Source organism: Channa argus, chromosome 10, assembly GCF_033026475.1.
Source record: "Channa argus isolate prfri chromosome 10, Channa argus male v1.0, whole genome shotgun sequence".
NCBI lineage: Eukaryota > Metazoa > Chordata > Actinopteri > Anabantiformes > Channidae > Channa > Channa argus.
In genome coordinates, this window is record NC_090206.1 from 9,714,218 (window position 1) to 9,858,396 (window position 144,179).

Consider the following 144,179-nt stretch of genomic DNA (forward strand, 5'->3'; position numbering starts at 1 on the left):
AATAGTACTCACTCCCTCTACTTTTCCATTGAACTGTCGTCCATATTACAGAGCCTTCGAGGACCATGGAGCAATCAAGGCAAGAGAGCAGACACTCCTGAGGCACTGTTCCAAAGCAGAGCCTTATTTTTATGTTGTTCTGGGCCCCGCTTCATCAGATACTCAGACGGACAATCACTCTGATTCGCTCACTCTACATAGAGTTACTATTGAGGAGAGAGGAATAAAATAAACGTGCAAATCCAAGTTTAATGTTCAGGATAGTTTTGTCAGGCAAGATAAATATTCATTTTCTGATAAATACAGCTTCTCAAGTGTGCATGATGACTGAAATCAGGCATGGAAAAGAGCACCAGGTTTCGCTGTGAGGCTGAGCTGAGTGCATGCCACCATCACCACAGAGAAATTACTTAGCATCACTTTTAATTAAGTCAGCCTACAAAGCAGTTCATTACAATGGAAGGTTGATTTACTCATTTCGAGCTCAGGTCTGTGGTGGCCCTGAGAGCTCAATCTAGTGCAACTTAACCACAAAATATCCTGATGCAAATATGGAAAGCACAAACAAACTCCACTCCAGCAGAACTCCACTGCCAAAAGCATAGGCAACAATGGAAATGTTTCCATGGGACGCTAAAAAATAACAAACATAGCTGAGATGTGGGGATTTGTTTTTTTTTTCCCATGGTATTCAACAAAGTGAAACCTGACAATCTATAGGTGGTGTTGGAAAATATAATCATATGATTCAAATACTATTTTAGATATCTGCCATTAACCTTGCATAGTTTTTATTTGGTTTGTGTTTTCTGCAGCTTTTCGTCCTGATATTGTAAAAAGTGGTGAAGGTGTTCTCATAATTTGCATAATATTCCTAAGCTGTTGTGCAGGGAGCTCTTAGGGCCAGTGTACAGTGGTGTTTACCGACTTAACCCCCCCGTGCTCAGTGGTGTTACCGCAGGCCTCCAACCATCATAAAATAAATGAAAGCAGTAATATGGGAACAGCAGAACAGGAATAGCACTAGTCTTCGTGATGCATTAGTCTAAATGTCCTCCAGAGAGATTTCAAGTAAAGGCCCACTTTCTGAAGGTTCAACCTGCCGTTCATGGAATCACTTCATTCTTAATGCACCAGCCTGTTTCTCTAAAATGCGGTTGCATAAGGATGATGTGTACTCCATGCACAACAAGATAAGACACTTCTCATACCATTAAAATGATTAATGCTGTATTTTGACACCAAGAAAAAAGGGCAAAACAATCATGGTATCAATACCTTAGTATTAGCAGAGGCTTTTTCAAAATTACTTATTTAACACTATTCTTAATCAAACTGTTGTTACTGAACCTCAGTGATGATAATAAATTCTGGAACTGTGTATTACAATGTTAATACTCATTTTGTCCATTTGTGTGTGTCTTAAATATAAAAATGTACATAACACTACTGATATTATATATATTAATTTATATAATTTCAATGATATGGAATATTTATTAAGACTAAAAATAATTTGATTATTTTAAAACATACTGGCTATGTAGGCATCTGTTATCTGTTGAAAGCACACCAATGAGACATATTGTAATGCTTTTTTCCCCATTCATTCATTTTACAAATGTTGTTTTCTGTTGAACACGGTAGCATTTTCCAAGTCAATCCCAAATACATAGTCCTACTGTCCTAACTGCTCACCAATGGAAAACTAGGCCCAAATTATTGCAGACTTTACCATTGTGTAATGTTTGATAAAACCGACACGGCCTAGCCGTCTATTATTTTGTCGTTTTTTCCCTGAATCTTGTGCACATTAACAGTTTGAAGAAAAATAATTCACAGATCCAAAGATAAGAAAGTAGACAGCTCCTCTATAGATTTTAGCTATAATGAATCACTATAACATTATCTGTTACCACCGTCTAGAGGAAACTTTTTTCCTGTCCTGTTTGAAAAGTATCTGCAATGTATCTGGCACTGCTATTTGAGCTAGTCCTTTTTGATTCTGGTGTTTTTTATGAGTGGCTTCAACTTCATTTGATGCAGGGGATTTATGTTTTAGCCAGCAGTCCCTGTCTTCATGCTTTCATGTCCATATCACTGAAACGTGACTTCAGACACTGTAACAGCAAAGGGTTAAGAATGCTTTTAGAGGGAATGTGTTATTATTATGTATATGTGTTCTTTTAAACACGATTGTGCCCTAGTCCTAATTTAGAGGCAATGGTGTTGCTGAAGAAAAGAAAAACAGGCCCAGTTATAATCCAACCTGAATAAAATATTGACATTTTATCTGAGTCTATTACATTTTTGTACCAAAGACGCTCAGTCTAAATAGAAACATTTTAATTGGCAGCTGGTGTGAGATCAGATTTCAAACTCTGTTTGCATTGGTCCAACAGAAACATTATTTTTCAGCAGAGCGATGCATCTCGCTTCATAAAGAATCTTTGTTTTACACACAGCAGTGCCATGTAGAAGCCTCTTTCTCTCCGTCAACTTGCACAGAGCAAACACACTAGACAACAGTATCAGTTTGTCCTGTCATCAGTCTAAGTCTTCAGCTTGCAGACGTCCAACCTGACATTATCCTGTCAGAAACCTTAAAAACTAGGGGATTCATTCCTTTACCCCTCCACAGTAGGAACCGGTCCAGATCCAGAGGCTGCAAAACCCCTTAAAATAATAATGGGATGATGTTTTCATGTTGGTATGAGGTTCTCTTTTTACGCCATGCATAGTGCTGTGTGTTTTTTTCACCCACAAGACATTTTCCCAGTACATGCCCACTTACATAGCACTTTTATCCAAAGCTCTTTGCAATGTTGCTCCATCCATTCACACACACACACACACACACCGATGGCAGTGGCTGCCAAGGTTTTCAGGTGACCCAACGGGAGCAACTTGGGGTTCAGTTTCTTGCCCAAGAACAACACATAGCCAGAACCGGACCACGAATTGAACTGACCCTCTGGTCCGTGGATGACTCCCTTACCAAATGAGCATATAATGTGAAAAGAAATTATTAAAATTCTCGTAGTCAACATTTGATATGTTGCCTTTATACTATTTGCTTAAATTTTCATATTCAAAAATTTGCATTACCTTTTTCACAACATCCCAGCTTTACTGGAAATATTGTCCTGTATTTATTATCTTTTAAAAGTGTAGCTCAGTTTGTAAGGCAGTCATCCACTGACCACAGGGTCAGTGGTTCGCTTCCCGGGCCCCACCTGGCTACGTCTCAAAGTGTCTTTGGGCAAGACACTGAACCCCAAGTTGCTCCACCTGGGTCAGGTAAGGACCTTGCATATGACAGCCACTGCCATCAGTGTGTGAGGGTGTGTGAGAATGAGTGAATGAGAAGCAACATTGTAAAGCACTTTGGACAAAATATAAGTGGACATTTACCATTTAATACAATATAAATAGTAAATAGTATATCACTGATCAAACTTTGATCAAAGTTTAAGAGGGGAAATAGCTTGTCCAATTGTGGTGGCAAAAATAAACAAATATAACCAGTTTGCACCTAAGAGTTTGTGCTCATTCCGCAGAATTTTATAGCTTTTTGAATAGTTGGCATTTAGCTCATTAAACAATAAAATAAAAAATGTTAACTCACCACTTGAGGGCTGCATTAGCCCCTTGCATTAGGATGCAGATAATTTAGGCCAACACAGCAAAACAGATGCTTATATAGAAAACATTCTTAGTAGAGAAAATACAGAATCAACAAATCCAATGCAGAGGGGCAGGTTTTACAGTAGATAAAGTTGATGGAGGATTAACAAGTGAATATTAAGCCACACTAGGTGCTTTGCTGCTGGAATTGTTGCAGTTGCAGGTCTCTCTCATGATAATTAACATGCAACAACAGCAGTGCACATCATCATGGGTAGAGAACCAAACCAATTAGTGATGTATATCTTTACTACCCCTCTATCAGCTACAATTCTAGCTTTATCAAAAATTATTCTATACTAATATATTGGTTGCCAAGCATGTTCCTGACTGAATGTCACAACTTTCACAGGTTACCATGGTGACAGAGGCTACTGCTCGACTGGTAAATCATCTCTTTCTGAAAGATACCACAATGCTGCTCTCCTCGCTGGTGTAGTAATAACTCCACTGCACACTGGTCTTTTCATCTGCACTCTGTACTATATTAGATAGCCTTTGCTCCCTATCTACAAAGGAGGTTCAGCAACACTCTGTATTGTGGCCTTTATTTTAACACTGGCCAACTCGCTGCCCCCGGGCATACATACATATCTGTGGTCTGACTAACTCTCGTCCTAATTAGCTACAAATCACTGGGTGCATTTGAAAATTATCGCTAAACGTACCTATAAAGAATACCAATAAAATGAGCAGGTCTTCGATTAAAGCCCTTCAAGACCATATGTAGAGTGGGGCAGTGGAGTACATTAAGTGATTGTAGTGGATTTCTATTGACATTATGCTATGAAGAGAGAGGAATACACACACAGACATGCACACAATACTGCGCCCATGAACAATGAGGTCTACGGTTTCTCTGCTAAATTATTCTGTTATGCAGTGCCAGATTACGGCATCTCAAAAACAACTCTCCAAGTATTCTCATGCCTTGCTTTTTACATTGAAATACAGAAACAAAATATTACCAAATATTACTGGGTCTACCTGCTCCACAAAATAATACTACTACTATTGTAATCTTGGAGATTTCTATGCTTTCAAGTCTGTCTAAACACACAGCAAAACACAAAATGTAGAACAATAGGAATAATATTAATATAATCAATAGGTCAAAAAACAGGTTGCCAAGATTCATGCATGTAAATAAGCTTGGTTCACATTCAGGGCACTGTGAAATTCTCAACCTGTCAAATCTATGTACAATATGTTTGAGACATTTACTAAACAAATAACTGTGCTGCTTCATAGCCTTTTACCACAGGCAAAGACATGTACTACACATTCCCTCAATCACCAAATGCGGAGAATATGTCTGGCTATTTGATTAATGCTGCAGCTGGGAGCGAGATCTAATTGTAAAAGCAGGATAAACACTTACTCAGAGAAAGGAAACGGTGCAAATCAGAACACTCCCCTGAGTATTGAGGAAGGAAATTGGATAAAGGATGAGGTACAGGCTTGCGTATCAATGTGGAGCCCTGATACCCCTCTCTTACTCATGCTATGTAACCTCCTCCACCCCTACTGAGACACCTTTGATTCAAATTTTCACTAAAAATTGCCAATGTGACACAGCTCTTTTTCTTTTTCCTACCTTCTGTATTAGCTATGCCTGTCCAGTGAGCACAAAGTCAGATCCTTGGATGTGATTGTAACTGATGACTTGAGAAGATATAAATCACACTTGAATTGCAGCCCTGAGATGTCAGCCATTAAAATACAGTGCCGGCTAAAGCGGGTACCCAGAATATATATGAGATGATTGGTAGTCTGCAATGCTGTATGACACCACTGGATTACTTTATGCAAAGGTGTTCAAGTGAATGTTTAATATCTGGGGTCTGTTTAAATACCTGTCAGGATGTATTGCAAGCAAAGCACCTGAGAAAAGTATCATTGAGAAAGTCTTAACACCTAGTGTGTGTGTGTGTGTGTGTGTGTGTGTGTGTGTGTGTGTGTGTGTGTGTGTGTGTGTGTGTGTGTGTGTGTGTGTGTGTGTGTGTGTGTGTGTGCGAATAAAAAAAGGTCTCTTATAGAAATTACTACCAGATGAGAGCTGATGGAAGAAGTCTGGTTCCAGAAACTGAATTTAGGTGTTTGCAAATAATCCACCGGCCTTGACTGTAGACAACAACACGCCACGGGAAAAGCCTGTGAGTTGCAAATCACTCTAGCAAAAAAAGTCAAAAGTCACAGAGCTAGTAAAAACATTTTACATCCAATTACAATACATAAATTGCTTTAACAGCACACACGTTCAACACAGCAATATATTTAAATTATTTGCTGTACAGTGAGAGCAGCCTTTGCTGCAAGGTTTACAGTGTTTGGCTTTTTTTCAGGCTAAAAGGAGTTTTTAACAAAATTATCTATCATCCGTGCCACTGCTGTTTCCATTACTTTTTACTGCCTTTTTGTGATTCCTTGGGAACAGATTATTAAATGAAAAGATGGCGCTCCTAGTAATGCTGGCACAATTTGACTGGATTACATACTGTACCCTCTAACTCATCCTGAGCCATGCGCACACATTACAAAGAGCTGATTTTAGGATATAGATTTTAAGTAAGTGGTCTCAGAAGCCATGCCATGAAAAGTGAAGGTATAATACCGTGATCAGTGAGATGACCATGTGTCTTTGAGTTTTTTATAAGGGGGAAGGTTACTGATTTTACAGCTACATGAGCCATTTCCACCCCGATTTATTACCTATTCTATTTACTTTGGAACTGCGGCAAAGGCTTTAAACATACAGTATAGTCTATATTTCATCTTCATAGCCAGCACAAATATCAAAAGTCACATTTTATTTTACACGTGTTCACCACTGTAACGAGTCCTGACTGGTTGAGCAGCAGTGCCTCATGTAATGCTGAACGATATTCTTTCATCTTTGGCTAACGTGACTTGCCATTGGCAGACTCAAGCTTATTAAAAAAAAAAGTGGCCATAACACTCGTTCACAATAAAAATCTGACCAGGCAGGGATTTTAAAGTTTATGAGACTGAAAGGCCCATACCACATTACTAATTACACTTCTCTAAAGAAAAGCAAAGTGAAATCCCCTTAAGTACAATACGTCCATTAAACGTGATAAGTGAGTTACTAGGCTACAATAAACCTGACACCAGCAGGCCAATATACAATTCAGTAACAACATTCTCCTGTTGGCCCTCAGGTAATTAATGTTATCCCAAAATCCCAGCTCTCGGCCCGAAGCTGTGGCTTTGGGGGACTTCTGCAACCTTTTTTCCTCCAGGCTGCTCCTAGCAAAAAACTGTTATTAATGCTAATTTATCATTATTAATGACACAGTGGAAAGGTTAATCCAATGGAAAACCTTCGAATTGGACTACGAGCGCCCGTTTCTAAGTGTCTCCTTTAGCTGTTTTTTTCTCTATTGTGTGATAAATAGAGATGAGACATTTTATTGTCAGCACTGTGACTGGTAAATAACTCATCTGAATAAATGGAATATGATCCAATGCCTCATTTGGCTGGATACCATACATCTGAGACCTTCACCTGTCAAATAATCTCACTACAAAGTAGCTCGACACAACAAATAAAACATTTGTTCTAGTGTGCCTGCAGGTACTGAAGAGTACTAAAACTCCAAAATGAATGAGTCTCCCTGGGTGTCCTGCTGGACTCATTGGATTCTTGGATCCTGTGTAAAGCTATTGACATTTTCGTAAGGACTACCTTATTTAGCATGATTGCACTCTGGCATCTGTGTGGTGTGGTTCACTGGTCCTTTCATCCAGTCATATTTAACATTTACACTCCGACAGAGCCAAGTCTATCTATCTGAGACGTCCACAGCAGCCCTGACAGACTGTCAGTCCAGCAGCCTGTGTTTATTGCCAATTCTCTCTCACTTGGTTCAGGGCTAATACTTTAGAAGCCTCTCTATTCCTGTGTTTATGTACAGCATGGCTGTACGGCTATGGCCCACCCCACATCCTTCCCATCAAGCTGCTCTCCCTCTCCCCAGCTTGAAATCTCTAATTTTAAAATAATGGAAACCTTTTTGAACAACTTACACTGGTGATTAAACTGTCACATCTAGCCACTGTGATTGATAAAACTTCATTCAAACATGTCATGCAACGACAGCTGTTTGAGTGACACAGCAAAACACAAATGATAGGACCTGTAACTAGCGGGGGAGGGTTATACGACATGAAGGGCTGAGCTGTGACCTTCATATCACACTGTACCTGCGGTCAAATGCTTTTCTATAACCTCACTGTATTGTTTTCCTCTACAAAGGCCTCCATAGATTCAGATCTCCTGTTTCACATCTGAGGAAATCTTGTCCTCTTATTATCTGTCAAGACTCCAACAGTCCCAAAGGGCCATTTTTACAGAGATGCATTTCTCTGGGGATGACTGGCTTCAACTGAGCAACCAAACACTGAACCAGCCATAAAACCTATAGGACTACTTTAAGTCTCATCTCATCTCGCAATGCATAACATGCCTAAGACAACGTTTTAAACTGAAGAAAGCATCAGGAAGTCTTTGTTTCTAAACATTCAACTGCAACTACATTCAAAATCATCTTATATATGTCAATACTTTTACCTCAGTATTGTTAATTTTGTATGGGGGAAAAAAGGTTATAGGTTATAGGTTTTATTTATATATATAAAACAATAATAAAGGGATGGAAAAAAAGCATAAATAGCAGAACAACACAATACATTAGGCGTAGTTGACTAACCAAACGTGGATGCTACTGTAGCTGTAAAACTCCACCATAACAGCCATTTATATTACATCACAGATAAAGTTATACATCATTTATGTTAATCTTTCTTACCTGCGGTGGGTGGGAAACATAATTGTAGTCCAGTGGAGAGGAATCACTGGCAGCTTCTACACACACATCGGACAAAGAGGAGACAGTTTACTTTACCTTTCAGAAAAAATTCTTCCCTTTCTGTCGTGCGACAAAGTTGTTCAGCAAAAAACGACTGCGGCCTGCTTCAACTGATCCATTACTGATCAGGAGTGAAGCACCAACTACAAACCTACGTTTTACCTATTAAAACTTTGTTGCTCTCTTTTATTTTTATTTTTTTTGGGATCTTTTGGAACAAGCGAAAGAACAAGTGTGTCTGTTTTTGCCCTGAACGTGAACATTGCTACAAAAGCTCAAGTTTTAAAATTCTGCAATTGCTCTTCAACTTACAATCGAAGTTAAGCAGCCTGTTAAGAAATGTGGAAATGTGAAAAAGGGTTATACCATAGCTTGAGGTCAAGCATAAGCAACCTATGATTATTGTTTATTTATTTTTTTGTCCTTTCGGCTTATCCTGTGAGTTCAGGGTCGCCACAGCGGATCATTGTCCGCATGTTGATTTGGCACAGTTTTTACGCCGGATGCCCTTCCTGACGCAACCCTCCCCAATTTTTACCGGGCTTGGACCGGCACTGCACATCTGGGGAGGGGAAGGGGCTGTTAGGGTTCAGTGTCTTGCCCAGAGACACTTCGACATATAGCCAGGGCCAGGGATCGAACCACTCACCTTGTGGTCCGTGGACGACTGCACTTAAGCAACCTATGATTATTAATTTGTGAAAAACAGACTACAGTAACTACAATTTCTCAGAGTACAAGTTAAACTTTTAGCACTGCTTGTTTTATTCATCTAAAAACCCATGTTAGCTGTAGTAACGATTAGAGGTCCTGAGCCACCCACGTTCTGGCTTAAGAAATTACTTAGGGGATTAGCTGATTATTATCAGTTAACTGACTGTTTAATCAATCACCATTTCACCTGTGGCACATTGTTAATTGCCTTTGGCTGAGTTTGAATAAGGAAAACCAGCAATGCTACACAAATCAGACTGGTCAGCTTCCCCACAGAATAAGCAAGGGTCACTCTCTGCCTACAATCACACAACTGTGTTGTAGCATTGGGTTAATTTGGAAATAAAGGTAGTATGTCTAATAGAATTCAATCAGATAAGAGCCTTTACTATAAACGTGACATTTTTTTGTGATTGGCCCACTGAACGATATCAACTTCATGGAGAGATACACTGTGGTTAAGGCAGGCACTGATGACAGGCACTGTTGGGCTCTGGAACGGGACAGAAACCAGTCACACACCTGCTAAGCTTGCTTTCCAAGCATTTGATATGCATTCATGTCCATACATTGTTACAAGAACAGGCTATTTGTTCTGTCTTGATGTCTAGGGTATGCTCATTCTACCTGGGTGGCAGTGGATTAGTTGGGGCTTACCTCAATAGTGACGCTGACTACTGCTAGCTGAGGTCAGCTCCCCATGCATAGCCTGATAAAGAACATGTGTAGTATTGAATAGTTCATTATGGTCCTTCTATCGAACAATGAAATCAGGGCTCAAGCCAAACTACTGAGAATAGTACATCTGTTTTTCACTAGAGCTGCACAGGAAGTTTACTTTGCTTTTTCAGTTAACACTATGTGCATCGTAACACATACTGATACACTTAAAAAATTAGTAATTAGCATTAGTAATTACTATATTTCCTGCCAGGCTGTACCTGTAACTAGCAACTAGGTGTCAAATAACAATAACAAAAGCATCTCATAGTGTAGTTAAAGGTACTGACACCAGTTAAAAACTAGTGCCCAACTACAACAAGTTAATCAACCCAACACAATAACCCATTAATATTAACACAAAGGTAAAGAGTACAACGTAAGCCCAGTAGCAGTATGTGATATGAAAAAAGTTAATTCTCCTACCTTTGAAGCAGCACAGAGAACAGATGGGGGTAGAAACCATCTCAGGATCACATCCTCTCAGTCATTAAAAGAACTTGCAGGTATTTGTGTCAAAACTCAATTCTCAGGAAACGAACTGGTCCTTCCAGGTGTATGTGTGTGTAAAAGTTCAGTGAAAACATTTTTACATGCTGAACCCCACATTTCCTAATCAAGAGTTAGTATAACTAAAGACCGGCCATATTGGCTCTGTGTGACATTACAGTGATTAGGGCCAGAGGAGTCCACCGATTTCTGAGCAGTTGCCTCTCTGCCAAGACACCCTCAGTTATTTCGGACAGTCTCTGTCCTTGTACAACCTTTGTAAACAATTTGCCTTTGTGACAATGAAGTAGGTGTAACCATGTTTTGTTTGCAACAGCTCCAGGTACATAACGGACAGGCCGCACCTGAGCCACAACGCGCGCCATGCTGTTAGCTTTGACTCTGCTGCCATGCTCAGGTGCAACCAGCGGTGGAACTAGAAATATTTTATTGGGGTGGCCACACTGGGGCACACTCTCAAAATAGGGTGGCACATTTGGAGAATTATATAATATCCAATCTTTAAAACCCTTTCAAACATAACAAAATATGTTTTATTAAATGTTTGTGCTTTCAGGGAATGTTATGGATGTATTTTATACAAGCTACCAATTTTTGTGTGGCCCCCCCTGCTCCCAGCCGTGGGTGCACCAGCAACTATGCTAGTTTGAGTCTAAATAAATGTCTATTGTCTGTTACTTGACTCATTGTCAAATGTCAGTGACTTCTCTGACATTAATAGATGAGAGCACACACATACATATTATGTGCCCCAGCATGTTTAAATATCAAGTAGGAATATGAGTGACAATGTATCCCTTGCATGACCTTCACTGTGTAATAATAATATTATAGGGATATTAGCAATATTTATTAGAATGTTTTTAAATGATTAAATTCAGCATTATGTTTAATGTGTAAGCATTGCCTCTTAGTGTGGGCACTAATATGATGACCTGGTGGATTTAAGAACAGTGATCGGGCTGCTCTCCATTTAGGTGAGCCAGTTAGAGCTCTGCTATTGCCATTGTGTATGCCCACTTGCTGGCACATTTGATAGTAAGGAGCCATTGTTATTGTTGCTTTTGCAATAAAAAAATATCTGCTTTAACAAGCCATGTCATTCCACTGATTCCAGTGTTCTGGCCCACAATCTGTAAATTATGTAGAATGTATTTGAATAAAATACAAAACTTTTTAAAGTTAATTGATACACACAAGAGTTGTTGGTAATGTGCATCCTACCTCACTGGAACAGACCAGAGGCATCATTAAATGCACCTCTGCTTTTCCCACTATGGGATACTGTCAGTCATGCAAAAGGTCTGTAATGTCTTTACCTACTTATTATTCTTTGTCATACCATTTGGAAAGCAACGATATTCGCTGGGTCCTCTTAAATGTTTCAAACTGACCGTCTAATTTTCTAAAAATGTACAATGACACACGGTTTATCCAATATATGCAACTTTTTGGTATAGATCTCAAATTAAGATTAGGCAGATGGAGTCAGTGCATTGTTGCAGACTAAAAATAAAATACATTTTCTAACTACGCTTGTTAATTTGGGAATAGAAAAGGGAGAGAATAGAGTAACATGAAGAAATCTTAATTGAACTAATTGTGCTATGCTTGATTACCAGCTCTCTGAAGACAGCTTTCATTTTTCTCCCCCTTTCTGGGTAGAAAAAGGAATTTTAAGTTTATGTAGACAAGCATGGAAAAGTCATCCTAATTACACCAAAGCATAATCCAAAGACTGGACATAGGGCTACATAAAGTGACCAGTATCAAACTGTAAATGTGGATCTCTCTCCTCAGTGATGAATAAGACTTATCTGCGACTGCTACAGCACTTTGAATAGTAAAAATTACTATTGAAAAATACTCTGTTCCTTCACATATATTATTTATATATTTTCCTTACCTTGGTGGACTTTCTTTGGATTTTGGATATTTATTCACAGGCTATTGTTAAAAACATCACCAGAGGACAGAAGAATATGTTTGATGTTAAAAGCAGCACTTTAAGGCCTACTTTCTAACCTAGGGAGAAATTACAAGAGCATCGTGTATATCGCTCTCAGTTCAGTAGTGCAAACTTTTTTTTTTATGTAAGCGAGGGGCAAAACATAACTTCAGGCAGTGGTACAGATAGAGAAATAAAACATTTAGCGGTTTCATTTTGTTTATTAGGATATAAAGCAGGCACATGAGTATAAGAAACCTGTGCACAAATATTTCAGCTCTCAGTATAAAAACATCCACAGCAAAGTAGTTTCATCTCACTCCAGATCCAAACCAAACTAATACAGCAAAACCGAGGAAAACATTCTGAAAACACTCTTGAAATGCTCAATTCTACAGTAAAAAATATCCACCTGTCAAAAACCTATGGTTGCCCATCCTGCTACAGTTCACAGATGTAAAACAAACAAAATAAAGGTTCAGCCACTAGAGCAGCAGGATTTCAAAGCCTTGCTGTACCAATGCACCACTATGCAGCAAAATGACTGGAAAACAAGGTGCACAGAGCAACTCTATGCCACAGTTACCTGAATGAATAATAATAAAAGTTTTATTTAAAGCTCCAACACCTAGTAACATTTTTCTAATTTTTCATAAAGATTGTGAAGGACAAAAACCCTTGATTAGTGTTTAAGCTTAAAGACAAGGAATAGAAGCACTAAGTACAACTGAAATCCCCTCCTCTCTGACTACCTCTAAGCTGTGGAGAGAAACATTGATCCCTCAGTTTGGACACATTCTTATGTTTGTGAAGGTGTTTGGTCTCAATGACAGTTAATGAAGGCTGTCAGCTTTACAATGAGTAGACCACATGACATTACGCTCTGACACATGGTCTATTCATTGTTTAGCCCACTATGTTCTCAGCAGACTAGATGCCGAAGTTGAGGCATTTGAGACATGCCTACAAAGTTTGGCTGAACTGGGTGAATGTGCGTGTGTGAATTTGTTCCCAAGTTTAGGAATAAATGCATGACAGAACAATACTCACTTTTGGTTTCCTACATCATGTGAATATGATAAAGAACCATTATGAAAAATGATGAGATGTTTAAATTCTAAAGTATATTTACCAGTTCAAATGTTAAAGATACAACTTAAGCCATACAGCACTGAAAACAGTGTTTAAACTTAACTAAATATTTTTTCCTCATAACAAAGTATTAGGTTATAAAAAATAGGGACAGACTTGAAAATATATTGACATTGGTTCTTTAAGTCTGAATCAGAACATTTAAATTTTCCCTGTTAGCCAAGAACATCCAAATGAACAGAAAATACTATTGGAGTTAAAATAAGGCAGTTGATTTTGCATAGTTGATATTTGCAGTACAGGAGGTCTTTTGCTATAATCAAACACAGGGGAAACAAAAGGCCCCATAGTATTACTATTAACTGGTTGGAGATCAAAATACATAAATCTCTCAAAATTATTTCTAATAATGCTTATGAACTCCACTCCCATTCCTCATCTGAAAGTGAAAGAAAACATGGAAAATGAAATATAAAGTCCAGTTGGTTTCCCTCTAACTGTATTTTCCAGAAAAAGTTAATGCTCCACACTCGACCTCACCTGAAAGTGGTGGCCAGAAATACGGTAGTGAGATCATATCAAACAGACAAGCTGTCAATAAAAGCTACTACAAATGTTAAAAGATTTCTTTTTGATAGCATGACAAGCTCAATCAATATAAAAACTCATGGGTTAATATTGCCATAGTTCGAATTTAAATGCTATCCATGGCCTTAAACTCGCTCAGTGCCTGCACAGGGTTAATGTGTTTCTTTTGAGATGATCTCTTGACCTTGTTGGTTTGGCCATCATCCTGCTTCTCTCTCTTCACCAGAGGTTTCTTCTCAGGGGCTTTCATCCTCCATGAGACAGCTGGCATATTGAGGGCCTCCATGCCTTTGTTCTTCTGGTACTTAGTAGATGCAACATATGATGCTTTGACAGTAGACACCACAGTGTTCATCAGATTCTTAGCAGCCTGAATGAGAGACATGGCACTGTCCAACTGATTACATAAAAGAGATGGGAGAAAAGAACAGAGACAGAGTTAGCCATGTAAACTGGTAAAAGTAAGGCTTGTTTTTTTTATTTACATTTCTTTTTAAATTAATATCAAGTGATAGGTTGTTCCGGCACGTCCAGTGTCTTCCACTTTGGTATTACTACTTTAGTTTTAAATTTTTTCAAACATTTATACTGAAATATTAGCAACCTTTCTGAGTTTTTCTGGCATACAACAAGTGTGAAATTTTAGAATATTGAAAAAGGTCACAGTAATTTAATCTCCACAATTTAATAGCCTCACAGACACCAGTGACACTTGACTGGAATAATCAGAAGTACATTCGGCCTTTACAGAAAGGTGGGGAGAATTAATTCTTTCCAGGATGCACAGTGACATAGTTTAATTAAACTGACTGGTAATTAATGGTGATTAATTAATACTAAAAGGGTTTGTAAATAGGAGAACACTTTACAATGCCACTTAGCAGTAAAATGGTTAGGAGATGTTCAGCCAAAATCTGAGAGACACTTTTTCTTTTCTTTTTTTTTTAAAATGCGTTTGTCAGATATAAAATAAAAGCAGCAAACTGCAGTGGAGAGAATAAATCAACTAGTCAAACTAGACATCAAGTGTTTGCATTTTTTTTGGGCTTCACCATAGATCGATAAAGATAGAGAGTGAGAGAGAGATTTGTTAGTTAGTATCAAATGCTTCCTATTAATGGAATAGTATTTCCACTTGATAAGTAAAAGGTACCCTGTGAAGATTTCAAGAACCCACTCTATTCCCTTTGATTCCACTCACCAAAATGGAATGCAGCCTTTAGGGTTTTAAAAAAATTAAATTAAAAAAAAAAAAAAAAAAAAAAAAAAAAAAAAGACAATGCATTGCTTGTTTTTTTTTTTTTTAATAGATCGAGCTTAACTTTCCTGTTCTCCTCTTTGGCATCTTTCAAAAGGGATTACTGCAACCAAGTCTTGCAAACCTTTACAGTAATCGAGAAGGCTTATATAGACAATGAAGATTCTAGAGTAAATAGTATAAAGTGTTTACATGGCTAAACTAACGTACTTACCCCTGACACAACCAGCTCCCCTCCCAGGTTCTGAACCTCAGCCTTGACTTTGCTGCAGATGTTGAGCTGGTGGCAATACAAGGCAATACGCTGTAGGTAGGCGAGCAGGTCCTGCTTACAAGTAGAGTCAGGGCACTACAAAAAACAAAGACAGTATCGATAAATTAATTTCTCTTTTGTTCCTTACATTTGCTTTTGTCTTTTTTCTTGTAAGGGCTTATAAAGCAAATTTTGCTGTACTACACATGCAATGGCAATAAGGGTTGTCATAAAGATTCTAATATACAAATTAATAAGTATTTAAGAATCATATACTACCTATACCTGCTTGTACGTGGTAAGTTCCATTCTGTCACTTGTTTGGTGGCACTAGCCAGTCTGAAACATTCTATGACACTTCTCAGACACAGTGATCTTAACTTTATCAAGACAAGTTAGTTGCTTAGTGACAGCTAAAAGGACAGGCCCGGAGGAAAAAAATGACACATGACAACAACCTGGTTGATTGATAACTCATCTTTACAGGGTTAAGCATGATCAAGTTACACAGTATGCAAATTCTGTTAGGAGGCAAACACTGCTGTCAATTTATTACATTTAGACAACGTGTGGCAATTATCTTGTGGGAAGTGTTTCTGCAAACAAGGCTGTAAGTGTGAAAGAAAGGCCTGGTTGCTAATAAAAATGTTTTCAAATTTAAAGTATCGGTTCAAATGGTCTGCATTTAAATGGTGCTTTTCTACCTATTGGCACTCAAAGTGCTTTACTCCGCTTCTCATTTCACACACAATCACACACCGACACACCAATGGGGAGCTGCTGACCAACATTTATCGTGAGCAACTAAGTTGACATGTGACCAGAGCGGCCAGGGTTCGAAATAACGGAGGGATTGGTGGACAACCGCTCTACCTTCCTGCGCCACAGTTGAAACGAAGACTGTAGTTATGAATTGTTGATGTAAGAAACAACATCTCAGGGTTGTAGAGGCAAACAAGCTTAAACACATGGGAAAGGGACAATATGTGAGAAAACTTGAAATGTATGGAAAATTACTTTTTTCGACCACTAAAAATGAGTGAGGGTTTCCAACAAGACAACACTTTCAAGTCAGTCAATCTGTCATGTCAGCTAGGAACACAAGACAAAATACACTGAACCTGTGAAGAAAATCAACCTTAGGACCTCCAACAAATTAGTAAAAAAAAAAAAAAAAAAAAATCTACTAGAAGGTGGCCTAACATAAAGAGGCCCACAAATGCACCTCATTCAGCACTGGCATTTTTACTCTGTTAGAATTAGGCTCTACCTTGAAGCACCATTTCCAACAGCTTTCAGAGTTTGCTAAACAAGTCACCTGCCAAATTAGTAATTAGGCCACAGTACTCTTACACCCTGATGGGGCACTGATGCTTTACATCAGATCAGAGTAAAATTAGTCTGGCAGCTTTTTATCTCACTACACCAACTATACCTGTAAAAAAAAAACTCTAGCAAGACCATGTGAGTAAGCAATTCCAAGTGAAAATATTGGCAAAATCACCAGTATTTGCAAGTACTTGGCTGTTGGAAGCAAGAGTCCTTTGGTAGCTGTTAACTACGAGTGCAGGGAAAAGGTGAAAGGGAGGTAATAGCAGCCAATCTTTTAATTGATGGATTCTTTGCACATTTAAGTGCTATGGCACTGACCTGGTCAGCTCCCTCCTGCAATGTGTTTGCATGTCTAGATGAAATGAGGAGGTATTTTATCTGTATAAATAAAATTCCCCATATTCTTTCCTAAGAGGAAACATAATTGTGATAATGATTTTTGTAAACTTCAGATTAGGACTTATGATGGATCTAATCCTGAGCATGTCAGTATCCCAGGTGGAAATGTACAGTACTCTGTGCAATCATGTTCAATCATACAGCAATATATCTATGCATTCAATCACCACCATCCTTTTCTGGTTAATAGAAGGATAAGCAAAGTAGTGAGGAGGAAAATGTGAGAGGAGACATTCTATTAAAGAAAGGTATAGAACAGAAGATGAGGGGCAAAAAAGCTAGAGGGGATGATCATCATACAGGAGAAGACTAATACATCGCTGAAAGACTTGAGAAAATGGGAGGATGCAGAGGTTTAAAAAAGTGAAAAGAACCATAGAAAAATAAGTAGTTTTGAGAAAAAAAACAAGGACAAAGAGTGAGCCAGAGGGGGACACAGTATGGTGGAGTAAATAAGGGGGAGAAATCCAACTGGGAAAAAGGGACATAGACACGGGAAGACTCAACTGTAGTAGGGAGGGGGTATAAGTAAGTAATCGTGTGTGTGTGTGTGTGTGTGTGTGTGTGTGTGTGTGTGTGTGTGTGTGTGTGTGTGTGCGTGTGTGTGCGTGTATAGAGACTCACACATGCAACAGCAAAGACCTGGGATGAAGCTGAATGCAGCAGCCATGCTAATGAGGGCTTGGGGAAGTATTCAGATGGCTAAGAGCAGGGTACTGTGAAAGCATCACTTGTACTCATACTTAGCTCAGTTGCTGGCTTCACCCAGCACTCAGGAAACTCTGCAAGGCTGCTCTGACTCTGACATGTGAATGCATAAGTTGCACAGAGAAAAGATAAGGACAACCGATTGTTTTGGTAATACAGTTAAAAAGCCCTATAGGTGATTATCTTCGACGGTATTCACATTCTGATGACTGTTTTAAACATTTGAATGATTCACTAAATGAATTCATTTACTATACTGCTGTCAGAAACCACATGTATTAATAAGTAACATGGTGTATTTACCCACCTTACATGTTAATGCAGCAGGAGGTTGTACAAATACCAGGACCCAGCAGCAATGTTGAAAATCACATCTGGCCACACTATTTAAACAGTTAATTTCAATTTCAGAGAACATTTTTTGCTCTTGTGAAAAAGCAAAGAATCACTGTTCCACTCAGTGATGTTGCCCTCCTAATATTGACTTCAACCATTAGTCCATCATTGTAATTTTCTTCGGTCTTGTCTAAGTGCTGTTGTAAAATGTCTCAAAAGGCTAATAATACAGCATTTTGCTTTTTCCACATGCTTTGTGGCCAGTTATGGACTTGGACACTTAACCTTGCCTGGTTAGCTACTGGAGACTTCACAACTCTGGATTTTTTTTTTAAGTCAAACTAAATTTAAAAGGTGAGTCACCATCTTCCAAAAGGACACAATATAACAGGTAGAAATGTCAATGATTCTAGTGTAGTTGTCCATGTCTCTCTAATGCAGCTAGCTTAAGGGCATTCTGACAAAAAAACAAAAGAAATTTCCAAGTTGGATCAAAAGGGTAGCAGGCTTATTCTGATGTGGCGATTCTTTTAATGTTTAAAGTATACATTATGTTACATTTTCATACATGAGCAGTAGTTTGAGTTTACTTCATTTATTTTGCCTTCTTTAATATTTAAGATATTGCTCTAGTGATGCTTAAGAACACAGTGCAAACAAAAACAACCCACACAACACAAAGAAAGAAAAGTAATCGAGGCAATAGGAATGACAGAGGAACTTTGAACAAAAGGACCTCAATATGCTACATGTTGGATAATGTTCATGATATAAATGATGATCAGGAAGGTCAAGTCCCATCATTGGAAATGCCATGTAGTTCCACTGAATTTTATTATACTGAACAGAGGCAGAGGCACTGTGCTGCTGCTGCCCAGTGCTGACCTTTCAGGACGCATCACCCAGAGGAAATGCCAATTTCCAGTCTTTACTGACACAGCAGCATTCTAATGTGGCACCGCTGGCAACCTATTGGGGAGTGCCTGCCGCAGAGCAGTGAAAATGGTGTTAATTTCTAATTGTCTTTCAGTCACTTCCTGTCACATGAAGAAGGATTGTTTTAGATGGGGGGTATTGTCTAGACTTCCAATATTATCAGAGAGCTAGAACATGTCTAGCCATTTAATTAAAATGTATGTTCTACAAAACAATCTATGCATTATTTCACCTGTTCCAAAAGCTTCAATTTTGTATTTAACTAAGACAGGAAAACCAGGTGTATTTTCTAAAAGAATACCGATACCGTAGCCATGCCTAGACCCAATATGTCACCATGAAACATAATGTACTGACAGCTGTTTGTTCTCATCCAATGAGTAAAAGACAAGCTCAAGCACAGAAAACTTCATTCAGGCAAGTTTGACTCCATGGTGCTGTGGCTGGATTTTAGTAGCTTAAAGGGAAAAATACAAATCCAAAACCTTACGCCAGCTAGTGTGTTTCACCTTGTGGCTTTACTACTCTGACAAATACAACCTCTAGCAGGGGAATAAAAAAAAAAATCAAATGTTTATGTGCCTGTGTGTGGTACTACGTTGTGGAAATTAAGAATGAGTAACATACCTTTAGGACAACAAGTCACAAGGGAACATAATAAAGTTCCCATGGGGGGTTGAAATGCATATTTGTGTACATTACAGATGGTACATGATTAAAATATTTAATTACAATTAATCATATTACTGTCCATGGTAAATGATAATTAATTGCAAGTTAATTACACCTTGAATCTTCTCATAATGTACTTGTCATACCTTTTCATAATTTAATACTATCAACACATGAAAGAAAACTGGGTGTGGTACCAAGGAGTCCTAATTGAACTTGCATGAATGCACTGAAAGAATTAGTGGCATTAAATGGAATTTGGTGCATTATTGCAGGGATGCTTCAGGTTTCGACAAGTCATATCTAAGATGTGTTGAGACAACCTGGAATTCAATGTAGGACACAATTTCCTTCCACAAAGAGAAAAATATTGGTAAAACAGGAGGCCACTAAGAGTTTTAGCCTACACAGAGCTTTGCCAACATACTGAAGAAGCTTCCATCTATGCAAGAGTGGCACCATGACAGAAAACCATGATGCAACATTTTGGTTATCCATTAGCAGAATGGTTGACAAACAAGTGAAGTTGAAGTTGATCTAATTCTCTATAAACACTTGACATGTGCACACTAATATTGTTCTCATCATTGGTTGGAAAGGCAGCACCTACTGTGCCTGTAAATGAAACAAATCTTTGAGGCCATAGATCAATACTAAGAGGTACATTTTTTTCCCAAACACAATTAAAGCATATTATATTGACGCTGTAAACATGAATTTAAACTTACAGAATCCACAATGTGGAATTTCAAAACACAAGATACTTTAGCCCATTGCATGACAAAAAGCATTAAGTCCAAACATTTGTAATATTAACCCAGTAGTGGGATATCTTTCTAAATCAGAATCAAGGATCAAATTAGTCTCAAGAGTTAAATTTGTTAAACTGATTATAATCATTTACACCTTAAATATAAAAGGTAACAATAATATCTGAATAAAATACTGTTTTTTAAATTATAAAAATACACTCAGTTGGCAGCTTATTATTATTAACCGTGGAGGCTGCAGACTTTAACACAACAGAGTCAACAGTATCAAATTATCAGAAGTTATGTTACTTATTTTACCGCTACACAAACACATCTCTGTTTAACTCTACAGTTCAAAAGTAGCTTCTTCTACAGTAATTATGAAGTGGAATCAACTCCTCTACAACAAAACTGGAAATTATCAAGTTAATGAAGCAGGATTTTCATGTAGGACTCTTGGATTACACTGATTTAGTTTTTACTGTAGGTGTCCATAATAAACCACCAACCAAGTCAAAAATGCATTAATATCTACATAAAATAAACAATATTGCTGACATTAATTTCTGGATAAAACTTAATGAATGCCCCATAAATCAGTCACAATCACTGATCCTCTGTCTTAGAATATTGTGTGGCCAATTCGTCGGTTAGAATAGTCTACAGCTGCAAAGAAAAACCAAAAAACATAAACCTGAAGGACTGAAGGTATATCACAATCCAACAACTGATAAAGATTTCCTGACCATAAAAACAGAGGCGATACCTTGAGACACAAACCAATTATCAGCAGAAACAATCAGAAGGCCAGGTTGAAATTTGCAAATAAGTGCAGAGGTGAGCCACAAAACTTCTGGAATAAAGTTTTATGGACTGCTGAGAAAAAAAGATTAACCTCTACCGAAGTAGCACGGGAATGCCAAAATGAAGTGGAAAGAAAGGATCTGCTCTGAACTATACAAGCTCATCTGTGATGCACAGCAGAGGTAGTGTTATGTCTTAGGCTTACATGGTTGCTTTCAGAACGTGCTAAAAATAATAAATAAATAGAAATTGATAACATAATGTTTATTTAAAAATTTTATTTACTTTAGATCCATCTATTCTAAAACTTTTGGAAACAAATATTGGGTGATCTGATATACAACGTGATAGCTTACATTTTATTTAATGTTTCAAGAGGTGTAAATACCATCAAATGAAAGCTAAAATGCTAATCTTGTAAAGCACAATGGGAAGGAGGTTTAGCAATTTAAAAAAAGAAAGAAAAAACTGTTGATAGAAAAGCTATATTTGAAGACAGATGTCAGTGCTCCATTACAAAAAGTAAATTTAAAACACTCAATTTACTTTTCTTAATGTATTGGAACACTAATTTTACTGCTGGATGAAACCGATTTCCTACTTTTTTACTTTTTGTTTTGTAGTTAGTGGGCTTTACAAATGTTGTATGAGATTCCATCCACCTGGTGCCGATTCTTCTGAGAGCTAAAAATAAATTTGCCATGGGCCACCAATATTAATCAGCATCCACCTTGAAAAGAATGATGATAGCGGATTCACTGAAGAGAGATCTGGCTTAAAAGATGCTCCATATTTGCTTAGAGCCGATTTAATCACACTGGCACTTGGGAACGTTATTGTGACATAGAAGCAGACAGTGTGCGTATGACAGAAGAGAATCAAGCTGAAAGAAAGGCAGAAAGACTGACTTTAGAGGTAACCACAGGGACCAATTAAATGGCTCTCATCAATTTTTAATGTTGATGCTGCACCTGTCTGTCAAGTATTTCACAGTGATACATGCAAGTAAAACTGATGCTAGCAAAACTGCTACAGAATAGATAAGTATTTACAGGTATATTACAACAGTTACACTATAAAATTTAACATTTTGGCATTGATTTTTATCTTGCCTGATCCTTAACTGTTTCCTGGCTCACTTGATACTTCAATGTGTCCCTAGTCATCCATCGTCTAAACCAAGCTCAGTTAAAGTATTTCCAAAACCCCTTTTTTTGCAGCAGTCTTTTGTCTTGCTGCCTTTAGCCTCTTGTGGAAAAAAAGGTCCCCTTGTTGCAAGAATTACAACAAAGAGTTAAAACTAGCATTCGTTCTATATTCTCCCTTTTCCTGTGCATCGCATTGGCAGTGACAAACGCTACTTCTTGCAGCGTCAGGATTGATGAAGAGACTGTACTATATTTGCATGGGAAATCGAAGCAAGGGAGTAGAGTTGAACAGTTAGTGGGGGGGGGGGAAAACAAAAAAACAAAAACTAGTTGTCAATTTTTCTCCTGAAGATTTAATGTCCACAGATAAGAACTAATAATGTCATACAATTATCTCAAAGAACACCATTTGATTGTTCCCTGCACTGAATTCTTCACCTCTAGAACTCATTTTCTTACAAAGGGTATTTTTTTTCCCCGCAAGGTGAAGATTTACAACTAATTAATTTAAGAATAATTGTCTCAATGTTTGTGTTTTTCACTCGCTCAGGCTAAACTCCAGTTGGCTGACCCTTGAACTGCAGATTTAAGAATTTGTGGGCCCACTGCATGACTCTGCTTCTCTACTGCAGTAAGTAATTTACAACCCTTTATGTTGTAAAGTGTCTAGGGCCAGAGCTAGGATTAGACTGTGACCAACAACACAGTTCACAAATCACTATAAATCTACTGTGTGTCTGAATGCAAATTGAAAAATAAATAAATAAATAAATAAAAAACACTATGTATGTAATTATACATCATGAGAATAAAGCCTGTGGAAGATGCACATAGGAAATGTAAGCCCATTCCCCAAATATGGAAGCCTTATTTTATGTGCATGTGTTTGTATGTGTACATGAAAGTGTTTATTTATGGGCTACATAGTGGCTAACACATTTGCATTATAAATATCAATTACATAGCATTATTTGTTTACTAGCCTACACAGATGGAATTCTCATAAGATGCCCTGCAGAGGAGGATAATAAATTCTTAATAAACTGCAGTGCAGACCTTTGTATGGCACTGACCTACATTTTACAGCTCATCTCTGAACTACACTCATTTATTTAAACTTTAATAGGGCTCTATTACACATATTTAACTATTAAAAAGAAAACCTGCACAAAACTGTCTACCTGCACAATTCCACTAACAATACACATACTAAACACCACATGACAGAAGGAAAACATGTGGTGAAATGTTGGGAAATCAGTATAAGACCATCTGCAGATGTGTTTTATAAGTAAACCCATATAAATCCTTCAGGCCATAAGCACAGACCACAAGTGATTACTATGCCTAGGTTAATTTTCAGTCCCAGCACTGCCTTTGCTCCTTTGACTGTTCACTTAACTGTTGCTACTGAAGTACGCAGACCATCTCAAGATGTTATTCCTTTGCCGTGAGTGGGCTTATGGCATTTCCTGCTTTGTTAGAAATATGGCCCTAGAAATAACCTTCTGCATAAACAAAAGGATTTAAAGAAAAAAAAATTGCCACCTGGCAATTACACTGCTAATTAAAAGCCCAAGCACTCTTAATGGATTCATTTCTCAGGAGGAATGTTCCCCTCTCTACACAAAAGCTCTACCCCTTTTTTCTCTTTTTAAAAAAAAAATAAATAAATAAAATCTTCCAACATTTACCGCCCATCTATCCCATGACCATTCCTGTGAGCTCTGGCTTTTGTGTTACGATTGAGTGTCGCCTAGTTTGTTAGTCTCTCTCTTTTAACAGGGACCAAAACACTAAGACAGCTGGATGGGTTCAGAGGCTGAAAAGGGCCCTTACTTTTGGCAAAGAATTCTGTTCCAACAGCCAAAGCTCTTCATTTATTCATACTTTGAGTGCTTCACACCCTAAAATCCCCTAATAGTGTACACATACAATCATACATAGAAATAAACTTAATACAAATAAAAAAAGTCATCCAATTCGAATACATCCGTTCACATGTGCTTAAAGAGAGGTAGGCCAATCAAAACAAAGATATTCACCCATGAGTTTTCAATAGGGGAATAACAGTGTTTTAATTTAAGTGAATAAGCATCTCCAAAAATAGCAGTGACACATAAAAAGTCACTAACCAGAATGCACATGAATAGGGAATAAGCCAATTAAAGCAGCACAGGTTAGGACTTTTGTGTTGTGATTCTGTAGACATGGACCTGTAAATTTATGGATCTGAGGAAGCCTTAAACAATTGGATGTACAGGGTTCCTGTGGGCCAGCAGCTCATTATGTTAGATTATGAGGTGCTAACATAAATGAAAACACCAGTTGTACAGAAAAGCAGAGTGTATTGTCTGATAATGGCCAATGTAAAACATGTGTTGTAGTAAACTTTTCAAGACTATAGATTTTGTGATGAGTAAATTAAAAAATTTTTTTAGATCAATGAAACCTTTAACTCACAAATAATAAAGACAGATGCTCCTTTTCCATAAGGCTAGTGCATTAATCACCTATCTTAATATATACATCAACAGGATCTAAAAATGACATTTTAAAGTTTAACTTTTGCCTTATGATACGATTCATTGCAATAGATATGGTAAATGGACTTATATAGCGCTTTTGGCACTCAAAGCACTTTACACTGCTCGTCATTCACCCATTCGCAATCACACGCACACTCATACACTGATGGGTGAGCTGCAGCTGGCCAACCCTAAACAGGAGCAACTAAGGTGGGGTCCAGTGTCTTGCTCAAGGACACTTCGACATGTGACCGGAGGAGCCGGGGACTGAACCAACAACTGCAAGATTGGTGGACAACTGCTCTACCTTCCTGCGCCAGTCACCCCACGATAAGATAAGATAAGATTTATGTATTCTGCCAGTAAGCCAACGGGCTCTGACCATGAACATGGATGACCTACACTATACTGTCCCTGGATGCATTAAACACGCAGCTCAATTTGTAGCTGATAAGACGCAGTCTTGATTTCTTCTACTAGTGACAATTACAATAAAAAAAATGCACCTGTATTATAACATTATGTTTGTATGTATGTATGAAATTTACATCATTTAAGTTTGCAGATCCATGTGCATAAACAAACAACTTGCACTGTGGCACTAAAATAATATTACTAGCTGTGATTAGTGCTCTGGGGAATCTCCATTAAGGTTTTTTCTAAAACATGACATAAGAATGCATTGGCTACTCCAAGGTACAAATAGCAACGAACAATCAGCCAAAACACAGTATTTTCTGGTTGTTCTAAGGTTGGAGAACTGCAGGACGTTTTCTTTTGAGATGCTTTTGCATAAAAATTTTACTGCTGTGGTAACATTAGTCAGAGATCATCTGTTAGACCTCCACCATAGGTGGAGGCATTGTCTTTAGAAAAGCAAACCTCAATCTGACAACCGCATCTTGTTGCAAACAACACAACTAAACTGTTTGATGATTTACCAAAAAATATTGTAAAATGTTTTTTTTAAATTATGGAGTATCCACAAACACTCACGCACATGCACACCCACACACAGGCAGCAAGCCTCTGCCTAGGAGTCGGCACCTGAATAAGATGGTGGATAAATCATGTACAGCGTGTCTCCCTGAGGACTGGTAGAGTGCAATTATTTAAGTGAAATATGAGGCCATAGGTAATTGAATGTGTGTTTCCTTGTGTCAAGGACTCTGTCTGTGAGGTAAGGAATAGATGTGAACAGTTGATCAATCTGGAATTGGGAAGTGGGATATGGATGGACAAGAGGGGGAAGTGTTTGATCTGGAAAGACATTAATAAATACTGGTAAGTGGTACCTCACGAATGTCACAAATTATTGCAGTTCTTAACTTCTGAGTTCCTTCCAACATGACAACAATCCTTAGCACAAAGTCAAGGAAACACAAGAGTGGCTTAGGGACAACTCTGTGAATGCCCTAGAGTGGCCCAGCCAGAGCCCTGACTTGACCTCTATTGAACATCTCTAGAAAGACCTGAATGGCTGTCTGTCGACCGTCCCCATCCAACATGGCTGAGCTTGATAGGAGTTTCAAAGAATGGCAGAATACCCCCCAATCCAGGTGTGCAATGCTTGATGTCTCATATCGAAAAAGACTTGAAGCTATAATTGCTGCAAAAGGTGCTTTACAAAGTACTGAGCAAAGGGTCTGAAGTTAGGGGGGGTTCTGAATCTAAATCTGGCTTACACAGTGCTGTTAAGGACAAAAATTTAAAACCAAAAAGAAAGGCCATCAAGATGTAATCACTGTGAAAGCTTCGCTTTTCAAAACTGTGTGCACTGCAGCATGCAGTAATGTCAGTTCCCTTGGCATTACAGAAGCTTAATAAAAGCTATGCATTTGGGTTATGAAAAAATTTTTACTCAACTACAAGTCCAATTTACGGGTGGTATTGTCAGAAAATCTACGCCTTCTTATTGTAATATATTTAAACTTCTGAGGTAAATCAATGACTATCACAATGATCACCTAATAACCTACACAGTATATAACCTAGTAATGGTACGATTAAAACTAGTGAGGTATGTGTCTAGCACAACACACACAGGCAGGTCAAATTAAATAAGTTAACTGCACGTTGGAGCACTTTTTAAAAAAAAAATGAAATACTTTAAGCTTCTCATTTATTAAAATTGTTAATGGACTCCCTTTATCTAAAAAAAATGTAATTTTCTAGTAGCCATGACATCAGATGTATACTAAGTGGGTCAGTTTCTTTTGTCCTTTGTGCTCCTACTGCTTGTTGCCAATTCATCAGCAGAGAGGGACCTATCTGCAGGCAAAGATGACAAGAATAACTGTTAATGCCGGACAGAAGTTGTCAACTATTAGAGGTTAAACTCTGTGGAATGTTTGCAGGTCCCATGACCAATGTCGTTTCCTAACCCTTGCCACTCAAACTCAGTTCCAAGTCCTAACCATTTCTGACCGTGGTTTTTGACATTAGCTACTGTAGTACTTCCTGTACTTCCTGCTGAGGTCAGCCATGTTTGTCTTTAACCAGTTTCTGTTGCATCATGACAATTTTATTAGATACTAGAGTCACTAGCTCAAAAGAAGTTCACTAACTACTTACATGATCAGCGATGGTACGTCCCAGCTTGTCCATTCTCGATCCTGCCTCAGCAATTTTCTTGGCAGCACTGATTACGTCAGATGTATTCTTTAATGGCCCTTTACCCCTGAAAAGTGAAAGTAGAGAGATAAGTCATCATTTCTGATCTATTGGAAGCTTATTCAATATGCAGGGTCAGCATTGGTACCAATGAGTGGCTGTTTGTTTGGGAAGGTTGTTTTTCAGTCAGGTGCAAGAATGGTCAGAGAAGTCCACTAAGACTAATCCACTAAGACTTCATATTGTTGTGAATGATTGCAGTGAATGTGATGAAAGCAGTATAACTTTTGTAGCTTTAAACAACCTCTATAGAATGTAAAATGTTTCGCTCCTAAATTGTTGCCTGATAAACAATATATTGATATGATTTTTTTTGCACCATATTTATTATATAAATTATAAATTATAATATCTGGTTAGATTCTAATTACAACAAAACTTTTGTTTCATCTATTTAACTCAGGCAGCTTTAAGGACCCAGTCCCAACATAGGTCAGCACAGCCCTGACCTGACCCACTGTAAAGCTCGTCAGCCATTTAATGTTTTTTTCCCCCCCTTCTCCCACTAGGGACTCTGGGACACAGTTGGCAAGAGCCACAAATTGGATTCAAAGCTGCTCTCTCTAGGCTAAAAAAAATGAGCCATCCAACCCAGAACAGATGGAATTTTGTGTTCTGTTCTCTCTCTTCCTCTTCCCTCCCCTCACATTTACAACCCTTCCCCTCTTAGCTGTCGCTTTTCTTCCCTTTGTGAAGTAAGTCAGGATCCTAGTGGAGGAGGCCACGCGTCAGAGCACATACTGGCTGCTCTCTGGGGACAAGCCAACCCCCGGAGACAAAGCTGAAGGCATTTTAGTAGGTTCGGGGGGCTGCACAAGGTGTTTATAAAATAATGTTGCTAGTATGATATAATAGTAGTATGGAAACTGTTTGTGGGGTTGGTGGTGGAATCGCAATGCATTAAAACTGCAACCCCTGAATTCTCACTAAACACAATTATCTATCCAAGTTTTCCCCAAAAAGGAATAAAAGTAAGATCAGGTTATAAATTTATCACATCTAGATTTCAGCAAGTGATCAAGTGACCAAGTAATAATGAGACCAAGCAGAAAGAGGCAACAGAAATAGACAAAAGAACTCATAATGGATTTACGTAATACTTCACATCTTCAAATAGTTGCAGGCCTCCATATGGGTGTAAGCCACATCGAACTGAGCACACCACAGCACAGAATGCTTTAAGACAGGTGGCTTCCAAATATGTTGCATGATTCCAAGCTACACATGCCTTATTCATGAGAGCTGCCAAACAGCCATAAGCAATGCAGAAGTCAAACAGAATCTCTCTCCCATATTTGTCAGGAGAGAGGTCCAGATCAATTACCTCATACAGCATTATTCTGGCAGTGGTTTGTGCCAGGTGAAGGGGCAATAATTTGAGCGAATGCTGAATTAACCTGACCTTTCTTGTACCACATCCACTTGCAAGAGGGACTAAAATTTTTATATACAGTATATTCAGACAAACAAACATCCATGTGATCCTTCAGACACCACTTACTAACGCATACAGACTAGAGGCCAAATTTGTGCCATATAACGTCACAAAACGAAATTGTGGTATTAACCTTTAAATCAAAGTCTCAACCCAAGTACACTGATAACACAAATATACCTCATACCATCTGCTTTATGTCAAACTATACTTCAAATATTATTGATGAAGCATAGTGTGTATACTTTTTACAAATATACTAAAACTCTAATTCTAACTTAAGCCATAGTGACTACAAGAAGCATTGCATTGTTTTGAAAATGATTTACAATGTTTAAAAAGCATAGAGCATTTAACATTCCTTTCATATTGACCAGTCAAAAATATAGCAAATGAAAAATGGCAAAACAGTTGTGAATTACTGAAGATGTAAAAACAGAAAACCTTGTCTAAAGATAATGCTTCTTTCAGAATCCTATATTGGTGTGATAAATAATTTAAAATGCAAATCCAGATACTAGAGTGGCAATTAAGCATACATGTAATCAGAGCTCATTCTAGGGATTTATATATTTTTTCCCCCAGCTTTTTCCAGCTTGTCTTGCTCTGTTGTTTTTTTATTCAGCTGGAACATTTCAAATGACATTTAGTTCACTGAGGTTTTAGTTTTGTCTTTTTACTTTTCATGTCTGCTTTATATTGTGAAACTTTAAGAGAATTACCCTTAATATGGATATAAAGATGTCAATGCAATCGCTAACTTCTTCACCATCTATTTAAAGAACATGAATGGCAGTCTAAGATGCAAGCAGCATAATTTGCATTTAATTTACATCCATGTTTATAGTGGATGTAGTTTCAGGTGAGTCAGCAATAATTTGTGTTACTCTTTTAGATGAATAGGAGCATTAAACAAAACTGCGGTGTTCTGTTTAATGTAATCGTCCCAGTGAGTTACTATGTTTGCTACAAATTTCTAGTATTGTAACTCTTTGGCCAAGGAAACAGGGTCTTTGACCTCTTTAGTAGAGGAAGACAGAAGAGAGACAGCATTGGATTATGATAATAAATATAAGTCAGAGTCAGAACCATGTTCTCCGCATAAATTACTTGAAAATGTAGAGACACATTTATACAGTCAGATAAAACATCCCTTCCTTTACACATATGAACAAACACATTCCCTCAGTGTGAGCTAGACAATCATGCTGTGAGCTAGACAACCATGCAGAGACAGAAATATTGCCCAACCCTACTCAGAAAGTACCAATATTTCCACATCCATGTATGCATGCTTACTATCACAAAACAAAAATGTATCAAGAATTTTCTTATCTTGTTGAGAACACCCTCCGTCACATTTAAACAAAACAGGTTTCTGAACCCCTTTGTTAGACAAGCTTCAATAAATATGTTTGAATACCACAACACAAGTTATATTAATATCATAGTTGTCAATCTTTCTACCCAATGCTTCTAGCCCCACAGCCATAAATTCTTTGTTTCCTCTAGCAGGCCTTTACCAATCTGGCATTGGCATTTGTACTAATCCTCACCTCTTAATTTTTGTAAATATTATATTTCATTCTACTATGATTAAGATTTTCAAAATAAGTTTAATGCAAAACAAAAGCATAAGACAAAGGCAACTTGAGTAAGCAAAATATTCTGTTCTTAAATACAAATAGAAGAATTTAAATCCCTGGTAGTCTAAAAAAATATTTGTACTGTAATTATTGAATCAGTCTACCAAACTTCATTGATAATTATATGGACATTGGGCCTTGTCAACTTTAACTTTTTTGTCTTCGTTTAAAACTAACGATGCCGTACTCTCGCATTCCCTTTTATAGAATAAAATAAGTTTTATAGTCATCATTGAGCACATTTTTACATGAAAAGAAGAAATAAATAAATGTCACATTTTACAAAGAAGTTCTGAGCTCCATTAGTTGAGGGCACAACAGCCAATGGTCTGCACTTATTTAGCGCATTTCTTCTTATTGGTAGCCAAGGCACTTTACACTGCTTCTCCTTCACCAATTCGCACTTACACTCACACACAAACACACTCATACACTGATGGGGGAGCTGCAGCTGGCCTACACTCACCACGAGCAACCAAGTTGGAGTTCAGTGTCTTGCTCAAGGACACTTTAACATGTGATAGGAGAAGGCGGGGTACAAATATAGACTACAAACTTTTATTGACACTGACCATCAATTGAAGACATTTAAATTGTGAAGCCATACTACAAAACATTCATTCAAATGCCTTCTGAGACTAAAAAAAAAAATGCAATTAGACAATGGGCCGCAAAATGGCTCCAATGTGATATCCAAACTCACCTGGTGAAGTCAGTCATCTCCATCATGATCATGCACATCTGCTTAGCCAACACAATGATGTCATTGCCACTGTCATCCCACTTGGATACCTCAGCATCCAGCTTGCTCTTTTCTTCCTGGAAGCTAGCCACCTGTTCTGCAATCTTTGCCTTCTGCTCCTGGGGTAACTGGGCCATAATAGCCTGAAGGAAGTATTACAGAAAGTGCAAAGGGTTAGCACACTTGGACTCAACATGCCATTAGTGAAGCCATTTGTGTTTACATTTTATTTTTATTTATTTTTTGTTGTAATACAGATTCCATTATGGTTTCCATCGAAGTGAAACATACATCAACCATTTGGGTACTAAAGTGAACTACACTTCATAATGAATTTTTTTTTTTATTAAACAGATGAACAGAAATCTTTTAATCAGAATTGTAAATAGGGGTGGGTGCTTTTTATAGATGCTGTAGAGTTAAATTAATACTTAAAACTCAATCAGAACCTTTTCGTGTCGTAAAGGTACCTCTTAAATTTGAATAGTGTACCAAATAAATGCTCACAGGGTGGTGCTGAAGTCTAGTCAGAAAAAAAAAAACATTCATTGACCTGTAGTTTAAAAAAAATAAAAAATAAAATGAAATCTTCAGCCGAAGTAAAACCTGTTGTCATCGAGCTAGAGATGACACTACTGTCAAGGCAAAAACAGTACAGTTATTTCACATTTAGATGTAGTATCGGTTTAAACCAGAGGATGTGGTGCAGTAGCAGGTGTTGTGCTGAATGTGACTGGCTAAGGCGGCAACCAAGCAAGATAAAAGAGCATTTATAGAAAGTAAAACCAGGTTCAATCGTTAGCTTGTTGAACAAGCTAACGAATTAAAAACAAATCTGCTAATGAAATTTCTAAATGTGTCCTGGGTCAAGTAAGCCAGCAAATCAGCTGAAACACTCACTTTGAACAAAGTTGAATCACAATGCTGAGTTAATAGACCTCACTGTCAAAGTTGTATTCTTGTTTGGGAGAACATTACTGTAGGCTAGTCAGCTGTAACATAGATGACCATTTCCATTTGCTGTTGGTGGGTATTTCCAGTCTTTTCTATATCAACTAACTTGTGTGTAGGACAGAAAGGGAGTCGAATGGTAAACAGAAGTAGAGGAGACAGAAATAAAGATGGTTGGGAGGAAAAAGACGGCGAGTTAAAAAAAATAGTTTGGAATTTATTAAACTGATCCTAATGAAAACATATGCCATTTATGCACATGGACGTCTTCCAGCTTTCTTTTACAGCTACACTGTAAGAAATGAGTGACATGCTGCAGGCCCATTCTATAGTACTCGTGTGACTGGTAGACATGCTTGGGTTTGTTGTTCCAGGGAAAACTTCCTTCAGAAACTCGCTACCAGTCTGTGTTTGTATTATATTTGTGCGTGTGTAATTCGCTCTAGCATTTATTTAATTTTCATCCAGACAGTGGATTTGTTACTGCCAAGGTGGATCATGTTTGTTTTTATCTAAACTACCATGAAAGAAACTATCGATGAGTGAAACTAGTATAGGAACACCCACACGAAGGAAAATTATGTTGGCACAGAACAACTAATTCATAACAAGTGTTGGTGTATGCCAAACTGTATTAAGCAATCTCATAGATGGAGTAGCTTGTACGTGACATAGCATTGAGAAATATATGAGAAGAATGATCAAAAGTAGTTTGCGTTTTGAAAAATGCAAATATCCATTTACTTGTGCAAGGGAAATGATGCAGCATTAGCGATTCTTAGAAAAAGTTGTAGTGGAGGGGTTACGCTCATCTATAAAAACATACTATAACATTCATTTGTTGAGAAGCTACAGATAGCTACCGGCAACTTTTTAGGTTTTAACAACATTAATCCTCACACAATTTTATTGCATGATATAAACTTTACTGCTGACTGGCTCTTTAAGCACGTTCTAAATTTTTTATACATTTTTAACTCTTTTCTTCACTTAGAGGAAAAAAGTGGCAAAGCCTACAGCTGTGCACTCTGGTAGCACCATGCCTGTTTTCACATCAGACTAATAACATTTAATTACCAGTTTAAGATGACAAAGTACCTTTTGGTAAAGTATATAATTGTAATAAAACACTGGCCTTTCCAAGTGCTCATTTTGTTAAATTTACAGAAAATATGCTCTAGAATAAAATAAAATTGTGGTCATTTCGCACAGCCCCAAATGTGCGTGCTTTCAATATGTATACAATATGCTTTTTTATTTGCAGGCACATGGCATCTCACATTTCTTTTATTGCTGAGGTCATCTGTAGGTCTTTGGAGACAGGAGGTATGACTATAAGCAACTTATAGACTATGACTATAAGAATACCACCAGAAGCTATGTTCAACTTACTCGTGCACTCTGGCCACCAATAAGTTGGTCATCCTCTGTCTGCACGCTGGTCCTGCTACGAGCATCAAAATCCTCAGTCTCAAAGTCAGAGTCATCCAACTCCTCTGGAGTCTGTAGCAGAACAATAGAAAAGAAGAAAGGGGCAAAAGAGGAGATGCAGATTAAAAACATGGGGAATGGAAAAATTGCGAGTTGAGAACATAAAATGATACTGGCATACAATTAAAATTTAAATACTATTACATAAGTACTCGCCATCTTTAGAAAAATGCCTTGGCAATGTTAACCAGGGTAAGGCCAGAAGAATGCCTTCTTCGTAATGACTTAAGCGTAAACTCTAAATTAATTTGTAAATCATGTAATGTGTTCCCTCTGCATTTTGAGAGGGAAAAATAAAGGTATGAGCAGTTATGAAACAATCCTTCAGAGTCCCACATGTTGCTGCCATCCATAGAAAGGCAGGTGAGGCATGAGTTGTTTTCTTCTGCAGTGTTGCCACTTTATCTCCAATCTTTCACCTCTTTGCTAACTCTGAATGCAAAACAAGACATAGCTTTTCACTATTCACCCTCAATTCATAAAGCCAAAAGAATTTATACTACAAACATGACAAAATATAACACTGACTGCCATGAAAATGTATTTGGTGGTGAAATGGACACACGGAAGATAATGAGGACAGACAGAGCTGCATTATCATGGCTGTGTCACTACTTCTGTTTATACAGCTGTCTCAATACCTCCCTTCTGTAATGGATTTGGAGCCCTTACATCTAAAAATAGCTCAAGGTCTCTGAACAACCTACACTGTGGTATGGAATGTAGAGATGCTCTTGTTCTCATGGGAATAGGGGTATGGTTTGAGATACAAAGCTGCAGTGATTCACAGGCATTTCTTTCAACCCAGACAATGCTGTTCAGTGGGGCAGGGATATCACCTGCTGTAGCCTGTGCAACAGAAACCTGTGAATGTGGGAGGCTCCGTAATGATAGCCCACAGTGGGCACCCAATGGGAAATCATACCCAGCAGTGTAATAAAAATGGTTTTATCAAAATTTTCTTTTTATTCACGCTGCAGCAAATATATTTGTCAGTATTTGATATTGTAATGCTTCTTAACTGTGTGTCTGAAAGGTGAAATATTCAGTTTTACCTGTATTGCTAGGAGGTACACATGACTAGATGGTATCTGACAAGCAAACATTAAGAGAAAATGGGTAAGATCTGAAATAACAACATCAGGCTAGAATGTTGGCCTTAGTCTTATCTACCATTTTATGCTATGGTACAACAGTAAAGCCCAAGATTGTTTTTCTTTTAGTGACATTCTGCTCATAGGCTCTGAGACAATTTGATGCTGGAAGGCATATAAATTAAAGTTGCCATAGGAAAGGAGGATGTTCTTTCCTCCTGTCAAATATCCAAATTAGGGTGTACCATATGCTGCCTGTCCACCAGTTACAGAGGTTAAAGAAGTCTCCATCTGAAGAAGTGCGAGAGTGTGTGTGTGTGTGTGTGTGTGGACACGCACTAATGGAGAGGCTGTGACATAGACCTATTGATAGTATCTTTACCAGAGACTGCTGCATAGAATGTTCATAACAACACAACTAAGCAGCTGAGCCATTTCCTGCTAAATAACCAGCATTAGCTTTCATTATCAAATGAAAGTCTGCTAAATGCTAGGGCACTAAATAATTTCTCTTTTTATAGATATTGGATTAAAATTGGACTTAAATTACATCAAAATAATATTACCTTCTCTTAGTCATTAGCCATATGGATCTGATAGATTAACTGTAATTAAGATAGGTTTTTCATAAATATTGTGTCATTATTAACGCACATGCACACCTGCCTACCAGGTAGTGTTCAGACTGTCCCACAAGCTGGATATTATCAGTTTAATCATTCCAGACAACAAGAGTGGAATTGGAGCAAGTGAAATTTTAATATGGTTTTCTCGCCTCGCGTTTTGGCTAAGACAAAAAAAATGGTTATTACAAGCTTCATTTTATAATAGTTTTTTTTTTGTAATTCAAATATTGCATAATGGTCCTTCTCTCATATGGTTGGTCTTGCCTTTGTCTGAGCAGTATTATTAATGAAAGCCCTGGCGCCATTTTGAATCACCATCATCAAAACATAATATGTCAACATTAACGACAGCAGTTCAAAAGACCACAGGGTTAACAATAATGGAAGATGGCAAAACACAACCAAACAGCACACACCACCTGAATTGTAGTAAATGCAGAATTAGGTTCTCTTAAACAATAAAAGTTGTAAACAAATGGACCTAACTGTTAATAGGAAATTTGGCAGTTTAAACTAGTTACACTATAAAGCATTTAGAACCATCTATTTCTCTTTAGAGCTGGAGAGGGTTTTGTTGTCAGTCAATTAGACAATGCTTCAGTAGAACCAGTACAACTACCATCTGTCTCAGTTACAGTTCTACTCAAGCAAAGGCCATTAACCAAGAGATAAGTAAGGCTGTTACACTAGATTGCAAGTTCAGTTAATTAGGGCAGATCTTGCCCGAGACATGTCACTGGTTAGTAGGACTACATGCATATAGAGGTTCACAGTTTACATTACAAGTTAGCTAACTATCTACATACATACATACAAGTAAAAGTTTAAACGTAATCTACAAAAGTAAAAAGAATACTTTACCATTAAACATAACATAGATCTACACCCTGTTAAGAGTATGAAACAAATTCTTATGTTGACGTAAGAAAAAATAAAAGTGCGACTTACTCTGATCATGAGGACAGCCTTACGAATATCGCGGATGCCATCATAGACTAGGCGGGATGCGTCAATGAACTCATTTTCATCCACAGGTTGTGAAGGGTTTGCACTCAATGCCTCCACTGCAGACTCCACTTGCTCTGTAAACCGTGGCATGACTAAAGGAAGGTAAGATGAAGGGAGGGAGGAAGAAACAACAAAAGATCAGAATAAAATTTGAATGGCACAGTATGTGTTACATTATAAGTTGTAAAAAAAAAAGTAAGAGACAAAACAAAAATGTATATATTCGACGCACAACTGTCACAAAGTTGTCAACAAACAGTTGTTTAAAAAAAAAAAAAAAAAAAAAAAAAAACCATGTTGTCCCGGTAACTTACGTTACATAACATGCTAAACACACATTGTTATTAAACATATTTTTTAAGATTATGATTCCTCTACATCAATTAGTTAACCAATTTCCTACTGTGGTTTCCCCTTGAATCAACATGATTGCAATAAATTAAATTACATGTCATGTTAAATACATATTGGCTGTGTTTAAATGCGCGTAAGAAACAAGGTTACATATACGTGCAGCTGAATAAGCAGATTTCTCCTTTACCTTTGACTTATTTTGGAAGCCTGGCTAACAGGTATCCACTTTATGGTGACAAAACACTGCTTTCAGACTTTTTTGGCTGCATTTGTGTTACTTCAGAGTGACAGCACAGGGGCAGAGAGGAAAAGAGAGGGGGGACAGAGACAGAAGATAACACAGAGCACAAATGGTCTGTATAAAAAAAATTTCTGAAGCAGAAAGAGATTTTTAAGACTTCTACCAGGTACTTGTTTAATCTTCAGTTGGTCTTTAGCCAGATTTTTCATTAAACTGAGGTTTCCCTAATAGACCCCTTCCCCAAAAACTGGAAGTACTTAGTACACCATCAGCAAAGTAGTTTCCAAATCGGACAACCAACAAGTTGATCTTACATCTTCTAAACTGTCCGAAAACAGAAACGCACCTGTGTCAGTGAGGAGCTTGGTGGCCTCCAACACCTTCTCTGTGTAGACTCCAGGTTCATAATTGTCCATTTCAGAGGTGACGACATGGACCACTCTGGCAGCACGACCCCGAATAGCTCCAGCAGTGCGATCCAATCCATCGACATCTTTCTCCTGCAGAGCGATGACACACTTATTCACATCTTCCAGGATGTGGTTCTCTGAGGGGAAAAAAAACAATGATGCAGTTAGTAGAGTATATTTTCTCCTAGTGAAACAATTTGCTCTAAAAAATGCTATAAGCCTGATGGGATGCAAAGACATTTGTGGTAATGTTTAACTCAAAACAATATTACTTTTCCCTTTCGTCCAAGAAAGGCATTAAATCAAAAATGCAACATGTACATGTTAGTAATATGTAAAAAATGTATATAGTGTGGAATTAGTTGAACACAAGGCTCAAAATAAACACTGTCCCATTTCACACAAACATTTGGGATCTGGGACAATTTTGGGACAATAAAGACAATTGCTTTTCAGTGTGCGCACTTTGCAGTTTGGACGCAAAGAAAAATAATTATTTGTGTTTTGAGTTACTAGGATATTATTACTTTTAGTAACCAGTGTAGAGTCTAAAAGTGAGTGTAGCAAGTCTAAAAATATAGGTTCGTCCCAGGCTCCAGCAGAGATTGAGCAGACAGTTAAAGTAAAGTCTAACATAATACTCAAGTCCTGGACAAAATCAGTGCTCATTATCAAAAAAACGTATTAAACAGTCATGAACTTGCACATTAATTAGTGTGTAAATGTACATTAATTATTTCAAACTTCCCTCTGACTGCCCTGTAATAAAATATGTCTCTACTTCTAGCTAAAAAAGTGCACCAGATGACATCACCCAGAGGAGTTTTCATCATTAGGAGTTCAGATGATGTAATCTGGAGGAGCTCTGAAAATGCAGGTTGACCATGATTACAAACGCCATAGTGTGAGCAACAAGATGACATAATCAGAAAATTCCTCCAAGTGATGTCATCTGGAGGCATTTTTCAGCTAGATGTAGAGATATATTTTAATACAGGGAAGTCAGATGAAGTTGCCCTAATGACACTTATTTACATGAACTGCCCAACTAAAGCAAAACGAAGCAAATTCACAATCAGTGAAGGTGTCTGGACTCTCTGTTGAGTCCATGTTGTGCCTTGACTGTTGTAGATATTAATGAATTTCCTAAGATATGAGTGGATTAAGTTTTGAAGGCTGTTGTCTTTGCTGCTGTTGAACTGTAGTACAGACAGGAGATTTACCTGGTCTCACTGAATGAGGTGGACAAAATATTACAAAAATAGTTTGCCGACATGCAGTTACTAGCCAATTATCATTCTTAAAATCCGGTTCTACTGTAGCTAGTATAACCGTTTGTTACGTTCTTGCTAATTATAGCCAGCATACCACTCTGCAGATGTAGGTGCAGAAACATGTTACAGTTGGAAGTGGGTCATTTCTCTTAAGGCAGGCAAAGCACAGTGTAAGCATTTAACTGCTTTACACTAAAACAGAGCCAAATAGTTATATTTAAAACTTTAGACTGAGTACAAAATGTTCAAGGAAATCTGCTAAATACTAACTGAAAAATTCATAAACTGATATTTTAGGTTTTGTAGTGGTTAAACTACAGTAAACTGAACTGTTTACCGTGCATTTCAAGCGTGTCTGTATCCATTTCCATCACAGTATGTACGAGTTTGAATTTACAGTGTAGTTTTGCAGTGATGCATTAATTGACTTACCAGTGATGACTAAAGGAAGCAGGCTATTTTAAGAAAAAAAAAGTGCTGATATAATTTAAAAACTAAGTTGTTTTATTCAGACAAGGAATAACTTTTAGAAGAACTCTGAGGGTGAATTACTGATTACGAAAGCTACCGATATAAGATGTGTAAAATAAATTAAAAATGTACCATTGTTAAGACTAGGACAGTTAAAAGTACGATTAGAGACAGTAGCAGATAACTGACCAAAAAAGTAAATTTCAAGGCCATGTTACATAATTCTAAAATTATGCGAAGCTAAAGTATAAGTCATTCTGCTTAATGAGGTCTCTTTAAGGATATGCCTGAAAATCTATTTGTGGGCTATAACACCTGTGACAGGATGTCAATTTTAGAAACATGTGCTGATTCAGTTCTTTCCTCCGTAGAGCCCAATCAGCCTTGGTGACAATGGCTCCCCATCAGTAAGACTAACCCTGCAGATCGTTCACAGCTGTTTAATCTCCTCTTAAGAATTATCTTAAATGTTAAAGGAAATCTTGATACTGTAAAAGTAGTTGTCGGCCAATAAAAAGTACAACAAATCCTGATTAAACCAATAATGTAAAACATTACTTTTAGTCCTGCAACGCAATTCAAATGTCAACAACCAAATGATTACCACTTACCAGAGACGCTAAGGAAGTCATCAATAGAAGTTATGTCATCAACAGCATCAGTGAGGACGCGGACCTGCTTTTCCCACTGCTCCTTGAACAAATCCATGTTGTCCTGGGCCACCTTACTGTTAGGTTTGGCAGCAAGGGCTAATGCTGCATTAATTACCTGTAATAACGCAATTAAACCTCAATTAACCTATAGTACTCAGCAACAGCATTAGCATGGGTTAATTGGAAGAAGACTGTAGACATAAGGTGTTTGACAGATTGAATGCAACAAAACTAAGAGATAATAATAATGAAATGATTATAATAATAATAATGAATGGTTGTCATTAAAAAAGAGGGGTGTTTCGATAAGCATTTCTTTCACAGAGTAACAAGGTGTGTTGTTGTATGCAGAGATGCCTGACTTGTCAATTTACACCTCTGGAACTAGATTTTCTCCTAAAGCTTTGACCATTACACCAAGTGCACAGTAGACTTGCCCTAGAATTTTACCATTTATCTAAATGTTTTCGTGAATAAAGTGTTTTAAATATTTGCAAAAATGTATAAAACTTGGTCACTGTGGGATACTTTGTGTACAATGATGAACAATTTTGTCCATAAAACTTAAATCACCTTAATATGACTATAGTGAAGAGTTCAGATAAGAGAGGAGCACAGATTGTATTGGGACAAAAACCTCGAACTCCAGGTAGACTTACCATTGCTACATCAACCAAGTAACCAACCGTTACTGTTTGTGTCCTTGCTTCCACATTTTGTTTATTTGCATTATGTGTACCATTTTTGTAAAAACGTTTGTAAAATAAATGCACCGAAAGACAACACCAACATAACCATCCAGCTTTTAGAAAATCAAGTAGCCACACCGCCTAGTACCTGTGGGCATAGAGTTTCCAGCTGAGATGCTGCCATTCGGACCAACTTCACTCCCTCTTCATTGTTTGAGATAGAGCATGCCAGGTTGGCCACCTACAGAGAAAGGACACATAATTCTTTTTGTAGCAATATACAAGAAGTCACATTTTGAAAAAAGCTAAAACACATGGATACATAGCTCTTCCAGAAAAGGAAGGAAAAATAGTTAAAGAGCAAAATTATTAAGTAGTCCTTCATAATTACAGATGTAGCAGCCTAAAACTGCTGTGTGATACACATGTGACTCTCTGCAGATGCCATACAGATTCAACACTGATTATCAACCCCTTGCGACAACATAAAAATCAGACTTGCCATGTTACCACCCCTAAACAACCTCCTCAGAAGCCAGCTATGGTGCTGTGTTGATCTGACAGGTGGGGCAGTGATTATTGTCAGGATACTGCAGAGTATGTGATGATCTGAACAATAAAAAGCCCTCAGTGTAATGGACCTTTTTTTCTGAGTGATCTGGATTGTGAACATTAACACTACATGAATCCAGCTTCAGGTCTGTTCTAAAATAATCTAGCGGTTAATGCGAAGCGCTTGTATCCTTTCATTCAGCCTTTCACTACTACAGCATCAAATATGCATAATTATGGGGCTATGTTTACCACGTAAATAAACTGATTTTTTGATCCAACACTCTCCCACCAACAGATGCATCTAAACTGGCTTTAAACAAATAATATTAATGAGGTTAATTGATGCGATCATATTGCCCATGTCTATTTATCAGCTCTATTTACTAGGTCTTTTGCCATTTACGGACAAAATCAGATTAACCCTGGAACCCAAGAGCTTTCTCAGAAAAGCTGATTTTACCCTTCATGTCAAAGGGAAAGCTGGTTTTCAAAATGGGGGTAGGAAATGTAATTTTCCCTGCCAGGGAATACAATTAGTAATTTAGCAGATGCTTTTATCCAGTAAATAAGCAGCAGGTACTAGGGACAACTTGGGGGTTTCAGTATCTTGCCCAGGGACCCTTCAAGCTGTAGCCTGGAGGACCAGGAGTCAAACCTCTGACCCTGTGGTTTGTACACAACTGCTCTACCAACTGAGTTTAAAAAACTTCAAATGCAGCTTTATTTAATGATATGAATACTTTTTTTGTTTGTTTGGTTTTTCTTTCTTTGATTCTTCTCCCGTGAGTTCAGGGTCACTACAGTAGAACGTTTGTCTGCATTTTGATTTGGTGATTTTGGCATCCTGCGTTTTTCTAAACGCAGGATTCCTTCCTGACACAACCCTCCCCAATTTCTACCGGGCTTGGAACAGGCACAGCACGGATGGGGATGCGCTGTGGGGGGTTCAGTGTCTTGCCCAGGGACACTTCGACATGCAGTTGGGAAGAGAGGGGCGCAAACCTCCAACCCTATGGTCAGTAGGCGACTACTCTACCAAATGACCCACTGCCACCCTCAATGATATGAATACTAAGGTCTCATAAAATAATTGTCTGAAAAACACAGGTAGAGGGCCTAAAAATGAATGTGGGTCAGTTATTTTTTTGTTGCTTTCAAACAAGTATGTGAACTAAGATGAAAATGAAAACATGTTGTTACCCTGGACAAACTGACTCCATCTATTTTCATCTGACACAGCAACTTACAGTACTGTTCAATACTCAATTTGCATAATGCATTAGTGGGGAGATGTCCACATTTTTAGACTGATGTGAAAGGTCTTGTTCTCTACAGGAATGTTTAAAAAACATTTTTTTAATGAGTGTTCTAGACTATAACTCTAGAACACTTATGGAGTTTGTCTCCAAGTTAGTCATACAATAATCTGTAATAGGCAAGTATGATATTGTTCCAGAAGAAGAAACTATCCATGAGTTGTGCTTGTTTCACTTCTTGGGTTCTGCATAAAAATTTTATTATTTGCTATAACCACAAATGGCAATGTTCTAATTGTCTGCTTACCAAATCATCAAATTAGAATTCAAATAGCCTTAAATTAAAAAACACACTTTTACAAGTGTTTTTATGTTGACATATGACCATGCCTGTATTTTTATTTAACTTAATTTTCTAACCACGTCGAACCTTTCAGGAAAGTTCTTGCAGGTTGCCACAAGTTCAAAGGGCTGTTAGGGAATTAAAACTAGGTTTTGAGAGCTGTAATGGTTAGGGGTTAGGATAAGGGGCTAGGGAATGTCTGAGTCCTAACAAGGATAAAAATATAAACCTGTTTTTTGTGTGTGCGTGTGTGTAAAACATTTTATAGTAAAAGAGTAGAAGACAAGATGACCAAAGAAAATCTCTTTTTATGGCTTTGTTTTCTTTAGCCAAGCAAACTAGGGAAAGACCAGCCAGAATGCTGTTTTTGATGACATTGTAATCAATGTCTTTAATTATGCCTGATAAGGGAATATCTCAAAACAGATAAGCTGAATAAGGTCTGTTTAAAACAGCTAAAATTGAAATGAAAAATATCAAATAAATACTTTATACTTGGATCTCATCATATTTTAACTGGCGAAGCACTAGACTGACTGGAAATCATATTACCTCAATCAGTTTATTGGCGTGCTCACGAAACACCTGTGCATATTCCTTGACCTCTTTCTCATTGCCATTCTTGGCAGCTTCAATCAGGACCAGGAGGGGAACATTGGTCTCCAGGAAAGAGTCAGAAACATGATCCATCACAGCTTTACGTAGCTGTAAAGTAAGAAAAAAATATCAAGAAATTACTTTAAAACCTCACCAGAAATATATAAAATTATCTAAATATTACGATAAGTACAAAATGGAGACTATAGATATTAAGGTAAAAACAAACCTGTCTTCGAAGGTCTCTGGTCTTCTTTGTCATCCTGTCAATGGCAGTGTTCAGAGCATCACTTCTATCCTTCCTTCCTGCCTAAAACATAAAACGGTAAAAATAAATAAATAAATAAATCTGCAAATTTATTATTTAAACGTAATTTCAATATGGTATGAAGCAGCAACATACTTTAGAAGAGGCTAAAGGCAGCCTCAGCCTGCTGAAGGGGGGCAAATCAAAATATCAAAATCAAAATTTGGAACTGCTTCACACACTGTGGACACAATGATAGTCTCTCTTGATGAGTTGGTTATCCTTTTTAAGCCTTTTTCACTTCACCTTTTCATATCACCACAGTTTGCCTGGAACCTTGATGGAGGGGATACCAAAAAATACCAGGCAAGTATGCCAGTGCTATCCATAATTTTTGACTAGTGAAAGAGCAAAGAAAAGTCAACTCGAGCCAGTTTTATGCTGTGGAAAAGGTCTGTCTAGTTTTATGTCAATTAACTGTCTTAAAACAGCACTACATTATCCTTTTTTATTTTTATTGCATTTTGTTACACTAAACCCTGGCTTAGCTCAGCGCATCCATCGCAGATAAGAATGCAGCTGCCACCTGCACAGAGGGAATGGGGAGGTGGAATCTGCTTTAGTATTAATAAAAAGGTAGGTGTACCGATGTTAAGGTGTTGAGTAGATATTGCAGCCCGAACCTAGAATACCTATACCTAGAAATTATGTAAATTAAACCATTTTATTCTACGCAACAGTTTTCCTAATTTGTACTGGCTGGTGTTTACAACCCATCGCAGTCCCACGTAAGTGACACACTAGAGAAATTAGCTGAGAAATTAACCAGTTTAGAGTAAAAACACCTGGACTGTATTTTCATAGAACTGTGTATTATAACTAAGCAAATTAGAGCTATGAACTGACTAATTATAGACAGCACATTAATCTGCCCTCCCAAGAGAGTACTACACTAGACCACTGCTACAATGTAGTTAAAGATGCATATCGCTCTGTTCCCAGGGCAGCTCTGGGTCATTTAGACCACAGCATGGTTCATTTCCTGCTGACCTATAACAAAAACTAAAACCTGTAGTTAAAACTGTGAAGGGATGGATAAGAGAGCCAAAGCAGCAGCTGCAGGCTTACTTTGACCTTTGACATATCACACATATAGCAACAACAAGCCATGGTTCACAACTCAACTTTGGAGGATTAAAGTGGAATCTCAAAAAAAATAAAACTGTGTTATCCTGTAGAGGTAGGCCAGCAATTCACCATCAGAGAAGATCAAGGAGGCAAATAGAAACTATGCTGTAAAGTTTCTGTAAACCAGCTTTTCTGCCAGTGATGTCAACAGTCTGATGAGCCTTGCAGGCCATTACAAATTATCAGAAGGCTTCTCCATCTATTGAGAACAAACAACTTAAAGACAGTCTGAGTACATCTTGAGGAAGGTTTGAAAAACAAAGCTTGACAACCCCTACCTGCTTTAGATCAGATATCTGTTTTCACTTTTCTTTTTTAAAGGTCAATATTATTTTTTCTTCAAACTGAGTAAAAGTATTTACATTTTGGTACTTTATGATAGAGTAAATGTTTTGCTTCTAGTAGGAGTTGCTGGACAGTAAAAGCTGCATCAATTCAAAGCAGTTAAGCAGATCTGACAAAACAAACTTGCGTTTACAACAAATGTTCCGTTTCATTAAAGAAGGGGAAAAAAAACAAAAAAACAAAACAAACAAAACAAAAACAAAACTAAACTTGAGCAAAGCATATATTTAGGGTGAGCTCCTGGATGGGGAAGCATGGACAAGACAGACTGTAGAGTCAACACAGAAGAATGGTGGTTTAAAAACCACAAACAAACTCCCAGTTGCAATTATTACAAATTTTTAAATATTCTTAAGACAAACAAGATGCAATTACTAACAGTAATACTTTTAAGAATTTAGCCTTAGCCACCTCCGCCTATTTGCAGAGGCTAACTTGGTATCGGGTGCAATCTTGAAAATGAATTACGAGTCAAGTTGTTGTGCATATTACACATCATTGATGATGTTTGTATAGTCACAGATTTTGTTTTCCTTGTGCAGCATGTTTGTAAATAAAACATACGTTGGAACAGAAATGGAGAGACAGCTATGAGAACTCTAAAGTAGGCAGAGGTAACTGATTATGTTTAGACCTAGGTTTAACACAAGTGGTTGGGATATGCTACTAAAAATTAGCTCACCATTTTCTTAAGCTGACTTCTTGTTGACACTTGAGGTAGAATGGCAATAATACTGCAGTGAATAAGCAGTGTAAAAAGGGCTTAAACTGAAGAATTCTGCAAATGGTATAATGAATAAACAAAATGCAATAATGTTGCTAGAGGGTTAGAAATTAAAATGTTTATTTTTTAGTGGTTAATGAATAGTTTCATTAGGTATAAGTCATGTGAATGATCAGTAGAAATGTGACAATTCTAAAACCAAGCCCAAAACAATGAGTCCCCATCTGTGCCACAGAGGGTGGAAATGCTCAAGTAGGGTCAAACTTACTCATCAACTTGACTGTACAACATCAGTACTTATTCAGGTATCTTTGAGAAAAACTTTTGTTAAACAATCAAAAAAACCAGTGTCATGTGTTCACCACAAGAAGCTTGTTGGCTAATAGCTAAATGCTACAAACATGTTAACGATTACATACAGCTAAAGCTGTATGTTATGTAATGCTGTATGTGTCAGACTTCATGCATTAACAGTTGAACCTAATGTGCCACAGGTTCTGGTGAACAGACAGTAGCCCCGACACTTCCATAAGGGACTTTTTAGCAGCTGTACCTGTCAGCAGTGAGTCAATGGCAGCAGACAGACTAAGACAGGGATCTGATCTAGTGTCTGATTTCATGTTCATTCTCCTTCAACTTCACCCAGTTTCAATTTAATTAAGGGAGATATTATTAAGTCTATGTAGTGACTTTGCTGTTGTAGATATGGATGAATAAATTTCCAGTCAGATGTAACTTTATTAGCCTAAATCTAAGCCTGTCTAACCCAACAGTTCTGCAGTATATCCTCCTCCTTCATGAAGAGTTTGAGCCTCTTTTTGTGCTGCTGTTGAACTGTAGTGCAGACAGGAGACTTTGTTATTTAGCCTCACTGATCTTCTAAATGGGGTGGACAATATGATAGAAAAACAGTTGCTTGATATACAGATGCTGGCTAATCATTACTAATATTAGGTTCTAAAGTAGCATAAGTAGCTAGTATAAGTAGCATTTGTTATACTCTTGATTATACTGCTGACATTTCAGCTCTGAAGACGTTGCTACAGAGACAGGTTATTGATGGAAGTGGGTTATTTTTCTAAAGGCACGCAAATCATAGGGTAAACATTTAGCTGCTGTACCCTAAAACAGAGGCCAATAGACTAAAGATTAAGATATAATTGTGACTATACAGTCATCAAGACTAAATACAGATTTTGATTTTTAGCTGTTAGTGTGTATTTACTGTGTATTCTGCAGGTCTATATAAATTTCCATCATAATCTCTCAATCAGAAGCATATAATTTAGTGTATTTTTGAGGTGATGCATTTACTGACACACTAATAGCTAAAGAAGACTTTGTTATGCAGACAAGCACAAATAATAACTAGCAGAACTTTGATGGAGAGTTACTGCTCATGCAAGCTACTAAAACCAGATGTTAGAAAATGTGTTTATAAAATGCAAAAAAAAATAAAAAATATATAGGATGGTTTTCATGTCTGGGACACCTAAAAGTAGCGACAGTTGTCACTAAAAGAAAACGAACCAAAAAATATAAAATTTCAAGCTCTGCTTTAAGACCATTATCATAATGGTTTGTCTGTTTGGTTTTTAAAAAAAAAAAAAGATTAAAAACCCAGAAAAATGTTTTTTTTCCCGCTCTTGCCCTAGGAATCCTTTTCTACCTTACAACATTGTGAGCAAACTAGTAATCACACAGACAAACAGTGGCCAAATGCTAAGAATCTGTTTGTCTAGCTCAAGATAGGATCCATCTTTCTGGGCTTAATGGGACCTTAACAGGAGAATGCCAGTAAGAACTTATAGTTCTAGAAACTCTGGAAACCCTGTTCTTGGCAAAGCAATTATTGATTTGTATAAAAGACTTTCTAAAATTGTTGCTAAGCTAAAATATTTTGACCATGTTAGAGAAAGGATGACATGCTCACAATCATGTTTTCATTTTGGTTAATGGTAAATGGTTCATTCAAAATGCTTTGCTCTTCTAATAATCTACCGAACCTTTTTTCATGGATTCCAAAAACAGAAAATAATATCCTCACATGTAGCACACGGCCAACTGTGTAAATTATGTACAGTAACACCAAAGGCTGTAGTCACACACCCATCAAAGCCCTAACCACTGCACCCCATAGAGTAGAGAGATGTTAAGTCACATTTTACAGAAGCAAAAATTAAAATCTAAAGAGAGATAAATTGAAAATCTACAAAGAGATAAAGTCTGTCAAATCAGAAAATAATTAAATTACAGCAAAATTAAAGGAACAGAAATGGGCAACAGGTAAAAAAACAGACTGAGCTGTTCATCAAGAGTAATGCTTAAATCAACTGCAACATAGCCCCATGCATAGTGGTGGCACTGACCTGCCCCATCCCCCACTGCCCTTTGCCCATTGGGGATTGCGAATATAGTTAGGGGCTAGAGAGCTCCAACGGCACTAATCCTCTGTGATTTTGGGTCAGTTGGATGCAGTGTGTTGGTTGGGCTTTAGTTTGCTCTGCCACTACTCTCTCAATCCTATTTCATTCATGCCCAACCTATATTTCATTTCCACACCAGAGGGTTCTAAAGCACTTCTTCAGGTGCTTATTATGGAGGCAGGCTCTATGCAACATCTTTTATGATACTAAAGTGAGTCTCTATCCATCTCCTTTAGGAGAGATTTAGGAACATTCCTTATCTACAAAACCATTGGTCCACTAGATTTTGGAAAAATCCAACACGAATAAATTTTACACCATGTGTCAAATTATCGGGGAATTTCTTTTTTAATATTTAAACTTCAGTAAATTCATTTTTTCCCCTTTCACATCAAATAAAAGCAATATAAAGTATTCAAGATTTAAACTCTGACATTGTAGAAGAGTAGCCAACTACAATAAATGTGGAGAATGACTGGTGCTGGTCAGTTGACGTGGAAATGCAAAGAATGTATTTATGAGAAATGTTAAATAAAATTTCCCATAAATTTTTCTACATTTGTCTCTATACATTTCATTGACCATTCACCTTGTCAGTATTCAGTTTGAATTATTTGGTTTCAATTAATATTGAATGGAAATTTCATGTTTTACTTTCTTTAAGTAAAACCTATTGACTGTAATGGACCACAAAGGTTAGAGTCTATATCAAATAACACAGTAAGCAAAGGTTTAAAAAAAGTACAGAGAAAGGATGGCTTCAATCTCAAGTCATGTTCACTACAAAGAACATGAATTTAAAATCCTTAACAGATGGTACTTTACGCCTAAATTTTACTGAGAAGGAATAAACTTGAATGTGGTCGAGTGTTAATGGTAAAGACATTGTCGTTTATTGATATGATCAACTAGGTGAGCTCAAATTAAGTATTCTGCTTAGTCCATTACATGTCAATAGCCAAACTTATAACTTTAGAGAATTGGCCATACATCATGTCACATCAGTATTAAGTATTACGTATTGCTTATATTCCGATTTACACATCCTATGTTTTAAATTCTACAGTATATTTGTTCTTGACATTTGGCAAGGTAGTAATTCGTTCACGCTTTGTTATTGTCTTAGGTATACATTTGTAGATGGTGATGCAAAATAGCGGCAAGGAAATGCAGAAATATGAAGCAGTGGTTAATTTCAACAACAAGCTGCTGCAACACATTCAAGATACAGTATCAATATTCTGATGGTGATGAGCTAGTAGGAGGGAAGAGGAGATGCGTGAGGGAAGTGGAGGAAGACTGAGGTGCACAAGCGGTGTATATGAGGCACAGAGCAAGGGACTGAAAAGAGAGTGAGAGGGTGTCTGTGTGTGTGGGAGAGAAAAAGAGAGAGAAACAGCAGTGATGATCGACGCCAGGCTGCCACCACTCTGTAGCAGTGAGTGGCTGCAACAAAAAGCACAGAATAACATCCCTGACTCCCTGCTCTGCTTTTTTCTCTCTCTCTGCGTCTCTGCTAGCAGACGAGGGCTTTGCTCACAGCTCTGCAGAGGCTATGCTGAGACTGAGCCGGCGTCGGAAGCAGGATCTCTGGCTGCCATCAACAAGTTAGGGTTGGAAGATCACAGTCATGAAAGAGGAATGCTTGATCTTCAATTAACCATCTGAGCTGACATCATTGCAGTGGAAGGAAAACAAAAAGGGAAAAAAAGAAAAAGGAAAAAAGGATAGGAAGTCGGTCTATTCATCCAGAGTGGTTCTAGATGCAACTGATCAACTTAAAAAAAAAAGAAAAAAAAAAAACAAAATATTTATTTCAAGGATTTGTGGGATGACGGAAAACATTCAACCCTTTCGTTGAGCTTGGATTTTGACTGAGCAAGGGCTGAGCAAAATAAAAGGAATAACCATCTTGGGACATGGAATTTCATATTGTGTTTCATTTGGGTGGGCTCAGATTTTCTTTATTTCCAAAGAGGCTGATTCCTTTTGTGATTACTCAAAAGGGTTTTTTCCCTTTGGATTTTTCTTCTATCTGGTTGCCCCAAGAGTCTGCGGAAAAGGACAGTTGAATGCAGCCTCCGATGTGCACAAAAGAATGGGTAAGTTAGTGCTTTTGTATAGCAGGTCTAAACATGAATAGGGAATACAAGTAAAAGAGAGGGAGGCTAAAGACTAAAAGCTCTTCTTTTTACTGCAATTGTCCTTCTTTTCTGCTTCTATAGTGATGCTCAAATTCAAATATGTACATCTAAAATCTAAACAGTGGATTATTTCAGGGGCTCAAAAAGACAAAACATAACGTAACACTGAAACTGTAAAACTGAAATATTGTATTCAAGCCAAATTACAGAACAAAAAATGTGAACAAACAGACTAAATCTAAGGGGAATGAAAACAAGTCCTGCTCATTTTTGTCCCTGATCATTAGATGCAGTAAATGACATGCCCAATAAACCTAAGTTCAAAGAAATCATGTTTACATACATAGAGAAAGTTGTACAGTATCTAAACTGGTGTATCCATTAAAAAAAAACGAGCAAACACAATAAGCACAGTCGTCACCATAAATTAATAAGTGCTCTGCAGAGATTAGCTTTCCTGCCGACAGTTAATTTTCTAATCCTTGAACCCACCTAGGTTTCCATTCAAGGTGGCCATTGGTGGGACGTGCACCAGCGGCTCTGTGTCTGTGTGTGATCAGCATGCTCCTGGTGTGCCTGCTGCCTCCTGCATCATGCACAACCTGCCCCCAAAAATGCCGCTGTGAAGACCTGCAGTTCTACTGCGACACCCAGGGGCTTCAGGCACCACCAGATGGTGTGGACAAGGGGGCCCTTGGGTTGTCACTACGTCACAATAGCATTACTGAGCTCAGCCCTGATCAATTCTACGGCTTTAGCCAGCTCACCTGGCTACATCTAGATCACAATCAGATTACCACAGTACAGGAGGATGCCTTTCAAGGGCTCTACAAGCTGAAGGACCTCAATTTGAGCTCAAATCGTATCACCAAGTTGCCCAACACAACCTTCATCCACCTCATCAATCTCCAGATACTGGACCTGTCTTTCAATCAGATGACTGCACTGGAACCAGAACTGTTTCATGGACTGAGGAAACTCCAGATACTCCACCTTCGCTCTAATTTACTCCGCACCACACCTGTTCGTGCATTCTGGGACTGCCGAAGCCTGGAATATCTGGGCCTGAGCAGCAACCGTTTACGTAGTCTGGCTCGAAATGGATTTGCTGGGCTCATCAAGCTTAAGGAGCTCCACTTGGAGCACAATCAGCTGACCAAGATCAACTTGGCCCATTTCCCCCGCCTAGTTGCCCTCCAATTCCTATATCTGCAATGGAATAAGATCAGCAACCTAACATGTGGCATGGAATGGACCTGGACCACTTTAGAGAAGCTGGATCTCACTGGTAATGAAATTCGTGTGCTGACACCTGATGTGTTTCAAACGCTGCCAAATTTAAAGATTTTGCTACTGGATAACAACAAACTAAGCAGTTTGGACCCCCAAGTTATGGATATGTGGCAATCTTTGGGAACCATTGGCCTGTCTAGCAACCTCTGGGAATGTACCAAAAGGATTTGCTCTCTGGCCACCTGGCTAAGCACCTTTAAGGGAAGGTGGGAACATTCCATTCTCTGCCACAGCCCTGAGTACGCCCAAGGTGAGGAGATATTGGATGCTGTTTATGGATTCCAGCTTTGCCAGAATTTTTCAGCGCCAGTTGTTCAGACAATTAGTACAACCACAGACGCTACTACGGCAACAGAGGTCACAAGCTCCCTGTTTGGAATTATGCAGCCGACCCCCACGCAGGACTATGCAGAGGATTTTGGGAGCTTTACCACAGTAACTACTACAACAACCACAACACAAATACAACGGGCTGCTCAAGTAACTACCGCTACGTTAGAAGAGGCAGCTGTAACTGAGGACTTCTCAGCAATGGACAACACTGTTATGACTCAAAGGGTTATCATTGGAACTATGGCCCTTCTATTTTCATTCTTTTTCATCATTTTCGTTGTGTATATCTCACGGAAGTGCTGCCCTCCCACCCTGCGCCGGATACGCCACTGTTCGGCTATTCAGAACCGCAGACAGATGAGGACCCAGCAGAGGCAGCCTATGGCAGATCTAGCTACACAGGTACCCTATAATGAGTACGAGCCCAGCCATGAAGAGGGTGCACTTGTGATCATCAACGGCTATGGGCAGTGCAAATGTCAGCAACTGCCTTACAAAGAGTGTGAAGTATAAACTCTTATTTATTGCTAGAGCATATGGTTTGCCATTTGACCATTTCAGATGATACAGGGTTTGCTTTTTTGATTTTTTCCAGTTTATGTAAAAAGTATAATTTCTACAAGTGAGATTTGAGAATATGTGAGAAATGTTAAATGCTACAATGACAAAGGCTGGACATGACAGTTGAGGGATGATATAGAGATAGTCAAATTTATTTTTCTATGAATGCAAGATTGTTCATATCAGGCAGGGGCAATCATTTTAAACAAGAAAATTGTAAACTGTGAGATTTGTCTCCACGTTATCTATATTCTGCAGCACAGTGAAAACACTTAGCCAAAAGGCCGTCTGCTAACGGAATACTTTAAATGGAGAAATGTGATTTATGTCTTATGTCTTTTAAAAGAGTAAATATTTGAAATCATGTTTTTAACTGCTCTACAGGCACTATAAGCCTATCATTCAATCACTAGGGCAGATAAATTTGATCAATTACTTGTTTGTTTTAGAGTTTCATTGTTTTGAGACAACCATTATTCATTAAAGACCACTAAGACCAAACTGAATTACAATTTAAAAATAAGTGTCATTATTACCATGTTACAAACAATTCACTGTCAGAAATCTTGCTTCTATTCAGTATACACCAATAATGATACTTATGCCAAATTAGACATGCCTACATTAGGTAAAGTCTAGGACCATCCATAAGATTAAAAAAGCTCTCCAGTGTTTCCTATGAAGAGAATTTATTGGAGCAGCCCACACAAAATACAAATGTCCTTAGCCAAAAGGAGTTATTTCTGTTGATTTTGTATATTTGTTTTTGGAAATTAGGATTTCTCATTCCATGTGGAAGTAAAACAAAATAATACCAATTGAAAAGACTGCAAGTGTGGTGTTTTTTTTTCAGTTAAAAAACTGAAATTTTAAATTCTTTATTCCAACCAAAGCTTAGGAATGAAATGCTGTTTTGCAACTGACTTAAACTGTTGGATGCTGGAATTCCAGGCCACAAGATCTCACTGACTACCACAAATAAATTCTCAGTCCTGTGGGAAACACTATGCCTTTTTCATCTGTGGTAAATCTCCAATATATTAGTAGCAGAAGAGATGGATGGGCTTCCCTCCCTGGCCATCCAGAACAAAATTATCAGATGTTTAAATGTACAAGGATTTGGACGTGAGCTAGCTCTCACACGGCATACACACTGTCACAACTAATATTTCTAACAGCTTACCAAGTCTTCTAATTACAATTATATACCAGGTTCAATATACGGAAAAGCTACTGAGAGGTGTTGGTAGCAGCACAAATGCCAGAAAGGAAAGCATTTCACTCTCAAAATAAAACCTTTGGCAGTACCACAGGCTCTTTACCACTCATACAGTAATCAAGACTGACAGGCTCAAGATTGAACCAATTAAGACCAGGCAAAAAGAATCTAATAATCTGTCACCCACACCAGTGATCCAGCATCATTTAGCTTGTTCAGTCACTTAAAAATAGTTCTAGTTCAATGACCCTCCACACCACACAATACATCATTGAACCTTTTTATTTTAGTTGTTAATGTTACAAATGAGGTTACTGTGGGGAAAAAAGTTTCTCATGCAGCAAGTCCAAAGTGTCATTTTAAACTGTGGTCAATACCTTAACAGCAAATGGAGTAACACACGCAAAAGAGCAAGCCTGGGTCTGGACACATTTGTATGCAGCAGAGAGAGGACGTGCATTAGCATCAGACTAAAGCTGCTGCCGCAGCTCCACACTTCTTTGTGTTCAGTTTCATGGTGGGGGTAGGGTGAAAGAGAGAGGAATTGGAAGAAATTGGCGGGACGATGGAGAAGGGCAGCTATGGGGTAATGTACTGTTTTGATAAAACAGTAACTGACAGCACCTTGGCCTTGAATGCACAGAGACCACAGCAGCACTACTTTCTCTAATAGTGAACTAAAGAGCTCAAAAGTAGCTTTTCAAGTAAAATTCACTGGAAATTAGAATGGTATTTTCCTTTCAGCTATGTTTAGCAAAGGCATTTGTTAAAATGGAAAGATGCTTTTGATGGCACATTCCACTGACGTGAAATAGCCTGCAATTAGGATGTAGTGTGTTGGCTGATGCCCTCTAGAGGTAGCCAGGAGGTAAAATTTGTGGCTTGGTATCTATTGAGTCTTTAAAAATCTGGTTTCAAACTATTAAATGATTGTGTCAGCATCTCTTTGCACATCCTTATAGGATGCCTACAACAACTTCTAAGAACGTGTTTGTGTAAACCAAAAATTGTCAGAAATCAAACTAAATTTAGTTTTTTTTTTTTTAATATTGCACACAGATCATGTTGGTTTCCAAAACTAGGCAAATCCACTTTTTTTTCTAACCGCTTTGCGGTGCTCTTGCTGTTGCCCTTTTAATCTGTCTTGCATGTACAAAAGTCAAAATTAAGTTGAATATTTTTTAATTTCATTCAGCAACATAATGAAGAGACCTCATTTTTGATAACAGCAAGAATGAGGATGTGCAATTCCAATAAAGATCTGTTAACCGTTTGATATTTCACTGTTTAAGACTATGGTTGTACGTAAGGACTGAAAATCCACAAAATTTGTAGAAATATGCATCCCTTTGCACTCTGGCTCTTTGTAAACTGTTATTGTTTCCTCTTGTCATCCCCTAGTCCTGGTCTGCACCCTACAAAAAAATAAAAAATAAAAAAAAAGACCAACCAAAAAAAACAAACAAAAAAAAAAACAAGTAACACCCAGTCCCTACCCAAGCCTCCTTACCCAACCTTTTGTGGAAAAATGAATGCTTTTATCTTCCCATTTTCCCTTTTGTGTTTAATATGTACAATTTCATATCTGTATAGTGGATAAGATGTGCCAAACTGGAAAGAAGGGAAAAAAAAAACTCCCCCTCAAAAAATATATTTTTAAATAAAATGGTTAAAATTTACAGAGTGTTTACTAACTGATGGATGCTCGTAGCTCAGTTTTCTCTCATTTTATTTTGGTTCCGTGCATAGGTCTTTGGCTTATAAAACAATACAACCAAATGAAACCCAAAGTTTGGTCACTATATATATTAAAACCGAATGTTTCGTATACAATATCTGCTAGTCATAGAATCACTAACATTAACAATCAAATTTGATTCCATTCCAGTAGATAAAAACTCTTACTACACTGAGTAAAAAAGCTTGAAAACCCTGTTTTTAGGCAGAGTGATGTAGTATCTTCAAATATCTAGAAGTGTTCATTTAACTAAACATTGTTCAGCTTTCAGTCATCAGTAAGGCACTTTGAATTGCATTCTCTGTACAAAAAGGTGCTATATAACCAAACTTTGGAATAATTTGATGAAGTGAAAATGAATGCAGAAAAATGCAAACCCAATTTAATCAGTTGATTGTAACAACTTTAGAAAATACTGAAATGATTGTTACAAGTTCTAAGAACTCAAGAGAATACCCTCAAAATGCTAGTTTTGTTTAGTCTTTAACTCATACAATTAGAATTGACAATGGAAGAAGAAAAAGATTTAGATTGATTTAATAAATAAATAAGACATATTTCTCCATTCTTCAACACTTTACACTTTGCCTGACTGGAACTGACTGGATGTTTGGACAACTTTAAACTACACTTGTCAGACTGAGGTACTGAAAACATAATTTTGTCTATCAAATTTATTACATTTTTAAATTAAAAGAGAGTGTGACTTATAATGATCACTGGATTATCACTCAATATTAGAGCTGATTAACCATGTAAAACATTTTTTTTTTTTTTTGCCAGTTGCACCTCAAGAAGAAGAAATGCTCCATTGTTATGACTTACAAATGGCATTCCTCAATTTTAAAAGAACAAAGCTGTACATTTGGTTATGTACTACAACCATCGTGGTGAAGTATACAATAAGCACATTGAATCCAGGCACAGATAGGTTTCAGAGATGAACTGTGGTAATCTTTCCTGAGTGGAAATGTTGACAATCACTGATTCACTTATACAGCCAACGAACAAAAGATAGTGCCTGTGCAGTCACAAGGTTTTATTAGTAAACCATACTGCAATATTTATATTGCCCTTCATGCAGGATACTACACAAAATCCTGAAGAACACAAGAGTACCACTAACATTCATCGGGCAAGTTCCTGCCTTTGTGCACTTGTATTTATGTTTTTTAAAAAAACGTCTCAGATACTGTATGTATCTCTACGCATGTGTGTGTGTGGCTTAGAGGTGTTTTAAGATAATTTGCCCATGACAAAAATAAAACCGAATGCAAGCTCTGCTGTGCTAAAGTCTTAAGATGTAGTTACTAACAGTAATGCTCCTGTTTCTCGCATACAGATAATTCATATTCTTGGACATACTAGATTGTGAAGCAAATTACATTGCCAAGATTTAAATCCAAGCTTCTCTAACTTGCCAAAAATTCCACACAAGTCTAAATTCAGAATACCAACTTCGATTAAGAGGCTTCAGATAACAGTATACATATTCAAGTTTAACACATAAACTTCACCTCAGGATAACTGGCCGTGAGAAACACGCTGACATACACATCCCACTTTAAGAACCAGTTCAATTTTGTCAGATTCGGTTTTTTTGCCCCCTTTTATGATGAGCGGTGCAAAAAGAAAGCTTTAGTAATTACTCTGCAGATTACCTATGTGGTGAAGGCACTAAATTGGTTAGTGTGAATACATGGTCCCAGTAGTCTTCAAGGACTCAACACCCAGGTATGCTTCTGGTTTTCGTTATGGAGGACTCCAAAAAAAATCTAGACAATGCTAAATGGGAAGAACATACTTGTCTACTTGATTTACTTCAAACATATTTTTGTATTGCCAAACAAATTTAAAGCAGTTCCTAAACTACATTACAAGCACAAACAATAGTGAGTCTTTTGTGGACAACTGCAATACACTGAACTTTTGGGCTGAAGATGTCAACTTTGGTTCCCCAACCAAAAAGAGAGGCCATCTACATCTTTGAGGCATTTTTTTATATTCTAAATATATTTGTCTGATATCAATAGTAAGACCAAATTGGGAGTACACACAGGCACAAAGTCTTGAATGTTGAACAATGATATAGAATTTAAAGCAACTACACAAAACATTAGGCTTTAAACACTTCACACTTACAGCTATTATTGTCCTAAGAAGAAATACAAAAGATACAGTGATTTTTGGAATGTACTTAGCCCCACTTACTTGGGGAAAATTTTACTGCATTGTAAACCTAAATTGCAAATGAATTTTGAAAAGGCAATTTTTAAAAAAAATCCCTGTGCTGATTTAATTGTAACACTGCATTTATTAACATAAAATAAATTCGCAACACAAAAAAGGATCAAGTAAAATAGTATAAATGGTGCTGTTAAGCACAGGACAATCAAAAGTGCCATTTGCATACTCCACTGTCTATCAGTGAACAGCATATTGAAAACTTCAGGTCCATGCTACAAATTGCAACAGGAAATTTATTAAACACATATCTGACCGCCAACGGTACTGCAGTGTAATCACCCGTCAAGATTGCATGTGCATACTGATAGCACCAATGACCAACAACATTGTTCACGTCAAGCTCACAAAATGAAGGTAATATTAGCCCCACAATTTCGCATTTACCATTGTGTTATCATGGAGAGCATCTTGGCTGATTGTTATTATAAACGACATATAGCAAATGCTAAGTGTACTTAGGCTTACTAATAATCTTAAAGCTGAGCAATTTCTGATAGACTGTCAGCAGCCCACAATAAACCTACCCCACTCTGCCAGGAGTAGACAACTTGCTCAGCAGAGTCACATGACAGATAGAGAGATTGATTTCTTTACTCCTTTTTATACTTTAGAAGGGGGAGTTGATTCATCTGCTCTATGACTATTGTGGAGGATGCTGCTGTTGAACTCTACTGTGTAATACAGAGATGATTCTGGACTTAGCACAGCTTTACTGACACAGATATGGAAAAATAAAAGAAATTGAAAAATTGTTAGTAGAAACCACACCCACAATCAAAACACTAGCCTCCAAGATACAGGTGAATCAGCACATATAACATTTAAGAAGTGAGGATTTGTCAGAGTGGATTAGTTTCAGCTATGTGTATCCGACTGAGTGTGTGTATTTGATGAATCAACTCTACACTCTGAATCTGTGAATTTGATCTGACGTGAGATCCATTCTGCAAGGTAAGACAGTGGACATTTCAGTGGACCACCACCAAACCCTGAAAAGACTGGCTAATCAGTGTCCACCATTACTCCTGGGGAAGCCTTATTTTAGCAAGCCATGTCGTAATTGACAACTGGTTTGTGTTTTTATCGTTTTTCCATGTTCATTTCGGAATATTTTCGACAAAGCTGGTGTCAGCGATTAAACTAATGCGTATGTTTACTTGAAGGCCCCTTTTTTTTCTTCAATGGTTTGATGGAACAAATGCATAGTGTGGCATTCCTTAGTAAAGTGTCATGTAGTAAAACTTAAGAAAAAAAAAAAACGGTGTCAAACAATATTAAGGTTAATGATTTAGGTGCTGTTTATGGCCACCATTTCCTTATTACTGTTAGCGTAGGGTATCTAAAGGTTGTACAATGTCAACTGAACTTCTTGGATGGAAACATTTCGCTACTCATCCAAGCTGCTTCTTCAGTCTGAAAATGCGGCTTAGATGAATAGCCAAATATGGTTCAACCTTCGGGTAACCACACCTACACCAACTACTTAAACCTCACCAACTAAAGTACTGTTACCTGTAAAAGTACACCGTTATTACAGCACTGTGTATAGAGTAGTTAGGATGTGAATTTAGGGAGTGATTTAAATAGAGACAAGTTTCACATTAGAAGCTTGAAATTGAAAAAATGGGGAGGTAAGAATCCCTAACTGAATTTCTTTTAATAAGTTTCACAGAGAGGAAGAAAAATGGAGAAAGTGAGAAAAAAACTTCTAGCTAGAGTGAAGAAAGAAGCAAAGGCGATGACAAAGAGAAGTAAGAGTCCATACAAAAAGCTTTACTGTGAACCCATATGCTTTGATGACAATCATTTAATGAATGGGACCACCATTCTACAATAAGTACAATATTTAAAAAAAGTCATGGCCAGTGTACAGTGTATATCCTGCTCAAGGATGGTATGTCCTTCTTGGCATGAATTACATGTTATTGCACTAGGGCCGAACAATTTATTGTTTCAGGATTTGCTACAGAGGAAACTGTGCTACGCAAGCACTGTTCATTAAACGCGCAAATTGTTTGATCAAAAGGTCAATTCGATTCAACTAGGTGACTCTTATCGCATTTTCCTAATACGTAAAGCTAGGTAGGTGAGAACCTATCTAGGCTGCCCGTAACAATGATTTTTTTCTGTTAATCTATAGGTTTTCCCATTAAGCTCAGTTTTATTTTTTAATTAATATATCAATTATTTACTCAAAATAAAAACTTCTGATTGACATACTGGGCAATTTACTGTATACAGAATACAGTAAACTGTTTAGTTTAAATAATATAAGAGCTAAAATATCAGTTTGACTTTTTTTTTTATTATATTCACATTATCAGCAGATTTTTAGATCACATTCTATTAAGAATTATATCTTAATCTTTTTTCTGTTTGGCTGTGTTACAGTACAGCAGTTAAATGCTTACATTGTGCTTTGCTTCAAGAGAAATAACCCACTTCCAACTTTAACCTGTTTCTGTAACTATTTTTGGGAGGATAAACAATGGGGAACTGTGGGCACAGCTCAACTTATTGCTTTTCTGCATGTTTATGATTTAACGAGTATCATTTCCTAGATCAGTAATTTGCTAAGCATTTTTTTCAGCACCCCAACGAGCACCGATATCACCTGGTCAGATTAAGATGTAATTTTGACTTTACCTGAGCTGTCTGCTCCCTCTCTAATGCAGACAAGGACACATGGATGAGCTCCACCCTCACTCATACTCAGAAGAAGCTGCTCCACAAGTTTATTTTAGTCTTCAAGAATTTATAACCCGCAATTTCAGAATACAAGTATTTATATTTTTGGGCACTAGTTAAATGTGTGCACCACTTCTGACGAATCAACGCACGTTATATAAAGCGACATATTTTCGTAATCGATTAGGTCTGTGGGTTGTTAGTGTCGTACATACATAGTAGGGAAAAAAAAAGAAGGGTAGGATTCTTACATTGCCCATATACTCAGAAAGAAGGTCCTGAAGAGCCTGGCGCACAGAATTGCACTCGGCCACGATGCGCTCCCTGCGGTCATCACGTGTGCAAGAAGAGTCAGCCATGAGGGCAGCGCCACTGATAATGCTCTCAAGGCGTTCTTCCAAGGAGGGACGGAAGCGCTCCTCACTAAATGCCAGAGGGTCCACAATGATTTGTTTCTATAAAGAAAAGTGCAAAGAAAAGAAAATTATGACACAAAAATGCAAAAAGTCATCATAGCATAATGCTCTCTCTTTCTAAGTCCAAAAAAGAAAAACCCCTGTCTGGCAAGGGGATAACTGATATGACAAATAGATGAGTGTGTTTAAAAATAAATGTACTTAACAGTGTCCATTTTTTATATGACCAAAGACAAAAAAAGACTAAGACAAGAGCAACAGTACATTTAAGAAAGAAAGAAATGGTGCAGCTATGATATCGGGCTTAACCTGAACAGTTGACAATTTGTTAGACAGGATTTCAGCTTTCAGTGTGCATAACCCATTCTCCATATGTACCACTAAAAAAACAATCTAGGTGTTCTACAAAATATAAATATTTTTTATGTTAAACTGTCCTAATTATTTTACATGGAAAGAGAAAATGTTGATGCTGATAGAATAAGTGTCCTGTCTAGCTTCATATATTTGTAAGGTGCCTTGGCTATAGAAACCTGTAAAAAAATAAAATAAAATCTAATTTACATTAAATTTATTTATTTTTTATTATTTATACAATTTGCTACCTTTTGATTAAATCACAGAAGTGCTACAGTAACCTGCTCATCTGTTTTACATCTGCTGGATGAGATAGCTTAAATGTCGGATTTCACAGAAGCAAGCCTGCTGAGAGAGGCAACTAGTTGACATGCTGGAGAGGCAGTGCAGAGCGTTATGGTATCACCATTACATTTGTGCCAACGGAAGAAAGAAAACCAAGTTTACCAATTAAATATTAACTATGTGCTTCTGCAGTGCTTTATTGCTTTAGAATATTCAACTGCTAGAACTGTTTTTTTTTAGATAGTCTGCCCTCTACCATAGCCACCTCCAGCCCCCTCCACTTCGTTTCATCTGACCTCCTCTGCGTGTCATATTACCATAGCAACAGGCACATGAGAAAGACAGAGGAAGGAGAGAGACGGAGGGGAATTAGGGGACTCGTTTATTAATTTGGTTTGCACTTGAAATTGGGCTTTAGATTAGAACTTGTCTGGAAAAGATCAGCATACAACTTTTTTGGAGATTGGCTTCCACAATGCAATCTTTAAATTAATCACTGATTCAACAGATCTAAGAGACTGCATTGTTGCCACTTGTTTTATGCAAATTAATCATTTTGTATAAGATCTGTCTGAACATATATTTCTAAGACTAATCTGCTCAGCCCAAATGGCTAGCCACCAGTCTATTCCTGAATAAAACATCTTGCAATTTAACATTTCAACACCAAGAACACGAGTGAGTTAGGCCAATTATGACATTCAGAGCTGTCCTTCCTTGTCTTATTGGGTTAGCAATGCTTAATGATATCTTTTATATGTTGAATAAACACAATCCTTGTTCCAGGATCCTTGTTGTTGGACTTCAATATGGGATGAGAAAAAGACGACAGCGTAGTGCTCACTAAACAACCTGGTACTAAAGATTAACAAATCCAAACCAACCAACCAAATTTATTTATGGAAATCACATGGGGACCTCCATCTAAACATCAATGGTAGAAAGAAATTCCAATTCTGGGGATCCACATCACTGAGGGACTCATTTGGACAAATGAGACCACTACACTATAGTGAAGAAGCAACGGCAGCTGCTCTACCACATAAGGCAAAAATAAAAAATAAAAATATAAAAATAAGTCCAGGCACCAATGGTTCAGAGAGCATACTAATGTACTGATCAGAGCTAACTGTTCAATATCTGACAAGACAACTCTCTACAGAGCCATAAACACAGGCCAGAACATAATCAGCCACTCCCTGCCCTCAGTGGATGACATCTTTAGATCTCTCTGCCTCAGCACAGCAAGCAGCATTTTGAAAGACACAACCCAACCCTGCCATACCCCTTCACACTTTGGCCTTCTAGGTGCTTCAGTGCCAAAAAAAGAAACCCTTAAAGAACTGTTTTTAAACCTAGAGCTATTAGAGCTAAACCACCATCCAACCACCATCCTAAAATCTCCTGTAACACGCCTCCTACTTCAAATACCTCCCATGAGCATTACCACCATTATTTACTATGTGTAATAACTGATGAAAAAAAAATTATATGTATATGCAATGTTCATATTTTTACAATGGAGTCAAAATGATATTTATTTATATATTTTTATATATAATAGATAAGATGGTTGTATTTTTTCAGGGATGTAAAGCAAATTTATACAAATTAGTTTATTTTGAAACTCTCCGTCACCATCAACTTGGAAAACCAAAGTGTGTTTAAGTTTCCACTATCTAGCAAATAGTTTAAGGTTGATTTGAAAAGGTAGTTCTGAATTTTCATCATCAGATCAACTCTATGGAATAGAGTCTCAAGAGTTTGATGCCTCACCTTTACTTATCTAATCCTATGGTCAATGTGGCCAAACATTCTTTGTCTCCTCTGACAGTAAAACTTCCGAAGACTTTTTGTTTGTCCATTTGGTGAGCTGTAAACTCCTTCTGAAATTTCAGGTGCAGATTTTGCAGCCCATTTCTTGGAAAATCTCAGTCAGACGTGATGTAAAAAATGTCCTGGACAATTCAGCACCACTGAATTAATATTTAAGTCTATGTGGATATTTGAGCGTGTCAATACAGAATAGGTCAAATAAGTTAAACCATGTGAATCAAATTTGCATTTGTTTGTTAAAAGATTTTGTATAATTATTCTTCCTCAGCAAAAAATAATAAAATTACTTTATGCACACCATATCCATAATAGAAATGTTAATGCTCAGTACACTACTCCTAGTTAAATGCTTAAATAACTTATGATGTGTGACATGTCTAGGAAGAAAGGACACAATGGAAATTTGCACTATTAAGTTCTCTGATCAAGTTTGAATTTCTCACAAACTGTTCACTGTCTTAAAAGCACTCTGAACACAAAAAACCCTGTACATAAAAAGGAGGTTTAAGAGTCTAAAGTTAGTGGCGTTAAAAAAAAATAAAACACAAATCAGGTTAATCATCTTCACACTTATCACTCCAGGCAGCATTACCATGATTAGCTCAATACTTTATCCAGCTGTTAGCTTGATGTTGTTTCATGTCAACATCACTTCATATTTCTATACCTTTTAAATAAATATTTTATCAAATAAGGTTTCAAATAAATTATTTCAAAATTCAAGATGAATCTAGTTTTGCCTGTTTTTTAAAATAAACTGCTAACTTTAGGGACATGCAAATAATGATTCACTATACACTGGTTAACACTAACCTTGAACTTAATCATGTATAAAAGGTAGTCAACAGAAAAATGCAAAGTATTTTTAATTTAGCAGCAAAAACGGGGTAAACCTATATAGATGTAAATTTAAGTTGTCCAAAAGATCCATGTAAGTGTGCCCTATACATGCCCCTTTCTGAAAGCTTCTGACTAAATCCCCTTCATTTGACAGAGAAGCAAATCATAGAATGAAGTAGTAGTGACTCAAATACATATTCAATGTTCCCTAAAGCTATGTTCCAATTTGTTAACATGTCATCCTAATTTCCACCTCAACCCAAAGCCTTCAAGGGGTGTGGTCATCTCATGATTCAAGTGGCCTAGTTCTAAGAACTTACCCATCTATTACCTTTCTAAACAAGCCCATATGCATCTACATGTAAATCAATGATACTGTGTTATACTTTAAAACAGCGTATGACTGTTGTAGTAAATATAATCTTGAAACTCGTGTTGATTCAATGGCTGTTCTAGCCATCTGCCTGGACAAATAAAACTTACATCAAAATTGTTAAGAGCGTAGGCAAGCTCTCCACCCCCTGCTGGCTGACTGAGTGCAGAGTCTTCAGTGCCAGTGGCCTGGGCAGCGTTGGAAATGCCAGAGACTGCATGCTGCAGCTGCTTGTAGATCAGGTCACGGTTAGCCTTGTAGGCTGCCACATCAGGGTGCTGCAGGCAGGCCCGGGATGCTGTGTATAGCATAGGGATGTTCCTCTGTAACACCCCACGAGCAGCAGCCATTTGATCCTTGTGGTGGACATCCTTTAGTTCCTAGCAATTTAAATGATATGAAAAGGAAAGTTAAAAAAGGATGAACATAATAAAGGGATGATTGAACACTTAGAGGGGCCAGGGTGGTAGTGTACTTTAGATTTAAAAATGTGCCTGTCATGCCCTTATAAAGACACCAAGTGTGAAAGATTTTGTTCTGGATGACCCAGATTTATTTCTGTCCCTTGAGGTAACACAACAGAGTCATAATCAGGCTATTATAATATGCCTTTGCAATTTAATGTGTTGCAATTCAGACATTGGCATTATATTGCAATTACATCTTCCTAAAAAGGGCGGGGGATTGCTATCGTGAGCATAGATTTATCGCATATAATTAAATATATATAAATAAATAAATAACAAATGCTCGCATAAACACACACATTTTCCTCTACTGCTTGAGACATGTTTTGAAGAATTCAAATCTTTACAGCTTTAAACCCTATTATTTCCTGCATTTCGTATGTTTAAATACATTATGCTATGTATAAAAATTTGGTAAATGTTGTGCACTTATACAGCATTTTTTTCTACCATACTAGTTCCCAAAGTGCTTTCCATTGCTTTTCAGTTATCCAGTCGTGCACACGCACACACGGGGGAGCTGCTATGCAACTGGCCTGCACTCAACAGTAGAAATTAAGTTGGGGTGTCTTACTTAAAGACACTTCAACATGCAACAGTATGAGCCAGGAATGGAAATAAGATCCCTGGGAATGATGGACAACTGCTCTACCTCTTGAGCCAGTCGCCAGGTGTACAAGTAACTATCCCCCAAAAATAAATAGTGGTCATTTTGGTAATTTTCTCTCTTGATGCAATTAAGCCATTAAAATTTTTCTCTTTTGGCTTATTCCATAAGCTTGGGGTTGCCACAGTGGATCATTGGTCTACACAGGTTTTTACGTCCTGATGCAAATCTCCCACATTTTGCCAGGCTTGGGACCAGCACTCATATATGCACTGTCGTGTGTCTCGCCGACTTAGAAATGCCAAACATCTTGCACAGAGCGGTTTTCTGATTTAACACAGTCGATCTACACTTGGTAGGGTACCTAAACTTTGACTAAAACTTGATTGCACACACAAATAAACTATGTTCAAGCAAGTGAAATACGTCATGCCTGTCCGTGAAAGTTAACAATAAATTGTCTGCAGTATTTTCCCAAACGTGTATTTGTTTCAGCAACAAACTGATTTTCTATTTTACTATGTTTTAAATTGGTTAAAATATTATTACAATGTAGAGGCGTGCACATCGCGATTCTCAAGCTCTCATTTTAGGTAAAACAAAGACTGGGTCATTTTAGCTTATTTTAGACTGCCCTACCCCCATTTACAAACTTCAAGATAACCTCATAAGCATTAATACCTGGATCAGATTAATGGGTGTATTCACTTATTCTGTGAGATCGCGAGACTGCTCTCCACTACAGTCTCTACGTGAAACAGAAAGAGGAGAGATCACGAGAAGTGGGACAGTTCAAAGAGATTCGCGTGGATGATGGTCACTTCAAAACTGGAATGAGTGAGAACAGTTTGGTAATCTGCGGTCAATCAGCACGTCACTCGATTCAACTGATTGGACAATGCTTTAGAGATGAACTTTTTTCAACTGAACACATTCAAGGTGCTTTTGCAAAAACACGAGGCACGTAAAGTGGAAAAAAAACGAGGCGTGCCACAACACAAAAGCAGTGCACAAAAACGCTTCACTCTCATCGAAAACAATTACAGAAGTGCCACCCCAGACTGCTACAATGCTTTTAGTCTGATTAGGCCCTTAGGGCTGAACATGCTTGGAGCAGAGGATTCCACTTGAGCTCCCTGGCAAAGGGGTGCATACCATCCGCAACAATCCTTACAAGCCTAGTTGTCTTTCGTGTTGTTCCTCTTTAAACTTTAGGCAACATTGTGGAGAAGTTTTGAGCAACACAAAGGAGGCTGCTGTAAAATAAGAATGTCAACATTAAAGTTCTTTGTCAAAAGTAAAATGAAAAAGTTCATCACAACTGTACTAAGACTGTTCAACAATTCAGCTAAAGCACCATGCATTCCTGTTTTTTTACTTTTTGTATTTACTTACCATTTTCCTAGATCATCTAGATATTATGTTTTGTTGTGTGCATCTCAGCACCCACTCAGGTAACTAATGACCCACTAACCTAATTAAATCCAACAAATTACTGTGATCTCTAGATCTGACCTTTTCTTCCTTTAAGCTAACTGTACACCACCTGTTGTCTTTTGGCAGCCATGATGTTCAGCTTATCCACTTCTGGTTTCAGGGCTTTATACTGGATTCCCAAGTCTTGCTCTGTTCCTGCATTACGCACTTTCACCAGACTGTCCTCCACCTAAACAAGATAGATGAAAAAAAGTTAGGAAAACAAAGACAATCAAATCATCTGCATTACACTGTCTGAAGTTTCAAGTGGTGAACATTTTTAGTTTGTTTTCCAGATATGTATTTAAACTCACCCAATTTAAAATGAATGAGGGGACGAAACCTATATAACCTCCTCTTCTTAAAATGCACTCCAGTATAAATCAACTTTGACTTTTTCAATTTAAAAACTGAGAAATTATAACATTGTAAAAGTGAGCTGCATTGGATTGCATTAGATTGTAAGGATGTACCTAATGAAGTGGCCAGTGAGTGCATATAAACAGGTGTATTGACAAACTGAAAAAGAAACTGATTAAGATTGAAACTGACAACCAAATTGAAAATTTCAAAGAATATACTCAAGAATTTGTGTAATTCCTACAGTGAAATACATTGTATGTGTACAATGTTATGTCTGTTCACATTAAACTTTTTTGTACACAAGGTCTTACATATGAACAAATAGTACAAGATCACCTGTTTAAATTAAGGACTAAATAAAGTACTGTTATATAAACTGGCCCAGTTATTTCATTGAAGGACAACAGAATGAAAAACAGTCATCAGTTCCAGATCATGCCAAGGCAAATGATTTGTCAACAACTAAAATCACCTTTGACACAGGGATACATTACCACACATCATTCAGAACAATGGCAGACTTTGCTCTTATTAATATCTCATTGTAGTAATGCTGTGTACTAGTCTACGGTATTAGACTGCCATTTAATTTTCCAAAATTACATTTTTTTTGTTAATGTGCAGAAGAAAAACAACTGTCTCACCAGTTTAAGTTGCAGTAGCAGTTTGTAGACATCCGACATGTCTGCCAGCACTAACAGATGTGTGACTGCTGAGAGAAGGGCTCTGGCAGCACGAACCATATTGCCCCTCTTCACAGAAGAGCAGGGGTCTTCGGCAAACTCTCCAGAAGCCTGTCGCATTGAATCACCTGAGATTGATTAAAAAGACAAAACATGAGCTGCATTTCCATTGGAGTTCAATTTGATATTGGTTTAAAAACACCATAACAAAAGCCTCATTGTAAAAAAGACAACTTCTTTGGTGGCAATACAATACATTTAATCATTTGGGAGACATTTATTTTTCAAAAGCACCTTACAAGTGAGGAACCAGGCAAGCAAAGAAATCCAAGTCAAGGAGACGACATTAAAGCAAAGTGCTATCAGAAGGGTGGTGATGGGACCACCGGCCACGGTTCGTCAGCAGAGAACAGTGGGCAAGAGGGATTGTAGACCTGGATGAGGAAGTTCAAATAGATAGTTGATGTTGAAGTGACCACTCTGTAGGCAAGAGCTTTAAATTAGATCTAAATAGCGGTGTCACGAGTCCTTTTTCGCTGATCAAAGCTCAACTACTTAAGCCCCTTTTCACACATGCAACCGAACTCTGACATTCTCCTGACTGAAGGGAGTGTATTTGACAACACAGATACTTGGGTGAGACGCTCCTAAAATTATCTGGACTTCATCCTTTCAGCCCCCTAGTGCAATGTCCTTATTATGTGGGTGAGCTTGTGCATGCAGCACGCTGCTCTATCCCAAAGCGTCAGAAGAATTCAAAGCAAGAAAATTTTTAACTTTGCACACTGATCATGCAGGGAAATTGAGCATGGTCTCTCCCATGAGGACATTTATCACTCATGCGAACTCCTGCTGTGTGTAAACTACAACGCCAGACAAAGTCTGAGGCTGAAGTCGTATGACATTGTCTGGAGTTCAAGTGAAACAGACTTCTGTCTCGCAGAGAATGAGTAGAAGTAGTTTGTCTCTCATCCAGAGATGTCAAAGAGACAGGCAGATGTTTGTGACAGTTTAGTCAAATGTTGAAAAAGCCAGGAAGTCTAGGAAGCCAGGAAGTTAGTTTTCAATATAAGGGTAGGAAAAGCCATGCGATTGGATGATAGAATCCAGGAATACAGTATAAATGGAAAAAAGAAATAAGCCCTGCAGGACACTGGTGGAGAGGCTGTGAGAGTTAGAAACACGCCCCTGCTAAGATACCTTAGAGGGTCTTTCAGACAATTAAAACCTATGCTATACAACCAGAGCTTTTCCTGACATGCCCAAGACAGAGATTCCAGACAGGAGAATCTGGTGGTTCAGTGTGAAAGGCTGCAACTGGGATTAAGATAGAAGACTGAGCCACAGCTTTTGCAGCCCACATGGATTCCACAACCATCAGAGTGCCATTTCTGTGAAATGATCACTATTGAAGCCAGACTGGTTGACAGCAAGGTTTTCTGTAAAAGAAAGTCAGTGCTGATCGAAGACTACTCATTCAAGACATTTCTGTAATTTACCACAAGAGAAGGATCAAGAGTAGGCTTTTTAAGTGATGAGGGTAATCTGGGCCTGCTTAAATGAGATGGGGAAAGGTGCCCGTTTATCAATGAATGTGTACAATTTAGGATTACTGTGGGTGCAATTGCTTTTAGAAAAGTGGAGGGGATGGGACCCAGAAAACAGGTGGTAGGTTGGTTAAAGAGGAGGAAGGTGGATGTGTTGTCCTCGGTCAAAGTGGAAAATGCTGGTAAACTAGGTTATAAGGATATCCACATCTGGAGTAGAGAACTGGGGCTGATGACTGCCACCTTATTAGTAAAGAAGCTGGCCAAGCCATCAGCAGTGACAGAGGTTGATGGGGAGGCCGAGGGGTGTAGGGGAGTGATTTGAAAGTGGAGAACAGCTTTCTGATGATAATAGTTTGCTCTGTTTGTCCAGGTAGTACTTTTTGCCTTGCTAAAGCTATGAGAAAAAGATCCAAGCAGGCTCTCATATTCAGAAAGAGTAGATGGAGTCTTGGACTTGTGGCAGTTCCTCTCAGCAGGACAGTGCGTTAAAAACTGATCTGGTCGGTGTGCCAGGGTTTAGGAGCAGATGGACTGGCAGGTATGGAAGACAAGGGGGGCAGAGACTTTCCGGACAGGTTGAAAGTGTATTGACTCTGTCTGTGTCGACGGTCGGGAGGCAAGGTGTATTAAGATACAAAATGAATTGAGTACTTAGCTTAGCCTTCTGTGGGTCATGGCCACAACCAGGCAATGGATTCCTGACATTCAATGGGTCATGCACTACACTGTTTTGTAGATGAACTGTATTATGTGTGCACTGTGTTTTATCTGTGCGCCACTGTGTGTCTGTAGTCAGGTTTTGCTTTTTCTGGCTGAAACAAAAATCAAATTTGTCATTGTGGATCAGTTAAGACTTACAAAAAGGTATAAATCTTCATTCTTATATTTTTGCTGGTCTGCATTATTCTTGGACTTGTTACTCAAAAAAGTAATCATTACTCTGTTCAAAATTAGTATTTTTACTTCTTACAGATTGTCTACAGACATCCTTTGCAACCACAGCAGAAAACTTTGTTTACGTTTGTCTCTCTGAGCTTTACATAGCTTTGCTGTCTTAGTGTTTCAAGAGGTTTCAGGTCGTGTTTTTTTGCAGGGGGAAAGTCTTGCAACTACCTTTACATAATTTACAAGTTATAATCTTGTACTTATCACGTTTCAATCCAACTGAAAATCTGTGTTAATTGGTTCAGTCCAGTTGCCAAAGGCAATTAAAGTAAAAATTACATCTCAGCAAAAGAGTCAATCCAAGCATATGCAGTATGTGTGTGAACAGCTACTCTGATGTCAATGAGTAGAAACAAAAAGGAAAACATTCAACCAGCCGCTTGTGTGATGTGCTGGAAAGAGGAATACATTTTCACTCATTTGTCAGCTGTTAGGGACATCTAAAGCTAAGTCAGTTTCACCCAACAGTCTGACAACAAATCACTCAGTCTGATAATGTTCAAATGGGTTTGTGTCAGGTGTTACACACACGCACGCTGATCAGGCATTGGCCATTGAAAAACTACTACTAGTCACTACTCTTTAGTCTAAAAACTTAAAAAAAAAGTGAGGCAGCTTTTCTTTTCACAATCTTCCAGTTTAAATTATAATGACAAATGATAATCAAGAAATTAATAAATGATATAGTTGGGAATCAGGGCATTAATAATGGTGCAAAAGTCAGTGTGTCTTTTAATGAAAATTCAAACAAATAGCAAACAATCATTTTGTCTTTACTGAAATAATTATAGTTCTAAAGGCGTTTTTATGGTGGTGTTGGTTAGTAGTAACAAAGTTGGCTGGATTGAGAAAAAAATCCATACAAGCTAAATGAGCGGAGCAAATATAGGCATCAACAGACCCCAGTCTTAGTTGGCAAGTAAAACAAAACTGATTTATAGGAGAAGGGTCAAGACTGAGTCTGACCAACCTTTCATTCATTTAAATTTAAAAAGTACAGCTGTAAAGAGGATTTGAGGCAGATTTGATTAAATCCTACGTGACAAGAAGAAGCCTCCCAAACAGCAGGACAACAATGACATAGAAATAAAAGAAAAACTCATTACTAGGACCAGAGATGTACATCTACTTTTGTAATAGCTATCTATGTAATATCTAATATGGAAAAAAGTATGCTTTAATTTAATTTTCAGAAATAAAGTTAACTGGAGGAAAAAAAAAACATGCATGAAATTAATAAAGTAACATTAGAACAAAAACTTTGTCTAGTAGCCATTTCAACATGCATTGTATGCATGGTCATAGTCCGCTCGCTTGTAAACCAAAGCTGGGTAAAAAAAAAAAAAAAAACCTCTCTGAATTCAGGGGGGTGTCACCCTACTCAATGGCCACATTATCAGTCTAGGCACGATCCACTGAACAGCATGGAATAGCTGACAACCAGGCCTAGGCACCAGCTAACAACAGTCGCTGAATTCCAGTCCAGTGACAGCTTACCACAACTACAGTAACATTCCTGGGCACAGAGTACTGCACTGGCTATCTAGCAACATGTCATCTACCTCCCAGTTATTCTGAGCAGAACTCGAACAAGGGATATCAAACTCAATGGGCATCTAGGGAGAAAAGACACAGTTACACAGATGTCGCTTCACAAGGTGATAACAGCTATCCTCAAGTCATAGTTCCCTGGTCTCAAGGGTCTGCTAGAGTGTCAAAAGAGTCAGATAGGCATAAGAATAACTAAGACTTGCGAGTGCAGTTGTTAGATAATGGAACCTGCTATCGCAAGGAAACTGTAATTTTATTGGCTGGTAATTTGATGGTGGATTCCTGTCTTGAGACTTGTGGGAGGCATGAAATTGAATTTGAAATGGACTGTGTGTGGGTTGAATCCCACCAGGCAGGTGGATATAGCCATTTAAATACATCTGACATCATCAATGTTATCTGCACATTTTTCCCCTTTATGCTTTGATGCCATTCTTTCACTCTTATCTGCTAATCTCCCTGGCAACAACTAAAAATGGAAGCCTGTTGATTACAAAGCAGAAACACAAATATGCACATTTTGGATATGTTATGAATCACTTCAGCCACACGACTTTAACTTGTGCTGCTAGTTCAAGGACGACAACAGCAGCCAGTGCAGAAGCAAGAACAAAAAAATCATTATTGTATTATTTAACTTGTAAGAAAATATTTTCATAATGAAGAACCAGCTAAATTGGCAAACATTGGTTTCAGTATTAGTAAACCCGAATGTTAACAGTACCATTTATTACGTCAGACAACTAATTCAAAACCCTTTTATTTTTCTTGTTTTTAATCTTTATTTAAACAATATGTTTATATAAAAAACAAATTTGGTGACAGACAATAACACCATCACTCTAATTTTGGAAATTATCTTCTTATTTGAGAAACCTAGCAATTTATATTAGTTTTGTTCTACCTAAAATAAGCTCCAGTCCCACATCAACAGTAGATCACAGTAGATAGCCAAGTAAGACACCATTGCACATGTAAGGTCATATCTCATATTAATCACTAGCAATTAATTACACATCCACACAATATACACATCTTCACGTGAACGGTCTAAATGTAATAGATAGAAATGAAGGCAAAGAAATGAATGTGAAGTGTGTGAATACTACAAAGTCTATTAATGGGCTCCCTGAAAGCCCCACAGAAAAAGGAAATCTATCAAAACAAAACCTCAAGCTCAAAACATAATCTTATATCAATGTCTCCTACTGGCACAGATATGCACATAGCTTAATTTATTTATTTTTTTTTAAATCATCCCTCCTTTCTTAAAAAGCCCTCTGTACAATGCCCATACAGGAACCACATACTGTTACAATACGCATTCTCAATATACCTTGCTTACGGACATCTTCCACAGCAGCAGTCAGCTCATCCTTAAGAAACGGACTTTCCTTTGCAATCTTCTCTCCCTTCTCCAGGAAGTTCTGGGTAGCGGTCTCCACTGATGCCGCCAAAACATGAGCCTTTTTGGATCGTCCCTTCTTCTTGTTAGATGGGCCTTTGTTACTGGAGTTTACCAAAGTGGTGACCTATGGCAGGAATGCCAAACAGTAAATCTCATTTCAGAATGTGCAGTTTCAAAAAAAATGGGAAGGATCTTAAATGTGATTGGCAGATTGTTACTCTTCATTTTAAACATATGGTGTACACCTACACTGTATTGACTTTCATGCTAATTATTTTCAACAAATTAGCATCCACCTTAGGCGGATGCAATCAGATATAAATGAATACATGATGAACATTATACTGTATTTTCAACAATTTCCATAACGAAAACCGTATCTACCAACTATGAGCTACCTATCCCTGACCTTAAAAAATATATTAAAAAATAAATCAATAGATTTAAAAAAAAAAAAAAAAAAAAAAAAGACCATTACCTGGGTGACCAAGGGTTCCAGCAGCCTCTCCACTGCTAGAGTACGGATCTCTAGACTCTTTGGGTCCCATTTAAAATTTATGTTAGCTGTGTTGATGCTTGTCATAATGTCTGGAATTCTGGGCTTGAAAAAATACAAATTGAAAAAATGAATAAATACAATTTGAAACAGATAACCATGTATGCATTCTATTCTTTAGAAGCAACGCTTGTACACAATCTAAACTGTGCCAAACAAAACAGTAAACATTCCATTAATAAAACATATGAAGATTCAATTTGTTCTCTATGACTATTTAGAGTGAATGAGTATAAGCATGCTTAGCAGTCTGTTATAAAACAACGAACAACAAAACAGAAGTTAGCTTTTTAAATATTGATTCAGACTGTTCTGTAAAATCCTAAACAGTGCAGCAAATAAAATATCGTTGTTAGGTCCTTATTAGAGCCTGCAATGTGCTGTCCCTTAAAGAATAACTGCCAAAGGCACAGAGCAGAAACGCTGTGGCCATTTTTATATCCCTTTTTGGGCTGTCTGCAGTTCCATTGATTAGCAATCAAACATGGAGGAGCTGGTCTAATCGGCACACCCTGAGGGCGGAGAGCGGGTTTCAGCTGAAAAGTTGGTCAGCTGAGTCCCCACGCAGTCAAACAATAAATAAACAGCTAAAATATAAGCATCACATTTGATTGATGACTACCTGAAGAAAAACTACTGCAAAAATGTTTGCTTTGGGATGTGCAGTATAATGTAACCTAACTTGTAATCAAAAGACAAAAAACATTGCCAGCCAGTATGAATACATGCCTCTTGAATTCATTGTATTATGAACCAAAATCTTTAAGCATTACCTCACTACTTACTGTGACTTCAAATTACTTTTCAACAACTACAATACTCACAGGTCACACAGTACATCACATTTCATGTAGCATAAAGGAACCATGAAATTAGCTTTGGTTTAAAATGCACAGGTTGTGAGCGCTCCAGTGCTGAAAAAAAATAATAATAATACTTGTCTTTTTGACAGAATAGCTATTAGTGGAACCATTTGTTTTAAGTATGGAAATTTAGGTGAAAAAATTAAAGAAATAAGCAGGGTAACTGTTCCAGAGGAGAGTGGTGAAATCCAGTTTTCCTTCTCTGTATGGGTGTGACGCAACTCTCAGACGAATAAGTCTCAAAACTTAAGCTAAGGAAACCAAAACCACCTGAAAAGGGCCAACAAGTTACAAACCAATGAGAATTCTACCGGCTGATTTGGGTGAAATAACTATGTTTGCAAGACTGAGTGTGTGAAGATTAAAAAACACAAAAACAAACAAAAAAAAAAACTTTACTGTAGTTTTTAAATGGAGTAGCGGGTGGGTGGGTGCCACACCTGCTCAGCTAGGTGCTAACAAGTGAAGTTAGCTAGCTTAAAAATTACACCTGTTGCGGCTTACGTTGTCTAATTAATGTTGGTTTTACGCAGCTAAAGTTACATTATTGGTGGCTGTAACAAAAGAATGACGCAGTTACTTAAACTTCAAAATCGTTGTCGGCAAAGACAGCAAATTTCCAGCGTGTTTTATCTTTAAAAGGCCATCGTTGTAAATTTAGCCAACTTAGCTTAACGGACAGTATGTTACCTGCTAACGTCCAGTATCCCAAATATGGCACCTTGCTAAAGCTATTGCTAGCTGGCACAACAAACATCAACGTCGGCCCACTTTAACAATAAAAAAACCTCGTGTCCTGAAAATAGTGTTGTAAATTGACCTGTCTCCCAAACGTTCATAATGGTTTAAGTGTTTAACCTTATCCAACTAGAGAGAAAACGTCACAAACTTACCGACAACAATTCACTGGAAAAACTGGGAGTTTAAAAGTTCAAAATGGAGGAATGACAATTTCCGAATTCCTTGCTTTAAAAGTTTTCCTCTCTTTTCTCCGTGTAGTTGGGGGGAAACTCCTGGCCTTCAAAGACACCTCCTTTCAAAAACAGATCGAAATACAAACAGGTTTCAAAAAGGATCCTCTGCGGTTAGGAATCTGAAAAGTTTCGCTTAAGATTGTTTCGATGTCGCAGATACAACAATGTATGAGGCGGAGGCGGGGGCATGAGGGGGGAGGGGGGAGGGGAGGAGGGGGGGGGGGGGTTGGGACGCTGGAGCTTGGGCGGTGACCGAGTTCCTGAATTTCCTGGCAGAGGGGCAGGGCGACCACAGGCCACAGCAAGCCCGAGAACGAGGAGGTGTTCTGAGGCGTGGTTCCTTACAGTACGTGTCCATATACGGATTAATTATAGCGACCTTAAAAACGTCGTGTAGGACCAGGCTGAACTGTGGGATTTGACTTTAATGTTAACTTTGAAATCTCACAACAGCCTGACCGCTGTCATGGAGTGAGCCAAAAAAACAAAAAAAACACAGCTATGCTTCTTGCATGCTTCCCGATCAAAGGAGATAGTAAATACGTTTTCATTTAATTCTGAAAGCAGCATTACATTGGATCTCTTGTCACAGGGTTGGACATTAGAAAGGAAAAGAGAAAAGAAACAGAAAAGCAAAAGTGAAAAGAAAAAGGAAATTATAATTTTATCCAGAACTGACTGGAGGTTACTTTAAGAAAGGTCACAGTTCGACATGTGTAATCAAATTTAACTGTGCTTTTGTCTACTTTATTTAGTTTTCTAATGTTTTCCAATTATACGTTAGCAAAGGTCAAAACAAACAACTGCAAAAATGTTTCCCAGCCTTTTATTGCATATAGATATGCAAATTCTAACTTCCACAACACAGTTTTGTTTGCACAATCATAACAACTGATCTGGGTTAAGTATTTTATTTATTCTCATTAAATAAATCTGCTGTTGAATTATCCACATGTAGTTGTTTAACACAATTCTCTATTCATCTTAAATGGTAGATAATACAGTTTTAGAGGTCATCATATTAGGTGTTGGAAATTATATGCTGACAGGACAACAGTGTTTCTCAACTAAATTGCCAAAATATCAACAACCTCATTCCCTCTGTTTCTTTCCTTTTAGTATGTAAACTAAATATCAAAAGAAGCTTCGTTTTAAACAGTCTCAAAAATTATATTGCATTATGTTTTGTTGCAGGCAAATGTTTTCACAGGTCAGTAGGTTTGTTGGATCCACAAATTCAAGTAACCCAGACCCTAGAGAAACACGGCGCTCCAGTGTACATCACCAATGACGTGTATACCAGAGGTGCGCGCATACAATAACCAGGTTGCAGCTTTGATATGTCGTTTTTTAATTATATCTTATAAACATTATAAATATCCTACTATGCAGTACTGGCATTTCAGATGAGACTATTCAAATAGCTAGAAAAGGCTTGCATAAATCCCTAAACTTTACAATTTAATTTCATATAATCAAAGATTAGTCTTTAGTAATCACACTTATGGTTTGTTGCAGCTGTGACTGATAACATTGGGACATTTGATAAACATATTTGAGAGCCAAGTATTTTGGTTTTGGCTTAATGAAGTGTGAAAGCCACAAATAGATTATCTTAAGAGACCAGGTGCCCCTCCTCCCTCACTTTTCCATCTCACACACAGACACATAAACACACAATGGATACAGTATCCTTTTATACAGTATTACTTATTCTAAACCGATTTTCTTCATAGTTGTATGAACTAACTGGAAAGGTACGATATTTACAGTTGGTAATAAAGTTTTACAGCTTGTTTCCTTTTCTGCAACTTCCTACCCCGTGTTGTGTGTGCCCAGTAAACCCCATCGGTTAAATACGAGAATATTAACAACATTAAAAAAGATATACATGACAAAACAGTAAAAACAGGGTTCATAATACTTGTCTTGTTATGGACATACTGTAGAAAAAAGTTTAAAAAGAGAAGACGGTCATGTGCAATTTAAGGAGGTAGACACAAATATTTTTTAATATAATGTTACAAATAACAATGTTTTTTTGTTCTACAGGGGAGTGCAACAAACACACTTTTATTTGTTGGCTGGAGTAGCTGTTAATTAAGAAGCTCCACCAGTGCATCAGGAATTACAGTCCTGAAGAGAATGAGCTTACAAATGTACTTACAAAGCCCTTAATAATGGCCTTAGAATTTAATTATCTTGTGGAAAGACACTCCAAAATATTTTTTTTGCAATAATATTTTGTAAAGTAATTGCTTTTTCCCATAGACTGAAGGGTCACACACTAAAAATACCAAATACCTGCAAACGCAGTTATATCAATGAAATATCTTGTGTGTAAAATAAATTTCAGTTGGGAACAGAGTCACATACATAGTGTAGCAGAGATTTGTTTATCCAATTAATAGTGTGTGGTGGAGAGGGATTAGATGTGGTTGCAGTTGTGGGCTTGAATGATGAATGTTTGTCTTGGTAACAGCTTGCTGGGAGGACAAATTTTGGTGTCCTTGAACTTTATTGTTATGTACCTGTTGGGGCAGACAAATGATAAGTGCACAGCATGCTATAAATAATTCCTTCTCATTATGAGGAAGTGCACATGTTTGTCACATAGCGAATATATAATAGACCACATGCAAATCTGTAGTGTTTGGAACTAGAAGAGCACAAAAGATATTGAATATACTTTATTTATGCATTTTCTAATTATAATGTTAGTTGTCCAACATATAGATATAAATTTCTAAATGAAAATCTTCCCGTGCAGTTATGGTATAGATTATATATACATTTTTATTTAGGAGACACAATGTCTTATCGAGTGAAAGTCCTGGCACTCCTCCATACTGATAAGAGAAATATTCATGGCTTATGCCTCAGGTGGACACAACTTTCACAATTGTGTTATCATCTATTGTTTTGCAGACATGGAAGTTACTGTACACTATAGCTTCCTGTCACAGTAGTTGCTCATGCAGTACTTTGACACTGACTCGATTGGAAGCTCCCTCACTGCAAGAGGATTTTGTTCCCTGACATAAGGAACATAGCGACTGTCAGTCAGCCCACATTCACCTGACTCAACCTGACAGCTGTCCATGGAGCTGTATGATGTCATCTGCAGGCTCCCCCTTCACAAGTAAGACCTTGTACCTTCATGATTAGAAATGAATGTGGTACAATGTAGGCGTCACTCTTCCATGTAATACCCAAGAGGTGGGGGAAGGAAGTTGACAGGCTAGCAACACTAATGATTATACTGGATAGCAGTCAGTTTCAGCAGCAGTCATTCACTGTAATTATCTTGGAGAGGTGAAAAGAAGCATACATTATCAAAGTGAATTAAGGAAAACTCTCTCGGGAGGAAATATCTGACATGTTTACAGAGTTGGGAGGCTGATGTCACAGTATCAGGAAGACTGTTTTTCCATCTGATTGGACCACTGAGACTCTCATGACTCAACTGCTGCTACTCTCCACCTGCTGGTTTAAACTATATCATCAGACTGTTGGCGTCTAGGCTGGGTAGCTGTGTCTAGTACTTCTCCCTGGCTTAAAGGGGGCCGGAAGTAACTAAATTATATGCTTCTGTCTGTTGGGGGACCACTGGGTAACCATTGATAGTGTATTATTTGTTTGGGTGGTCTGTGTTTACCAGGTATCTTATGAAGCCTTGGCAAGTAAGTGCCCATCTCAAGCTTTGTATTTACGTGGAGCGGAATCCTCAAAGTCAAATAGGCGTTTGTTGCGAATCAAGAGTTCCACTTCAGGAGGTGATGTTGACACTTTGGGATAACAGTACTGGTGACAACATTGAACAACTGCATATGATTTGCCTTTTATGCTGTCCTAGCTTTTATGCTCTCATTTTGAAACAATCAAAGATTATTGAGTGAAATGCAATTACCAACAGCAATGGTACAGTACACACACTATTTCAGAAACCTTGTTTTATTCCAAACTTCTCCTGGGAACTACTGCCCCAATTTCTAGTTTTTCCGAGTGGGATTCAGGCTAAAAGGAAGGTGAAGAAAGTGGAGAAAGCCATGAAATGAAGCAAATGAATGAGATAATGAATTTCCAGGCTTTAATGAGTCGCAGGTTCACGCACACTTCAAAGTGCCTAATCCACTCATGGTATAGACACATCTGTGCGGTATATGGTGCTCACTTTGTTAGTATAAGTACCAATGAAGTACAAGGTCACAGTAACACCAGAACTGAAATATCTGAAGACAGCTGTGTGGCTTAATTTCTTTCTCAAGGAGCTCTGAGGACACCCAGGTGGCACTTTCTTTAAAATGTTCTTATTTATTTTTTTGTGTCTTTTTGAGTAAATAAGGTCACGTGCAATGGTTAAAAAAAGCCAGGACACATTTTTAAGTGTTATTTGTATGGAAATAGAATAAAAGGATTTTGGCAGAATTCTTTGAGGTTTCAAAACTAGTTTTGCCTGTAAAAACAAAAGAAACACTGTAGCCTAAGGTAAGGTTCCTAATTAGACAACTACAAAGCTGGCTTAAGAACTTTTGAGAATTTTGTTGCTTTTGACTTATAATGTGCCAGAATAGTTGAAGCAGACTTTGTCCCATTTATAGAAAGTAAACAATAGAAGCTGCATCTTAAAGCTAGTGATTAATCAGTATTCATGACTCAAATGTTACTAAAGCTCCAAATTCTTCTCCGCTGCTTTCATATTGATTTGGTGTGATGTGTTTTCACTGCAAAATCTACAGTAAATGACAGCATGTGAAATGAAAGCAGAATTGTGGTGCAAGTAATACAAATGGTTATGTCCTCAGTTATTAAAATAATAAACAGTATGTAACATTGTTATTGTCCTAGATATCACATTCTGCCAGAGTTGAAACATGAGTTAACTACTGAAGTGGCTATGATGCCATTGTAGGTGGACACTGGATGGAACATTATGCTTCCAAAATGAGTGAAAGGCTCTAAAAAAACAATAAAAGAAGTATTCAGCTAATGAACACTGTTAGGCAGCCTTTTCCTAGATAAATAGTATGAATGACCCAGGTAGCCTTCTGGCAAATTGGAAATTGGACACAGGCTATGATAGACACCACATCCAAGGCAGGGAAATGACTTTTCACTATAAATAATGATGAGAGCCATTACATCATCAGGGCCTGATTGGGTCCATGTGATCCATAGGAATTGATATACAGTGGACTGAGTGAGGAAACCAGCTCATCCTACGACCCATTTACACCATATTTACTGTCATAAAAATGAATCAAACCAACTACCACGCAGTAAGCTTGAGTCACTCTTTACTGAAAGCAGCAGCAGAAGTGTAGTAATTCAGTGAGCACATCCTCCCACTCCCCACACAGCTGATGATAAGTCTGATGATGTCTTGTTGAAATGCAATTATTTGTTTTCCTTTTCTCCAGCTTAGCCGGAACTGATACCCCCAAACATTCAATTGTTTACTGGCCTACTTAGAGAGTATCTCACACACTATTGTAAAATTAAATTTTCTTAAAACATAACAAATGAAACCACTTTTGCAGAGCCACATATGACTTCTTCAGGCAGTAAAACAGCGGAAAAAGAGGGGAGGTAATGTTCTTTCAACCATGGCCTGTTTTTGATACAGTGCAAACACGGGTCAGTAAAAGCATGAAATTCTCACATATTGCAGAAATGGCAGCAAAGGAAAGTATTTCTTCCTTCGTCTGACACTGATTTTTTCTGATGTAATGAGTCCAGGTTGGGAGGATGCCACCAGCATCATTGTTTATATGTAGTTTCCATTGTGAGATGTTGTCAGTTACTTTCACTTGATGTGTTTTCAATGGATAATGAGGTGTAGAAGCAAATGAGAACTTTTTAGTAGCACTTGACAGAAGCAAAATTAGCAGAGGTTTAAATGGTGAATATGAGATTGATGCAAAAATCTTGTATGAATAAAAATCTACAAATGTGACTGAACTGAAGACACATTGAATGTTTTACATGCCTACAATTTTCCAAAACCAACATGGTAAACATCAGTTTTTATTCCTCTAAGAGTACTTATATGAGCAGACCATTTACTAACGAATGTGAGGGGAATTTAGCAAATCCGCTGATTGTCAGAGTGTAATGGATAATTACCCGTGAATTATCCAGAATAACGTTCCTTACTCTGTAAAAGCAGCATACCTGGAAATAAAAACATCAGTTTGAAGATGTGACAGCAGAAGCAAACACAGCAGGGCTGCTTATGTGATGGTGTGAGGGTGCTGTGATCCTACTTGCTAAAGGCTCTGAAGAGTGAGATACAATATTGAAATACCACAGGACCAGACAGCAATAAACGCCCATTCGTTGCCAGGGTCCACCACAGTAAACAATCGCTGGGTATCTGTCAGCTGGATGTCTAATCAATCATGGGGGTCTGTGCACGTTAATGCACTGTCAAGAGTGGTTTATGGATTTCTATTTTGACACTCCAGTGTTGCCAATAACAGAGAACCCCATACGTCTATTATCAACATTTTATGATATTTCATAGGAAGAGATAAATTCTGGTATAGCAGAAAATCAATGGACAGATTTTTTAGACTGGACATTAATTCAGCGATTTTGAGCACCCTATTGCCTTATCCACATAATCATTCACTTAAGTGAGTGGAAGCTGCTGTTACTTCTACTGTACAAGTGCTGAAACTAACAAGTGTTTTTTTTTATTATTTATTTTTCTGCTCACTTTCACGTTTTGATTAGTCACTGGTCCGAGGAATGTCAGTTAAAACCAAATTCTCCGAGTTCTCAGAGTCCATGATGAGATCTTAAAACAACTTGTTTTATCAACTAACCGTGCAAATCTATTTAGTTTTACTGTCGGTGGAACTGGGATCAGTTAATTTTTTATTTTGCTTACACTTAAACAATGACATCAAAAAGTATAGAGCCAAAAAGAGGTTCAGTAATTTACTGAGTCTAATTAGGGCAGAAAAAAAAGTAATAAGGCAGAATATTTACTCCATAATTTAAAATGAACATAAAGAAACTGTATAACTATTTCCCAAATGCAGTACAAAAACGTAGTTTCAAATAAGCATGGATGCAAAATGACTGAAAAGTTGTCTAATTGTCCTCTAATGTGTTCAAACAAGCTTAAATGGAAGACAAGGATTTATGTCCAGAAAAAAGACCAGAAAAAGATCACACTCTATGAGTTTACTTTTTGTATGACAGAGCTGACATACACTCTGTAGCAGCACATCCACAGATGGATAAAGTATATGGCAGTGAAAACTAATCCCAGGGTTAAACCACAGTTGACTGTAGAGCTGACATGTCTTTGAAGACAGACAAAGACAAGACAAAGTGATAATAAAAGACACTGTCACATTGCAGTTTCATCTAGGAAAGAACCATTGTTGCTCCATTTAACATACCAAGGTTATCAAGTGACAGGAGACAAGGCTGAAAAAAAAAATACAACCAGCCTGTCACTAATATAATGCAGCTTATCCAAAAATGTGTTTTCTCTTAAGTATAATGAAACCATTAAGCATGAAGCATGAAAAGATTAGAATAACAAGTGGAATGAGAAGAATGACCCAGCTGTGTTTTTACAGAATTGAAGAGCAGGAAATGGGTTTGAAGGGGGCAGAATAAAAGGAAAAGGCAAAGTGAGGGCTGGATCTACTCTATTTAGGAAGAGGCAGTCATCAAAGCTCACAAATATGTAAAAATCTGCAGCCAGCTAAAGTGTCAGGTCTCTCGTTGCATGGAGAGTATGTCAAAGAGCTTTTCATACATGCATAGACCCAGTCGGTACCTTCAACTCATTGCTCGCTGATTGCTAAGCTTAATTTCACTGATTGTGATGAATGTTTCATACACTTTTGGAGGGGGCATGAAAAATGTATACTGACACATGTCTAGGTCAGGAGAGGCCAACCCAGCAGATATCCCCACCCTCCCACCTCCCAGAAAACGCTAAACCTTCAGAGTCTATGACCACCATTGCCTACCACTCATCTCAAATAAACCAATATTTCAATTTCATTCAATGAAATATGTGTAATATGAGAGGTGTTGCTCATAGTGCTACAATGAATAATGGCAAGTGAATCAGCTTTACAAATCTTCTCACGCTGTTGTAGCTCATTGTTTTAGTTTAGCCCACACAATTGATGCAAGGTTAAGTAGCAGGAAGTTGTATTTAAGAAAAATGTTTGCTAAAAGACCAAATTTGTAGCTCTTGGCTGGTCTAGAACACATTTTCACTTTGAACATTTTATATTTCTCCTCAGAAGCTGACAGAGCCCATACCAGATCTAGAGGGAGATTCATTGGGACTTAAGTGCATCAGTTATCAGGTAAAATGTCTCCAAATGAATGCTAATATTTCCTGCTCCTGCAGTTGCTTTGCTGCACTGTTTCACAACCCTTCCAATTATATAAAGCTACTGTATAATATGGTAGAGACTATACTTTGATGATCTTCTGCACCCAACTGGCCAATCTTCTGCATTAATACAGCTTAAATGGATTTACTGTATGGTATTATAGCATTAGTAACTTTAATTTAATTAGTAGTTGCATATTATCACATTCCATATGGAAACTGTTTGTAAAATACTGACATTTTCTACATTATTTTTCAGAAAAGATTACAGTTTTCAATGACAGCAGTTGTATTATGTGTGTGTGTGTGTGTGTGTGTGTGTGTGTGTGTGTGTGTGTGCGTGTGTGTGTGTGTGTGGGGGGGGGGGTCTTATGAGCTGGTAGACTGATAGAACACATTTTCATCATAAGTGCCCTTCACTCATAAGCAGATTCAATTCTATAAAGAAAGATGAGCCACTTACTAATCTTTTAATAAAAAAGAGAGCCATAGTTGTAGTTGGACAGTTAATACTTCTACTCGATTCTGGTGTTATTCACTTATTTCAGTATTTTTTCTTTCCACATTATTAGTTTTAAACACATTGTACAGCATTGGAATTGTGCCCAAAAATGGTAGCATTGTGTCAGCTTTATCATTTATATATCAAAATCTGTTTGTTAATGAGTCCAAAGTCAGCCTCAACTGTTGGTAGTTTAAGTCTTATTGTTGCTAAACCAAATCTATCATTTTGTATGTAATATTTCACAGGAATGTTTCTTAGGTAGGAAGGCAGTGACTAGAGTTTTAAAGTATGACCTCAAGGCAAAATATATGTACTGTTATGCTGCTTAAGCTGCTACACTGATAACAGTCATCTTTATCTCAACATTTAACAGAAGAGCCCCTTTGCAATTCCTAATCTTTAAGAAACACTAAATTCCGTGCACTAAAGTGCACTTCTTCAGTCCTTCTGCCCAATCTTGGCTGTGAGGCAACCTCGAGGAGCCTCAACTAACATCACTTGGATTAACATCATCCTATCTGTCAGATGTTATTGAACCATATACAGTCCTGTACAAGATGATTCCAATCAAATGTGACCAGGAAGCAAAGCTTTATGGTATGTCTGTTCTGTGGAGTTGTCCTCTCCAGTCTTTCTGTTCAGAATGGGGAGGAAAACTCTACAAATGGCCTTAAGCCTAGCAGAAAATGTAGATTGTTATCAGCCTCTGCTTTAGAGTTACTGCAAGCCACCGTGTACCTCTTACTTTAGATAGGAGAAGGCCGGATTCCTGTGGATTGGAAATGATTCTGTTTCCCAGGTGTGTGTCTGTTCAAATGTATATGTTTTTCAGTTTGACACAAAGTAAAGACGGCGTTCGGCTTGTCCCTTCGGTGGTCGCCACAGGCACGTGTTCCGCACGTTGATTTGGCATGGGTTTTTTTATGCCGGATGCCCTTTCTGCCGCAACCGTCCCATTTGATTTGGGCTCAGGACCGGCACTAAGGTGGCCCTTTCTGGCGGGGTGGGGCCACACATGGTAGCGTGGGATTCAAACCCCGCGGCCTTCTGTATCCCAATCCAATGCTTTACCACTAAGCCACCAGGCCCCAGTGTGAAACAAAGTAAAGCATAACACTAAATTAACCTCCTCCATGTGTGGCAGTCTACAAAGGTATCATGCAGTAATTATGGTGGAGTGCTATTAACTCGGACAGTTTTGCTAGAAATAAGGGATAATTAAAACTACATGTAATATGAATTCAGCCTTGTAACAAGCGTTTGTAGGTTATATATTGTATATGTACTGTGTCAAATTTAAGTTTTACTGTATCTAAGCATTCTGGCTCTATGACAGCTAGGATAGGCTCCAGCCCCCCACAAGCCTGCAGGATAAGCGGTTACAGATAATGGATGGATGGATGTATCTAAGCATTGTAATCTGAGTGTCACATTTACAGTTTCACACTTCAGATTAGTTCTTTGCATTTTGCATATTGAACATTTGTTGTGGTAACTGAACCAGGTCAATCACAGTCGCAGTATGAGACCATTGAGCGTGAGCAGCTAAAGAGATAACGCTGACACTCGTTTGCTTATCGATAGGCATACAGCATGTCCTTCCTCTGACCTTTCTCTCTGCACTGTGCTAAAATACAAAGTTGTTAATGGCTGAATGGCTAAAAGTGTGGAGCAGCAGAGGACCAGAGTTCAAAAATACAGAAACAATAGCCAGAGGAATGAGTGGGAGAGAGCAATACTGTTATCAGTACTTGTTGGTTAATGGTGTAAAAAAACATGTTTTTACTGGTGGATTCAATAATCAGTTAGTGTAAGATGAAGAGAGAAACCTAAAGTATGCTGGGATTGCAAAGTGATTGGAAGATTTTCTTTTGTAGAAAAACTAATGAGGTAGAATATATATTTAAAAATGAAAACCATCACATTATGCAAGTCTTATATAAATGTGAAAATATATGACTGGGTTTTCCTTCAACAGTCTATTGTGTGTTGTGAAATCTGTCTGTCTGCCTGGTATGACTGTGCTATATTAAAGCTCAGAATGTGACAAGAAAGTGCTGTTGTTTCTGTTTGTGTGTGGTTGCGTAGGAAAGGAGCACCTTTGGGCAAGCAAGACTTCTTTTCTTCTAGTCTTTTTTTTCTTTTTCGCATTCATATGCTTACCTGCACACCTGATGAAACTGTAGTTAAAATACATCAAATTGTATTACATCTGCAGCGATGGTGTGAATTTCATTATCCAATCTGCAAATAATTATAGACTGGTGAAACCTTTCGCAGCTGAAAATGAAATTTCACACCAGCATATACGCGACACTGCCTTTGAGCTGCAGTGTCATTGCCAGATTGAACACTGCTTAGAAATGAATCTCAATAATGTTAACTAGGATTTGACCGCTCATAGTGAAATGCTGATGCATACTTTGTTTTCGATTTTGGTTGCTTTCTGCCAACAACCTGCTGCACAAAAACTGAGCAAATCTGTTATCAAAAAGAGTTTTGATGGTAAATCATCCATCATGCTCTGATGCAAGGCTATTGTGTTGCAATCATGGGTGTGTTGAGTGTGGGCCATTTACAGTGGTAGTGAGTTCATGTCAATTGTATTTCATGTTCTGTACCTGGAGGTTGTAAATGCACAGGAAATGGGCTGTTATCATTCTGCGGGCAGCAGAGGACATCATAGTTTGTCTCAGCCAGGCCATTTACAGTAATGTGCTGGGTTATTGTAAGTAAATGACTGGCCTTAGGTATGTGAAGCTATTTGGTCACAAAGATCCAACACACAGGCGAAGATCTACAAAAGCAATCACAGAAATAAGGGTTACATATTCATTTCTTTCTTCCTTTTTCCTTTTGTGTTCCCTAACAAAACAACTCATGCATTTGATTGTGTTGTGCTGACCAACAAAGTTGAGAGTGGGGTTGGGATTTATTTTCTTTTTCCATTATCTGCCTCTTGATAACAATAAGGTAAATTATGTGGTGATTATGGTGGATGAGAAAGCACTGAGTCAATCCATTTCCAAATGAAAACTGGATGGAACAAATGCAAATGGAGTATTAAGAATTTGTTTCCAGGGACACAACAGACACACTCACCAGCCATTTTTATAGGTACACCCGTTCAACTGCTCATTAACACAAATATCGAATCAGCCAATCACAGTGCATTTACGCATTGATACATATTCAAGGTGATCTGCGGAATTTTAAACTGAGCATCAGATTGAAGAAGAAAGGTGATTTAAGTGACTTCGAATGTGGCATGGTTGATGATGTCAGATAGGCTGGTCTGAGTATTTTATTATCTGGTGATCTACTGGGATTGTCACACACACCCATCTTTAGGTTTTACAGAGGATGTATATCCAGTATATAAATATCCAGTGAGCAGCACTTCTCTGGGTGAAAATGTTTTTTTGATGCAAAAGCTCAGAGGAGAATGGCTAGACTGGTTCAAGCTGATAGAGTATCCTGGATCCAGCCTGCCTTGTAACAATAGGTCAGGCTAATGGTGATGGTGTAATGCGTATCAATTTCACACCCTACCTGAGTGTTGTTGCTGAGCATGTCCATCCCTTTATGGCCACAGTGTCCAGTCTCCTGATGGCTACTTGCAGTAGGAAAATGCACCATGTCACAAAGGTAAAATGATCTCAAACTACTTTCTTGAACATGTCAATGAAATCTCCATATCAAATGGCCTCCACAGTCACCAGACCTCCATCCAGTAGAGCACCTTTGGGTAGCTTTGTGGTAGAATGGGAGATTGGGCAGTTAAGTGTTTAGCTCTGCCACCTCACAGCTAGAAGGTTGAGGGTTTATGTCCATGACTGCCTGTGGCCTTTCTGTGTGGAGTTTGCATGTTCTCTCTGTGGTTTTCCTCCAGGTACTCCAGTTATATCCAGTAGTCCAATGACATACATGGTAGGTCAACTGGTGACTCTAAATTGCTTGTAGATGTGAATGGTTGTCTGTCTGTATATGTGTCTCTATGCTGAAATGGACTGGCAACATCTCCACTGTCTCTTGCCCTGGTATTGACTGCATGATGGTTGGAACGATAGATGGAAGGGGAGATTCATATCATGGATGTGGACCCCACAAATCTGCAGCAACTGTGTGATATTTTCGTGTCAGTAGTGACCAAAATCTCTAAGGTATTGTTCCATACACCTTGCTGAATTTATACGACAAAGAAATAGGGCAGCTCTACAGGCAAAATGAGGTTGTTTTGGTACTATTAAGGTGTACCTAATAAAGTGACCGGTGAATGTAGACACTTGGCCAGACGCCCAGCCAGCTAAAAAGATTTTGGATGATTGTCACAACTATCAACAACTCCATCATCATTTCACCTGCCAATAGAAACAGCCAAGATACAGCTATAGTGAGAACCCAGGCTCCAAACTAGCTGGGAAGAATTTTCATTAAAACATCGAAGAAAATTACCGACTTTTTGTGGACCCTGGCAATAGTCATGACTGGAATTCCCTCACAAAGCTTTCCCCACAAATGCTTCACTCACTAAATCCGATTCCATACACACAGTCAACATATGAGTGCAGCATGCACATTCTCCTAAAACATAAGACAGAGAGAAGAGAGACAAAGAAACATGAGGCAAGGCAGCAATTTAGTGCCTTCAGGAAGGTGAACACGAATGAATTCATGCCTCTTCGCTAATCATTTCACTGGCTTTTTACTGTCACCTCAAGGGGCCAACTCCCCTGTGCTTGACACTGTCTGTCCTATATAAAAATCTGTGAGGACTTCTACTGCTCTGCACTGAGATGTTCACTGTTAGCATGTTCTTGTGAAATCCTCCCTTTTACCAATTCTTCAAAATCCTCCTGAAGAGCTGGCTGGCCATAACTTATGCAGTCACCCATGCTTTGCAGCCAAGCCCAAAAGCTTCCTCAAAGGAGATTAAAAAAGAAAATACAGAATGGAGGGGAAACTGCTCTTAACACTTCAATGTCAAAGAAAAGTACATGCACAATAAAATCTGAAGGTTAAAGGAAGTTGTTCTCATGCAAACAAATGCAGGCACTGCATGTTACCTAGTGTAATGTTTTCTGCTATAGTTATGACTGTGGTCAGAAGCCGCTGTATTTTTCTGAGCCTAATACAGCATTTACAGTTTGCTAGGAAACTATAATCCATCCACACCTTCATCATGAATACACTTCTCCCCATCAGCTACTGTGGAGACACTGACTTGCTAAATTAAATCTAGCCTGTTGAGAATAAAGCTATTTTTACCAGCATCATGAGACTAAGAGTCAATCCATGCTGGAGCTGCCTATAAAGAGGAGAGGCAATCTTGGTACTGAATGGGTCTGAGCACGCAGTGATATACTGAAATCAGTGATACACTGCACTCCAAAGGAAATAAGGCAACCACTTCAATCCTGACATGGATTTCTTTCTCTTTCTGCTCGCACGTCACCTTCATGCTCACAGACAGTCCCATAACTCTACATTTTATTCACAGAGATGAGTGTCTATGAGCATTTGCTCAAATGAAAATGCAGTGCTATTCGCACTTTTAGGGTTTTTGCACATGAATTGCAGATTCTAAAGCACAACTCCAGCTCAGCTTTAACCTTAGTATAGTCATCAAGCTCTAATGACCTGGCATTGTGAAGAGCAACAACTGCAAAGTACTGTAATATTGCATCAAAGCACAGGAGGTGGTATTTTATTCCCACCAACTCAACATCAGAGCAGGTTAAGATGACAGGCTGCATGTAAAATGCAATACAAAAATGACTTGTATGCTCAGTCGGCCTGTTTGAAAGAAAATTTGCAGCATGGGTCAAAAAAGGACGCAGTGGACAAATTACATGCAGGAACACCTGAGAACAGAGACACAAATCAACACAGGCCTGAACCAGTCTGTTTTTATAACAGCTATAAACCCCAGAGGCTGCCTGTGATACGCTCCACTGACTGCAATCTATTATATAAATATGCTAAAATTTTACATGCATGTCTGGTATCTGCTTAAATCTCTATTTTGCAGCAGTAATTTAGATTTATATCATGGCTAAAAAAAATATATATATATAAGTATGCAGAATGATGTGCAATGTGATCTCTTGACCAGTAGGTGGAAATACATGCATATTAAGTGGCTGAGTCAGTGCCAAAGAGCCTCTACTGCAATGCCAACAGCAGAAGGAACAATCTTTCAGGTATAAAAGAAAAGCATACTTTACATATTTTTATTAGTACAAGAGATTACGATGATTTAAAAATATTTGACACACGTAGGCATAAGCATAAGTTGGTTGGCCCTAGAGTTTCTGTTACATATGAGTCAGAGATGCCACTTTAAGATTAGGTGATATTACTACACCTTTTGCAAGTAGCCTTTGAGGAAAAAACTCTCACATAAAGCTTAATTTGCTTAATTTGTTTTATAATTAGATTTTTCTCTCTATTAGTATCTCTTTGTGCATGTGTTTTTACATATTTCATAAATGGGCATATCAGACGTGCTGCCATTTTCCACTTCCTCTTAATCAAATAGATTTTGAAACAGTTTTTTTTTATTTTGGGAGTAAGTACATACTGTTCTGATGAAGATGAACAACGCTGCGCTCCTTATTATTCCAGCCCAGAGAACTGAAGAAAACCTGAGTGGCAATCTAAAACTGGGGGGCCCTTATTCAGAATTACAGCACACAACTTCATCTGATGAGTTGTTGATTCACAAGACAATGTTGTAATCATGTTATGTGTGTTGGTCCTGATGCCAGAGAAGTACTCTTGTGCTTCGGGCATGCTCTTATATTTGTTATGCCTCAAAGGACTAAACTGTTGCCATAGTCACATTGTGAGGTGTACGAATGTCTAATAGAGCAAAGATTGTCACTTGTCACGTTTAAAACCATTCCCCCATTGCTGTAAAGCTCTGTTATTGATTCCTCTGCTCTGTAGGCTTAGTGCTTGTCCATTCTGTGGTGAAATCACTGAAGTCCACAGTGGATTATGTTAGGGTTGTCTGCAGGTCGATTTGCTCGTGACCATTTGCACTGATGCAGTTTCTAACTTCTGTAAGACAGGCTGAGAGGAGTTGTTATCTTTGACATGTTCGGTTTTGATGTTAAAAGCTGACTGCTAAGCTGGGCGATCAAAGATTTTACCCTGTGTACATAAGATTCAAGTGTGTTATCTGTAACCCTGTAACTTTAGCATTTAAAAACTAAAGATAAACCCGTATGACCAGAGACTCTGTACACCTCAGCATCTATTCAAATTATTCATTAAATTTAAAGGTTAGTGGGGAAAAATTTGCACAACCCCTGGCTGACTGGAATGACTGTGTTGGTGCTTGCATTACTCATAAAAATAGCAATAAAGTATAGATCAACAAAGGGGCAGGGTGGGCGGGTGGTGGACATGCCACAGAGTTATTTGCAGACCTGCAGGCATGTGCGCTGCATACTGATGATGCTGAAACCCCACAGACACTGTTTGAATCCTCAGATGCTACAAAGAAGTAAGGGCTTTCACTGTAAAGATGATGGGCACTAATTCATGAAGCCCACTGGCCCAGCATGATCAATACCTTATACAAATTTGCATTTTACACCTTTAAGTCAAACATACACTGTGTGACTTCTGTTTCTTTCTAGAAAGCTGAGTGATGTGCACTTATACTCTTAACAAAACCATCAAAAGATAAATGGTATGGAGGCATTTTATGCTTTCAGATAAAAACACTTTGATGACTGTCAGGAAAAAAACATTTACGCCCTCCCCGAAAACTGAAAATGGAGTAATTATGAAATTGAAAACTCAAAATGACATAAAAAGAATAACACTACAAATGGATCAATCCAACAGTGCAGCAGTTGGCACTCCACATGGTGAAGCAGCTATGGGCATGGCAAGAAAACAAACGGTGATATTGTACTTTGACTGCAGATGCAAGAGCAGTTTTTTAAAATGTGTAATCAAATGAGAACGCTACCGAATGAAAATGGCTTGTTCAGAAGCTGTGATGAAAGAAGGAGAAATCAAAGAAAATAGTCAGGTAAGAATCAAATCATGGCAGTGGCTATTTGTTATAATAATTATCTTTCTTTAGCTTTAAGGTTGGCTGATTACCAGTACCTGTGCTTTTAAAAATTTGATTTTTTTTACTCAAAGTCACTTTATAATGCTCCTTTCTCTTACTGGAATGACTCCACCTATCGAAGTAGCTCTAGTAAACACTGAAACCTCTGTCTAAATGCTTGAATCAAATCAAACACGACAATGTTTTGTGGTGTCCTTACTACTAAATGGTCATGAGGATGAAGATTTTTAGTGGTTCTATGTTTACATGTGCAAAAGTTCCTTTTCATGTGCGCTTTTTCCATATGCAGAGAAAGGCAGCAATAAGACTGTCAGTGTCAGTCCAGTGAGCATCGTGCAATTTCTGTGTTCACCACAGTTTGTCCTGCAGCAAATTTGGTTAGAATTTGGGATAATATGAGTTATGGACCTATAGTGGAAACTGTCTGTGTACTTATATTTATAAAAGAATGAAAGAATCTGTAAATGGGGAAAACAAGAGCATATGTTCACTCTATAAATTGTCTAAAATGTGTTTATATTCAACTAATAAATCCATCGAGCAGCTGTAGGAATGGAGTCTTGTCTGTTGGGAGCAGAATAGGTGACAGTGTGTTAGAGAAACAAATTATGCAGAGGGAGTGAGGAGGGGTGAATGGGTGAATGAAATGTTGGATTTTTACATGAGAGACAGCTTTTAGCTCCCCTTTTCAAAGTCGGTTTCTTTATGCCATGATTATGAAGATTCTCTAATCTTAAACAAGTGGTTATCATTGTAAAATTGACAATAAAGGCTCCTTATTCAGCTTGACCCAAACCATGGTTTATTTCCAACAGCAATCAAGTTGTCTTTGTGCTTAAACCTAGCCGCAGGTTAAGTCACATGATAAAATGTATCGATTGCTCAACAGTAATAAGTAATGTTCTTTAGCAGACACAGGTAAGTAACGTTGTCATTCTTAGATGGGTGTCAGATTACAAAACACTTGTGTTGTCATGAAGGATATTCCAAATTATGTGCTTTGTTTTTCTGTTTTGTGGACTGTCTCTGCAGTCTGCAGTCCCTGAACTGAGCCACGCACATACCGAAGCATGATTATGGAAGCTAGATCCACTACTGGTGATTAAATGATGAGGACTAAGCATAAGACCACACACATTTCTATGCTTATTTGCACATCAAACTGCTTGGTTTTCCAGTTTATGCAGTGGGTAGCGAATTAAAGCAAATAAACATTTTCCTGGACAACAAAGGGTGTCATTATGGTGATGTGTCAGTTCATGTATGCCATTCTGGACCTTTTTGTCCACAGTGACATTCAAATCGCATATAGACAAATCCAAGTATAATTGAATGACCCCCTAATGACCAGCTGAGTGAAGTAGTGAACTGGTCATTAGGACACAACCAGGCCATGCAGACTAATTACACTTAAAGCAAAGAAGCATAGATGCCCCTCTCGCCTGCCACATTCTCCAGCTCTTTCAGGGCTGAATGGGAAATGCTGTAGTACCATTCCAGTTGTTTTAGTTTCTAGTTACATGCTTACAAAAAAAACACTTGCTAAAAAAATTTTCTGAATAAAAAATATCAAACTGAAAAATATTAATCTGAGATATTTTCAACCCTTATTTAAATCAACACTGGTGCAGCCAACTAGTTTGCAGTTACAGAGTTACTTAAATTCTGCTCCCCTGTGTCAAACAAACTGTGCCAATGTTCAGTTCAAGTGAAAGTAGTGATGTGCCCTGTTCACTGTGTAATAAGGTGAACATCTCTTTGTTACCATATGTTCGTTCATATGAGATGTTTTTCTTTTGAACATCCTTTGAGCATCACTTCAGTGATCCAAGGTTACACTAAGCTTTCATCACCATGTGCTGATAGTAACTAATCATTACTACATTATTTTGAAGAACAAAACATTTTCCATGTTAGAGTCATTGGATCCTTAATGGCACAAGGGCAGTTCTTGGGGCAGAAATGGGGAGCTTTTAAGGTTTTTGTCAATATGAAGTAAGGGAACAAATAAAAGATCGAAGGAAAACATGCTGATAATTATCAACTCTTTCTCTTGTTTTTGATCTTCAAAAGAAATAAAGATGGGGTTATGCTAAAAACAGAGATGAATAGGATGAGCAACATATAGCAATAGAGAAACACCTGCTTTTACAGAATCACTGGTGTGAGACATAGGGGATAGATAAAATAATCCAGACACTTAATGAGAAAGAACTGAATAGCCAATTAGCATGATGAATATTGCTATTATGTTTTTGATAATTGTTTCTGCTGCTTGAACACAAATGATGTGGCCTCTTGGAACTTAGTTTAATGGTTTGATACATAAACCATACATAAACAAAAACAGCTATATTAACATCAAACAAAATAACATCAATCAAAAACCAATACAGAGTGTTGATGCCCGTCTGTTATGTTAAAACAATTAGATTTAGCATAATTGCTGACTAATTTGTTTACAGTATTGTACCAAAACCATCACAAATAATTCAGTATTGAGTTTGCACATGAAAATAAAATTGATGTTTGCAGTGATTTTAAAGTGACATTCAGGCTGGGGACAGAAATAACTCAGGCAAAAGGTTGGGGACCACAGTTTTTCTATCAGTACCTTAAACACAAACCCATCTGATAAGATTCTTTAATCAACCCAACAAAACAAACTGAGGGAAACTGTAGATCATCTGATGTTTCTCTGATAGGAGTCGAAACAGCTCAGACAGAGGAAGCTGTGAGATTTCATTGCAGACTCATCTATTTAAATGTCATTCCTGTTATATAAGGCAGTCTGGCCTCTGAAATATGAGAAACTAGGTGCAACCTTTTTGAACTTCATGTGTTGAATCCTCAGAAAATATTGCAAGATTAAACAGGTTTGAGTTGTTGTGCAAACGTTATTTTCAATTGAGCATAAATAAGGTTACGTGGTTTAAATGGCAGCTGACACAACGTTTAATTGAAATAAACTAATAGTCCTATAATTTTTATTTTATTTCCTGTAATTAAAATATGTTACACACCCCTCCCAGCTTGACTAAAACTGTCCTTCTGGCATTCAAAGCAGTTCATTGAACAGTTTTTGATTTTATACACAGTAAATTCTCACAGACATTTACAACATCCTGCATCTAACAGAGCTTGTAAAAATCAGAAACTCAGAATTGTATAAAACAATATCAGATATGTTTGTATTCTACAAAAGTTTCAAAATTGTTTAGATGCACCCATGTTTCATAAATCATAATTTGGCAAAAAAAAAAACATCATTTATATAAAATCTATAATTAAATAACCCCATTAGAAAGAATTATGTCTGTGCTTTAATCTTCCTAAACCAAAAAAATTGGCTTTGAGGGTAAACTAAAGACACATTTAATATCTGTATTATTGGGCATTTTTAATATGTAAGCACCACACTTCAAAACAAAAAAAACAAAACAAAACAAAAAACTGTGTATATTTAATTTTTTAGTTTAAGCAAGTTATACTGGGTTAAACAAGACACCAGTTAGCTGCAGTCTTCTTGTTACTCTGAAATACTCTTCTTGCCTTTAAGAACATACCACACATTACTTTCTGTTGTAAACCCAGAGACATTTTACATTGAAAACGGCATCAGCTTAATTGTCAGCAAATCTCAACTTCGTCATAGGCCTGTAGAACTATTTAAAGCTGTGACTATAATCATAGTAAATCATTCCTGCAAAAAGACGTGACTTCACCACAGTATGTGAATTCAGCTTGCTCAATTCCCTAGAGGAGCTGCAGAGGGACATCATATGATTGTCCAACGATCCTCAAAGAAATCTGTGGCATCCAGCAGTCGATGCAAAACAAAAGAGGCATGGGCAAACGATATGCTGAGACTCATTTGACTGACTTGCCTGTCAAAGCTCATTTTGGTTTTTGCTTTAAACCAGCATAACATAATCTAACTGGAGCTGAATGTGAGTTGCATAACTACAGTCTTATTGTATGCATTACTGGATGAAGAGCTGCATTGACCTATTGCTTATTCATATTGACAGAGCTGTCATAATCTGTCCAATCATGTAATCAAATAAAATGTACATTGAAACAGGAACTTGTGTGGGATGGCACATGCCGCACTGGGGATGTTAGTGCAGTTTGTTAAGAAAGCCACTTCTTAGCCTTTATCTTGAGGTAAAGAAACAAATCATATGACATCTGAAGCATGTGATAATATTAACTGTAAACTGGACAGGAAATGTTATTTTATTTGTGCCTCTTTGTGTTTTTTTTGTGGGATTTGTTCTCAGTTGAGACAACAGCAGACACTTTTGATTCAGTTGAACATGCAGCAAAAGCAGATGTATTGCAGCAATCGACAGGACATGTCTGGTCTGATATCTGCGGGAAATGTGATAAACAATCATTATATACTAATCTTATCTTATAAGACTTATAGGGGCCTTTCTACAACAGAAATAGACACTGTGGCAACTTTGACATTTCAGTTCACATTTTCATAACTTAATTATAGGTCTCAGGCATACCAGCATCTAATGAATTGAAGATGTTCTTGGAAAAGCTACTTAAGTTTTCTGTTATGTCCTCGTTTTACTCTTTGAAGGCAGTATTTATCACTCACTTATCAGTCCCATGCCTGTTTAGTGTTTTTTGACAAGGTTAAACATTATATGACATGGCAAATCAGTAATCAGTATTACTGCCTGTCTATTAATAGCAATTGTTGTTAAATGGGGCTTTAAAACCTATCAACAGTATGCAATGATCAGCCACAACATTAAAAAAGTTGACAGGTGAGGTGAATATTATTACGCTGGCATCTGTCAGGGGGTGGGATACATCAGACAGCAAGTCAAGAGTTCTTTCGTGAAGTTGAGGAGAATGGGCAAATTTGACAGGAATCAAACTGTGATGACTAAGCCACTGTCCGAGTATGTCCTAAAAGGCAGGTCCTGTGGCATATTATCAAAGTGGTCAAAGGAAAGACAACTGCTGAGTGACTGGTGACTGTGTAGTCACAGACTGCTCAGAGGTGGTTTAAATGTTGTGGCTGATCGACGTATGCTTTATAAACATGTTTCTGTGTGTAATTGTCACAGGCTTCGTGGACACTGTTACGTGCAGGTTTTTTTTCCTATAGTCTGTATACAGAAGTGTAGGAGACAGCGGTGCATCTGATACACAGCACACTGAATGTACTTCTAGTATTCAATCAAGTGAAAAACATGCCTGCACACAATGAGCGCTCTGTTATCCCATCACCTTTGAAGTGACACAAAAAAGCACCGGCTAATGAAAAACACACATCAGTACTACTTACTGCGCGTTATCTTGTTCACATGCACCCTTAACACCCGATGACAAAGCGTCTCTTTTACCGTGAAAATGCTTTGAACTAAATACTACCTCTCACAGACTGAATTATTCCACACATATAATGCATAAAACCGCTCTAAGCTGCCATCTCTGCCTCTCTACCTGAGCAATAGCAAGTAAATTCAAGAGTGATCCCACTAGAAATCAATGCAAACTCCTTCATGCCCCTGACAAATATCTTAATGTCACAGGCAATTATACTCTTCACTGTAATGAGTCCCCATCAGGACTGATGGGACAAATGCGAAAAGAAAAAGAGGTTCAGCTGCCACAGTCACACATTGAAGTGCATTCACTTGCAGAAGAAACTGCACTTTTACATTTTTTTGAAGTGTTATTCATTTAATTAGTGCTCAAACACTGTACACTTTTTACACTTTTAAATGAGTATCCTTATTTATGCTGATTTGCAGTTATTATACTCAAAAGCAGTCGTTTTGTCTTCTTATTTCCAGCGATCTCTCTGCTGTTGCTGTGAAACTAAAGTATAACTAGGCCTGAAAAATAATTACAATTAAAGAATGCAGTAACTGCAATCAAAGCTGGTTTCAAACTAGACCCATTTAAAGTCGCTCTTTCAGAAATACCACTACTACTGCTCTTGAGACTAAACTGATTTCCTGCATGAAGACAAAAGTTTCTCCTGGACTAAATAAAAACTGCAAGGAAGCAGATACCGCTTCTAAAATGACAGGGTCCAAACAAGTTGCTACTTGTAGTTATTGTACTTTTTTTGATGTTGTGTCTGTTTTTACTCCTCTGATAGCACCGTGTCATCGACTATGTGATCTGTTCCAGCTTTTAAGAGCTGCTCCGGGCCAGTGGGATGTGCACGCTATCTCACTGATAAGCACTGTCATACTGTGGTTGGTTACAGGAGTCTATTGTTAAGAAGCTACTGATCCATATGTAGGATGCCTTTTAAAAATCCCAATCTAAGAGCCACTTTTAAAGCCCACTTTGGTTTGATTTATACCTTGGACCTGCCAAATAAAGTCTTTACACTTTAATTAACTTATCCCTCATTCAACCCAGGTTGGAGTTTCATTGAACACTCATGCACTTTCTTAGCAGTTGCCCCCTGTACATTCACACTGATGCACACCTTTACACTCAGGAAGTGACACCTTTACACTCAGGAAGTGACCAGGGCAACACCATCCTCCGTCGTTGACCACTGAGCTGACGGAAGGTACGACTCTGCTAACCCCATCTTGGATCACTTCTATTGTTGGCAGGTGTAGAGGAAAGGAAACAAGCGTTAGAGATTTGTAACAGCTACAAGCTAATTTCTTCATGATTTCAGGCGGAACGCTGCTCGTGTCAACTACTGTTAATACTGATGTCAACAGTAATTTCTCATGGAAAAATTCCACCTTTGCACATTATGCCATTTGCTATTATGACTAATGTTTTCCCATAAGCCTGATTCGTCTACCCGCTGTAGCTTTAAATGAAATAATCACACAAAGCCCTTGCTGAGTTGTGTCCGGTCCAGCTACAAGCAGCAGCTGAAACATAATGTATCATCCAAGAGACATTAAGATATCCTGTCTATTAGTTACCGAGAAGGTCATCCAACACATATTAATGATTACCCCTGGGTGGTGAGGTTTTCTTCAAGAACAATTTAGCAAAGCAGCTTTTGTGATGAGGGACTGAATGCAGGTGCTTGATTTGTAAGATGATCACTATATTCTGCTCTTTTTGTCGATTCCACAGAATCTACCAGCCAAAATCCACTGGGCTTGCTGTTTTACTCCAGCAGACATGTATGTGGCTCCTCAACACAGACACAATCTTCATACACACTCTTAATGAGGCCAATTACACCCTTATTTTCATCTTTGGGAAAGAGGAGTTTATAATCACAGAGCTGAAATTAACACATCATAGTGTGAATAATATGAATGTCAGTTTTCTTTTGCTTTCACACACTCAAAGGGTTTCAGGGGCTCATTCACACTGGTGTTCTGGAGCAGCAAGAATGGTCAAAAGTCACAAAGTGTTTTTTCATAAAAGCTGGTGTGAAAATAATTCTATTATGTTGGACTTTGAAGAGCAGTTGGAACAGAAGGGAAGCATCATAGAGAATGAACAAACAGTACCTGAAGCCGGCATGAGGAAAGGTTAAATATATTCTTGCTGACCTGTGGTCAGATCCCAGCAGAGCTCTCTCTGCTGAGCGGCTTCAAACTCAGGATCGGCTTCTGTCCTTTAAAGCTGCTGCCAGTGATGACAGAACAAAGCTCCAAGGAAAATCACATCTTTGGCGTGAGGGTTATACACCAGCCTTGAGGCCATAGCCCACTCACTACTGAAGATCTGTATTTCAAGGAATAGTCGACATCTGTTCAGTGTTTTAAAGCTAAAAACTAATCATAATTTGGTTATCATTAAAAGGAGGAAACTTAAAAACTCTGTAGAAATTCAAAAAGAAACACAAATCTCTCACTGTAAGTAATTCAATTGTAAAGGTGCTTCTATAAAGAAAGTCCATTACATTTATCTCTCTTTAATCCCCCCCTGCCTTAATCTTCTAAAGTGGCTTTGGAGTTGAAATTGTTGTGGGAAACATTTTTCAGTTTTGCCATCTTAAATTCAATAGTCTTGGTCAGGATGGACATCACTTTGCATTTATTAAAACATCCAAATGTAAAACAGACCAGCATTTATGGGGTCTACATTTAGAAGGGTTTCTTTTGATTTGGGTTTCCTATAATGACACAGCAGATTATATTAGAAGGGAGGGAGCTGGTGCCCACTGAGGCGCACGCGGAGACGCACTGGTCAGGACTTAGTTTGAGTCCAGAGATAAACATGTTTGAGGGATTACCATAGTGGCTCGTGTACTCAGATCTGATAAGAACCAACCTTTTTTTCTGATTTAGTTTCTAAAGTTTGCAGCCTATAAGGGAAATCAAACCCGGGACGAGCCAAAGCGGAGTGTAGACGCGCTTGGAGAGTGCGCGAGCTCTGTGCCCAAGTTTGGAACCCAGTCTGCGCGCGCTTTAAATGCAACCACGAAGATCCGAAGATGAATAATACCGACGTATTTTGTCAAAACAACCAAACAGGCAACTTGACTGACCCGCCATGTCAGAGCTCAACTCCCCCAACGTACAGCTACATCGACATCACAACTTTCATGCACATCTTCCCTTCAATTTACGGAATCCTGTGCACCGTTGGAGTTCTCGCCAATGGACTGGTCATCTATGCTGTGGCGGCGTGCAAGAAGAAAATGGTCTCGGACATTTACGTGCTGAACTTGGCGATAGCAGACACGCTCTTCTTGCTTGTGATGCCCTTCAACATCCACCAGCTGGTCAGAGACCGACAGTGGGCATTTGGAAACTTCATGTGCAAAGCGGTCGTGGTGGTGGATGTGAGCAACCAGTTCACCACGGTGGGGATTGTTACTGTGTTGTGCATCGATCGGTAAGTGTTGAGTCCGTGAGGATTCAGTTCAGTCAGTACATGGCTTGGTATTGGGAAAAAAAGGGAAGAAGTTTTTCTAATTGCAGGGATAAGAAGAATAGGAACAGAGAATAAAGGTCCACATATTTAATTAAGGAACTTTTCACTTCTGAGCAGATTAAAAATGGATGATCATTAAATAAAGAAGTAATTCATTGGAGTAAACAACTGTGCAACCAAAGGCACAATGTTTCAAGCATCAGTGATTTTCGTGTCATTCAGGACAGTTTTTAAACTTGGGTGAAAATGTGAAAATCACACAGCAGATGTCAGTGCTCCGATGTCATATGTCCTCAGAATAACACGCATTTAGAAGAGGATTTTACTCTGTGTGTCATGAACGTGTCACTAGTCTTTCAGCATATCTAAGACTTGACATTACAACAAGTATTATTTCACACACACACACACACACACACTCACACACACGTTTGCTGTAGCAAATAGTGAAAAAAGATTGAACCGCCCTTTTTTAAAAGATTTATTTCAAGCTTTATAATTATTTGAAGAAACTACAGGTCAAAATCGCACCTCATCTTAAAAAAATGACCTATAACAAACAAGAGAAAACTAGCTCATGTCTGACTTTAGTAGACTAAATAAGTACATAGAGTTATGTTATTTTCACCACGTGGCCGATCACTTATATTATGTGCCACTCTACATCTTTTTAGTGTAGCAGTCATCTTATGTAGTCACAGTGAAAAAAATCTTTCTGTTAAAACACGTCCACTAACTGACAAGTTGAGCTGGACCTCAGTCTTCTCTCTCCATTCACTTGGTTTTGCTAAAACAGTGACAGGAAAAACGTATTTGTGTTTTCCCACATTATCTCAGGGCACTGGGTAATTTCACTTCATGGCAGTTGTGTGGATATCAACATGGTCCTAAGTCACAGCAGAGTCACACTTTTAAACACTTGTTGATGAGAAGTTTTAGACAGTAAAGAGTATTAAGGTTGGAAACACTGCTTTCAGCGTGTATCCTGAGTCTAAATCCTCAAGCTATGTATGTAATGTTGTTTTTATTACACTGTATTGACACAAACACATAGATAGTTGTGTTATTCTTTCTCTGAATGTAGAATAAAAGCATGCAGTCACATCTACAAATGCAGATCATCAAACATTTATTATAGTCTCGCATTCACAGGAGTTCTGACAGTCTGAAGTGAAAGTTTTTGATCACATCAATATCTAACTTGGCTTATCTGGGCTAACACCTCAGCAGGCCAGGGACTGGGTATAGATCCGCACATATCGATTCAACAGTCAGACTAATAGTATATCCTCAGATAATGACACCAGCCTCTGTCGGTGAGTAAAATGCTAAATTATTGATTTATGGTGTAAGGTAATTGCAATTTATCAGGATGTGTTTGAGAAAATCTTAAAAGTTTACTCCAGTGTTGAATTTAGGAAGACAGGTGAGGCATTAACACACATTTTTTCCATTTCAGGGACACTTCATGTAAGAGGGCATTAATTTCCTGCAGCTATCCTAAAACATGAGGTCTAAATTTTGACTAAATTAGTGAAACACAATCAAATCCAAAATCCAAATGGAAATGTGTTCATTTCCTCCTGCTAAATCACCCTGTCTAAATTATACTAATTTGTCACTGCATTCGTCGCAGTGAGCATGTAATATGTTGAGAGTGTGTCTGCGACATGATGCTTGGTTTCATCATTCCCCTTTTGCCTGATTTGATTTGCTAAACTTGTCCGTAATGAAAATGACATCTCAAGGCAAAGTGAATGTGCTTTACATGCACTTTAGTAATGTGCCCCGCCCAACTCTAAAAGCCTGAATTGCTCTTTCTAGGTACATAGCTATTGTCCACCCCACCTCAGAGAAGAGGACCATCCAATGGACCATCATCATCAACATCCTGGTTTGGCTGGGTAGCTTCCTGCTCACTGTCCCAGTCATGATCTATGCCAAAGTTGAGAGCAGGGACCATTTCGAGGTGTGCATAATGGCCCTGGAAGGGCCCGAGGACATGTACTGGTACACTCTCTATCAGTCTATCCTGGGCTTCATCATCCCTCTCATCATCATCAGCACCTTCTACTCACTCACTCTCTACCACGTCTTCAGCTCCATTCGGCGGGTCAAACGTAAGCAGTCAGTTTGGGCTAAGACAGCCACAAAGATGGTCCTAATGGTCATCGCTGTGTTCTTGATTTGTTGGTCGCCTTACCATGTGATCCAGGTGATCAACCTGAGAAACAAAACCCCGACCATTGCCTTCATCTATGCCTATAACATCAGTATCTGCCTCAGCTACTCCCACAGCTGCATCAATCCGCTCATGCTGCTCATCTTCGCCCAGAACTACCGTGAGCGTCTTTGCCGCAGGAACGTGCTGCACAGCAACCAGCACTCATCCAAAATCACAGTGGTGAAAACAGATGGTTCCAGTGTGACCAATGACGCCAACTACCGTTGTACTGTCATCTAATCAGACAGACATGTTTTTATATGTACAAATGTAAATGTTTTGCGTTATTCCTCCACAAGGAAGAAGAGTAGCCTGCTGACTAACGTTGCCTGTGAAGTAAAATGTCCGTGCTTGTGTGTGACTCTCAGTCAGAAAATCTGGGTTTGAGGCCTGACTGACACAAGTTAAATAAAGATAGAATCAAAGGTTTTCAGCAAAAAATCCAAGCAGAAGAAACAGATCTGTTGTGCAAAGCAAACACCCTGAAAAGAAAAACGACTCTGAGACAAAACTGGAGGGAATAGCAGCGCTGACATTTAAAGATGCACAGATTAAACGGGACCCTGGGGAGTGATTCAGGTGCTTCTTTTTTCTTTTGGACTGAGAGCTTTTATTAACCTTCGTGACCCACTGGCTACGTCTGCTGTCATGCTGATCAGTGACAACACTGAGGTGCAGCTTCTGAGATCTGGCAAACATTAGCACATTCAAGTCTGAATATAATATTCATTAGTCGGTCGGTAGGTGGCTTACTACAAACCAGTCTCCTGAGGGCTGTATGAGAGTTTTAGCTCTAACATTGACCTGCAGTCAGACAATTATCATCACCACTTTCTAATCAAAAACAGGCTCTGAAAGGCTTTTAATTACAATGAATCTTTTATTTATGACCATAAGCATTACATATCCACACATTTGGGCATTTAATACTGTGTAATAAGTGTTGGTAATGCATTAATAAATGCTCATAGAGTTCTCATTTTCTTATTAGCCAGCAATTCTGAAATTATAAATCGTACATTTATTTTGGTGTCAAAGGTTTCGTCTGCATCTGTAAGTGTCTACAAGTTGTTTATAAATAGAGTTTTGTCTGTCAATCTATTTTTAACAAGCTGGAAATGTAAAAATAGATTCTTAGGATTTGATCATAACTCATCTACAAGCATTAATGCCATTAAATACAACTCAGACACTGTGGTGCCTTATTACGAAGTGGTACCTAAATATTTATATAAAGGTATAAAGTATTCATGAAAACACAAGTGGCAAGCATGTCCTAGTGAGACGCTGGAGAGAAAAATTCACATCTGATCCGAACAACTGTCTCATTTTAGCTCTGTCAGCATGTTCGAAGTCTGTTGCCAGTGTGAGTATACATATCATGAGTATTTGCCAGTGACTACAGAACAGCTGACATATTCTGCACCAAATAACGGAGCTGAGCAACACATTTGTTATAAATACAGCATTTAAAGAGAACTAGTGGTTGCTCATTATAAAAACAGATTTGTCTGTCATAGTCTGTAGTCAAGTCCGTCATATTTTTCAATACTGCAGAACAGCCCATTTCTGTCCGGTTTAGACTCTACAGTAGCACGATTACAACCTGAATGGTCCGGTTACAAAGTACACATCAGGTATATTCAGTGTTTTTCTGTCTTTCCTGAGTAGAAGTTACTCAGAGATGCTCCACTGTCATTGTACAAACAACAAGTGGGTGGAAGCATCCTTTGGGAGGGGGAGAGCTTAAAACTGATATACTTTAAAAAGCTGATACTGTACAGACCACTGATGATATCTGTTGTCTAAGATGAGTGTCGTCATTTGCAGAATAGTGTGGTGATGTTCTCCTGCTTTGTTTAATGTACAGTCTCCATCGTACTGGGACTGCTGTTGTTTTTGTTATTGTCAATGCGAAACCAATTCACTCAGTCCACTCAGGAGCCCCTTTTACGTTTGGGCTTTGATATGGTCGTTTTTCCATAATGGACTCAGAAGACAAGCTAAGTGAAATTGCAGAAACAACAAAGACAACATGAAGGAAATATAACTGCATCTCACATCAATATCCCGTCTTCATTCTAATGAAAAGTGAGAGGCAATGTACAGAAGGATTAGATCTGTGTCATCCTTTCACATCATGAATACAAAATATGTTCACAGTCGCACTGGAGGACTCAGTGTGTTTTACGCTATATGTCACAAAAAATGTCTCCATATCCTCACGCAAAGGTTTATACTGGTTGTATCCTGTATTGTTCTTGTTTGCCCAGTGTGGAAATATTAGAGCTGGATTATCAGCTGAGCTCCGTGAGCTAATGGGCCCATTTTTATTGGATGTCACTTTGAATAGCCTTGCCCCTTCTGTATGTGATGCACATGTAACTCTTACCTCTTTAATTGGGCCCACAGTGGTTTACTTTGTGTTAGTCTGAAGAAAAGTATTAATATCTACATTTGTTTGGTAATATTTGACACTAATGCACAATATAAACATAACTGGCTCCTGTGTTTCTACCTGATCTGACCTTATTGTTTCAAAATCTAGTAGTTTTATTACTCAAATGATTGAAGGGCAGCACATTGTAAGGCATCCTGTCATTCAAGCTTAAAATATTGGTTACTATATTTACCATAATGCATCCAGTAGAATTATATCTTTTCTCATTGGCTGCATCATGTTTGGTAAATTCCAATATCTTTCGAATGGCTTTCTGCTACAAAACCCCAGCCAAAAAAAATTCTTTATGTTCAAAATCATTTAGGTTATTTTCTCAGACTGGATAAAGCTCCAGTGTTACAGACAACTTTGTAAAGCTGTTTTCAAAAAGATATCCCCCAAATCAAATGACAAAGTGCATGTTTAGCCTTTGCCCTTCAGAGGGACATAAACAGAACGAACATTTGCTGATCAAATGCCCCTACTGGCACAATAGCATGATTGTAAAAGTCTTACAAATCGCTGTTTGAGAAATAATCGTGTTGTATAATCATGGTTAGATTAGGTTTACGCACAACAACAGCTTGGCTCGAATAAGGGAAAGAGTGAATTCAGTAAGGTTAGGGGACCTTTATCATCACATTTACAATAATTATCACATGATAAAATGATTGGTGGTAGGAAATGGGAAATGAACAACAATAACCCAGTCATTCATCCTGAACCCCTCCTTCACACACTACCTCCTCCTCTTGTGACAACCGTCTTGATTCCTGGGAATGGGAATTCGATAAAATGATTCATGCTGTTGTTTTTCTTGGGACACACTTTTCACAAGGACCAAGCATGATCACTTAAACTCATCTGTACTTGTAAAACAGGTGGAAGCTTTTATATCTTTGTAGTTTATGTCATAGAGATTACATGTAAAGTAATGATCACAAACTAGCTTGAGAAAAGGGTTTTGGTTTTTTTCATAGCGGGTCATTCGGGCTCTGCCTTTGATAGTCTGATCGTCAGTGTTTGGTATTGTTGTCACCTGTATGTGATGTGTATGTGATGGTTAATGAATCCACTGGTCAATAAAATCCTTTAAAATGTATGTGGTTGTCTAACTTATTACTAACTAATATAAGAGTGATACTTGAATAAAAACGTTGTCCAGTTTTTGTCCACGGAGAAACTTCAGTCTGTACTTTAATGGTGAAAAATTTAAGAAGTGTCACACAAACCGTTGTCCAGAGACATCTTTAATTCTTATTTAATTCATGACATAAATCATCATAAATAATACCTGGATGAGATTCAAACTTTTAGTCAGTGATTGGTGCAGTGGTAATAATATAAAATGTATCTTTGATTACCCTCACCCACATCAAAAAACACTCGACTTTGATATTTACAGCATTTCCCTTAAGTTATTTATGAGTGTGGCAGGCTCCCAGAGGATGCCAAGTGAAGCAGAAGCAGAGCTGGCATTAAAATAACAAGTACTGTCATTTATGGTGCTGGGGAAGTGTGTTTGTTGTTGAAGAGGTTTGACTTCAGAAACACAAGACAGTGAAGTGACCCTGGATGTGACCTGAACTTCTGCCTTTGGTTCTTGGGTTTTAGAGTTTCAAGTTATCAACTGCAGATTCAGACTGCAGAAGGGTTTATAAACTGAATTAAATTTCCTCTGAAGTAATAATGTGTCGTCACAGCAGTTTTATGAAGGATAGATTTTTTTTCCTGTCACAAGGCCAAAATGTATTAGAAATTATAGATCCATGGTGTAATTTGATTTGTGAAGTTGTGGACATAGTGTAACAAAATTATTACGGTAGCTCAAACGTCAACCTTGCATTTTTTTGAGAAGACTGCATTGAGTAAACATCTGACAATCTTTACTTTTCATACTGGATGAGACTGACACAGCAGATATGTGACATTAATGTGCAACTTTTCCTTTGAAGGAAATGAAACAGATGCACATTTTAGCACAGAGCCTCTCTTCCCGTAGCACAATGGCCTTGTTATTAGTATGATCCATATTTTGACTCTTTAAAATAAAAAGAAAAAGTCTTTGTATTTTGTAGAGTTGACTCAGCATCAAAAAATACAACTTCCAGGTCTGTCTGCTTGGGGCTTTGCTTACAGACTGAAACCGAAGTTTAAAAATACACCTAGGAGCACACCTACAGCATAGCAATTACCCTGCCCAACCCAGTGGCTTCATTAGCCTCTCATCATGCCATATATAACATATGTCACCAGACTGTTACAGATTTTAATAGATCTCTCTGCTTTGACACCCACTCATCCACCCTGACCTCCTCCCTAAAATGACTATAATATATGCAACTCAATCTTTCGTTTGTCATATTTACAACCTCTGCTAGATGTTGCGTCTTTATCCGACTTCTGGAAGGTACAGGGTCTCACACTGCGCTGTAATCATGTGCTAATAACGACTAATTGAACGGTGTGATAACAGTCAAATTGGCTGAGAAATCAGGCAGTAGTGTACATTCATGTGGAAACAGCTTTTCATGTTTAGCTTGTGTGTTTTTAAATGCTTTTTTCAGATCTCAAATTAATGTGAGCTTTCGCAACTTGTACAGAGATAATACTTATTAAAGGTAGCGGAGGTAAATGTGTAATATTAACATCCTCTTCACATTTGAGATACAAGCAACATCTTTTCAGCACAATAAACACATTCTAGTCCCAAATCAACAAATGGTTGGACAGCAGTCTTTTCACCATCCAGACAAACACATAGACCACGTGACTTTCTCTTCATCTCTCCTCAGCCCTGACTTTTCTTTCCTGTCTCAGGGACTTCCAACTGAAATCAACATAAATTAAATTCTGGACACTTTGAGAAAAGAAGCCCCCACCTATATTACAGGAAGCACTATCAACATGAAATCATAAAAGATGCACATCTGACCAATTTTCCACTCTGCTGCTGAAACATTAAAGAAGCTCACTGCACGTAGAGGTTTTACAATGCTTCTCAGGTGCTCAGATGGAGAGTTATGGCTGGTGAGCAAATGCTGACTATAAAAAACTTTACTTGTTAACACTAAAATGCTGCGTTAGCACAGTGCTGTCGCAATAATGTTAATATTACACTTGAAAATATTGCCCTGTGGAAGTGGAAGCAGGGTGGCCTCCTCTAAATTTTGGAGAGTTAGACGATAAATGACCCCCCCACACAAACACACACACGCACACACACACACACACACACACTCACGCACACACACACATGCACAAACACACACACTCACGCACACACCCACACACACACACACACATGCACACACACACATGCACATACACACACACACACGCATACACACACACACACTCACGCACACACACACATGCACAAACACACACACTCACGCACACACCCACACACACACATGCACACACACACATGCATATACACACGCACACACATGCACACACTCACACACACACTAACGCACACACACAGCCACAAAAACACTTACACAAACACACACACTAACCCACACACACACAGCCACAAAAACACTTACACACACACACACACACACACACATGCACACAAACAAACACTCACGTACACACACACATGCACACTCTCACACACACTAACGCACACACACACAGCCACAAAACACTTAAACACACACACACACACACACATGCACACACACACACACACATGCACACAAACACACATACACACACATACACACACACACATGCACACACACACATGCACATACTCACACACACTCACGCACACACACACACACACAAACAGCCACACAAACACTCACACACACACACACACACGCGCACACACGCACACATACACACATGCACAGACGCACACACACACACACAAAAACACACACACACTCACTAACATGCCCTCTCTATATTGCTGCTTCTATGCAGTCAAACAGTGTTGTCGAGGAAGATGCATGGGCTTTAATAACAAACTTAATTAAAGGGCAATTCTGGCTCTATTGATTTGTTGTTAACGTGCAAAAACCAAAATCTGCTATTAGGAATTGAGCTAATAACAAACTTTGTATTCTGTAGCTAAAATCTAATCTAGTTCATTTGTCCAAAAAACTATTAAAAACAAATAAATGGAAAACATGGCTGACATGTTTTATTACACACAATTTGAAATTTTGACTAAACCTCACATTATCACTGTAGAGCAACTAATGTGTATTAATTCACAGCTGCAATTAGCTCCTTAAAATGTACAATTTATTCCAGCTTTAGAACACTTTGTTGCACACAACAGTGCCCAGCTGTTTTAGGGTCAGGGTTTTGGCTTTTTTTAAAAAGTAACAGTATAATTGTGACACATTTTTAAAGATGCTCATCTGCAGTGGGAGTCAATGGGCTGAGTGTTGATAACGACAAACAACACAGAAAAATCAAGTAGTCTGTCAACAAAAAGTTGGTTTTCGGTCTTTTCTTGAGATTTTTTGACAACCAGAAAAATATTCCTTATGCTTCAAACAAACCCACACTGTTTACATGCACCACTTGAAATCCACAGAGGACAGCGTTGTTTCATCAGAGGAACGTACACCCAAAGCATGCCTTTCACTCGTACATGTCTTTCAGTCATATCAAGTGGAATACATTATAATGTGAATTGTGCAGCCTTGATTCATGCTGTCTGCCTCTGACCTTGCCGCGAGTACTGGTTCTTTGCCCTGAGACGGAGGTATAGGCTCAGAACCTTCAGGTAGCAGCACTACAGCAGCAAAAGAGTGAAGAGGGCACAGATGGCTTAAGTACACCAACATGATTAAAAGCGTGCGTTGGATATGTTACAGTGGGGTGAATATGCTGCATGTAAGTGTTGCAGCAGATTGAGTTTTCTGCCTGGAGTAACTCCCTCCTTGTTTGGGGAGTGAGTATGAACCAGACTTCTAGCGTGTGAAGTAACTTTGAGTCTTACATTTTGCAGTAGGTGTAAGGGGCAGTACAGAACACTCTGTGACTTGATGCTGATCTCTTGTTGCTGAAGTGCAAATTAAGTATAATGTGACTTGGAGGCTTTAAGAGTATAAGGCAAGGCCCTTAAGCACCACACACTGTGAAAATTTAATGAGCTTATTTATTTGCCTTTTAATGACCCTAATAAGCCAGCTTTGGCCGAGGTGGTGCTAAAGATTGAACCTCTGAAGAAATCATTGAGTAGCTGCTCAAGAAACTAGTTTCGAATATCGGAGGAGGTTTATATAGTCAGATAAAAATTTGAATTCACTCCAACAGTATTGTCTTTCTCTAAAATACTGACCCTTTTACAAAGGTTGCTTACATCTCAGAAGTCATTAGAGTGTTTGAACATTTTTAAATAATATATTTTTCTAAACGATGCTTAAATGATTTCTGCTTCCTCCTCCTTTGTACATTACAGCCTTCGCCTGGTTGTCCAATCCATAGACGCTTTTGACAAGCGTGTTCACACTCTTTCCCTGGTCTCAGCAGGTTAACAGGATATTAAGAAGCTAAACATGCCGGAGTGTTTCTCTTTGACACACTTGTGTGTCAGATACAATGTGGGCAACGTGCATGGGCAACTGCTGCATTGAGATACTCAGTCAAGTCCCAGCTTCACACTCATGTAGTCATAATCCAACACAAAGACACAGTGAGTCAACACCTTTTTTTGTGTCATCAGCAGGGGAGTAAGAAATGAGTGATCACAGAGAGAGCTGTTCCTCACTTTGCTGCCACACAAAAGTACCCACCATGCCTGTGAACATCATCAGGCTTTTCAAAAAGCTGTTTTCCTTGCCTACCCTCCAGTGTGCATAGAAGGGCAAAAAGGAGGACGAAAATGTGTAGTGGAGTCAATGTCCATCACAGCCTAAAACCCCACATTACATGCAGCTGGTCACTAACCAGATCTCTCTTTGTTTCGCTGCCTCGCCTGGGCCTCTGAAAACCTCTCAGAAATCTGTTTAGTCCACTGTTTGATCAGACCATACACACACTTATTCTACCAGCTCTTCAGAATCTGAAAACCCACATTCCATTAGTGCATCCCGGAGAATGTCTTGTGATGTTGTTAAAAAAAAAAATTTTCTTTTCAAATGTTCCCAAAGATGCACACTGAGGTTTTGGTCTTGTGACTGCTGACGGAAAGCCATGCAAGGGGAACATTTGTTGCTATTCCTTGAATTTTAAATAAGCCCTGCAGAGCTTGGATGCGTGTTTAGACCTATTGTCTTGCTGGAAAAAAAATTCTCCTGCAACACTATTTAAAGTCAGAAGGGACTTTACTGCATGCTGCTGCAGGAGAGAGCAACACTTCTCTTTAGCTGGTGTTGAGATAAACTAAATGCCAATGGTGTGTGAACGACAGCAACACGGCATTTGAACTAATCCATACATTTGAGTTCAAACTTTGTTTCATTTAGTTTAAAAAAACATTCTGTCTAGCAGTTTAATTTGCGTGTGTTTCAGTCTGTTTAACTCTGTTGGCAATGATTTAGCTTTGATTTTTAAAATGCTGCCAATTCCACTGATTGCACTAAAAAGAGCAGAATGTTCTTTCGGCAACTGTCTTTGTGCCTGTAACACCGTCTGCAGATGTTGTTCCTTCCAGCTCATAAAGACGTCACCTTCACATTACTCCAGAATGATGGTGACATTAGCTCTTCTTGTCTTTCTGAGTAAAAAAGGTAAAATCACTCAAAGTTGCAAAGGAAATCCCTAATCAATCTGAAGCACCATCAGTAGCAACATTGTTTTCTTTCTCTTTCAGCTTATCCTATTAAAGGTCACCAAAGATTGTCTCATCTTCAAAATGAACAACTACAATACAGAGTCAATAAACTAAAAACACCATGCGAGGTGACCTCAAAGCTGTAGACTCTTTCCACTTCTTTTCCTCAAAACCCTTTTTTAATTACTGTTTGATAAAAAGCAATATTTAAAATCGATCCCTGAATAAGTTAGTTACATAGTGATTTTCAGTTACAGTAAATCAGCGACTGCATTACTAAAAACAAAAAACTAATAAATAAATAATCCTGAACTAGACAGTGTATTGGCCACTTTGGAAGAAAACACACACTTGTTGTGGTGAGAGGTTATTTACTTGTATTTTTGCTTCTTTCATGGTGTCTTAAATAAAAATGTCCTCAGTTATATTGTGTTTGTACTGACTAGAAAATATTGGCATTAGAACAGGATACAGACACAACTGATGTATGTGGTTAATTGTGTGCATCTGTGATCTCACTGGAAGCTGTTTGTGCACCCAACTATGCTCATAAAAGCACAAGTCTTGCCCTCTGTTCATGTAGGCATAATGACCAGCCTTGTATTGACGAACGTCTTCCTTCAGGCCTTTCCCAAAATTAATATGCATTTACAAAGCAAAGCCTGTATTTTCAGTCATCGTGAGCTTTCAAATAAAAATACAATATATAGAAGCCTGTGTTGAAAGGATGTTTTGTACCTTCTCTGCATGACTTAAAGATCAACACAGCATACAATAGCCTCATGCAGGATTTTAGGAAAAGCATGCTCCCCAGTGTAAGTCCAAAGTCTCTGCTTCTTACGGGGGAATGAGACAAAGTCAACAGCAAGTTTCTCAGCAGTGTTTTCAGCCAAGGTCAGGTAACCATGGTTATTAGATACATCCCGACTCAACAATGGAGTCAATTTAACATAACAGGATTCATCTCGATACAAGGTTGAATGCGAACTACAAAAATCATTTTTGGAAATGGGTCCATGACCCTGACAGCAGTATGGTTTGAGGGTGTGTGCTTTGTGACTATATAGACAGGACCGGCTCGGTGCTATGCCTCTTGGAAAACAGAACAAAGCATGACAAAGCCTCCCTCCTCTCCTCTCACCCAGCATTTATATGCAACCACTGCATGACATTATCTTTGTGTCTCCTCTCTCCCGTAGGTGTGCTTCTCCCTCTCTGTCTCCCTCTCTCTGTCCCTACCTGCAGGTGTCCTCTTCTTTGGGGGCTGTGTGTTTTCGAGCTACTGGTCCTATCAACCTGCACAGTGGGTTTTTTTGGCGTTTTGTTTCTCTTTTCTTTTCTCTCTTTACTTTCCACTCACCCCTCCGGTCAAAGCAGACGGCCGCCCACCCTGAGCCTGGTTCTGCTGGAGGTTTCTTTCTTTAAAGGGAGTTTTTCCTCTCTACTGTTGCCTATAGGCTTGCTCAAGGGGGATTTGTTGCGTTTTCTTTACATATCTGTATAGTCTTGACTTTATTCTGTAAAGTGCCTTGAGATGACTTTGTTGTGAATTAGCGCTATATATATATAAAGTTGAATTGAATTGAATAAGAACACAAGTTTGGTGTTAGTCATAGTAAGATAAGTGAGCAGAAACTGTGAATCTATGGAAGGTAACAAGGTAAGCTTTTACATTACAATATAAACCCAGTCTAGTCAAAGGACTGGAGGAGTATTCTTCAGGGCCTGCACAAACCACAAACTGTGCACAAAGTCTCACATGAACACTGTGTAGGTTGCAGAAGCTCAAAGGAGACATGCACAGTTCCAAAATCTCAACTATTTTTTTGTGTGAACCTTCATGTCAAGAAAGTGAATCGGTAGATTCAACACCGGCAGGTTTGACACAGAGACAAAAACAGATGTAAAGGGTAAAGAAAGGAAAGAGCTACATGCATGTACCTGAGCAAACCTAATTATAGCTTCAGTCTCAATGTTGTATCCATATATGTATGTGTGTGTGTGTTTATACAACCGAAAGCACTCATTGGCAAAACTACTGAAAGTATTTGTTTCATATCCTAAAGATGTTGGAAAAATTCTTCTCAATTTGTCGTACTGCATCAAAGGCTCACCAGAATATCTCCACCCATTAGCGAACATGCGTTTATTGACACCACCGAATCTAGTTATTTTCTCTGATTAAGCGATTCTCAGTCTCACTGAGCAGCGACCGGCCTTGCAGTCACCGAGCAGCCCCGTGTGGGATGGTAATGTGGGGTGAAATAACCGAGATTGAATATTGATCAGGTGCTTGTGTACAGCCCTGAGGCTCCTCGATATAATCACTTCCACACTTGTTCTGCCTCATTCTGAGCACGGCTGATGGAGTGATGACAGAGGATGCAGCCATGCTGAGTGAGGTGTGATTTGTCATAACTCAGTGTGCACCCACCCACCCACCACCACCATCACAACCACACACACACAGAAACCAGTCATTAGACTGAGATTAGGTTACATTTAAGCACTGATCCAGATGCATCATAGCTTAATTGTTTTGATCATCCATATTAGGAAGGTGTGAGGTGTGGATTAAATAGCAGGGAAATGGCTGAATGTACTGAAAGTTACATTCTGTTCCATCCACTGATTCCGGTCTTTTTTTCCGCAGCACAAGTTTAATTGAACTGTGTCAGCAGTGTTAAAAAAAAAAAAAGTGGTGCTCTGACTGAAGAAGAGAGTGTCTGAGAGGCATATTGATTAGCTGCTCCTGGAGGAAAGGATCCTCCTCATCACACTTCCCAGCAACACCTCCCACAGGACATCCATCTTAATGTGATATGACAACCCTAAGCCATATCAAAACAAATTCTGAATATCGATTTCGACATTCAATTTCAGTGCTGAAAAACACTTTTCCGCTTTTATACGCACAGCCAGAAGCAGAGGTGTTTGTCTTGGTGAGAGGGACTCCTGCTGAGGACCTACACAGTGAGGGCTGGAAGCCAAGGCCTACTGTCAATAAATTCATGTTTCATCAAGTTTCTTGCTGTTGTTTGTATGATATTTGATTTTAAACTCTGATGGCCTGACCATCCCACAAAGTCACAAATAGATTTATAGAAACACTAGACAACAGTACAACAGTAAAAAGGTCCTGACTAACAACTGTGATAAACTGCGATTAACATTTTTCCTTTTTCATTTTAAAAACAGTCACAGCCAGAGTAGTCCTGGTGTTGCAGTCTTCTTGCCAGGGAACGTACTGTTCGAGTCGTGATGCTTAAAAGAGGGAATGTAGCTTGAGCTTTTGGCTCAGATCTGAGGAGACAATAAAAGGCAAAAAAAGACGAGAGTTTTGGCAGCAAAACCCAATGGAGCAGTTTAATAGGTACAGACGCTCGATGCACAAATCTGCTGTGAAGTTTGAAGAATGAATACGGCCAACGGTAAGGACGTGATCAAAGCCGACGTGCTCAGTACGACACGTCGTTTACTGTACAGGTTGTTAAGTACATGTCATTCAGCTGCAGTCTTCGCACGCTGATGGTACAATATGTGTCAGTTGGTTGAGTTCTTTTAATTGTTTGGAGTAGTGAAATGTAGGTGTGTTAGTAAATTCATTATGGAATTTTGGGGACTGAGATCAGCACACTTTCCATTAGTGAGTCCATCTGTTTTCCTTTGAAGATTTTGTATGCCCATTGTCATTTCAGGTGACTGGCTCAGTTTGGATCCTCCTGGCCATGGATGATACACGTCTTTGCACAAATCTGTGAAGACTTGTTCCATCATTCTGCACAGATGATCCTTTTCAGCTGCTTTTTGCTGGAGGGTGTTTTGTTGCTCTACCTGCCACTTTAAAATGCAAGGGTTCTATTGGATCAAAGGCAGGGGGTGTACCCCTTTCTCTTCTTTAAAAACATTTAGCTGATTTCTGCACTGTGTTTGGGCTCACTGTGACATTGAAAAATGTCTCGCCTGCCACAATGCTTTAGACTGAGAATCTTCTTTTCATTCAGTCTTTAGGTCTACAAAGTTGTATTCATGGTGTCATCTATAAATGTCATTTTTCCGACACTTTGAGCACTAACTCAGCCCCACTTCCCACTCCCCCCTGTGTGTTTTCATGGCCAGCTTTTCAGTATGGGGCTCATGCCAGTTCCTATTGATCCAAACTAACATATTTTTGTTTTATCTGACTAAAGAGTGTGCTGCCAGTATTCATCACATTTCTTTTCAGGGTGTTTGGCAAAGTTCAATCATGCAGTTTGTTGAGCATTGAGTGCCATCTGTGGAGGTTGACTTCATGCAATAGCCTTAACACCGTCTGATCAGTTAATTCTGTGGCTGTGTGTGTTTCTGTTTGTGTGTGTGTGTGTGTGTGTGTGTGTGTGTGTGTGTGTGTGTGTGTGTGTGTGTGTGTGTGTGTGTGTGTGTGTGTGTGTGTGTGCGTGCATGCATGTGTGTGTTATGCTCAGTTGACCAATGAGTAGCCAGAAAAAAAGCATCCGTGAGCAAATGGGCTGAAATGACTAACCATGATTCCTCATTTTTCCTGTACTGGTAAACTACTTCCTTATTTTTAAACAGAGGTTAGTAGCACCAGTTAATTCCAATGTTAGAATTCTGTATAAAACTGTTTGTACTTTTCATACTAAAAGCTAAGAAATCGTTTCAGATGCACATCGATCAGAAGAATAATAGTAGACTACCTGAGGAGGTGGTGGTCCTCCAGAACCACTGGACATACTGGATCTGCTGCTGATGATTATTTGATACAACTGAAAGCACCAAAACCTGCTACTAAATGGACCTTATATTTACTTCAACTGTGCTGAAATGAGCAAATGTGTAAACTAATTCTTCAGTAAAGCACAATGTTGGGATCAGGGCTGTCCTTTGTTTTCAGGAGGACTATACTGGAGTCAGGCCTGGAGTCAGAGGTGGATTTAAATATTTTTTTACACTCAAAAAAGTGTGGCACATCTGAAAAATTGTTTAAATTTAAAAATGTTAATGTATAATAAACCTTGTATTAACAATAATGTGTTTATTATGTGTTCAGTGTAAGAAATATCAAATACGTAACTAATGTATTTTAACCATTCTACTATATTTAACTCCAAATATTCATAAACAAATAATAATAAAGAGCTGGGGAGAGGCAAAGACCCAGCCCTTTCAGGGATAATCTTCCTGGATGCAACTAGTACTTTTTTTTTTGTACAGCAGGTACCTACAGTACCACCTTTTCACTCTGTTGGCATCTAGTGTGACCCATTACATGTTCGGAGTGACACATGCCACCCTAGGCCACCCATCTGTCCCTGCCTCTGACTGTTGATGTCTGGTGTGCTGCATCTATTTCTTCATAGCTACTGTATAAAGGTCCCTTTCAGCAAGGTTGCCATGGTTCATCCCACGCACTAAAGCGTGAGTCACATTGCAGAACTCTTAGTTGCAGAAGCCATCAGTCCATGACCTCACTAAATCCAAATTCCGAAGGAGTGTGATTAAATTGCTTTGTATTAAGGTGAGAGGTAAACAAATGTGCAGAACTAAAGAGGGTGAGGAAAAACAATCTGATGTAGTGAAGAACCTGTTTCTCACTAATGTGATTAAATAGAACAGCTGCATACATTATGTAAACTGGCCTTGATATAGTATATAGAGAAAAGATGTGATTATGAACATGCTGTGCTGATTCCACATTTCATGCCAAATAAAGCTTAAACTCTTCAATACATTAAGTGTGTGAGGAAAGCTTGCTGTGCTTCACTCATAGCTGTTTTCAGGCTGCCATTAGATGATCCCTTCATGGTGGAGTTAGACATGACTAATGCTCTGGAAACATGCCCATTAACTTGTTCATTAACACAATTCAAGGCCCTTTAAGGAGATTTACTTTTATGGCTTAATTCTTCACTATTTCTCAAAGGGAATTTTGCAATTTGTGTCCGGTTAGGGAAATAATGGCCCAGACTCCTTAGGCCTCGTAGAGAGCTACAGTAAGAGCTGTGAGTAAAGGAGATACAAAGTGACCTGTGCTCGTTCTATAGAGCCAACCCGAACTGTAGCTATTAGGTGTCCAACTTTAACCATCCCCTTACCCTTATGGTACTAATGAAAACATAAACTATTTTACATTTTAGAAAATGTAGTTGTAGTAAAAGCCAATTTAGAAAAATTAATTTGTTGTCTTTGACAAAACTCCCCATTTACATTAAAACTTAACTGCTTTAAATGTAAAAAAAGAAAAAATGTCCCAGTATCTCTCTCTGTGTCTCTCACATACACCCATACACCCGGTTGTTTTCGTCAAGCGCCTTGCAGAAACTATAAATATCTACATGTACTGCACAGATAAATATTCCAACAGAAAAATAGGTGACATGCCATTAACTCTTGTTGGGTTTCTGTCTTTAAGGCAGAGCCACTTAGGTGAATAATGGCCAGCCCGAGAAGCTCTCTCCTTCAACCTAACCCTGTGGCACATTCCTGTGACTGAGGTGCCAGTAGATTAAGAGCGGGGCCCTGTGTTTTGTGCTTCGAACCGTAATCCTTCTTGCCATTAATTAAATTGGGCCTCGATTCAATCACCGTTTTTGAGATAATTACAGAAACTCATTCATTTACGCCATCCACCAATCAGGTTTGTCAGATCACAACAAACAACACTCAAGCTCAGACACCATGACGTCATTTGTCTTGTCTAAGAAGAGGTCGTTCCCTGCAACTGTGATACAGACACGTAGATCGTGTAGAAGTGTCGTCATCCAAACTAAATATACGAATTTAATATGTAGCTTTTCTATTTGAATAAAAAGGGATAGAGCACAGTACTTCAAAGTGTGTGCATGTTTTTTCAACCACTTCAAAGATTTGTATTTCCAGCAACTGTGGAATGTGTCGGTAGCTCCCTCATGCTCTCACTGCCCTGAAAGAGAGCCTCCAACACACCACATGAAAAAGGCGAGGAAATGAGTGCTGTCATGTGATGTTTGGTTCTCCAAGTTAGCTGACGCAGATGTGACATCACCCATCGCTGAATGCAAGTCTTTGACAGCTCCATGGGATGCATCAATAAAATCAATTGCTCTCCATGCCAGCGGGACTCACAGCCCTATATGGAGGTATATGGTCTTTCCTGTCATGGATAACCACAGGGAATTTTCCCACTGCCTCCAAATGTGTTAGTGCTCATTGATGACTAAAGCTCGTTCAGATTAATCAGTGTATCCGTAGTGGGTTTAAAGCTTCCTGCCTATTAAAGTTGTGCGTATTACTCTTGTTTGAACCACAGGAAAGATTTGTATGCTCTCTTAGTCACCGTAACCATATTTGTGTTTTGATAATTTGATTAATTTGTGTTTTGTTGATGGAGAATTGAAAAGATTGATTTCCACAAATGGGTTGCATTTAACATACAGAACAAACTTTAATTTGCCAAGCTCATGCTGCAAATTCTGAGGATAATTTTAAAATGCAGCAATTTCACACATCTATAGGAACAAGAGGCTTTTCTCCCCTGAGTGTCAAACAGAGGCCAGTTGGCTCCTTTTCGACAGTGGACCCACCGTGCCCCTTAATTGGCTAATTACAAGCTGTGTGGCTCTAACTCTGCTGTTCAGCCAAGTATTACAACAAGTTTGTGGGGTTGTGGCTTATTAACTGAGAGTCAGACACCGCAAGGCTGCAAAGGTACATAACTATTCTGCTCTACATCAAGTCTATTTAGTGACAGGTTTCTTATGCCTCATTTTTCTGTTATTCCTGTTATTATTTTCCTAATTTCACCACATTTATTTAATGCTGTTTAAACTATATTGTTTTTTTCATTTTTGTTTTCTTATGGCAAATAAATTAAGTTCATTTAATATATATATATAGCATTAAATAACAACAATCATTTCAACGTCCTTAACAAAGTAAGGTCTTTAACTCTAGTAAAGACTTTGATGTGGTATTTCAGCTGACATTTCATATTTAATTTTTACTTTGGTAATATGGGGCATTTTACTAATGAAGTGTGCAGAGTAGAAAACTAAGTAGACCTTATAGCACCTCCCTGGTAGAGCAACATAACCTCCAACACATATTGGTTAAAAAAAAAAGCAGCTGTAAAAAATGACTTAATTCTACTAAACATCAAAATTAGTGAGTTTGTGTTTTTTTGATTTTGTAACCACAGCCTGGCAGATTGGTACATGTTTAAACTATACTGTGATTACAAACTCATTTAGCATCTACAGCAAAGTCAAGTATCAGTGGGTGTGTGGACCTGCAGCCGTAGACACATCAGTGTCGCCACCTGGAGGCAAAGACAGCAAAAATTACTGCAATTTATACTTTTTTCAGGCTCAGGCAATGAGATTAACAACTTCTTATTTTTTCTTTTTTATGAGCTGTTAGATAAAACAAAACAACCATTTAGCTTCTAAAGATTTCTTAGCCCTCTTTCTCTGCTGTCACTTCTCTCAAAGAGTGCTTTTAACACAGCACATGAAAAGGCGAGGAGCTGACTCCTGTCATGTGATGTGTGTTTCTTCAAGTGAGCTGACGCAGATGTGATGTCACAGACTTCTGAATTTGTATATCTAACAATGGGTATTACTTCGTCTTCATGGAAAAGTAACCAAAAGAAATGATGTGCTGATAAATCATGAGTTATGTTAAAGGGCTTATGCTACCTGTGGGGGAAGTACCTTCTGAAAGTCACCAAACAAAGCTCTCCTGTTCACCTCCCATACAGATATCAGGCAAAGGAAAACAATTATGTAATACTGTAATTATGTGAGAAAGTGGTGACTTTGGCTTTAAAGTACAAATGTGAGGTTACAAGGGGAAAACTGTAAATGGATTTATTTGAGGACCATAGGCTGCATTTACAAACAGTAGATGCAATGCATGTGTGGCATTTGTAAAACATATCTTATACCCTTTTTACATACAAATGTATGATTACTTTTCAATCCTTAGATTCCTTTGATAATGAATGCAACCGCAAGGGGACACAAGCCAGTTCTTCTTGTGCCAGTGCCAAGTCTGGATAAATGCAGAGGGTTGTGTCGGGAAGGGCATCAGACGTAAAACACATGCCAAATTAAAAATGCGAATCATGTCTTTCACACCAAAAATGACTTCCATACCGGATCGGTTGGGATCTGACTGCCACCAGTGCTGTTGACGTAAGGGTACTGAAATTGGGCTACTGTTGGTTGAAGAAGGGGAGGAGGAAGGTGTGTTCGTAGGCAGAGAGAGAAGAGGAAAGCTGAGAGTGTAGGACTGACAGTAGGGACTTTGAATGTTGGGACTATGGCAGGGAAGGCTATAGAGTTGATTGACATGATGCAGAGAAGGAAGGTGGAAACACTGTGTGTCCAGGAGACCAGGTGGAAAGGTATCAAGGCTAGAAGCTTAGGAGCAGGGTTCAAGTTGTTTTACCCTGGGTCAGATAGGAGGAGAAATGGAGTAGGAGTTATCCTGAAAGAGGAGTTTGTGAGGAATGTTCTCCAGATGAAAAGAATATCAGACAGGTTGATGAGTCTGAAGCTCGAAATTGAAGGAGTGATGTTCAGTGTTGTTAGTGGTTATGCCCCACAGACAGGATGTGAGTTAGAAGACAAGGAGAAATTCTGGAGTGAGTTAGATGAAGTGATGCAGAGCATCCCCAGAGGTGAGAGAGTGGTGATTGGAGCAGATTTCAATGGACATGTAGGTGAAGGGAACAGAGGTGATGAGAATGTGATGGGCAGGTTTGGTCTCCAGGACAGGAACGCAGAAGGACAGATGGTGGTAGACTTTGCAAAGAGGATGGAAATGGCTGTAGTGAACACTTTCTTCCAGAAGAGGCAGAAACATAGGTTGACATATAAGAACGGAGGGAGAAGCACTCTGGTGGACGAGATCTTGTGTAGACGTTGTAATCTGAAAGAGATCAGTGACTGCAAAGTATTGTTAGGTGAGAGTGTAGCCAGACAACACAGGATGGTGGTGTGTAAAATGACTCTGGTGATGAGGAAGATGAAGAGGAAAAAGGCAGAGCAGAGGACGAAGGTGTGGAAGTTGAAAAAGGAAGAACTCTGTGTAGTTTTCAGGGAGGAGCTGAGACAGACTCTGGGTGGTTTGGAGGTTGCTTCCAGATGACTGGACCACTACAGCTAATGTGATCAGGGAGACAGGTAGGACGGTACTCGGTGTGTAATCTGGAAAGAGGAAAGTGGACAAGGAGACTTTGTGGTGGAACGAGTGTATACAGAGAAAGAGGTTAGCGAAGAAGAAGTGGGACACTGAGAGGGCTGAAGAGAGTAGACAGGAGTACAGGGAGATACAGCGTAAGGTGAAGGTGGAGGTGGCAAAAGCCAAACAAAGAGCATATGAGGACTTGTATGTTAGGTTGGACACTAAAGAGGGAGAGGTGGATTTGTACAGGTTGGCCAGACAAAGAGATAGAGATGGGAAGGATGTGCAGCAGGTTAGGGTGATTAAAGATAAGAATGGAAATGTATTGACAGGGGCCAGGAGTGTGATGGGAAGATGGAAGGAGAAGTTTGAAGAGTTGATGAATGAGGAAAATGAAAGGGAATGAAGAGTAGAAGAGGTGACTGGTGTGGAGCAGGAAGTAGCAAAGATTAGTAAGAGTGAAGTGAGGAGGACGTTGAAGAGGACAAAGAGTGGAAAGGCAGTTGGTCCTGATGACATACCTGTGGAGCTATGGAAGTGTCTAGGAAAGGTGGCAGTAGAGTTTCTGACTAGTTTGTTTAACAAGATCTTGGAGAGTGAGAGGATGCAGAGGAATGGAGGAGAAGTGTACTGGTGCCCATTTTTAAGAACAAGGGAGATGTGCAAAGCTGTGGCAACTACAGAGGAATACAGCTGTTGAGCCAAACAGTGAAGTTGTGGGAAAGAGTAGTGGAAGCTGGGCTAAGGGCAGAGGTGAACATTTTTGAGCAGCAATATGGTTTCATGCCTAGAAAGAGAACAACAGATGCAGTATTTGCTTTGAGGATGCTGATGGAGAAGTACAGAGAAGGTCATAGGAAGTTGCATTGTGTCTTCTGTGGAATTAACAAAGTAGTCTTCAGCCCATCCCCCATCCTCACTATGAAATTTGTCACTTGATTGACGTACAGGGCAGCCAGTCTGACATGACTTTTCTGACACATGGGTCACCGCGCATGCACATGCATACACCGTTGCCAAGTGCTGCAAATCTCTAGCAAGCTAGCGAGATAACCTCTGGACTAAGCATCCCTGGGTAAATCTATCCAGTGCAAATCATCAGAGTAAGGTAATGACAAAAAAAAATTACAGTTGTATTGTGCAATATGGGTTCATGCAGTTATACAAGCTACACCTACATATATTGTGCATATAAAGAATTCTCAATATATTTATAAATAAATATATTTTTTGTATTTTTATAGTAGGTAGATCATTTTATAAGTAGCTCACCAGCCAAAAAGGTGTGGGCACCCCTGATGTAGAAGAAGATGAGGAGATTTATGGATGTAGTGAGAGAGTGTGAGAGACGAGGATGCAGAGGACAGGGTTAGATGAGGCAGATGGTTCGCTGTGGCGACGCCTGAAAGGGACCAGCCGAAAGGAAATAAGATTCCTTTGATAATTAGTTATTTACCATTTGATGCACTGCACTATAGAATAGTTTGACTCATCTTATTGTATTGAGGGTCAGAGTTTGATGTGGTGTGGATGGGCTTCAGGCAGGTTGGTAAGAAAACTCTATTGTATATATCAACTGCCACAGCGGACCGTGCTCCGCATGTTGATTTGGCATGAGTTTTTATGCCGCATGCCCTTCCTGCCACAGCCCTTCCATTTTATCCGGACTCGGGACCTGCACCAAGGTGGCCCTAGGTGGCTGGAGTAGGCCACACCTGGGGGGATGGGATTTGAACCTGTGGCCTTCTGCATCCCAACTCAATACTCTACCACTGAGACCACCAAGAAAACTTTTTCCTGTCTTTCCTGTATATGTTGTTTTATTGATCCTTTGTACTATTTGTGACCAAAACAGAAAACAAAATTTTATTTAATTAGGGGTTACAAAAAAAAACAAAAAACAAATTCAGGCTTCAAAAATCCTGCTTGAATGATAGGTACCTGTGTTAACACGTGGACAAATATCAACAGTATTTACATTAGGGATAGGAGGTTAGATGCTACATGCATAGATGCATGGTCTGTACTCTACTACACCATGAAAAATCTGCAGTTCAAAGTAAAAAGGCAGGAGAGTCTGAAGTGGCCCTGCAGATCCAGTATATAATACAATCTAGTGAATCTGATTTTAATCCTCACTCATAGCGGAAATGGAGCAAGTATCTGATAGTGACATCGCTACACTGTATCCTTTAAATGATATTAAATAGTCTGGTTTTGGATGACAAACAGCTCTCCGGATATATGGAAGCTGACTGTTTCTGCCCATTATAATAAATATGATGGCAGCTAAAAGCACAAGGTCTCTCGTGTTTTTTGGATAGATGAATGTGGTAGTAGTTGCTTCAAATCAAAAAAGGAAGAATCTTAGTTGCAGATGCTGTCTCATGGCCATGGAGCTCCATGCTTTATGTAAACACTAAACTTCTACATTTTCAGGGATGGCTAAGTTTACAAATGATCACTGCTGTTCCCTGGGTCCAAAAACTAAGATAAAGAGCACTGATGCTTGTGTCTATTAAGTCATTCATTCATTGTCAAGGATACAGCTCCACTTAGGCATAGGGCTGGAGTGGAGTGTTTTATCTTTGAGATGCATGGTAAAAAATGTCAATAGTGTCTGAGGTTGACGGATTAACTTTGAAGAGTATTCGTCTTTGATCTTGACATCTAAAGGAAGAATAGAAGGTAATTTAATGGATTTCTAGCTTCTCTTTACCAAAACAACTAATGACAAGAATACAACGCACTCACTTTTTTATATGATGCTACTTTGTTTGTGGAAGTTTATTTAGTTTTTTTCTGCTTATCTGCTATGTGCTGAATTACAAGTTTAGAGGATGAATTCACACCAGAAGCGTGACCGTGTCTGAGTTTACAGTCACTATTTGTCTCCCTCTATTGGCTCACTCAACCATAATTAAATGCATTTAAATAAATAAATGAATGAAAATCCTAATCACAAAAAACCCTAAGGACAGCATTCTAGAGTAAGTGGGAAATATAACCCACCCTGCATTCTCACATTTTGGTCACTGACTTGGGTTCCTTGAAAGAACTATTCACTTTATTAGTTGAACTTTCTTATAAAAATTATATTATGTGTTTATTTGATGTGTGGGCTATGTGATTTTGTATATGAATGGCTGCATTGAAAATACAGAAATATATGGTGATGAATTGCCTGAACAAGAAAGGACTTGAGATGTGAAAGAGTTCAAGAGCACCAAAATGCTCCTAAACACAAGCTGAAACACAAAGGGTTTGGAGAAAAAGTAAGAGAAGGTCCACTGAAAATTCTTAAGCCACAGCCAATTCACTGTCATCAGACAGAGTGAATGAAAAAGCATAACGTCTACCTCTATGACTGCATCTCAACAAAGGCTCACAAAACGACAAAGAAATAAAAGAAAAAAAGAAGGCAGAAAATATTGGAAGCACAGATGAAACCAGAACATCTGTTTGGATCAGAGGGGGGCCAGCATGTTGGCGATGGACATGGCCATACCAAACATGGAGGTGGGAGAAGAGATGACATTTATAGATGGTGCTATGATAAAATTATATAATATAAATAAAAAGATGACTCCCAGTCTCACAAAGCTTGTCAGAAGAATTTGGAGAATGGAAATAGGATTGCTCCTCGGTTGACCTGAGCTTTTTCAATTTCTTTTTTTCTGTTAAAGGCTTTTTGTTGGGGATTTTTTTTCCTCATCCGATTTGAGGGTCTCTGAATAAAGGGTCATATGTAGCACAGATGTAAAGCCCCTTGAGGCAAATTTGTGACTTGGAGCTATATAAATAATATCTGATTTGATCCGACACTGCAAAAATCACTGCAAAAAGTGAAAGCTATGACCTGGTCCCCTGACCTGAATCCACCTTCGGAGTATTTAAAGATGAAGCTAGAGCAACAAAAGCCCTCCAGCAAAAAGTAGCATAAAAAAAAAACATCTGTGGATAATCGCAGAACATTTCTCCACAGATTTGTGCAATATCTGCCATGCAATGGAGGATGGAACACATCAAATATGAGCATACACACACACACACACACTCTATATAAAAATATAAATACATATTCATAAGTATGGAGAATGATATAAAAATATTTATATAGAAGTGTTTAGGGATACCAGTACCTAATGTTACTTTTCCAAAAAGTGGAAGATCAAGAATAATTGAGTGAAAGAGGGGATGGAAAACTTCAAAACAAACCTGACAAAGTTCTTAAATGCAAATTACATAAAAGCCCACATCTCCACAGTCAACTGTAGTCTGCATAAACTGAGCTCTGTATGTTATCTCCGATAGAGACAGAGATAGCATTAAAGTGGGAGGCAAACATTTGCACTTATTGATTTTACTATAACTTTTATACATTCTTTTAAAGTTTTTGTTAACTTGTACTGATAAAGGAATGTTTGCACTAACTGAGATGAACTATGTGGTTAGAAAAAACTAAAACCAATCGTTACTATTTTAGCCCTTTCAGAGTAAGGGGATCCAAATTATTTCACTCAACTGTATGGTCCATAATTTCTTAAGTTGAAAATTAAAACACAGCTCTGTTATCATAAATCCTTTAATAAATGAAAGAGGCATATTTTAGCAGTATACAGTGTAACAGACCATGTCCCACAGTTTTAATTTACAATATTTTATTACCAGACTACCCATCAGAGTAGACATGTCAAATCCTAAAGTAAGATTGATAATGTGGTGTTGCGTGTAGTATTCTGATGCAATGACTATATGGCTACAAACTGACAAAATGTAAAGGAAAGAAAAATTTGGCTGACCAGACAAACAAAGAAATTCTTAGTGTTTTCTGTAAAAGATAATGACCTACAACATTCTGAGTTTTGAGCATATACAAATGCTTTTTCAGTTCTAGTCAGATCTCACTTGGGTCTTCATCAAATGTCAAGATTTGTAAAGAAAATGTCAGCACTAACAACTGTGGCATTGCCGTTAATATGCTCGCAAACCGGTCCGTTACGCTGCTTATGCTCTGACGTGAGCGGCGTTTGGACACGATGAGGTAAGCCCTGTGAATGTCTGATGTGCTGCTCACCTTTGTTAGAAATATCAACAGAAACAACTCAAGACTCTGACTTCAAAGCTTAAAAAGGATAACAAGACAGATTATCAAACTCACAATGACAATCACTTTGAGTTAAACATTTAAAGGAAAAGGTTTCAAATTACAGTAGAATCATCCATAAATGCTGTTGTTTGATGTTGCAAAACACGGTTAATAATAATAAAATGGTGAAATAAGTGATTAACTTATGACATTTAGAAATGTTCCACATTTAAAGCTATTGCAGAAAAAAAAATAGGATGAAGAAAACTGATTCTGATAATTAAAATACTTTGTGATTGCATATAAAATGTCCATGTAGGCCTGTACACATCAGGAAAAAAAGAAAGAAATTGAATGAAATGACTTCTTGGATGAAAAGCTTCTACAAAATGTAAAAACCATTATATCTAAAATATCACTATGGACAACTCTTTATTCACATTGCTAAACTTTATTGGTGTTGTGCATTGCCCTGCATAAGGGTAAAGAATGTCTGACTGTGGAGCAGTAGGTCCATGTTTATACAGACTTATACATTCAGTATATGCATAAGGCCGCTCTTCAGAAACAATGGAACTGCCCACAAAGAAAGCAGAAAAAACTAAGAAGGTGTTTCATGATGATAAAGGCCATTATGATAAAGGACACAGCATAATTAGCATTTTCTCTCCCTCGCTGTTTCCCCAACATTAAACATAAAACCAAAATTACCGGATGCCATTAAAACAAACATACTCCAGTAAGTCACCTTTGTAGAGTCTGCATATTAATGTCCTGCCATGCTGCTACTACAGATTATCATGGCATTATTGTCCTTATTACCAAGGTGACTGTCGGATTATTGGCAGATCCATCCAGACACAGTTGCAGAGAGAGAGAGAGAGTGGGAGTGCTTTTTGTTAAGAGCTGCAGCTCTGTACTGCAGCAGAACTGACACCCGTGGCCTCCATCTGCCTTCAGCCAGATCCTCAGAATCACTGAAAAGGCAGCGGCCCCTCCCTTTGATCACGTACAAAACAGTCTTCTCACACGCTGAAGCCAAGGATTTTTTTAAAAGGAAAAGGGTGTTGAAGAACCTGAGCAAACATATCCAATTAACGGTGATTTAACAAAAATTTAAACACTTCAAAGATTTGTTGAACTAAAACACACATCACCCATGATTTGTTTCAACCCACTTTTCAAAAGCTTCAGCTGGAAAAGGTATGGAGGGGAAAAAAAAACTCTACTTTCATCCTGATCTTCGACACTGTAGTGGGACTGATTGATTTATAACCGTTAGTGAAATCAAAGAAGCCCACACACATTTAGAAAAACAGAAGGAAATAGAAGTTATGTCACATCAGGCAGATGCTTCAACTCTGGGTGATAGTTTACAAGAACTGTAAGTTTTGTTTTATCCTGTAAATGTTTCTAAATTTGATCTGAAAGGGGGGAAAAATTGCCTGTTCTTTCAGTTTGCCGGAGGTGCTGGTTCACTAATTAGACCCAAAGTGCTGAAATGAATGAGCTCCTCCTATGGAAACTCATCCGTTTCAACTGAGAAGTCATTAAGCCTCAGTCGCTCCAGTACAGATGCATTGTATGCCGCTAAATTTATTCTACTCATGCATTCATGATCAGATTCAAATGACTGTTGTTTTGTCTTGTGTTTCACTTCTTGCAAAAGAGCCCTGTGTTTAAAAATACATCAAAATGACAGCCTCTGAAACAGGTGCAGTTAGATCAGTTAGTGTTTTGAAGAGGGAGGGAGCATGTGGGCGAAAGCAACATGACATGTACTCACAGCAGGCGATCATAGGTGCTGTTACTGAATGAATTCCTAATATATATATTCTACTGACTCACTCTGAAGCAGGAAGTTATGTTGTACTGTTCACGGAATATTAATACTACTCCCCTTTCAAGGTGTGTGTGTACGGCAATTGAAAATATAGAGATGTCTGTGGATCTATAGACCTGTGCATAAATCCTAACCAGATCCTGCTTTAGTTGTATATCTAAATAGAACAGTTGGAAGGTGACAGGTGATAGTCTTGCTACCTTGGTTACTGCACTATACATCAATAACCTAGTTAAATTCTTGTTATATTTACACTTTTGCGAATATCAGAAAGTAACAGTATGTACAATCCCAGTTCAAAAAATGGCAGGACGATATGTAAAATGTAAATAATAACAAAATGCAATGATTTGCAAATCTCATCAACGCATATTTTATTCACAATAGAACATAAACATTTTGAATTTGATGGCAGCCCTACATCAAAAAAGTTGGAACACGGGCAACAAAAGGCTGACAAAGTAATGGCTGCAAATCAAAAACAAATGGAGGAGCATTTGACAACTAATTAGGTTAACTAGCAACAGGTCAGTAACATGACTGGGTATAAAAGGAGCATTTAAGAGAGAGAGAACATTTCAGAGATCCAGAAATCCAGTCGGGCCAAAGCTAATTTGAAATGGTGCAAAGCAAAATGTAAAACTGTTCTGGGGACAGATGAATCAAAATTTAAATTCTTTTTGGAAACCATAGACGCCGTGTCCTGTGGACTAAAGAGGAGAGGCTTGTTATCAGCGACTGCCTATGGCATGGGCAGCTTACACATCTGGAAAGGCACCATCAATGCTGAAAAGGACATGGAGGTTTTAAAGAAACATCATCTCATTTAGTGAAGGCCTTGCATATTTCAGCAAGACAATGCTACACACATGCTGCATCCATCACAACAGCATGGCTTTGCTGGAGAAGAGTCTGAGTGTCAAACTGACCTGCCTGCAGTCCAGACCTTTCACCAATAGAAAACATTTGGGCGCATGATAAAACAGAAAATCCGGCAACAAAGGCCCAGGACTGTTGAGCAGCAAGAATCCTGCCTCAGACAAAATGGGACAACATTCTTCCACTAAAACTCCAGCAACTGGTCTCCTCAATTTCTAGACATTTGCAGACAGTTTTTAAAAGAAGAGGGGATGCTACACAATGCTAAACATCACCCTGTTCAAACTTTTTCGAGATGTGTTGCAGCCATCAAATTCAAAACGAGCTAATATTTTCCATCAACTGGTAAAATTTCTCCGTTTCAACATCTGATACATTTATGTTCTATTATGTGGGTTGAGGAGGTTTGCAAATCACTGCATTCTGTTTTTGTTAACGTTTTACACATCGTCCAAACTATTTTTTTTTTCATTGGGGTTATACCCTTATACTAACAAATATTCTTAAAAATCACTCCAGAAGAATGCACAACATTAAATTAAAGATAAAAGCCATACTGTAACATTTTTATTTTTGTTTGACTTGCCAGTTGCCACATACTGGAACAAAAAATTAAAAAAAAAATTACATTCTGGGTATCTGGAAATGCTGTTAGTGTTTAGTTGCAGCCAGACCAAACATCTGCAGTTAGCTTGTGGCCAGCTGATATAATTTGGTCTTAATTAAGACTCCTAACAATATTAAAAATTGAAAAGAAATAGATGACTGATTGGTCAGAGGTGAAGAAGATCCTCAGAGGAGTCAAACAAAAAACACAATATATAAATTTGTGATTCTAATAAAGGATGAAGCATATTTAACATAACGGAAAAAAATATTTTGTTATGCAGAAGACACAATGTAAGACTAGGTTTGTAACATAAGTCAAGTAAAAAAGGCCCCAAATCAGCAATCCCATGTGCTTGGAGGATGCCTAGAGATAAACAACAGCACTCTATAATTAAACCTTTTCTTTTTATAGCACAGATCTAGAATCCAATGCACACAAGGCTGCTCCATACATAACGAAACACCCATCTGTAAATCAAAAGATAATACAATCACTTCAGAGCAAACAGGATGACATTCAAGGAACTGTCAAAGTTTTTTCTGCATTAAGTCGGTCTTCGAAATTCAACGGACATGGATGGAAATCAATGATATGCTTATAAACCGTTTACAGAAAGCAGGCATGTATATTTTTGGTCAGGCCCTGAGGTATTGTGGGGTGGGTTGCAAAAACCCCATGTGAAGTACAGAAGGGAGACCAACTGGAAGTTAATGGCACTTTTTTTAACATTGAGATAGAATAAATATCTCTTGAAATTATTTGAAGTTACTGACAGCAACAGTTAGTGTTAGTCATTGGTCAATAGAGATGAAAAAAAAAAAAAAAAAGAATAAAATAAAATGTATCATAATAACCTACAGGGGGAAGTGGGGATGGGGAAGTGGGGATGTGCATGTTAAAACGGGCTGTTTTGGAGTTGTTCAACCACTCACTGAGTGCAACAGTGGTTCTGTGACTATGAAACACTTGACCTAAAAAGTGGACTTGTTGTTCCTTAGCCTGTTTTTTTACGTCCTCTTTCTGTACTTCCGTCCATGGTTTTCAGTCTTCTCTCTTGTGCCCCATAAATACATTTGTCCAAAGGAAAAAAAAAGTATAATAAAGTCCACTGTATATTTGGGTTAAAATCCCAGGTGAGTGGTAAACAAAGTGTTGACTGTTTGGTTTGTGTGCAATATTTTCCTTCCGCCCTTCAAGTGTCACTGATAGGCAGGGAAGTAAACGCTTAGTGTTTGCAATTGTGTGAGGAGCATGTGTGTGCTGCAGTGGTAGAGCAGAGTAAAATGTTCTTGGCTCTCCGTCCTCAGCTGGACGGCACTGTTTGTGTGCTATGCTGACATTGGGTGGGCCTAAGGGGCGGGCCTCCCTTACTTCTCTCCAGTCACCAGTTGGCTTTGACAGCTTTGACATCACTGACCAGGTTCTGAGCAAGGCAGATACCAAAAATCTAAGGAGGAAGCCACACATGACATTAGACCAAGTGATGCTCAGGCAACTTAAAAATGAGAAGAGAAAAGAAAAGAGCAGCCTGCCATATTGCAGGGGTTTGCTTGATGATGCCTGTTCCCACCACAGGGTGGCAGTGACGACACAAGATCAGAATTTATCTAAATTGTTAGTTTCAAGTTAGGTCTTAATATCAAGTTAATTTCAAATTTCAGCTTTCCTCATGTAGGTGTTTGTAGGCCAAATGAACAAAAGCCTCCTTACCTGTAAAAGTGCAATACCAACAAAAATTCCAGCTACAATAATAAGGTTGTCCTGAAGCCACTTCTCAAACTGGCCCACACAGCCCTTAGTGTAGATATATTTCTGCCGATCCAGCTCCTTTTCAAAAAAACAAACATCAGGTTAGCAGCACAAAAAATATGAGGAGAAAAACTGACATAGCAAAATGTCAACTTTTTGAGAGGACACTGGTATTTCACATAATTTAAACTAAACATCTGCCATCTGACCTATGACTAATGCTCTACAAAGAAAACAACACAGATAACATTTTGCCCACTGACTCCTTCAGCACTGAGGAGTGCATGAGCTGAGTCACTGTTAGATTACAACGTGTCAGTGTCTGGACTTCACAGAGAATATCAAGTCTGTGGACCCTATCTGGACTGAACAAACAGGCAGAAGCTGTTTCCTGTTACCGGACAGATGGCCGTTTGTGTTGCCAGATTCAGCTGATGATGTATTTGGTCTATTCAGAGATGGAAATTATAAAAATGTATAATTTAAGGCTGCAGGGGCGCCAAAAAGGGTAACGCACATGGGTGTGAATGGGACCTGTTACAATGTTCTCTTTGTTACTCTTCACCCAGGCAAACCTTTTGTTCTCTTGTTGAACCTGAAAGTTATCCTTCAACCAATGAGAGGTAAAGGGAGTCCCTTGGCAGCCATTAAAAAGGTGGAAACACTATGTTGTTCTAGCTGTGAACTTCCTAAGAAGTTATTTCAGCCCTCTGTCTTTGTTGTGCTGCCATCTCCCCATGTCTCTTGATCTTCCTCTTTCCCAGCCTACACCCTATAAACAAGCTTCACAGGAATCTGTAGTACTGCACACCACCAATGGTTTCGGCAAAACGTCAACGGCCAGGATGTTAGCACAGGCGTACACAGAGAGAATGGATTCATACTAACTCGTGGCAGGTGGTTCACTGTATTGCAGTGTGCCTAGCAACAGAAATCTTTCAGACTGCAGTGCAGTGAGTTATACCCACCACACCCACACACAGAGGGAAAGGAAACGGACTGGCATAACCCACTGAGTTGCCAATTACAGAGTGTAGTAAGGCTGCTCTCTAGGCTATAAGTGGAGCCTAATTATCCCTGTTAGAAGAACAATCTGTTATTAAGGCAAGAAGTACAAAGAAGAGCCTGTGTGATACTTAACCCTATACATTCTCTGTGTGGGTTTTTTAGGGTATTCGTGTTATTTGGAAATTGTTGTTTCGTCTTTCTTATCAAGAATATTAAACAAAGGTCGTATAAAATCTCAAATCTGATTGGTTTTGATTGGCATTTTCAACAGTAATTTATTTTTTGAGGAGGGCTGAGACAAGCAATCAACCCTGATAGAAATGAACCTGATTGCCACTTCACCTTCAACAACGGCTTAGATTGTTTTAATCACACGAGTTCGCAGTTTGTCAGTCAACTTGGCATAAGGTATAATTGATTGAAGGCTGACAATCCCTGCCAATCATGCACCAATACTGACTCTAATTAATTGCCATATTTTTAGAGGCGTTTTAGAGTATTTTAAAATGTCACTAAGCACAACACTGATTTTTAGAAAGAGAGATCCTAAAAAAAAAAAAAAAATTAAATCTATTAAATACTTGGGAAAACTTAAAAGATCTACAGAGTTGGTAGAGACATGTTTAGAGATACCAACCACTTGAAGTCGAACATCATAACCACACTGTGTGTTGATGACGTCCTCCTGGAAAAACGAATACAAAAATGTGAGATCCTTTGATCGTTAGGTTTGAAAGTAAATTTAAAATGTTGCAAAGGGAGTGAAATGGCCGTTGTATGAAAAATAGGACTCAAATGCTAACTAAGAAGGAAGTGTAGGTTACTATAAATTACTGATACACAATGATTGTGGCAAAATAATGGCTGCAATGTCAGCACTTGTCCTATTATTTTCCTAAAAAAAACACGTTTATTATTTATCTCTCATCAAAATCTTGATTTTTTTTTTAATCTACAATCAGTACATTCTCCAAGAGTGCTAAATAAAGTCACACTGCAATTGTATTCCCCTTAGTATATTATTTTAAACTATAATCTGTGATTATGCACACTATCATTTATTATTACTGTTGAGTGACTCACTGCAGGGTCTTTGATACAACAGGAAAAGGGGACTCCGCAGCGCTCCCTACTCGGGTTCAGCTCAGTGCAGTTGAAGTAGATGTTCAGGTTCCAGTCGTCAGGCCCATGAGCTCCACAACACGACCACTGAGACAGCAGCAACAACAGGCAGAGATTAGACGGCTAACTCTGGCTAATGGATAGATTTATTTTCTCTGATCTGGTCTTCAAACAGCTCTTTAGAGGCTGGCTCAGGTCAGCTTGGGTGGGTAGTCGGCTCACTGTGGCAGTCAGTGACTAGAGATAGTGAGACTCAAATGGCAAGAAAACAGCGGATATAATCGCATTTACAATCATGACACAGCCCAGCGTTTCCACACAGGAGCCAATTATCTAAACTGTTTCATTCATATAATTGGATAATCGTGGAGGAAATACAATCACATAAATCATGACATATACTCCAGAGCTGCAGTAGCTGACTCAGAACTGGACTGAGTCAACATTACTTTATGAATACATAAAAGTTACAGCCATAGTGTGACTTCTTCTGTCCAAAAAGCTGTGATATGAGGATGTAGGTTTTCTTCTCCCTACTGTTAGTGACACATAAGTTTGAGTCAGCAGATGTGGACTCACATATTCCTGGGCAAAGTCAATGAGATTCTGCAGGTCGATGTCATCACGGTAGGCCTTGACATTGTTGTTGATGAAAAAGTTAAGCTGGTCTTTGATCCAGTCCTTAAAGACGAAGGCAAGGATCCCCGCAGTGAGCTCCAAGAAAAAGATCAAACCCAGGAACACAGAAAACTGGCAAGCAAATGATGTGCAGACACACACACACACACACACACACACACACAAAAAAAAAAATAATTTTACTTCAATCAGGTAATCTGGGTGTGCTCAAGAAAATTCTATTATGTAAAAGAATAAGAACAACAGAACAAAATTTTTTCCCTAGCCTTTATCGTAAAGGACTAAAAAGGACAACAGCTGTGATGTAATGTCCCCATGCATGTCTGTTATTAAAGCCTATTTGCTGAGTGAAAGTGTGGCAACAAATACTGCAGTCCCACAGATACCATTATATCATCCGTTTACAGTAAATGTAGAATGAGACAGGGCTAATGATAAATGCACAAAAGCCACATTAGCTCCTCACTCTGACGCCTGACTTACTGCTGCTAATGGACATCGGCTGGACTTAATAGCTACTCAGAATTGCAGCCAACAGCATGAAGTTTTTCCTCTGTCAGTCATGTTGTTACCGATACATCTAAGCCCAAACAAATCTCCAAAAATAGTGTTGGCATAGTGTCAGGCTTTACAATAATTCTCAACTTGTATAGAAACGATTCGTCTAGTGATTATATGTAACCCTTCTGTGCCATGCAACCATTTGGCTACACTGACATGCTCAGCTCTGGTGAGAACTGGAGATCAAAGTGGGCTGTGAACTGGTTAAAATAGGGTCTACACTAAAAAAGTCCAGAGCTGCCTTACAAATTTAAGCAGGAGGGTGTTTTCCCTGAGCGCTCCAATACAACCGGCAAAACCCAGGATGAACATGACCGCTCCTACGACAATGAAGAGCCACACAGGGTCGAAGCCCCCTAGATCTGTAATGGATGAAAGATTGGACAGCACCCCCTGAGGAAAAGCAGGAGAGACAAAACAGAGAGGTTAAATTCTCACTATAATATTTTCAAAATAATACTTTACTGTCTCTTTACATGGTTTCATGAAAATGTCTCACTCTACAAAAACACTGTTACCCATGAAAAGAGAGTGATGTTAAAGGAACAAAGTGAGAACTGAACAAATGACCTGTTCAGCGACATGAAACTCCAACACAAAAAAATCTCTAAAAAGCAATACTGTTATTTGACTTTATTGCTATGTATCCTCTGTTTGATTCTTCTTATCTAAATACCCTCCCTCCTCCAGTGGTTTTATCTTTAGCACGATTTCACTGTATCTCAGCCTGTATAAACTGTTATCACAAGAGAAACTGTTCAGAGCTATTGTTCAACAGTCACCATTCGCTAACAGACATCTGTACTTCCTTTCTGTACATCCTGTCCTCATGGTCCCACAGAGCAACAAACATGTTTTTCTGCGAGTGTCTGGCCTGCATCCTACCTTACACTAACAAAGATACTTTATGTTTCAGCTAAGGCCACAGTTCGTTTCTGGAACACATTTACCAGACTGACACCAAACTGTGGGCCCAGTGGTTGAGGAGTTAACATCGCAGGGTAGTACATTATAAGGTATAACATTTGTGTACAAAAGCTTCCAACTGATGCATGATCTCTCATTATCTCTAGATATTTCTCACCCATCTGAACAAAGACCCCACCAGGGTTACTCCATGTAAATGTGGGCTCCACAGCTCTGACATCCTGTTTGCTTGTCACATATGATGCAAATTCAAATACTTGTATCTAAAGCTCAAGAAACTAACATTTCATACTGCTAAAGTTAAGCTGCCCCAGCACCGAGCTAAGGGACAACTATAGGACAAAGGCAATGTGCATTGCTGTGTTTTTATGGTACTAGTGCAGAATAAACTTCAATTGAATTTATTCATGAGGCCTCGAAACAATGATGTATTTTTGCTGCATGTAGCGCTTTGAAACTAATCATCTTAGTCACTGAGCCCCAAACTCACCATTATGCCTTTCCAGTACCCACTAGTCATCATTCAGCCTAATCTTTTTATATAATTCACAAAGTACAAAGTACCTGTTTGCCAAAAGTTCCTGACCGGACATTACTAATTAGTACATGCTTCTACACAGTCATAGACACAGACTGGTACAATTTCTAGTTAATTAATGAACAAATTGACTATAAACTTCATTGGAAGACATTCTGCCATGACATGCTTTGACACGAATGATTAAAGGCAGCACCTGACCTTTGTAGCCTGCATGCTGTGAAAAATATTCTGTAACCAGTTTCCATGCAAATTTGAGACTTGAATAATTCTGTTGCAGGCTGTTATATAACATGACACTAAATGCCTTAAGGTTGTGAGTCAAACTGTTTTGTGATCCTGTCGTGCAATATTCCTAGCAGTGCTGGAGAAATATTGCTGTTATTTTTTCACACCTCTTCTGTCAAAAGCCTTGTTTCAATCTTAAGTCTCTCCTACAAACTGTATTTCCAGCTTATGCTGGCATAAAATCTGGGAAAGCATGTGAGCTATGCTGCTGAAGCAATCATGTTGTATTTCACCAGTGTTTCTTGCATGTGTTTATACTTACCTTCTCCGCCCATGCCCACAAGCCTATGCCCAGGAATGCTGCTCCCAATAACTGTAAAACAAAGAGGACAGAAGAGCTTTGTCAGACAAAAAGCAGTATCTATCACCCAGACCTACCTCAATTCCTTCCACTTTCAAGTATCTGAAAATGGTGTTTGAAGTCTTATAATGTTATGCTATTGAAATATATTCAAAACTTGACTACTAATCAAAGACGAAGAATAAAAACTAACAAATCACTCACAAAACACTAAAAAAAAAATGTCAGCACTGTGTCAGAGTAGCTTGATCACATTTGACTTTTTTATTTAGATTTTTTAACTCTGAACCAGTAATTCATATCTGTGACATCACATTTTCCAACCAGCGCCTCACCAACAACAGTGAGAAAAGCAGTCAAAACACAAATACACAAATTTCTCATTCAAAATAACCAGTATTATGTGTTAATGTAGAACAACAACACTTACAGCTGAGAAAATTGGCTTTTAGAGCCTGTAAAGCAATGTGAATTCTCAGAAGATGTCATTTAACTTGCTGTAGACAGTGTGGATCATTACATCTGCTGGTTATTGCAGGTTAAAGTCATTGCACTGGGGTGCTTAAGAGGCCAGAGGAACTGCTATTCAGAGATTTAGTGAAAATCCCTCTGGTATTAGCCCTTTCTCTTCAAGAAAGGATGAATGTAGGGCTCAACAAAGGAGAAAACAACAGGGTTGGATTTCTGAGATCACCATGAAAATATAAAAACAACAGCAAAGCCTTAGGAATATTCTCGAATACTCTTGGACTACATGTCAGTAAAGTGTTTGGTTGTGCGGCTTTACTCTTAACAATGTTATTTTCTTATCAGTTGCTTAGCTGCCACAAAACGTCATTCCTAAGACAACAACAACAGCAGAGACTGTGAAGGGCTACTGTTCAGTATAGTGGTTGGTTGAGGTGACTCATTAGCTAGAAAGTGACATGAGGAAGAGTAAGATTTAGCAGGCGGGGATCAGGTAGAGCAGATTACACTGACAGGGTGGGAGTATTTAACCATTTATCTCCTGATAATCCATATAGATTAAAGAGAGTAGGAATAACATGACATTTGCTTTATTTTTTAATTTATACACCTTTCTAATATGAATTTTAAGAGGAGAAGGAAAGATTCTGCATATTAACCTTTGTTATTGTTATTTTTCCCGACTGCTTAGTGACCACGGTACCATGTTCTCCATTAACTACACTCAGTGAGTCAGATTTACAAAATTACATTCCTTTCTATTTTGAAGTATTTCACTGGAAAAATTCCCTCACATGACAGTTCAACTTGAACTGTTGCTCTATAAAGTATACACCCAACGTGCTGTATGTACATCTGACAGCAAGAATCATCTAGTAAGATAATGTTGTTTGGCAGTGTTGTGCGGCACAAATAGCAGTCTTAACTTTACTCAAATTTCTTATTTTTTATTTTTGTCCTTTATGCTTATCCCCTGAGTTCAGGATCGCCATAGCGGAGCACTTGTCCACATGTTGATTTGGCACAATTGTTTATTTCTTTTTTTTTTTTTACACAACCCACATCCCAAGGAGACCAGCACTGCATGTCTGGGGATGGGCTGTTGGGGGTTCAGTGTGTTTGGCACGTGGTTGGGAAGAGGGGGGCACAACTGAGCCACTGCAGCCCTTCTTAAATTTACTCCAATGAAAATGAAATTATGCCTGGATGTCCAGAGAATGCATCAAGCCGTGGCAATTGCTTTAGGACAACTCAGCACTTGCGTATGTTAAATAACAGCATGAGATTGTTTGGCTGGAATTTGTGACTCATGCTGCTTTCCAATTCAGGACCTGGAACTTTGAAAGGACATTGCCCATATAGGAGTGTCCTTGAAAGCACTAGAAGGATAAAGTGAATTTATGCTTCCTTACAAAATGAGATGAGACCAAAAGGAAAGTTGCATTGCAAGATGTCACTCATCATAAATGTCGTATGAAAGTATTACTTTTCCCTGCATCAGAACTGAAATGCTGAAGTGTTCTACATTTTACAGAAGATATGAGCATGCAATCCATGCTGACTGATGTCATGAGTCTTACTTTTTATCAAGCAGTGTATCAAGTTAATTATAGGTACTTGAAATAAATCTAATTACTTACAGGCTAACTGCTGAGATCATTAATTGCTGGAGGCAAATCCTCTGTTTTCCCATCTCTCCCTTATCTCTATGAACAATCCAATAAAGCAGAAAGACAAAAATGCCTCTCCATTCTAGTCCTTCAAAAAGCCAAACAGCAGAAAAGTATTTTTGTTATATGAACAATTTTGTTATTATTTCTGCTCTAAAGTACTTCAATGCACGTCAAGTTGTATTTTCCCCTGCCACTTATCAGGGTCACCTTGAAGACAGCATAAAATGGGACAGTTATGGTATCCATGCCTGGTGGCCTGCCATTTCAGCTTTGCACCTCTTTTTCGACGTCAGGGAACATTCCCACTAACTTTATTTAAAACATAGACAACATTTCTGTCTCTTTTTTGGTAAGGACAGGTTGCTGAACAAAATTAAAGTCTAAATCTCAACTAAAATTTTGTAGATTTAAGAAAAAAAACATAGTGATGACACTCTTGAAGGGCCTTGACCCTGGCTGTGGTTACCAATAATAAACTGTATAATAAATATGTATAATAAAAGGTCAGTTACTGTATGAATGTAACAAGCCAGCATTACCGGTCTGTTTTAAAGCCCTATGTGGAAACATAAGTCCCTTCATCAGACAATAAGGTCTGGAATTAAATGACTGACTGAAGCAGTACACTGGATCCGAACTGAACCTGCCTTTGTATAGTGCTTGTGTGATTTCCTTTTATCTAACTTGTCCCACAGTATAATGTGGACACCTGGAGTCAAATTCAGGCGATTCAGTGAAACACACTACCTGGGCTAAACTCTACCGAGACAGTAATTAAGCAATAAAAAGCAAAAAAAAGCAAAGAACTGTGTGTTCTTGTTTATTCTTTCACTTCACACCTCATTACGTCTGTTTGTTTGGAGACAAGGCACTTTAAACGCCCCTCAGGATTTGTTCCTTTAATTCTCACCTGATCTAGTCAGTAATTTGTTTCCCTTTCTTCTGTGTAATTTTTATCCTACCATCTAATCCTTGTGCCTTTCTCAATGTTTTATCAACGTTTTATTACCAAGCAAATAGGCAAAACCTGGAACCATATGTCCTTGTATCTGCCTCATTATTCAAATCATAGGCTGTTCAGGTTAGATCTCTGTTTAGCACTTGTGCAAGATGTGTGTGTCCCACAGCGAGGGGTTCCTCTCCATGTGGACATAGAGATTATAAACACTCGAGAAGATGCTTCCCTAAGCCAGCTGATCCCATTAACCTCAACTAACTAGCAGACAAACCGAGCTTTACGCTTCCTGGGCACATACACAGACAAATGTACAGGGTAAAAACTACTCAAGTGTAAGTGCCATCTCACTGACTCACCAAAAGCTGAATATCTAATGTGCTTGACTGTGAATGCAGCCTTTCTTGATAATATCAGCGGCACTGCCAACAGGATGAACAAAAAGTTACTCTGCAGCAAAAAAACCTCTCAATGCATTTTGAATAGTGAATGCAAATTCACTATTCCAATTTGGCTTTTTAGTTATAACAAGTGACTGAAGCAACATTAGACTGAGGTTTAAAAAAAAAAAAAAAAAAAAAAAAGGGTACCTGACTGGAAAGGACCATTACAGTGAAGCCTAAGGTTATAACAAGGTCAGGCCCCGGTTCTAAGCTATTATCTTGTGTCCAGACATATCCAGATATTGTGAAGATGACCTAAATGAAATAGGCTGGAACTGTTGACACAGAGTATCAGAACAAATCAGGAAAAAAATAATCCCCTTGTGAGTGGGCTTTGCCTAGCTGTTCAGATTTGATTTTATCTATGGGAACGGTAAACCCCACTAAACAGAGAAACAAATCTGTCCACAGTCATAAGACTACAAAGAGAAAATAGCTGTTATTTGGCGCCTTGTCTTAGAATTTTATCAAGCAACATAACTTGCAGATTATTTACTCAACTAATCATTTTTTCAAGAAATCATCCAAATGTAATAAAAAGGCTAATTCAGTCAAGTCAAAAGCTGGATGCATTTTCTTGACAAAATTTGAAACATTAGCTGACTATTTGCTTAACTGACCTATTATTTCCATGGTACTGTACACACAGGCAAGGGGGCGGCTGTAGCCCAGTTGGTAAGGCAGTCGTCCACGGGCCACAGGGCCCCCTAACAGCCCATTCCCATCCCCTGCTGTGCAGTGCCGGTCCAAGCCCGGTAAAAATTGGGGAGGGTTGCGTCAGGAAGAGCAGCCGGCATGAAAACTGTGCCAAATCAACATGTGGACTATGATCTGCTCTAGCGACCATGAACTCACGGGATAAGCAGAAATGACAAAAAATTTTAAAAAATAAAAAAACTGTACACACAGGCAAAAGTCCACTATGCTTTCATTCAAAGCAATAAGAAATGCATATTGTACACTAATAGTTTGAATACATGAAGCCCTGACTACCCCCAAATGTGGCTTGAGTGATATGTCCTCAAACAGCTGCAATCACACGTTTTCCTTCACACCTGGGATGAGATCACCCAACACACACTTTATTGCCAAACGTGAACAGACACTTTGAGCTTTAGCTGGCTAATAACACAGACTCCATCCAACCAACTCAGCAACTTGGTTACAGCTTAACAAGCTCTTAATTACAGCATG

The 144,179-nt window shown here is 38.4% G+C and overlaps 4 protein-coding genes across 6 annotated transcripts in view; 2 read left to right on the forward strand and 2 right to left on the reverse strand.

Annotated features, from left to right (window-relative positions):
* Positions 1–12,672: 12,672 nt before the first annotated feature.
* Positions 12,673–76,687, reverse strand: ctnna1 (catenin (cadherin-associated protein), alpha 1). 3 transcript variants are annotated; one of them, XM_067517887.1, is made up of 18 exons: positions 76,409–76,687; positions 74,575–74,692; positions 74,025–74,220; positions 68,604–68,770; positions 67,667–67,786; positions 65,157–65,426; positions 61,191–61,394; positions 44,016–44,096; positions 43,742–43,894; positions 41,184–41,276; positions 40,305–40,461; positions 37,885–38,085; positions 36,884–37,035; positions 34,117–34,227; positions 31,735–31,916; positions 27,852–27,957; positions 15,624–15,758; positions 12,673–14,548 (listed from the first exon to the last, which is right to left on the reverse strand). In XM_067517887.1, exons 2-18 carry the CDS (start codon positions 74,677–74,679, stop codon positions 14,258–14,260), a joined length of 2,724 nt encoding a protein of 907 aa, XP_067373988.1. In that variant the 5' UTR covers positions 74,680–74,692; positions 76,409–76,687; the 3' UTR covers positions 12,673–14,257. The 3 variants fall into 3 exon arrangements, with proteins under 3 accessions (XP_067373988.1, XP_067373986.1, XP_067373989.1); XM_067517885.1 differs by having other exon boundaries at positions 74,575–74,697; XM_067517888.1 differs by lacking the exons at positions 12,673–14,548; positions 15,624–15,758 and adding an exon at positions 27,411–27,548 and having other exon boundaries at positions 74,575–74,697.
* On the forward strand, positions 49,984–55,945 carry lrrtm2 (leucine rich repeat transmembrane neuronal 2). The gene is made up of 2 exons (XM_067517889.1): positions 49,984–50,818; positions 51,357–55,945. The coding sequence occupies exons 1-2, from the start codon at positions 50,815–50,817 to the stop codon at positions 52,997–52,999; spliced, it is 1,647 nt and encodes a 548-aa protein (XP_067373990.1). The 5' UTR covers positions 49,984–50,814; the 3' UTR covers positions 53,000–55,945.
* A 24,903-nt stretch (positions 76,688–101,590) lies between the features above and the next one.
* Positions 101,591–108,053, forward strand: mchr2b (melanin concentrating hormone receptor 2b). The gene is made up of 2 exons (XM_067519523.1): positions 101,591–102,274; positions 104,138–108,053. Exons 1-2 carry the CDS (start codon positions 101,871–101,873, stop codon positions 104,775–104,777), a joined length of 1,044 nt encoding a protein of 347 aa, XP_067375624.1. The 5' UTR covers positions 101,591–101,870; the 3' UTR covers positions 104,778–108,053.
* A 23,120-nt stretch (positions 108,054–131,173) lies between these two features.
* The window catches only part of tspan17 (tetraspanin 17), a 15,465-nt gene continuing 2,459 nt past the window's right edge, over positions 131,174–144,179 (reverse strand). Inside the window, exons 2-8 of the mRNA XM_067518362.1 lie at positions 139,408–139,458; positions 137,639–137,785; positions 136,772–136,942; positions 136,154–136,279; positions 135,708–135,755; positions 134,024–134,140; positions 131,174–133,760 (exon numbers count right to left, since the gene is read on the reverse strand). Coding sequence (XP_067374463.1) covers positions 133,695–133,760; positions 134,024–134,140; positions 135,708–135,755; positions 136,154–136,279; positions 136,772–136,942; positions 137,639–137,785; positions 139,408–139,458 — 726 coding nt within the window. The 3' untranslated portion in view covers positions 131,174–133,694. The remainder of the gene's footprint in view (positions 133,761–134,023; positions 134,141–135,707; positions 135,756–136,153; positions 136,280–136,771; positions 136,943–137,638; positions 137,786–139,407; positions 139,459–144,179) is intronic.

What these genes read in the sequence shown, in the direction of transcription:
- ctnna1 (XM_067517887.1), bottom strand. Translation starts at nt 74,679, where the DNA reads ATGACAAGCATCAACACAGCTAACATAAATTTTAAATGGGACCCAAAG. An exon ending in TTTCTGAGTATATGGGCAAT is followed by an intron (nt 44,097 to 61,190) that starts GTAAGAATCCTA and finishes TTTATGTTTTAG; the next exon opens with GCAGGAAGGAAGGATAGAAG. An exon ending in TTGGTGGCCAGAGTGCACGA is followed by an intron (nt 31,917 to 34,116) that starts GTAAGTTGAACA and finishes TACTTCCTTCAG; the next exon opens with GCTATTATGGCCCAGTTACC.
- mchr2b (XM_067519523.1), top strand. Translation starts at nt 101,871, where the DNA reads ATGAATAATACCGACGTATTTTGTCAAAACAACCAAACAGGCAACTTG. An exon ending in ACTGTGTTGTGCATCGATCG is followed by an intron (nt 102,275 to 104,137) that starts GTAAGTGTTGAG and finishes TGCTCTTTCTAG; the next exon opens with GTACATAGCTATTGTCCACC.